This window comes from Macaca nemestrina, chromosome 15 (genome assembly GCF_043159975.1).
Source record: "Macaca nemestrina isolate mMacNem1 chromosome 15, mMacNem.hap1, whole genome shotgun sequence".
Lineage (NCBI taxonomy): Eukaryota > Metazoa > Chordata > Mammalia > Primates > Cercopithecidae > Macaca > Macaca nemestrina.
The window spans coordinates 51,927,843-52,049,738 of record NC_092139.1 but is presented as its reverse complement, the minus strand read 5'-3'; the positions used below and the strand labels follow the sequence as shown (position 1 = coordinate 52,049,738).

Below are 121,896 nucleotides of genomic sequence, written 5' to 3'. Positions count from 1 at the left end.
CCTGTCAGATCAGTGGTGGCATTAGATTCTCATAGAAGCATGAATCCTATTGTGAACGGCGCATGTGAGGGATCTAGGTTGTGCATTCTTTATTAAAATCTAATCCCTGATGATCTGCCATTGTCTCCTCTCATCCCCAGAGGAGACCATCTAGTTGCAGGAAAACAAGCTCAGGGCTCCCATTGATTCTACATTAAGGTAAGTTGTGTAATTATTTCATTATATATTGCAATGTAGTTATAATAGAAATAAAATACACAATAAATGTACTGCACTTGAATCATCCCGAAACCACCCCCACCACACGCCCCTGCACCTGGTCAGTGGAAAAATGTCTTTCATGAAACCAGTTCCTGGTGCCCAAAAATTTGGGGACTGCTGGGTTAGATAACTTCCACCTCTAGGTGTGGATCAACACTGCACAGTTCCTATCCTTAGGGTGAGTGAGTGTATAAATCAGTGAACTTATCACTTCTACTTCTTATGTTGTATTCTTTTGCCTACTACCTTTTGCCTCTACCTTGGTAGGTTTTCATTTAACTTTGCTCTGTTCTCCACGAGCTCTGCTCTCGTTCAGATGCTGGCCTCAGGGACATCCAGCCCTTCTCTCTTGTGCCTCCAGCCGCCCCAGTGGACTTCCCCACCATGCCCCAGCGGAATGCCTGAGCTCTAGAAACCTGACCACTATCTTTGTAACTTCTGACCCTGTATCTGCTCAGGCTCCCATCTGCCCTCACCGGTCTCAGCCGGGCCCTGCGCTTGGTGAGCACGAGTCTCCTTCTTCATGTCCTCGTGCCCTGTGTCCTGCCCTTCTCCGGGTGGCCTGCAATGTCTTCCTGAGAAATCCAAACACCCTTCCCGACTTGGCTGGTGACTCCGTGATCACCCACATCCCACCCGTCACTCCCCATGGTGACTGTACCTGGGTACAAAAAAGTTCCCCAGGGATGTGCTCTTTGTCCTGACTCATGTGAACATGGCTGCCTCTGCCCGTTTCTCTCCACCACCCTGCCCCGAAGACCAGGTGAGGGCTTCCCCTCTGTGTGCCCCAAACCACCTCCAGTTCTCCCGCCGGCAGAAACCATCAGTCCGGGTAGTTCTTGCTTGGTCAGATGCCATCTTCCCAGGAGACTGAATATATGTTGGTGTGGAGTCTTATGTCAAATTCCAGTTCCTGGCACAAAGTAGTTTATCAGGAAATAATTATTGAGAAAATACACTGTGTTTTTAGTATGGGCAAAAGACTTTCTAGCCAAAAATCAGGCTTTGCAACATGCTGTTAAGCATGAAAAACACATAAAAACAAATCTGATAGTTCTGTTGTATGATTGTAGATAAAAATAAAAATAGTTATGCCAGTTAAGTTAGAAATAAGTTAGAAAATATTTGGGTATCAACTGTTTATAACTGAAAATTTCAAAATAAATATTTAGAAATTCAAACCGTATCCTGGTTATGTGGGTTTTTGTGTTGTAAGAAGGGTAACATTGCAAGATGTGCTGCCGCTTGGACACATTTGTAGTCAGGAAAACATTTAGGCTTCATCAAATTTTGATGGACTAAATGATTTACTACTTCTTCTATTGAAATAATTTGTGTAAAATGTTACATGTTTATTGTAAGAAATTAAAACAATGCAGAAAATTCAAATCGAGAAAAATTGCTGAAATATTGTCCATACATTCTCAGTTTACTAAAGGTCTCTGCAGAGACTATTTTACATAAAGGCTTTACAGGAAATCTATTTTACTGTAAAAAATAATATACTGATTTTAATCCATGTACCAAGAAACACGTTACCTGCTGTGAAAGTAGGAAGCTTATTTCACCTCCTTCTCCTACTCTCTTCTTAAATTCCTTAAAATCAAGACCAGCATTAAATGGAAATGATGCAATCTAAAGGTGTTTAGTGTGTGTCGTTTTCTTTGGAGGTAAAGGAATAAAATGTGACCTCTGTGCATGAGGATTTGCCGTGACGAGAGAGAGAAGGAATTAAGTGCACACACCTGTCAATCAGTGTTTGTCTTCTGCCCAGTGGATCATGAATTGGATCATCCCTAGGGGAAGGATGCCCAGATTAAAATTATATTTAAGATCAGGTACCTTTGTCCTTTCAGGCTTTTGGTATTGAATGTGGCTTTGACGATCCCTCCCTTTGTTTTGAATCCTTATGATATTCTTTCTTAGTCTGTTTTGGCTGCAAAATACTTTAGACTGCGTAATTTACAAACAACATTATTGTTCACAGTTCTGGAGGCCAGGAAGTCCGAGATCAAGGAAATAGCAGATTTGGTGTCTGGTGAAGGCCCATTCCTCGTAGTTGACACCTTCTACCTGTGTCCTCACCTGATGGAAGAGGCAAATAAGCTCCCTTAGGCCTCTTTTAGGAAGGCATTAACCCATCCATGAGAGTGGAGCGTTATGACTTAATCACCTCCTGAAGGCCCCACCTCTTAATGCCACCACATTAGGGATTAGGTTTCAACATATTAATTTGGGAGGCTGTGATCACAAACATTCAGACCATAGTCAATATCTTTTTTAGTACAAGACCTGGGCAAATAGGCACCCAAATGCAAGATTATTTGCACAATGGACAGGCCTCTCTGTGAGGTCTAACAAAAGCTGGAAATTCTTTCTCAAGTTTCTTCCTATGTGTCTTATATTTTACACTTAAAAGTTCTGAAAGAAGAGCACACGATAACTTCGCATTTAACTGAAGTGTGCATTATGCCCAGTGGTGCTCGCCTTCGAGCCATTTTGGTATCCTGCTTAGGTGATAGCACATCCAACATTTTTCCACGCTTTTCCTTTCTCTAGGGAAGAGAGCAAGTAGCACCATGAAATTTTACTGTTTTGGTGTTTGTTATGCTCTCAAATCATTGCAGCCTTGTATAAGCAAGTGTGTGACTTTTTCCTCCAGGGAGGTCACTCAGAGGCGATGGCAAAGGGAGGCTCTGGGGCCCAGCACTCTTCCTGCCTGACTGAGTTCATCCCCTCAGCGTCCTCTGCTATGCTGTGTCCGCAGGCAAGCTCTAGTCCTGAGGCCCTGCCCTGTCACCTCTTCTCTGACTCAGCTGATCTCACCCAACATGCCCAAGGATCCTCCCTGACAGTCAGCCCAGCTCTCCCTCCTCCTCCCATTCACATCCAGCGCCCAGCCCTGTGGGTTGCATCTCCTCAGTTGTTCTGAATCCTTTTTCCTCCTCTTTCTTCCTACAACAGCCAGCTTAGACCAAGGTCATCTCTTGCAGGTTTGATAAAATCGCCACCCTACAGATCTCCCCAACCCTGTCCTTGCATTCCTCAACACATCCCTTCAGAGCTGCCAAGGTGGCCTGCACAGAGGAGACCATGACAGTGACGGCTTAGAAAGTTTCTGTGGCCTCCCTCCACTTGTCAAGAAAGACAAGCCCCTCAAAAGGCCTGCCTGGGCTTCACTCAGGCTTCTTGTCTTCCCTTTGCTCCAGGATCCTGTAGGGGCTCACACTCAGCAAAGCTGGAGACGTTTCTCTCCATAAATACCAAGCAGAAGCTGGAGGCCTGTGTGCAACATGTGAGTTTACCCAACTCCGATCCAACAGCTGGTCACAAGCTAGCGAGAAGAGGAAAACAAAGCGCATCTATGACAAATTCAAGCCTTCATTTCTCAGCTCTCTTAGAACTCATATTTATTTCCTGGTTTCCAGAAGCTGGGAGTCACCATGTCAATGGAGTCGTTTACTTACCTATCCAAGCCCTGGAGGAGAAGCCTGAGGTGGGGCAAGCCGGTGGCAGTGTGGCTGCTGCTCATCAGACAAGCCACCAGGTGCCATTCAAACAGAGTCAGGGTGGCTGAGGATGGAGGTCTTTATGTGTCAGATTTACTATAAATGTAGAAAAAAAAACCACTAAAGTATTAACTTATTAGATATTCCAAAAATATGTAGGCTAAGCATCAGATTTTTGTGTGTGTAGAATGGCTATTGGAGTTCCAAGTTTTCACAGTGGTTGGCACAAATTTCATTCTGGGAAGACAAGCTGCTAGCCCTGTTCTGCCTTTCTGTGCTTGTTCTTGGGATTTAGACATCCATTCACTTTTCAAAATAATAACACGTTTATAGAGCACACGCTGAAAGTGATGTACCATATTATTTCCAAATAGTTTTCTTGAGGATTTAGGGTGTTATGTGATTAATAATAAATGGAGAAAAGGAATTTTGACATCATGCTACAGTGACAGAAAACCAAGCTGCCTGGGTTAAGTCAGATCATCACTGGAGAGGCTTTTTCTCCGAAAACTGTTCTAATGAGATGCCAAAAATGGCATGAGGATATTAGGTAGAAAACATTGTTTAAGGACTTCTGCAAAGTAAGTTCCTTCAAGTCATCTGTAACTTAGAGCATTTTTACTTAAAATGGTGCTCACTGTGGTTGGTTTCCAGAACAGCTACAAACGCCTACCTCTCCCATGGGTCACCTGTGCTTATGTGTTCTAGAACCTCCTGTTTTAAGTCATAATATACCTAGAAGTCCCTGCATTCTGAGTTCCGTGCAACTAGGGTACTAGGAGCACAAATGCTCCAGTGTGAAATTGACTTCTCCTGGGGATGGTAGGGCTTCCTCTGTGGTCCAGTAATGATGACGTCCCTAACTGGCAGCCTGGGCCCCAGCGTCAGGAGTTGGGCTCATGGTAACACAAAGGTAGGTAAGTCTCTCCCTTGCTGGAGTGCATCCTTGTCTCATCTTTCTCCAATCTACCACTGCAGGGAGTCCCAGTAACTCACTCCAGTTGCTTTTTTTCCATTGTCTATGTTTAAATGCCTCAGAACCAGGTTTCTGCTCTTCCTTGGCCAGCTACAACATGCCAGCACCTCAAAAACATTCATAACAACTTCCTGAAGATTTCTTTTACATAAAAGACATGGATGAGCCATCCTTTCTCTGCTCATGTGTCTTCATTTGGTCCTGAAGTGATAGACAAAAGCATACAGATATTTTCAGGCTTTCATTAGACAAAGAATAGACAGTTTTCTGCCTTTCCAGGGAAAAACTCAACCCCAGAAACTGATGGTTGTTTTGTCCCAGCAAAGCAGAGGTCTCTGGGGAGCAGTGCTGGGGCCACAGAGCAGCATCCCAAGGAGAAGAAGGAGGGACCATGTGCTCTCTCCTCCATCTGTGCGCCATGCTTCTTTTCTCTTCCTCCTTCCCTCCTAGGTTGAAGACTGTTTCTTGGTGAATTGGGAACAGGGAATTTGCAGGTAGTGAGAGACGGTAGCTTGGGGGTCGCACAGGACTGTCGTTAGCTGTGGTTGGGCAGACTGTGTGTTTCTTCAAGGACACCTCTGAAATACCTTGAGCCTCTAAAGACAAAGGAAGCGTAGAATTGAACACATTTCTTAAAACATACACAAATTTATCAAGCTTTTTATTAGGATACACATCCAGTCCGACATGTTTTGGCTGGGGCCTAATAAACATCTCCATGGAATTCACTAAATATTTCAGACTCTGCTTTGCCTCCCTGTGCCCTGAATTTCCCTTCGCAATCTCCTAACCAACCCTCCTTCCTCTAGACTACCTTCATCCTCCTGTTCATCCTCTGGTCTCCTGTCCCCATGTCCTAACCTTCCCTCCTTCTTTCTCCCCTAGTCATCACCTCCTTTTCCTCTCTTATACCCCTCCCTCACCCTCTTTTCCTCTCCATCTTTCTTTTAAATAAAAGAGAACTGCTGTTTACCTTAATAAATGGACTAATTGCCTTAATTTGTCCATATCTCTTTTTCAGTAAAGACTTCATATCAATGTTTCATGGAAAGATCTCTGGTTTATTTAAGGAGTATGAATTTGAACACATATTTATTTCCGTTCATGCTTAGCTCATATGGATATAAACTTGCTAGATGTAACAGAAAATATATTTAAATTATCCTATTGTTATCTTTATTTCTATTTTCACACAATATAAAATCTACAGTAATGAAATATATAAAAGTGTATGGTACACACTTTTATGCCTGGAACTCTCACTAATCTCCCCCATCCACTCCCCAAAGGTAACAACTGGAACGTTTTTAATTTTCTTAAACCACATGGACATAATTAAGCATATGCCTATCTGGCTGCCAGATGTGATGTTCTCACCAATATGTCTGTTATACATAATATGACGATTTTGCTCAGTGGCTGGTGGGCCTTTGTGCATAATCAGTATTATTAGCAAGTTGATGGCTAGCAAGCAGGAGATTGTTAAGTACAGGACTTACTCCTTGGGTTAGGCTGTTCTTGTGTTGCTAAAAAGGAATACCTGAGGCTGGGTGATTTATAAGGAAGGAGGTTTAATTGGTTCACATTTCTGCAAGCTGTGCAGGAAGCATGGCAACGGCATCTGCTCTGCTTTTGGTGAGGCCTCAGGAAGCTTTTACTCATGGCAGAAGGCAAATGGGGAGCTGGCGTATCCTATGGCAAGAGCAGGAGTAAGAGAGAGTGGGGAGGTGCCACACAGTTTAAACAACCAGATCTCTGAGAACTCACTCACCCTCATGAGGACAGCATCAAGCCATTCATGAGAGATCCACTCCCATGATCCACATACCTCCCACTAGCCCCCACCTTTAACATTGGGAATCACATTTCAACACAGGATTTGGACAGGACAAACATTCAAACTATATCACCCCATTCTCAGTGACACTGCTCTGGCTAAGGGAACTTGGGTTATTTCTCAGGCTTTGTTCTAAGAAGGATGATATGGAGCAGGTGGGCAGGTTATTATTTCCCCATGCCTTGCTATGGAGTGGGTAAAGGAATTTACCTTATTTCCGCTAGGGTGAAGCCAACTTCCTTACTGTTGTCCTGTCCACATGCTTTGGGGTGGCCCAGAGTGTCTTGGTGTTCCCCTGTATGCCTCTGAAGCCCTTATATCCATATTAAAGTTTTAAAAGAATTACTAATCAATCTCTTGTTATAGTTCTGTTCATATTTTCCATTTCTTCTTTTTTCCAATTTTTAAAATTGTAGTAAAATACATACAACATAAAAGTTACCATCTTAACCATTTTAAGTGTACAATTTAGTGGTATTAAATACGTTTATAAAGTTGTGCAACCATTACTACCATCCATCTCCAGAACTCTTTCATCTTGTAAAACTGAAACTACATACCCATCAAACATTAACTCCCATTCTCCCAGCCCCCAGCAACCACCATTCTACTTTCTATAATTTTGATTACTCTAAATACTTCATATAAGTGAAATCACACAGTATTTGTCTTTTGTGATTAATTGGCTTTTTAAATATAACCCTCCTCTCCCATACATATGTAATATAATATATGTATGTATATATACATACATATGTGCATATGTATATATTACTGTTTAATTCCTATTTGAAAAATAGAACTATAATGCATACATACCCCCCAAATAGAATATTTTACATAAAGAACAGAGACTTTGATAGAAAAGGGTAATTTCAATTCCTTTTTTTTTTAACTTTTATTTTAGGTTCAGGGGTACACGTACAGGTTTGTTATATAGGTAAACTCATGTCATGAGGGTTTGTTATACAGACTATTTCGTCACCCAGGTACTAAGCCTAGTATTCAATAGTTATTTTTTTTCTGATTCTCTCCCTCTTTTCACCTGGCTTTTTTCACTTAGCATAATGTCCTCAAGTTTAATCCATATTGTAGCATATGTCAGAATTTACTTCCTCTTTTCAGCTGAATAATATCCCATTGTATGTATATGTTGCATTTTGCTTGTCAATTTTTTCTGGCAATGGACACTTGGGTTGCTTTCATGTTTTAGCTATTGTGAATGATACTGCTATGAACATGGGTGTACAAATATCTATGTGAGACCCTGCTTGCAATTCTTTAGGGTTTTGTAGTGTTATTCAGTTTCCTATTTCCTTGACGATCTACTAATTATTTTATCCACTATTAAAAGTGGAATATTGAAGTTTCTGATTATTATTGTTGAATTAGTTCTCCCTTCAATTCTATCAGTTTTTGCTTCATGTATTTTGAGACTCTGTTGTTAGGTGCATATATGTTTATAGTTGATATAGTTTCCTGAATAATTGACCATTTTATTATTATAAAATGTCCTTCTTTGTCTCTAATGACATTTTTTTTTTTTTTACTTAGTCCATTTTTTCCCTCATATTGGAACAGCCACTCTATCTTTCTTTTGGGTACTGTTACAGTAATATTACAGTTTCCATACATTCTGCCAATCTCTAAAATTTAATTGGAGAGTAATCTATTTACATTTAATGTAATTATTGATAAGCTGGGATCTATGTCTGCCATTTTAATATTTGTTTTCTGATTTTCTCATGTTCCTCTATTTCTCAATTACTGCCTTTTATGTTAGACTTTTCCTAATGTATCACTTAATTCTCTTATTGTTTCTTATAGAGTCAGTCTGTTAGCAACAAACTTATTTTTTGTTTATGTGGAAATATCTTACTTTCTCCTTCATTTTAAAAGAATAATTTTGTTGGATACATAATTCTTGGTTGACATGTTTTTTCTTTCAGCACTTTGAATATGTCAACTCATTGCCTTCCTACCTCCACTGTTTCTGATGAGAAATCCATTGTTTTTCTTATTACAGATCCCTTGTATGTGATGATTTGCTTCTCTCTCTGATTTCAAGATTCTCTCGTAGTCTTTATCTTTTTGACAGTTTATTATGTGTCTACATGTTGATCTCTTTGAGTTTATCCTACTTGGAGTATTTTGAGCTTCTTGAATGTATAGATTCATGTATTTCATCAAATTTGGGGATTTTTTGGCCATTACTTTTACTACTATTCCTTCTATTCCTCTATTCCTCCTTTTCTGGGACTCCTGTTATGCATGTTGGTCCACCTGGTGGTGTTTCTTAGGCTCTGTTCACTTTTCTTCATTCTTTTTGTTGTTGTTCCTCATACTATGTAGTCTGAATCTGTATTCATGCCCGTCAGTTCTTCTGCCCGCTACTATTTAACTCCGCTAGTAAATTTTTAATTTCAGTTATTATAATTCTCAACCAAATAATTTCTTTGGGGTTCCATTTAATAGTTTTTACCTCATTAATATTTTCTATTTGGTGGGACATCATTCTCATCCTGTCTTTTGGATCCTTTTTAAACAGCAGAAAAAATATTTGTTTCTATCAAATCAAAAAGAATGAATAAATCTTCAAGCAAGATAATCAAAATGATCAATAATACAATTAATAAGATAGCATATACAGATCACACTGCAGGTTTAGATACTTTGCATTAAAGCACATATACCAAGATGAAGAGAGCCAGCAACTATTGCACTGAGGGAAAGTACTCTGCCTCATGGTACATGTATGACCTCTGGGAAACTCTAGCTGACATTTCACAGGACAGTAAACAAAGAGACAGGTCATCATTGCGTTAGAGAACTGATCTGAGCTTGACAGGGATCACAGTGAAATGCCATTGTAACTCAACAATTTCCCCAGAGATCCATTCATCTCAAAAACAGGAATATATAAAAATCAGCAGTACAAATTCTCATAAAACTAGAAAAGCCCTCTAAGCCCTACTATCCTTGGAGTTTACATAAAGATTGAGTTTTCATTTTTCTTCCCTTGACTCTTCTCTAAATTAAATAAAAATAGTTTATTTTTATTTAGTACACTTTTAACTTTATAGCCAAAGCCTTAAAATGAAGAATGGCTTAATAAAATGAATTATACACATTCCAAACCTAAGGAAAATCTCCAAGGTAGTCTGCTCCTTTGAAAAGTTTTAAACAGGAAATATTTTATTTAAAGAATGGCATTGTACTTCCTGGAATAACCTAATTATTACCAGAGGAAGGAATTCATATCTATGCCATACAAGAGTTTTCACTTTATTTATTTTTTTTTGAGATGGAGTTTTGCTCTTGTTGCCTAGGCTGGAGTGCAATGGCGCGATCTCAGCTCACCACAACCTCTGCCTCCTGGGTTCAAGCGATTCTCCTGCTTCAGCCTCCCGAGTAGCTGGGATTACAGGCGTGCACCACCACGCCTGGCTGATTTTGTATTTTTAGTAGAGATGGGGTTTCTCCATGTTGGTCAGGCTGGTCTCAAACTACCGACCTCAGGTGATCCCCCCACCTCGGCCTCCCAAAGTGCTGGGATTACAGGCGTGAGCCACCGCACCCAGCCAAGAACTTTCACTTGTTGGGAAATGTTTTACTAAATCTTTTTCAAACCACACACAAACAACACACACACACACACACACACACACACACACACACACACACACACACAATGATCAAATTGGGGGATTTCCTGAGGTATACAGATAATGGCAAGGGTAATGGTGTTGTGTGCTTCAGAGGCACAACATAATGGACATCGAAAGGGAAGGCAAGGAACATGAGCTTGCCTCCTCCACAGATGAGCCTGGACCCAAGCCCAGTGGACATTACAGACTTTTATTTCTATTATAAATGGGGACTTAGGGAGGAGGATTAAGGGCTCAGACTCTCCACTAGTGCTTCCTTTGCTTAAGCCAAGGAAAAAACAACAAACAGAGGTGAACATCACTTTGGTGAGCTCTGCTATTCTTGATGTGAGGTCACAAGTAGAACCAAGCCGACTGAGAACTCCGGGTTGTTTGGGACACGACACAACTAGTTAACATCTTCCTGGATGTTCAGTCTTCTGAGTCAGGAAAGCCTGGGCTGGAGTCCCAGCTCCACTGTTCACTGGCAGCAGAAGCCTGGCCAAGATGCTTCACATCCCCATCCTTCCTTCTTTGTTTATAAGTGTGGAATCATGCCTCTCTCATAGAATGCGAGGAAGATTAAATGAGATGTTTGTAAAGTCCTAAAACTACACATTTTGCTCATTTGGCCTTCAGTAATTGGTGCCTATCATAAGTTTGTCTTAGTGTTTCAGGGTGTTAAATAGCAGCATTTCCAGGTTCTAAATAAGTGGAAACCTGTTAGGATAATGGAAGCAAACTGAATTAAGAGCTGGGTAGAATGGCAGAATGTGAATCAGTGTGAAATCTTAGGGACTATCAAAACCACTCTGCTTAAAGGTGAAAGTACTGCACGTGGGGCTGTAGAAGGAAAACCAAGAAAAGATGTCCCTTTAATTTTACTTTTTGTCAAAATATTTTCAAGATTATTAATTTTTACAAAATTGTTTAAGGGAAAACTAGAGAGTTTGTTGAAGAAAGCCAGAACGGGGACTTTTTTAAAGCCACTGACCGTGAAATAAGCATTGTCTTTTAAAGACCATGGAAAAGGGCCAGGCATGGTGGCTCACACCTGTAATCCTAGAACTTTGGGAGGCCTAGGCGGGTGGATCACCTGAGGCCAGGAGTTCAAGACCAGCCTGGCCAACATGGCAAAACCCCATTTCTACTAAAAATACAAAAGTTAGCAGGGTGTGGTCATGCACGCTTATAATCCCAACTACTTGGGAGGCTGAGGCAGGAGAATTGCTTGAACCCAGGAGATGGAGGCTGCAGTGAGCCGAGATTGTGCAACTGTACTCCAGCCTGGGGGACAGAGCGAGACTCTGTCAAAAAAAAAAGGACCATGGAAAAGGTGTTTGTCTCCTATTGGTCTCATCCTGCAAAGGACCCTCAGCTGCTGAGCAATCTCAGCAAAAGCAAATGCTGTTGAGACTTATTGAGTGACTTGTTGTTGGGTAGAATTGTCTATCTGGAAAGGAAGGATGGATGGGGGAGTAAAGTATGGAATCAGGGATCAGGCCATTTCTTATACCTCACCCAAACTCCAAAGGCAAAGATCACATTGGAGGAGCTGCTAAACACAAAAGGAAGAAAGAAGTTTGAAGATTTTTCTGCTTCTGAAAAAGTACACACTTTCCTCTTTTGAACTATCCACATAATAACTTCAGCTCTACTTTTCCTAGTTTGCAGAAACCACTTACATGGCAGTACTACTATAAATTGTGCAATTTTCCTCATATCAGACTTGTTTTTCTCTATATCTGGTTCCTCAGGAAACCTGAACTTTATCTACGTGTCTGATATGCACCCTGTCTCCATCAGCTGGCATTCAATTGAAGCTCTAAATTCAGAGTCAATACAATGCACTGATGTTTCATTTACCTGAGCTGGGCGCTTTTATCCCATAAACCTAAAAAGTAAACAATCTTATTTTGTTGTAATTGAGAGGATGAGGAGAAGACAGATCTACATTTCCACTAAGGTAGCCAAAGAACGCTCACATGAAAGGACAAAGGGAGAGGGACCGGCAAGAGTCTTGGCACTCTTTATAAGGAAGACGCACTCGTTATGGAACAGGATATATGTGGCAGTGAATTGACTGGGGACTCGCTGGGACATCTCCAGAAAGTAAATCATGGGTTTCAGCACAACTAACGGGATGAAATAGGCATCTTTTTTCTCACCAGTGTGAAGGATTAGAAGTCACTCCTAGGAATAGAAAAGGACATTCTCTGGGGATAGTCATGATGTATGATTTTTAAGGCAGGAATAAATTCCATTGTCCTTCCCAGAAGACAGCAAGAATTATTCAAGGTGGCCACCAAATCTGGAAATAAGGCAAATCTTTTAAATGGTTTATTAATATTGCATTATAATGGATGACAAAACATTAGTATCTAATTCTAGACTTTATGGACACCTCATAGAATGAATCTTTGGAATATAAAAAATAACACTTTTGTTTTCCCTTAATCAGGAAGCTGTTACACTCAGTCGAGAAATAGCTAGTGCAACATTTGTTCAACCCCAAAGGCTCCATTCCCTTTACCAACTATTTATAATATTCTTGGGCCACTCACAGGAGAAAAACACTATCAGCATTGAGAGAGAGCAGCGTTTTCAAAATACGTTTTGTTGTCTTAAACAAAAAGCTTAACTATGCTACTAGTCCAGTAATTCTGTATGGTCTTATCACTTCTATTCATAAGATATAATCTGGCCAGGTGCAGTGACTCACGCCTGTAATCCCAGCACTTTGGGAGGCCAAGGCTGGTGGATCGCCTGAAGTCAGGAGTTGGAGACCAGCCTAGCCAACATAGTGAACCTCGTCTGTACTAAAAATACAGAAAATCAGCTGGGTGTGGTGGTGGGTGCCTATAATCCCAGCTACTAGGGAGGCTGAGGGGGGAGAATCACTTAAACCCATGAGGCGGAGGTTGCAGTGAGCCAAGATGGCACCATTGCATCCAGCCTGGGCAACAAGAGCAAAACTTCATCTCAAAAAAAATAAACAAGATATAGTCTTTAACATTTATGTAGGTGAATACGTGTTATGTTTTTGAGAAGTCCCAAAAGACTTTGAGAGTTCCCAAAAGACTTTTAGGAGTTTAATTTTTTCACAATTAAATAAAGGAGCAGTGTCAATCTATGAGAGTCAGACCAGCCGTTTAAATAAGACCCTCTTCATAGCTCAGTTACCAGTGCCTGAAGAGATTCAATACAGTCCCCTTGCTCTCATTTATTAGAAAGAAGGATTTGAGAGGGATAAGAGCATTAACTATCCACATTATTTAATAGCTTATATTTAATAGCCTACGAAGACAGAAAACAGATGTCAAAAAATACAGTCTTAAAAATAAAGGACTGGGAGCAGTGACTCACTCCTGTAAATCCAAGCACTTTGGGAGGCCGAGGCGGGTGGATCACCTGAAGTCAGGAGTTCAAGACCAGCCTGGCCAACATGGTGAAACCCCGTCTCTACTAAAAATACAAAAATTAGCTGGGTGTGGTGGCAGGCACCTGCAATCCTGGCTATTTGGCAGGCTGAGGCAGGAGAATCGCTTGAACCCGGGAGGCAGAGGTGGCAGTGAGCCGAGATCATGCCATTGCATGCCAGCCTGGGTAACAGAGTAAGACTCCATCTCAAAATAAATAAAAAAATAAATAAAATTAAAATTAAAAAAAAAGAAGCCAAATCCTTTCATCCCAGGATGTCTGAAAAGGAGAGATTCTGTGAAGCATGGATGCAGAAAAGGAGTTATTCCTACCAGAAAAAATGAACTGTGGACACAGTCACTGAAGACCAGGGAAACAATTACCTGATTCCTCAAGTTACCTGTTCACTTTATTTGTCATTGTTATTTTTGTCAGTGTTTTCATATGTATTCAGTGACCTGGAAACCTTTTTGGTGAACTTTTGTTTATTTTTAAAGAATAAGATTATGAATTGATTAGTATAAATAAATGCTATTTGTTTTCTCTGCAACCACTTAGACAAGGCTTATCCCAACCTCAGCTCTATTGACATTTTGGGCCCACAAATTCTTCACTTGAGAGGCCTTGTATTGTGCATTGTAGGGTATTTAGCAGCATCCTGGGTCTCTACCATGACAATAGAAACCTTTACCCTCCCCAAGTTTTGACAAAAATGTCTCCATACTTTGCCAAAAGTCCACTAAAGGCTGAAATTTCCCCTGGTTGAGAATCACTGGTGTAGACCTATTTCCCAGGAACCCTCTTCTCCAAGTAGGAGGGCTGCCTGTGAGGCCTGTGTAAGTGGGTGGGCTGTGACAACCGTCACACATCACTATTGAAAGTGATTCCATGTCATTCCTCTGGGATGCCTCAGTGTCCCTTCAGTTATTTCCTTCCAAGTTTGACGGAGTACTTAAGAATTTTGTCCATTCAAAATATTTCCCTCATAGTGCTCTCATAGGGTGGAAATGGCCTTGGAAGAAGGAGCCAAAAAATTCCTGGAATCTTCTGTCTCTCTGTGACCATTATTAACATATTTTAACTAAGATGTTTAAATGATACTGGTATATATATATATTTTTTTTCAATTTTGCTTAATTTTATTAGATGTAGAGAAAGAGGATTAGTAAATTCTGCCGTCTTATCCTAGAAATACCTTTATCCATAGAATAAAGTTGAAATTTCTTATTGTGATATGTGATACTCTTCACAGGTTGGCACTTGTTTTCTTTCTTTAACCTCAGTGTTCAGAACTTACCCACACATATCCAAAAAATGTCCATGCTCTGTGAAACATGCAATTTGTATTTATAAAAGACGGTTCATTCTATCCCCTAGAAGCATCCACTGCTTTGACATCTTACTGTTTGGATCTGTTGCCAGGAAATTTACTAGGAGACACCAACATATACTGTTAGATAATAGCAATTATTATTATCTAATAGCAATCTTATAGAAAGCTCTGTAATTGTAATCTTATAGAAAGTAGATGATATCCCGGTGAGCAACTGGGTGAAGGTAGCATAAGCAAGTGTTCCTTTGGAGCTGTTGGTGTCTTAATCTCTTAACATTTTAAGAAACAGAACAAATAGCTGTCATAAACATGACACTTCCAGGACACCCTTCGTTATCAGATTTTAATTACCTAATTAGTTCCAGAATATTTTGGTTCTCATATTTTCCTACACTTATGAGAGTAGCCATTCAAATAACCTCCCATCCTCTGGCTTTATTCCAGTAAATCCATTTTTCATAGCTCCAGAGTGACCTCTCTAAAGTGTATCTACTATTTGAAGCTTTCAGTGATTTCCCAATGCCTATTAGTTAAAAAGAAAACGAACGTGGCTGGTAAGATCTCTCACTATCTTTCCTGTCACTTGGCGCTCTAGCTGAATGTAATGTCACCATTATCTTGCACAAGTCAGCAGCATAGCACTGCATGGTTTCCATTACCCTTCAAGACAAACCTGCAGCAGGGAAGTGGCAAGAGGTCAGCTCAATTCTGATTGAGGACTGAATACAAGAATAGGAAGCCTTGTGGTTTTTCAGAGCAGTTTCATGGCTACAATTTTTATTCTAATAAGACTAATATTAATTATGTTCTCCCATTTTTACTTTTTTGCAGCTATCTTCTTTACATGATTTATTATATCTTTATTTCAACAAGTCCTACAGAACACATGGAGTTCACAAACTTATATGGAAACTGGAGTCTTAAATGTTTGGGGGAGTTCATAAAAAGAGCACAGAAATTTGATGCTAGGCTGCATTTACAGAAAGAGCTGTCTAGGGCAAGTTGATTTAATTTTCTCAGAAAAGTTTTATTGAAAATGCCTATAATTGTTGTATATCATTTATACACGATGATATAAATTAAAAACTCAGGAATATTGGGTAGAAACAAATCTTCAAGGGTGCCAGCCCAGAATATTAACTATTAGTTATTAACTTGAATATTAGTTATTAACTTGAGTTAATATAGATCATTTCTAAGTGAGATTGTCTCGTAGGAATCATATTCGTGGTGGTTAGTCTCCAGAGCAGCTCACAGGTGCCTCCTTACTGCCTTACTCATAGTGTTCCAGAATGTTCTTCCATGAGGTACATGTATTCTGTGTTCCAGGCTCTTTGGATACAGGAGCACAAACACCTCAGTAAGAAGGTTTCCTCTGGAGAAGGAGGAGGTAGGAGTGTGTTCAGCTGTGATCCGGTAGCAGAGACACAGGTTCACTCGGGGTTCCTGACAGTAACTTGGGGCAAGAGTTATGTGTCCTGGCCTCTTTCCTGTAAAGTTCAGGGCTTTTCCTTCCAGGGTAAACTTCTAGACACATAGCTCATTGACCTCTCAGACTTTCCTTTAGCAGAAATCTACTTATTACCTTTAGTAGCTGCTAGGAACCTGCCTTTCCAGAATTTAAGTTAGGGAGTACTATAAAGTGGGCAACCTAACTTACCTTTTGCAAAGGATAAATATAGCTTGTAACAACACTTTAAAAGTCTTTCATTTTCACTCCCTCTTTGAAATGCAGTATTTGTCATCAACTCAAGGCCCATATGTATAGGAGTCTGTCTTAATTATTATGGCTTACAGTGCAATTCTGAAATCTTTTAAAGGAAGTCTCCTATGTCTCCTATTCTTTTTTCTTTTTATGTTCCCTTCTTTTTTTTTTTTTCAAGTTCATGTTGGATGGATAATGTGACGATATCATAACAAGGTTCAAGGGTGGCACAGGTCACACATGCGTGTGAACACCCCATCGTCACAGGAACTACAAAAGGATCTCCCATTGTTCTTTAACAAAATTTTCTTTGCTCTTCTCAGAAATTTTATCTTGTAAATGAACCTTAGTATCCAAATCCACTAAAAATCTCAAGTTAAAAAATGTTATTGCATTTATAGATCAATATGCATGTAAGAAAAAGGAGAAATTAACATCTGTAAGTATTGAATCTTTTATAGAAATCATGTTTGTATTTTTTAAATTATATGTGCTTTTAGAAATATTCTCAGTAAAATTTTATGACTTTCTTCTTGTAAATCTTAGATATTTTTTCATAGGTTAGTTTCTAGGTACTTAAAGTGTTTCTTGATGTCTAAATGATGTAGTTTTAATGATGTTTTGTCACTGGAATTTGCAGATATATAAGAATGTTTTATTTCTTTCTTATATGGTTTTCTCACCAAAACTCTCTTTATAAAAATGACTATTTTTAGAGCAATTTTTCGGTTTACAGAAAATCTGGGCAAAAAAGGAATTCCCATAACCCCTTCTTCCTTCAATATAGTTTCTCCTGTTATTAACATTTTATATTAATGTGGAACATTTGTTACAATTGATGAACCATTATTGAAACATTATTAACTAAAGTTCATAGTTTACATTAGTGTTCTTTCTTTGTGTTGTAAAGTTCTATATTTTTTTGTTTGTTTTGTTTTTGAGACAGGGTCTCACTTTGTCACCCAGGCTGGAGTTAAGTGATGCAATTACAGCTCACTGCAGCCTCAGCTTTCCGGGCTCAAGGGGTCCTCCCGCCTCAGCCTCCTGAGTAGTTGGGAGTACAGGCATGCGCCACCACACCTGGCTAATTTTCATATTTTTTTGTATAGTTGGGCTGCCCAGGCTGGTCTCAAACTCCTAGGCTCGAGCAACACCACCCCTTGGCCTCCCAAAATGCTGGAATTACAGGAGTGAGCCATCACACCCAGGAAAAATCCATCGGTTTTGACAAATGCATGTCATGTACCTGCCATTGCAGTACCATCCAGAAGAGTTTTGCTGCCTTGAAAATCCCACGTGCTCCTCCTATTCATCCTTCCCTTCCTCCTCCTGAGTCTCTGGCAACCACTGATCATTTCATTGTCTCTACAGTGTTGCCTTTCCCAGAATGCTGTATAGTTGGAATCACAATGTATGCACTCTTTTCAGATTGGCTTCTTTCCCTTAGGTTTTCAGTTTCTTTCTTTTTTTTTTTGGAGACGGAGTCTCGCTCTGTCGCCCAGGCTGGAGTGCAGTGGCCGGATCTCAGCTCACTGCAAGCTCCGCCTGCCGGGTTCACGCCATTCTCCTGCCTCAGCCTCCCAAGTAGCTGGGACTACAGACGCCCGCCACCTCGCCCGGCTAGTTTTTTTGTATTTTTTAGTAGAGACGGGGTTTCACTGTGTTAGCCAGGATGGTCTCGATCTCCTGACCTCGTGATCCGCCCATCTCGGCCTCCCAAAGTGCTGGGATTACAGGCTTGAGCCACCGCGCCTGGCCGGTTTTCAGTTTCTTTCATCACATATTTTGGAATATAACATTTGCAATTGCTGAGGGTTTTGTTTTACTTATAACTTTATATAACTTCATTATAACATAATTGTAAACCTGATTTCTTTGTTCTAATGGTCTGAGTTGGGACCATAACAGTGGAAATCTTTTGAAGAATTTTTAATTTTCTCATTTATTCTAGCATTTCACTATCCAATACGATGTTTATTCCAGGATTTTGGTTGATTTCATTAATCAGGTAAATATTTTCTCTCTTCCAGTACTTCTAAAATTTCTCTGGTCAGGTATGGCATTATTTTGTAAGGGATAATTTTACAGTATCTATTAAAATGTTATTTTCTTTTTAAAAGTCAATTCCTTTAGGAAACTACAGTGATAGGTTTTTCTAATGTTGAACTATCCTTACACTTCTTGGTAAACCCTAATTGGTTGTGTCAGTCTTTTTTTACATTGTAGGATTTGTTTCTCTGCTATTTTAGTATATTTACCGTTAGGCTAATAAGTAGGATTTAGTTGTTTAGTTGTTTTAATTGCTCTTGTTGTTTTTAACTAAACAAATGCTTTGCTAACTTTCTACCTTTTCATCTATTTCTGGACCCATTGATTAAACACTGGGATTATAGAGCAAATTAATTTTGGTAAAAATTTTAATAATACCTCAAAGGTATGGTGTCTTTGAGATAATTTTTTGTCTAACTTTTCGATTGTTGTGATTTTGGTTTCTTTTTATTTTTTAACTTGCTTTGTTTAGATTTTGATAAACTGTATTTTCCTAAACATCTATTTTATCTAGATTTCCAAATCTTGAAATATTTGTGTATTTGTGTTTGTGTATGTATATACATTTTTGTAAACATGGACTATATGTTTTTTAAATGTTTTGCAGTGTAATATTTATTTTTCCTGAAATTAATGACTTTTAACTTAATCTGAACTACATATGATTGTCTGCCTCAGAAATATTGTGGATATAGTACTAGCCATTACTGATTAGGCCTACATTTTTATTACACCAATTTGTGTAATACTTTCCTTTGTCTTTTTTTCTTAGGTTTATTTGGCTGAATTTTTCCTAGATTCTTGATTTGCACACATACTTTTTAAATTTTAGCCTTCCTTGCTCCCATTTAAGGCTAAGAATTATTTTTTGAGGACACTTTGGCTAAGAAGTATTTTCAATTTATAGTGTTACCAATATCTTTAATTCTGAAATCTAATTTCAGATGTGACTTATTATTAACCCAAGAGATCATGATAAATTATTAAATTTGTGTACAGGCAACAAAAACAAAAATAGACAAATGGAATTTAATTAAACTAAAAAGCTTCTGTATGCCAAAAAAAAAAAAAAAATCAACAGAGTAAAATGACAACTTGCAGAATGGGAGAAAATATGTGTAAACTATTCATCCAACAAGGAATGAATATCCAGAATTTATAAGGAACTCAGACTACTAACAACAGCAAAAATAATCTCATCAAAAACTGGGCTAAGGATATCAATAGACATTTTTCAAAAGATGGCAAACAGGCCAGGCACAGTGGCTCAGGCCTATAATCCCAGCACTTTGGGAGGCTGAGGCAGGCGGATCACCTGAGGTCAGGAATTGGAGACCGGCCTGGCCAACATATAGTGAAACCTCGTCTCTGCTAAATATTTGTGAAATTTTCAGTTTTCCTTCTGTTATTGCCTTCTGCTTTCATTTCATTGTGGCCAGAGAGATGCTTTGTGTTATTTCAGCCTTTTTATACTTATTGAAGATTATTTTGCAGCCTAACATACCTTGAAGAATATTTCATGTGCACTTGAGAAGCATGCATAATCTGCTGTTGTTGGGTGAAGTGTTCTACATATGTCTGTTAGGTCTAGTTGGTTTACAGTGATACTTAAGTCCTCTATTTCCTTATTAATCTTCTATCTAGTTGCTCTATAGCTCAGTAATCCATTAGTGAAAATGGGGTACTGAAGTCTTCAACTATTATTATAAAACTGCCCGTTTCTCTTTTTAACTTTGGTAATTTTTGTTTCATATATATTATGGGACTCACACTGTTACACATCTATGTTTATAATTATTCTAACTTCTTGATGGATTGACTTTTTCATAACATATAACATAAACATATAATATCATTCTTTGTCCCTTGTAACAATTTTTGATTTTTTTGTCAGATATTAGGACAGTCACCCCAGCTCTGTCTTGGTTACTATTTCCATGTAATATATGTTTCCTATCTATTCATTGTCTACCTCTTGTGCCTTTGGATCTAAAGTGAGTCTCTTGTAGATAGTACACAGTTGGCTCATATTTTAAAAATTCATTTTGTACATTGAATTTCTCCCTTTTAATTAAATAATACATTTATACTTAAAATAATTACTGATAAGGAAGCATTTACTTCTGCCATTTTGGGATTTGTTTTATATATGGATTATATATTTTTCATTTTTCAATTCCTGCAATACTGCCCTCTTTTGTGTTTAATTGATATTTTTAAGTGTATCATTTTGTAAAAAAATTAGCCAAGCATGGTGGCACATGCCTATAATCCCAGCTTCTTGGGAGGCTGAAGCAGGAGGAGAATCGCTTGAACCTGGGAGGTGGAGTTTGCAGTGAGCTGATTGTGGCTACTGCACTCCAACTTGGGCAACAGAATGAGACTCTGTCTCAAAAAAAAAAAAAGTGTATCAATTTGATTTCTTCTCTTTTCTTTTTCTCATTATCTTTTTTGTTATTTTCTTCATTGTTACTCTGGGAATTACAATTGTCATCTTAAATTTGTAGCACTCTAGTTTAAATTTATACCAACTTACTTTCAATAGTACATAAAAATTCTGCTCCTATACAGCTTTGTCCTCTCCTTATATTGTTATTGCCACAAATTACATCTTCATATATTGTGTGACTATTAACATAGGTTTATAATGATTACACATTTGTCTTTTAAATTATGTAGAAAAAAACAGGAGTTACAAGCCAAAAATACAATAATACTTTATATTTATATATGTAGCCACCATGTCTGGCTAATTTTTCTATTTTTTGTAGAGATTGGGTCTTGCCATGTTGCCTGGGCTCAAGTGATCTTCCCACATTAGTCTCCCAAAGTGTCAGGATTACAGGCATGAGCCACCACACCTAGCTAGGTTTTTTTTGTTTGTTTTTTCTCTTTCAGCACCTTAAATATTTATTCTACTGTCTTTTTGGCATCCGCAGTATCTGAAGAAAAACCAACTGCTAATCTTATTAAGAATCTTTTGTAAGTGATGAGCCTCTTCTCTCTTCTTGCTTTCAAGATTCTCTTTGTGACTTTTGACAATTTGAATACAATGCATCTCAGTGTGAATCTCTATGCATTTACCCTACTTGTGTAAGATTGGTGCAAAAGTAATTGTGGTTTTTGCTATTGAAAGTAATGGCAAAACTGTAATTACTTTTGCACCAGCCTATATAGTTCACTTAGCTTCTTGAATGTGTAGATTCATGTCTTTCATCAAATTGGGAGCGTTTTTAACCATGATTTCTTCAAATATATTTTCTGGTCCTTTCTTTCTTCTCCTTCTGGGACTCCCATTATATATATGTTGGTATGCTTGATGCTGTCCCATAGTTCTCTGAGGATTGGTTCTTTTTTTAAAAAAACAGCTTTATTGAGACATCATTTACATATAAATATTATATATATTTAAAGTGTACAATTTGATGTTTTCATATGTGTACATTGTGAAATGATCACAACCAAACTAATAAACATATCCAGTACCTCTACATAGTTACCATTGTAAATGTATGTAATTAGATTTAAAATTTATCCTCTTAACAAATTATCACTATACAATACAATGTTGTTAACTGTCATTACCATGTTGTACATTGAATCTCCAGGAATTATTTATCTTTGTTAATTCTTCTTTATTCTTTTTGCTTCATACAATAGATCTCAATTAACCTTCCTTCAAGTTTGCTTATTCTTTATTCTGCTGTTGAACTACTCTAATTTTTCATTGCAGTAACTGTACTTTTCAGCTTCAGAATTTCTATTAGGTTGTTTCTTATAATTTCTATAGCTTTATTGATATTCTCTATAAGGTGACACATCATTCTTCTGGTTTCCTTTAGTTCTTTGTCCATGGTTCCCTTTTAACTCTTTGAACATATGTTAAGAGTTGATTTAAAGTCTTCGTCTGGTAAGTCCAGTGTCTGGGCTTCTTCAGGGACTGTTTCTATACATTTCTTATTTTCCTGTGAATAGGCCATCATTTCTTGCTTCTTTGCATGTGTCATAACATTTTGTGGAGAAGTGGAGATTTTGCATAATATGACAACTTTGGAAATCAGATTCTCCTCCCTCTCCAGAGTTTGTTATTGCTGCTTGTTGTAGTTTGTTGTTGTTTAACACTTCAATGGTTTAGACACTTCTCTAAACCATTTTTGTTAAAGCTATATTCCTTGTGGTTGGCCACTGAAGTTTTGTTATTTTAGCTTAGTGGTTAGCTAGTGATTTGAAGAGATTTCCTGAAATACTGAGAGCCAAAAGTGTAAAACACTCTCCCAGTCTTTGCAGGTTGGCTTTGCATGGGGAACTCCTTCAATGCTTAGCCAGGTTGTTTAAAACTGCCTTAACCTTCACTCCCTCGTATGGAGCCTAAAAGTTAGATAGATGTTAGAGATTAGAGTCTTTTCAAGTGTCTCTGGGCATATGTCCAGCCTGGGAATGTATGTGACCTTCTGGATTTCTTCATATATACAGAAGCTTTTCAAAGTCATCATTTCCCCAAGTATCTCCATATGTAATCTCCTTCTTCCCAGACTTTTCTTGCTGCTTGTTGCTTGCTCCAACTGTCACCCTTTGTCTCAGGTGGCTAAGGCTAATATATTTGCTTTTACATGCTTTCAACAAACACCACTCAGAAACTGCTTATGACTTGGAGAAAGTTTGAGCCAGGTAAAAGAAAAGCAAGTCCTTGTGCCAACCCTTCAGGGAGCCCAGACGATCAAAACACACCGCCATGATTAAGAATAAGTCCGTATTTCTCCCTGCATCTGGAATGTGAGCTGCTGTGTGAGCTGCTACCAAGCTGATGATGGGGCATGGTAAGCAGGTAAGTTATAATGCCACAGCACTTTTACCAAAATTCAGCAGTGTCTTTCTTCAGTAAGCACTCCCCTGCTTGTTAATGTTGATTTTTAATAGATTCCCAGAGTTCCAAAAAATTTGATTCTTAACAGTTTTTGCAAGGTTGTTTATTGCTTTTGTGGAGAGACAGGATTTTAGAGTTCCCTACTCTGCTATTTTCAGTAACATTACACCTGGATGACTAAGTTTAACTTGTTTACAGCTATTAGAAGTGTATCATTTCCTTTAAAAAAATGTTGGCCAGGTGCAGTGGCTCACGCCTGCAATCCCAGCACTTTGGCAGGCCGAGGTGGGTGGATCACCTGAGGTCAGGAGTTAGAGACCAGCCTGGACAACATGGTGAAAACCTGTCTCTACTAAAAATACAAAAATTAGCTAGGCATGGTGGCACCTGTAATCCCAGCTACTCGGGAGGCTGAGGCAGAAGAATTGCTTGAACCTGGAAGGTGGAGGTTGCAGTTAGCTGAGATTGCGCCTCTGTACTCCAGCCTGAGCAACAAGAGCAAAACTCCGTCTCAGAAAAGAAAAGAAAAGTCATAAAAAAATAAAAAGCTCAGAATCAGAGACACTCTTGGGTAATTTTTAGTATATAAGTCCTTGCATAAACTAGGTGTTCAATACTGTCAAAGAAATTTAAGAATCAGGTCCTAGAAAATGAAAGTATGAAATGAAAACAAAAAAAATATCTGATAAAGCTCTCAATCAATTTAGAAGTTTATTTTGCCAAGGTGAAAGATGTGCCTGGGAGACAAGTCTGTGCCTTTCTCCAAAGATGACTTTCAGGATTTCAATATTTAAAGGAGAAAAGTGGGCTAGAGAGGAAAGAGGGAGAGTATAGTAATCCACATATTGTAAGAGAAAAGGAGAAGGCAAGGGAATAGTAATTATGTATTGGTCTCACACTCAGCAAGTAAATTGACACATTACATAAGATAAGATGAACATAAAGTAGCTACCTGTGGAAATATTTAACCTTTTATCTGTAGCTATCTACTTAGGAACAAAAGGAAAGGTAGTTGCTTGCATGACTCAGCTTTCAGCTTAATATTTTTCCTTTGGCATAGTAAATTTATTTTCTTTTCACAATTCTCACTGCCACTTTTTAAAAAGCCAGTCAAATTTAGCAGTGGCGGGGTCATATACCAACTTTAGTGACACTAATGTTAATAAGTTCTGATAACCCACTACCATTGGACCAACCTCCCCATTTTTTCTTTTAAACTCTTTCAGAAAATGCATTTTAGAAGAAAATGAGTCTCTGATCTCAGGTTTTGTCTGATCTCTCATGACTGGGATGGCCTATTCCTAGATAGGTAGGTCCCCATGTTGTAGGAAAACTCATTTTTAGCCAGTTATGAAGTCTCACATTCTACAAAGAAAAAATAGGTGAAGGACAGAGAAAGGAAGCAAAAGAAAGATGAAGAAATAACAAATATTTTTTAAAAAGAGAGAACAATCCTGGAAAACTGATTTGGCCATATTACTCAAGTCCATACATCAGTAGGTAGGTATAAAATTTGTTTATATATAGAGATAGGTTGCTGTGATTTTCTTCTGAAGTTTATGTTGTCTAGCTTCAGTATTTAAAATCAGGAAAAATGAGCAGAAAAAGGAAAGGAAAGAAGAAAAAAATGAAAACATTATTTTGGAAACTTGTAGCCAGGAAATATTTTAGAATTCAGTCCAAATTGTAGAATATAATAAAAGTTGAAAAACACTTGACAAGGTTAGAATCCAATAACAGGTGTACTACAGTTTATTTTGAAACATGATTTTTCTCTCTCCAATTCCCCCATTGAATTAAAGACAAAATCATAGTAGGACCAATTCATTTGTAAAGTAAGTTTTAGTCTTATTATTGGCTTGATTATTTACATAAAGTGCAGCAAAAATAATCATTTGCCATATAGGCTCTCTTTTTAAAAAATTTGGCTTTGCTGGAAGATTTTCCATAAGGAATCTGATGTAAGGCCTTTTTTTAAAGCCATAAGTCCAGTCAAGGATTTATCTGTGCCTGCAGATACCTGTATAAATGGAATGAATTACTTTCTTTTTGAGGTCTCCAAAAAACCTTGGGGTTCCCAGGGATGTCAGAAAGTGACACTCTTTACTTACCACAGGGCAGGACCCTGTAACTAACAAGGTATAAGGCCAGTGTTTCCAAGGGGTTTTTAGTGGCTCTAAAAGTTAGCCTTATTTTCTCAGGGCAGTCTGAATATATGTCATTCCAGTCAAAGCATTGGTAAACTAACCAGTATCTCCAATTACATCCTGTTATAAAAGAAAACAGTTTCTTATTGAGCTTATATAAATAACTATATTGCCATAAATTAAGAATACTTACAAACAATTTCCAAATTTCGGGGAAATGAGGTAAAGAAATTATGTTTTAAATTTTGCTCACTAGAGTATAATTTACTCAATTGTTAAAAGCTGTACATAGCTTAAAAGAAGAGAAACTTTTCTTAAATCTGAAAAATAAAACAAAAAGAATTGGCAAATTTTTAAATAAAAAGTCATAAAGGATTATTGTAATTATTTCAATCTTCCATTAGTTCAGTCCAAGAAATTAACTCCTGTTCTTCTCAATAGTTGATCAACAACTTTCATGAATACATCAACTTTCCATGAGAGTTCTGGAAGTTTTCCTCTTTATTCCAATGGCACAATCTCTAATATTATCAGAAACTCATATTTAAGAGTACTCCTCAAGAGTTCTATAGCTGATTATAAACCACTCTATAAACAGACCAAAGTAAAACCACAATTGTGGATAATGAAAATCTTAGAACGGTCATGGTTAAAGACACAATTTACAAGGAAATTTGGTTACTCCTGTGGCATACAACAATTTGACACAATATGATTACTACTGATAACATATACTAAGATATATCAGAATCACAGGAATCTCATGTAATTTTGGAACACATACTAATAGCACATTTATATAAATATAATCCAAAGAAGGTTAAACACCATTTCATATTTGATGATGCTTCTTGTATGATTTTATGATACCGAATAAGCAAAACATGTCTCTTCTGGACTTCAGGGGACCTAATATCAAAAAATTAAAAGGAATTTAGAACTTGATTTTGGAAAGTTTGTCAAATATAAAAACAGTTTAAAACACTTGATATCATAAATGGGATTACAGGACATTGTAAAATAAATCATTCATTCAGCCAAAGTGATAATTCAAATGTTTTTTTAAAAGGCAAAAGCCTTATTCTTTGAGAGAGGAGACTTAATTTCCCGAACAATAAGTACTAACAAAGACAGCATGAGGCCAGTTAAATCTGCCTCAAGTCTTATAAACAAATCTATTAAATTTTAATCATCTTGACCAGAAGATATAATTTCCCTAAACCTTTTTATAAACTTTTCTAATTTTTTAAAGAGTAGGTTAATACTCCAAGAAAAATCTTGTTAATCTGATACAGGGGCCCAGATGCTGGTCTTGCATCAGTGTTTCTTTGATTATTAATGTTTAATCTATAGAGAAACTCTGATATAATTTTCTCTCTCAAAATTAGCCCTTACAATCTCACACACCCACCTTTTCTTCAATAGTCCCTGAGCCTAGAGGGTTTGAATAGTTTTAATTTTTGGCTCTGTGTTTTATGAATGCAGTTTATTTTTATTTTTATCATCTCCTGAGTCTGAAGATGAGCCTTTAACTGCTGTCAGTGTTTAAGATTCAGCAGAACTTGGTCCTTTTTGCATCCAGGAGTCAAAACCCTGTAACTCAATAGCACAAGGATTTTTAAAGTAATACAGAAAGTTACATGGAGGTAATTGCCTTAATTAAAAACAAAATTAATCTCAGTTTTCCTAAGCAAATCAAAACTTAATAATGATGTAGGAATTATTTCAATAAAGCATAAAATCTGTTTGTTAGTCCAATTACCAAATGGCAAAAACCCCAAAAATAAACCCTTTTGCAGTGTGACTGCTGTTCCCTGTGAGGAGTCCATTTAGATAACCTGCAAGTCAAAACTAATGAAAAAAGGGTACTTGAATTAATTAGACATAGGAAGAGTGTGTCCTAAGTGAAGGTTTCTTTTGTCTTTTTATTTGAGATGGAGTCTCATTCTGTCACTCAGGCTGGAGTGCAGTGGTGCAATCTTGGCTCACTGCAGCCTCTGCCTCCTAGGTTCAAGTGATTCTCCTGCCTCAGCCTCCTGAGTAGCTGGGATTACAGGTGCACACCACTATACCTGGCTAATTTTTTGTATTTCAATTAGAGATGGGGTTTTGCCATGTTGGCCAGGCTGGTCTAGAATCCCTGGCCTCAAGTGATCTGCCCACCACGGCCTCCCAAAGTGCTGGGATTACAGGCATGAGCCATGGCACCCAGCCAGGTTTTCAATTTTGTAAACCGATTTAGACATATTAAGAAAAGCTAAGAGCACAGAATGTTATATTGGAAGAAAACATTTCCTTTAAATCTTTAAGATAAAACATTTTTAGCATTAGGTCACAACAGCATTTAGAAACTGAGGATAAAAAGTTAGAGGAGCTGATAAAAAAGTTGGAGTGAGTTATTATCTCAGGCCTTCTCAAAGGGGAGAGAAAACTGAAAACAGTAAGACACAATAAAAGTTCAATTTTGGGGTTAACAAAAATCTCTTGTAATTTTATTAAGAGTAAATCAATACCTTAAGAAAATTTTGTTGTTCTAACCAATTCTTTAGTGTATTAGGGTATTTTAATATCAAAGCCTAATCTCTAGAGAGACTTTTATAAATAATTTTAACTATAGCCAACTTGATCACATAAAGTTTTTTTAATATAAATTCTCCTTTTACAAAGTTGATTATGACTTACACAGACCATTTGTGATATATGCCTATGTTCCCAGACCAAACTGAGGGTCAGGCTGCTATTTCTCGTGGCCCAATAATGAGATGCAGATGAACTGGGGAGGAAGAGAGTTTTTATTTCTGTAACCGGTTACAGGGAGAAGACCTGGAAAACACTGCTAGACCAACTCAAAATTACAAAGTTTTCCAGAGCTTATATGCCTTCGAAGCTATATGTCTATGTGTAAGTGTGCATTCATCTAAAGACATAAGTGATTAACTTCTCTTAATCTATAACTAAGATCTGAGTCCTGAAGACCTTCCTCTGGAGCCTGAGTAAATTTACTTAATCTAAATGGGTCCAGGTTCTGGGGTGATTACCCTTATCTTGTCTCCTGCTAAATCATGGAGGATTGGGAAGTTCCTTCAGACCCTAGTAAACTCTTTTGTGGAGGCCTGGGGAGTTTCTTCAGATCCCCAATAAAACTTGCTTAATCCTAAACGTATCCTGTTAAGAATTCCTTCATTATCTTGTCATGTTTCAAGGCCAGGAAAGGCCTAGGCAAAACTCTTGGTGGGCTTTTGTTACAGTCCAGCCTTTGTACAAGGTCACTGGCCCTTTCAGCTTTTATATTTAACTTAATCCCTCAGTCAGTGCTGAAACAGTTGTTATGAAGGCCTGGATTAGTAAAACCTGGCCGGCCACACTTGGACTTTCTGTTTTATCTTAAATATCCCTCTTTCTTAAATAACCAGTCATTTTTATTTCAAGACAAAAAATTACCGTACAAATTCTTACTCATATAAAATTATTTTCCTTTTAACCTCTATTATCTTTCGTCTTTTTTCATAAATAACCTTTGAATTAGAAATTATTTCCCTTTAATAAGAACACTTTTTAAAGAAAAATATGTTTGCTATAATATAATTTTTAAAAAATCAGGTAACAGTACAAAGGCAAGCAGTTTAAGATCAGAGAGGAACTTGTCTGTTTGTATTCCTGGGGATCCATATGGAAGAACAGAGATTTCTCCCCAGAAAGGAGGGGCCTTCTCTCTTTTCTTGAAGGAATCCCAGGCTGTTAGAAATTATTTAGATCCTTCATGCAGCAGAGGGTGGCAAGAGGAAGGAGAGACAGGCCAAAGTAATTTGAGGAAACAGAATTCAGTCAACTGAGAAGAAAAAAACTTTTTCTCAAAAAACGAGATCCTAGGACAGAGAAAAAGCATAAAGGCCTTATATGCATATACACACATCTTGGATATCAGCTTTTAATTAAGCTTTTAACCACTGAGTTCTTAAAAATCCTTTTAAATCTCTTTTAACTATATTTTATCTGGGACAACCTGCTGATATTTCAAAAGTATTAATAACACAAAATTTAAACCAGAAAAGACGTGATTTAGGAACCAAACCCAGGCTGCTGTGGTGAAAACGGGCAGAACCTTAGCTACTGAACTACACTGTGGGGCAGCCACTATAGTTCTTTCAGTTTGGGCCTAGCTCGCAAAAGATGGCCTTGTTATGTAAATGAAGCCCCTCAAGTAGTCAAAATCTTTCTTTTCTTCCTTTTGCTGGCTTTTTTTTTTTTCCCAGCTGCAGGAATGTAGACAATTCAGAGGATTTGTTCCCCATAATTTGGAACTTTCCTTCAGATTTGACCAAGTCGGGTAGAGATGATCAAACCTAATGGGAAAAAGACTGAAACAACAAAAACAGAAACAAATAAACAAAACCAGTTAAGCAAAACACAAAAATGATCACACAATTCATACAATTACTGAGTGCTCTAATGGTAAGAAGAAATTAAGACCAGCTGACTGTTAATCTTAATTTTTAGTCATAAGGAGAAGTTCTCAGATAAAACCCCAATTCAACTACTTAGCTAGGAAAAGGGCACAGGCTGAAGACTGCTTGCTACCATCCAAGGAACAGGAAAAAAACTCAAACTTGCCTTCCCGGTTGGAAGTGAGCTGAAACTCCAGAAAAGAGTTTCCTGCTCTCCATCATCATGGAAGCAGGAAAACTCACTTGTTGGAAGTGAGTAAAATTCCAGAAAAGGAGTTGTACAGCACAGTAAATCTTAGATCTTAACCAAAGTTTGGGAGATCAGGGATTCTTCAGAAGGAGGAGCTCCCGGCCTCAGCAAATTGTCCTGTTGGTTTGAGTAGTAAAGATAGCTCAAGCTGGTACTGAGTACCAATAGGAGGTATGCCTTATTCTTTGAGAGAGGAGACTTAATTTCCCGAACAATAAGTACTAACAAAGACAGCATGAGGCCAGTTAAATCTGCCTCAAGTCTTATAAACAAATCTATTAAATTTTAATCATCTTGACCAGAAGATATAATTTCCCTAAACCTTTTTATAAACTTTTCTAATTTTTTAAAGAGTAGGTTAATACTCCAAGAAAAATCTTGTTAATCTGATACAGGGGCCAGATGCTGGTCTTGCATCAGTGTTTCTTTGATTATTAATGTTTAATCTATAGAGAAACTCTGATATAATTTTCTCTCTCAAAATTAGCCTCCACTCAAAGTCCCTTCGTGGTCACCAATTTGTAAACCAAAAGGAATCTGAGACAGGTCTCAATCAATTTAGAAGTTTATTTTGCCAAGGGTAAGGACATGCCCAGGAGATAGGCCTATGCCTTTCTCCAAAGATGGCTTTAAAGGGGAATACTTAAAGGGGAAAGTGGGCTAGAGGGGTAAGAGGGAGGGTGTGGTAATCAACATGTTGCGAGAGAAAGGGAGCATGCAGGGGAATAGTCAATTATGTGTTGGTCTTGCGCTCAGTAAATCGGCACTTTACGTGAGGTGAAATAGAGTAGCTACCTGTGGAGTTTCCTCCCTCCCTTCCTCCCTCTCTTCCTCCCTCCCTCTCACTCTTCCCCCCACCCCCCTTTCTCTCTTTCTTTCTCTGTTTCTGACAGGGTCTCACTCTTTTGCCTGGGCTGGAGTGTAGTGGAGTGATCTCAGTCCACTGCAAACTCTGCCTCCTGGGTTCAAGCGATTTTCCTACCTCAGCCTCCCCAGTAGCTGGGACTACAGGCATGCGCCACCATGCCCAACTAATTTTTTTTTTGTATTTTTTGGTAGGGACAGGGTTTCACCATGTTGGCTAGGCTGGTCTCGAACTCCTGACCTCAGGTGATCTGCTCACCTTGGCCTCCCAAAGTGCTGGGATTACAGCTGTGAGCCAACATGCCTGGCCCCATGGCGATAATTAACCTTTTATCTGTAGCTATCTGTTTAGGAACAAAAGGAAAGACAGTTATTTGCATGACCCAGCTTTCAGTTTCATTTTTTTTCCTTTTGGCATAGTGAATTATTTTCCTTTCACAAAAGAAACTCTAGCCCCAAACCAAAGAACAGATTTTACAGGTATTCACTAGTGACACAGTATCCTGATCTAAACAGTAATTCACTATGCTGGGACTTGAAAACAAGTGAACGACAACAGAAACAGCAGAAATCTATGATTTGGGTGAAAAAAAAAAAACCAACCCATATTTCCAGGCCATTTTAGAATAATCTGGCATGGATGTATTTCCAAACTAATCTACAGTCTAAGCCAATTTGAATAAAAGATCATGTTTCTGGGCCATTTTCGGGGAGAAAAACTGCTTTAAGGCTTATGTAAAAACAAAAACAAACAAACAAAAACCCTAAAAAACTCCACAATTTGAATGAATATGGATAAATAACTTCATATAAGTACATAGTGATGTTTCTCATTCTTTGTTATGACAGAATATTGTTCTATTTGCGCATGATTTTTATTTAATCAGTTCTACTGAACATGTTTTTCTTTTCCCAGTCTGTGTCACACTGGGAAAAAATTATGGTGAGGACTTCATGTCTACTGCCTGCCCCCACCCCAAGATTTAGCAGATTTGGATTAAATATATTTTACACCATTTTAGAAGAATAATATGGTATGCAATTATGTCCAAAATTACATTTCTGGCAAGTCTGAATGAAAAAAATAATCTTTCCGAGTCATTTTGGAAAAAAATTTTTGCACTGCACTATATCCAAAAACTTTCCACTTTTTGGAAGAAAAAGCTGGCCTAGGGCTGATGTGCCAAAAAATTGGAGTAAATTTGGACTTTTTAAAAAAAATCACGTTTGGGGTCATTTTGAAAGAAAGTCTGGGACAGGACTTATGTCTAATAAACCTCACAATATTAATAAATTTTAAGAAAAAGTAATATTTCCCAGCCATTTACAAAGAACAATCTGGAATAGAGCTTACCCCAAAAATCACAATTAAGGATATTTGGATAAAATATCACATTTTTAGGTTAGTCTGGAAGAAAATTCTGGCACAGAAATTATTTCCAAAAAACTTCATTATTTGAGCCAATTTGATTGAAAAAATCACATTTCCAGGCCATTTAGAAGAAAAGTCTTACACATGATTTAGATCCAAAGATCCTAAGATTTCAGTGAACTTGGATAAGAAATGACATTTTCTGCATATTTTAGAAGGGAAATCTGGTGTAGGACTTAGTTCCAATAAGCCTCCAAATTTGAGCAGATTTGGATGAAAATATCACATTTCCACAGGGATTTGGGGAGAAATATCCAGCATATGACTTAATTCCCCAAAACCTACTATTTACATAAATTTGGATTTTTAAAACTCATGTTTCTTATTCATTTGGGGAGAAATTTGACCAAGAATTTGTGTACCCTAAAACACATGATTTGAATGAATTTGAATGAAAAATGTATATATTTCTGGGCAATTTTGTAAAATAATGTAGCACAGAATTTATGACCACATGTCCTAAAAACTTCAGCAAATTTAGATGAAAAGTTACATTTCTGGGTCATTTTAGAAAAGCCTGGCATAAGAATTATTTCTAAAAACCCATAAGACTTAGTGAATTTGGATGAAAAATAATCCTATTTTCAAGACCATTTTGAAAGAAAAATATAGTATGGTATTACATCCAGAAAACCCTACTTATGCAAATTTGAATGCAAATTGTCTTTGTGGGCCATTTTAGAAGAAAATTCTGCTGTTGGGCTTATATTCTTTTTAAAAACTCCACTGATTATTAGACTACTGGAGCTATATAGTAAGTTTTGAAATTTGGAAGTGTAAGTTCTCCAACTTTGTTCTTGTAAAAATATGTACTTTGATTGCCTCTTTTTAACCTAAAACTTAGCACCCTGGACACAGTGTTCTCAGACTGTTTGTCCCATCCCTCCTCCCACTGATTAATCTTGGTGATTCTTTTTTTTTTTTTTTTTTTTGAGACGGAGTCTCGCTCTGTCGCCCAGGCCGGATCTCAGCTCACTGCAAGCTCCGCCTCCCGGGTTTACGCCATTCTCTTGCCTCAGCCTCCTGAGTAGCTGGGACTACAGGCGCCTGCTACCTCGCCTGGCTAGTTTTTTGTATTTTTTAGTAGAGACGGGGTTTCACCATGTTAGCCATGATGGTCTCGATCTCCTGACCTCGTGATCCGCCCATCTCGGCCTCCCAAAGTGCTGGGATTACAGGCTTGAGCCACCGCGCCCAGCCGGTGATTCTATCATATAAGTACATAGTGATGTTTCTCATTCTTTGTTATGACAGCATATTGTTCTATTTGTGCATGATTTTTATTCAATCAGTTCTACTGAACATGTTTTTCTTTGCTAAAATTTGAAATTACTCATGACTGCATTGAATAACTTATCTAAATCATTTTGCACATAAACATACACAGTTATTGGATTCATTAAGTGAGATTTTGGGCTCAAAGGGAATATGAATTTTAAATTTTGAGAGATATTACCAAGTTGTCCACCAGAAGACTTGTGGCAATTTGTATTCCCAAGACCGATGTGTAAGTGTGCCTGTTTCCACCGTCTACAATACTATGTTCGAATTTTGTAGTCTTTGCTAATCTGGCAGGTGCAAATATCTCTGTGTGGTTTTCATTTGTATCTTTACTGATGTCAAGGATGTCTTCAAATGAAAGAAGACTTCTCTTCCTATGCTGTTATCTGTCCTTGTGTTTTTTAGTATCTTCTATTGTGTTTTTGATTTTTAAAATTTCATTTCTAATGGTATTATGCAGACAGGAAAGACAGCATCTCCATCAAGTTTGTCTTTTGTTTTGGCCGTAAGTGTGAATTGCCTTGCAGAATTTATTTTTCTACAGACAAATTTGACCTTTTTCATTATGACTTCGAGATTTTGAATCAGAAAGTCAGTCCTAGGTTATAAATGTGTTCCATTGCTGTATAACAGACAATCCTAAATTTTGAGGCTTAAAACAACTACTATCATCATGCCTCAGTTCTATAGGTTGACTGAGCTCAGCTGAATGGTTCTCACCTGAGGTCCCTCACTTGGTTGCAGATGTCACCTAGGGTTTCAGTCATCTGAAAGGTCTGACAGGACAGGCCTCCAAAATAGCTCTCCCATGTGATTGGAGTTGAGGCTCACTGTTGGCTAGCTCAGCTATGGCTGATTACCAGAGCACCTCCATAAGTCCTCTCCATGTGACTAGAAGTTTTCACAGCATGGCAGCAGGGTTCAAAGTGTAGAAGCTGTAAGGCTTCTTATGAACTAGTCTCAGAAGTCCCATAATATCATTTCTGCTACACCCTCTTGATGAAGCAAGTCATTAAGACCAGCCCAGATACATGGGGAAGGTAACAGGACACCCCCCTCTTCACCCCATCTCATAATATAGATATAAGGAGGGAAGGAATTGATTATGTCCATCTTAGAAACAATTTTCACACATCCATTCCATGTGAAGTATATACTCATCCCTCCTAAGATGCCCCCAAAGTCTTATCCCACTATGGCATTGGCTCAAAGATCTTTGGCTCAAAGATCTTTGGCTCAAAGATTCTTTGAATCAGGTCAAGGTGTAGATGATGCTTTATCTGAAGACCTGGGAACCAAAGAAGCATATCTAACACCCAGTGTAGATTCAGGGATAACTATCCCTGAAAAAGTGCTTCTATCAAAAAATGGGGAAACAGCAGGTACTGGTTCATAGAAATGCAGCAGTTCAGCTGGCACGTGCCACCAGTTACCTTTGTAGCACAGTACTGCCCCTGAGAGTGATTCTCCATGATGTCTGCAGTCCAAGTTATTCCTCCTTTTCCATGAGAACTGGCCTGTGCTTGCAGCTTAGTAGGTTTCTCACCCTGCCTTCCTGCCCATAAAAAGAGGTAGGGGCTTTTCTGTCCTTTTCAGAGCAAGCTGGTGTTTCTGTTACAAATGTCATGGGTTTCCTATGCCTCTTATTGAAGCTCATTCCATTAGACAAAACCCATATCCACAAAGCTCTTCAAGACAAGCCCCTCATTTGGGTTGAGTGTCAAGGTGCTATGGGATGATTCCCTTAAAATTTAGCACCATTTTGTGTACAGTCTAGAAGCCACACACTTAAATATTTCTGAAGTCTTTAAAAGGGGTCTTACAGTTGTACCCTTGAGATGATCTTTACCTTGAAGGACACTTTTTTTTTTTTTTTTTTTTTTTGAGACGGAGTCTTGCTCTGTCACCCAGGCTGGAGTGCAGTGGCCGGATCTCAGCTCACTGCAAGCTCCGCCTCCCGGGTTTACGCCATTCTCCTGCCTCAGCCTCCCGAGTAGCTGGGACTACAGGCGCCCGCCACATCGCCCGGCTAGTTTTTTGTATTTTTTAGTAGAGACGGGGTTTCACCGTGTTAGCCAGGATGGTCTCGATCTCCTGACCTTGTGATCCGCCTGTCTCGGCCTCCCAAAGTGCTGGGATTACAGGCTTGAGCCACCACGCCCGGCCTAAGGACACTTATTTTGAGCAAAACCACACACTGGAGGAGGTATGGTTAATAATATTTACATAGGGTTAAACACCTTAAGCCCTGAGATAGGATAACTATTGAGACTGTGTGGCTGAAAGACCTTAGACCAATTACCTGATGACTGACATGGGAACTGGGTCCCGGGATAGAGGAGCATGATTCAAAGTTCTAAACACTGGTATTACAGGACTGATTGAGGAATGTGGCTTCAAGGGTTTAATCCCTGTTACTGAAGGGCTGAGGAAGACACATGGTTAAAGATTGTCATATACAGTCAAGTGTTGCTTAACAAGAATATGTTCTGAGAAATCATTAGGTGATTTAGTCATTTTGCAAACACTGTAGAGTGTACATACACAAATTTAGATGGCATAACCTACTATACACCTGGGCTACATGGCATAGTCTATTGCTTCTAGGCTACAAACCTGTGCAGCAGGTTACACTGAGTACTATAGGCACTGAGTACTGTGGGCAACTGTAACACAATGGTAAGTTATTTGTGCATCTAAACATAGAAAAAGTATGGTAAAATACAGCATAAAAGACAAAAATATGGTATACCTGTACAGGACACTTACCATAAATAGTAAATTGCAGAACTGGAAGTTGCTCTGGGTGACTTTGTGCATCTAAACATAGAAAAGATAAGGTAAAATACAGCATAAATGACAGAAAAAAGGTACATCTGTATAGGACATTGACCATAAAAGGCAAGTTGCAGAACTGGAAGTTGCTGTGGGTGAGTCAGTGAGTGGTGAGTGAATATGAAGGCCTGGGACATTACTATACACTACTACAGAAGTACATACTATACCCTTAGGCTACACTCAATTTATTTTTAAACTTTTCTTACTTCAATAATAAATCAGCCTTAGCCTACTGTAACTTTCAACTTTATAAGCTTTAAAATTTTTTACTTTTTGACTCTCTTGTAACTTAGCTTAAAACAAAAACATTGTACAGCTGTACAAACATATTTTTCATTTTATCCTTATCCTATACGCTTTTTTCTATTTTAAAAATTTTAATTTTTTTTCTGTTGTTGTTAAAAACTGTAAGACACAAGCACACACATTAGCCTAGGTCTATACAGGGTCAGGATCCATAGCACTGTCTTACCCACCTCTGTATCTTGTCCCATTGGGAAGTCTACAATGCCACTAGGTGACAGGAATTTTTCAGCTCCATTATAATCTTACCAGCCCACCATTGTATATGCAGTCCATCGCAGACAAACATTATGCACTGCCTGACTGTAGTTACGGAGGTGCTGATGAGGTGGTATAGCTGGGGGTGGTTGGAGATTATCCATTTTCTTGGTGGTCTGATATGGGTGTAACTGAGATCCAAGGCTCTGCTTGGTCACAGCTGCAAGACCAGGCCCTGGGACTGGAGTGCTGAGGACAACGTATTGGTGAGAGGGCCCCCGATGGAAGGACCAGGGACTAAAAAAGTCTGAGAAATGTAACAAAGGTAGTCAGGGGCAAAGGCAACAACAGAGATGTTTGAAAGCTGGGAGGAGAGAAGCAGGAAAGGGGGCTGTCAGAGCCAAGGGATGGGGGTAGCTGCAGATGGAGCTGGACTAGAGGAAGTCACATTTTCTGGAAGATCCCCTCCCCTCCTGTGAAATCTCTTTACATAGTTCCTAGATTCTCTCCCCATACAAAGGACCAGTCTTTCCAATAAATCTACAAATGATTTGGTTCTTGTTTTCCGAGGAAATGAATTCCTGTGGAATAGCGGACTTAAGGGTTTCAGATGTCTGTATCATTCCCTATCCCTGTTATAGATGAGTGAATGAAGGACACAGGCACAGTTACAGATGTATAAAGAAGCCAAGTTTATTACAACCGAAGGCCACAAAACATGGAGAAGACTTAGTGTGGGGAAAGTAAACAGTTAAACGCCCTTTGACCACTTACAGAATGCATTTCTCTATTTCATCAAAGTGTCAACATTCTGACTGTTAGTCCTTGTCCCCCCATCTTTGCCTTCAGAGAGAGTATAAGGAATCGGAAGGTTGCCCCGCACACGGCTCAGGGTCAGGATGCGGTGGCAGTCTGTGGTGCACAGACTTGGTCTTCCTGTGTCTGCTGAGGTGAGACTTGAGGCTGAAGCCTTGCCCACACGTCTTGCACACATACGGCTTCTCCCCCTTATGTGCCATTTGATGTAAGGTGAGGTGTGACTTTTGGAGAAAGCCTTGGCCACACTCTCTGCACACACAAGGCTTCTCTTCCAAGTGAGCCCGCTTGTGTGTGATGAGAGCTGACTTATTGCCAAAGCCCAGTCCACACTGCCTGCACATGTAGGGCTTCTCCCTCGAGTGCTTCCGCTTGTGCCTGATGAGACCGGCCTGGTGGCTAAAGCCTCGCCCGCACTCCCGGCACACATACGGCCTCTCCCCTGAGTGCGTTCTCTGGTGTGCAACAAGGTTTGACTTCTGGCTGAAGCCTCGCCCACACTCCCCACACACCATGGGCTTCTCCCCTGAGTGCGTCCTCTGGTGTCTGATGAGGTTGGATTGCTGGCTGAAGCCCCGGCCACAGTCCTTGCACACAATGGGCTTCTCCCCTGAGTGTATGTTCTGGTGTCTGTTGAGGTGTGACTTGAGACTAAAGCCTCGCCCGCACACCCCACACACATACGGCTTCTCCCCGGTGTGCGTCCGCCTGTGAGAGATGAGGGTTGAATTCTGGCTGAAGCTGTGCCCACACACCCCGCACACGTAGGGCTTCTCCTTTGAGTGTGTCCTCTGGTGATTGACAAGGGTGGTCCTCTGCCTGAAGCATCGCCCACACTCCTTGCAGGCGTAGGGCTTCTCCCCAGAGTGCGTCCTCTGGTGGGAGATGAGGTTTGACCTGTCGCTGAAGCCCAGACCGCAGTCACTGCACACGATGGTCTTCTCCTCCAGGTGTGTCCTCTGGTGTCTCACGACAGCCGACTTCTGGCTGAAACCTTTGCCGCACTCCCGGCACACGTAAGGCTTTTCCCCGGAGTGTGTCCTCTGGTGTATGATAAGGTTTGACTTCTGGCTGAAGCCTCGCCCACACTCACTACACATGTAAGGTTTCTCGCCGGAGTGTGTCCGCTCGTGTATGATTAGCGTTGACTTCCTGTTAAAGCCTCGTCCACACTCGCTGCACACAATCTGCTTCTCCCCCGAGTGTGCCTTCTGGTGTCTGGCGAGGCTCTTCTTTAGGCTGAAGCCCTTCTCACATACCCCGCACACGTAGGGCTTCTCCCCTGAGTGTATCCGCTGGTGACTGAGCAGGTTTGTCATCTTGCTGAAGCTCAGTCCACACTCTCCACAGTTGACTGTTCCAAATCCTAAGACTTCTATCCTCTTCAGCAATTTGTCTGTTTCCTCAGGGTTCCCCATCGGCGCTGGGCTGGCTTCTAACTCCGCCCCTCTGAGGCTGTTCCGAGAGGTGACTGGCTGCCTCTGGGGTGGCCTGGAGAACGCTCCCAGAGTCCTTTTCTTTGTTCGTCCAAACAAAGGCCTGGCGCCTTCTCCCCCAGGACCTTCTGCTTCATCACTCCAGGGTCTCCCCTCAGAGGCTTGTGGCTGCTTGTGCTTGTCCCCTGGGCCCGGATCCCCAGGCTGGACGTCACCTTCTGTACACAAGCATGTGAAGATCCAGGGGGGATGATTACACAGTACATGCTGCATGGGGAATTTCTGACTGGAGAAACCAGGTGGGCAGAAAGGATCGAGGTAGAGTTCTGGCTCTGGATCTGCTGCAGAGAGAAAAGTGTGAGTCACAACTGAGTTCTCAGTGGGCAGCCTGAGCAATCAGCTTAGTCACATCCCCTCAGTTTCAAAACACTTACGCCTTAAGTGCCATCCAACTGGGACTTCCTTTACATGGCCTCCTCTCCAGCCTACCACTACTTCTCACGTCTTCCATTACAATCTAGAAAACCCACTGGTAAGACCTGTTCTACATATCAGACTATACAAGCATCCCTGGCATTTTTGGGTGTGTAAATAGGGCCAGTATGGAACAGTTCCCCTTCACCTTCAATACAATGAATTATCTTCTAACTCACAACCACCCACAATGAGATAAATCACGTCCACAAGTACTTTTTTCTGTGATGGAAAGATGTCTAACACTAGGACCCACGTGGAAACGTCCTTCCTTATTTCCCTATGAGGACAGGGGGATGGACTGAGAAAGCAGTTACTTGGAGTGAACAGAGAAGCCTTGGTACAGGGAGGAGCATGAGAGGCTGGTGAAACAGCATGTGACACACCCGAACTGCTGTCTCCCCACTCAAAAAAGATTTGTTAGATTACTCTATGCCAGAATTTCTAGGAGGCAGTACGCTTTCAGCAATGGACAACACAGAGCCTGGGCCCCCAGTGACTTAAAGGATGCTCCCTCCTAGCACCCCCAACCCATTTCCATAATTAGTGTAAATAAAATGTTCCCCAAAAATCAGTGTAAAAGAAGAAATTTCTACTTATAGTACCTCTTGTGTAGGAGATGTCAACATTGATTATATTGTTTTATCACAACAGGGTCTAGTCAGCTGAAGGCAATCAATGACCAGGCAATATGAGTAACCAGGCAGAGATCTCAATGGATGTACCCGAATGCTTTTTTCTTGACCAATGAACAATCAAGCTTATTAAAAGTGTGTACACATCCACATTCCAGAATTATGCCATGCTACACGAAATGCTACTTTTCAATCCTAATTACAATGAGCAGAACCTCCTTTTCCTAATACTTAAAAATTCCTGACTCTTCCTACTCAGCAAACTGCCTAAGTGAATGTCTTCCCTTCTGTGTTTCATTGCCTGGCCAGTAAATACGCTCACCTTTTCTCCTTTCAGTAGCTCTGGTGGCCTTTACCTCAGGCTTTGATGACAGAAGGGGGAACCAACAATCTAACCTGATGCCACCCTCTCCCCACGCCAGTGCTGAGCAGCTCCTGCAGAGAAAGCCTGCTCTTCTAGCCCTTATACTCAGGACAGGTGCCCGGTGGTCCCTCAAGTCCCTTTCTCAGCAGTAAATCCTAGCTGCTTTCACTGAGTTCTCACTAAGTGTTTTGGTTTAATCTAGGTTGTCTGAGGTTCCACAACTCATAACTGATTTTGTGTTTCTATTTCTGGCCAGCAACTTCCTTGAGATTATGGAAACGAGTTGGGTTGTTGTCAGATTTGATTTATTGGCTGTTTTGTTTCTCTTGAATACGAAAGGAGAAGGAAGCAACCGCTTATATCTCCTTGGCTTACCTTCATACATATTAGGGCATAGTCATGGGTAAGTAGGTCTTTCAGCAGTAAAAGGAACTTCTGTGTCTGTCCTGAGTTAAGCACAGTGACTATGATTTTGACACAGGTAATACCTCTCACCCACCCTTATAAAAACCAAGGCTTCTGGTATGTCGGCTTATTACAGGCCTAACTGCTGTGCCTATTTGTAAAGTGGCAGGCTTTTATTTACACAAAATGTATTTCAGAATTACTGAAGCGCCTTCAGATAAATCTCAATTCAACATGGTTTTAATATTTATATGGAGTGACAGAAGAAAAACAAAACTTTAAGTCTCCATTAGTCAATTTTTTCAGTTGGTCACCAAATCTGCCATTCTGTGTATACACTAGGAATAGTCTGAGAAGAAATTTTAACACAAAATATTACCAGGTTAATTAATTTGTTTATAAAGTATTTTAAATCTAAGGTACTCCTGTACTGATAGGTTTGTAGAGACTAATGGGTACTGACACAAATTTAAAATTTAAAAACTCGAGAATAACAAAATTAAAAAAAAATCAGGCCAGGCGTGGTGGCTCACGCCTGTAATCCCAGCACTTTGGGAGGTTGAGTCGAGTGGATCACTTGAGGTCAGGAGTTTGAGACCAGCCTGGCCAACATGGTGAAACGCTGTCTCTACTAAAAATATAAAAACTAGCTGGGTGTGGTGGTACACACCTGTAATCCCAGCTACCCAGGAGGCTGAGGCAGGTGCTTGAACCTGCGTGGCGGAGGTTGCAGTGAGCTGAGATTGTGCCACTGCATTCCCGCCTGGGCAACAGAGCAAGAGTCTGTCTCAAAAATAAATAAGCAAATAAATAAATAATAAATAAATAAAAAGTAAAATTGAAAATTGAACTCCTAATGATTTAAATATGCCAGTTTCTGCAGGAAATCTTTCTTGCTGCAGCTGAAGTTCTGGCTCTGAAGAAAAAAGTTTAGCTGTGAATTAAGCCAGGCACCTTGGTTATTAGGTCACACTACAAGAAAGAAATGTGAGGCACTCAGGGCTTATAGACTACAGTATGTAAATGACCTTACTAGCTGGTATGTAAGTGTAAAAGGTGGAATCAATATTTCAAAATAAGATAAAGCCTGTAAATTAGACAGATGCAATGTCTTTTCCCTTATTTTATCAGTGTAAATATAGCATTAGCATAATATTGTAGTGATATAAAACTTAGTTCTGATATGTAGGCTTTCTCAAAGAAAGTTTAACTAATCTAAACTTCCAAGACTAATATATAGGTTCAGCATCCCTAATTTGCAAAATTCAAACATTTGAAAATCTTTAAGCACCAACATGCAGCCACAAGTAGAAAATTCCACAGCTGATCACATATGACAGGCTGCAGTCAAAACACAGGCACGTAAAACTCAGTTTATTCAGCATCCTTAAAGGAAAAATATAATTACCTTCAGGCCATGTGTATGAGGTGTACACAAAACATAAATGAAATTCCTGTTTAGACTAGGGTCCTACACCCAAGGTATCTCATTATGTATTTGGTAATATTCCAAAATGCAAACCAACCCACCAAACAAAAAAAAAAACCCCAAATCTGAAACACTTATGGTCCTAAGCATTTTGGATAAGGGATACTCAACCTACACTGATTTTAAAAATCAGTATATTGCATTCATAAATATTCAAGATTAGGCAAATGTAGATATATGTGTCCAACTAGTATCTTATAATTTACAGACAGTGCCAGATATTATGTGAATCTACAATTACTTTACTCAAAGTAAATACCAGAAATGGCATATTTTTCAGGCAATTTTTAACTTAAGACTGATTATGTTGTTTTTCAATTTCTAAGATCTCTGTTAGGAAATCATTATAAGAATAAATATTCTTGTTAAAAAATTCAAAAACAAAACTACACAAAGTGTTCCCATGTAGTAATTTTACTTGTATTTTTGCCTAAACTAATGAGATCAGCCTTATGTTAATTATTTGAGACTGAAACTTAAAACTTTAAATACCATCTATCAACACTATATATGCTTAAAAACATGTACAATTATTTAGCTTGCCAATAAACAGAAAAAAAAGCTTAAACTTGACAATAATACTGGTAACTAAAAAAGAATTATAACTTGGTGTATTTCTGTCCTCCATATGAAAAATAACTATTTTTTGTCTTCTGTATACTCAACTTAGAAATACAAGCTCTATTTTTACTTCACCAGATTTTCAATTTCTCATTCTTTATTTTTAAAATTTTTTACAGATAGGATCTCTCTCTGTGGCCCAGGCTGAAATGCAGTAGTACAATCATAGATCACGCAGCCCAAACTCCTGGGCTCAAGCAATCCTCCCTCCTCAGCTTCCTGAGTAGCTGGGACTACAGGCACATACCATCTCATCCTGGCTAATAATAATAAATTTTTTAGAGACAGAGTCTTGCTACATTGCCCAGGCTGATCTTGAACTCCTGGCCTCAAGTGATCCTCCTGCCTTGGTCTCCCTCAGCCTCCTGAGTAGCTAGGAATACAGATGCAAGCCACAGCTCCTGGCTTTAATTCTCATTCTTATGCTTCTGTGTTACCTTTTACCAGGCTTCTTAGTCAATTTAAATAACAAGGATTATTCACTTCAGGAGGGTATATAATTCTTCATAATTATAGTAACTCCTGTTACTTTTAAAAAACTAATTTTTAAATTGACAAAAAATGTGTATATTCATTGTGTACATTTTGAAATATATATACATTGTGACATGGCTAAATTGAGCTAATTAACATATGTATCACCTCACATACCTATCATTTTTTGTGGTGAAAACACCTAAAATCTACTCTTAGTGATTTTCAAGAACACAATATATTTTTATCAACTGTGGTCATCACGTTATACAATAGATCTCTTGAACTTATTCCTTCTATGTGAAAATCCTTTGACCAACATCTTCCCCAACCACTCCCATCCCTTCGTAACCACCATTCCATTCTCTGCTTCTATGAGTCCAACCTTTTTAGACTGCACATATAAGTAAGATTGTGTGGTATTTGTCTTCTGTGGCTTATTTCACTTAACATAACATCCTCCAGGTTCATCCATGTTGTTGCAAATGATTCTGTTACATTTATTGAATTAGCATTCTGATCAATGAAACAGCCAAGAAAATTCAATGCTTTTCTTGTAACTAGCCTATTTTGAGGATTCTGATATTGCCTGTCTTAAATCCAAGTCCCAAATATAGAATAATGAAACTGTTAAGATGTATTTTTTTTTTTTTACACCTAGAACAGTCTTCTTCCCATTACACATATATTTTGGGTTTCCAAGACAGCTTCCTGGGCAACCACAATGACTTGCTCCTTGGATTGTACAGCATTTTTTTAATGTGCTCAACATCGTTGCGAGAGCTGCTGTTTTTCTTTAAATTAAAACAAGGATTAAAAACAAGAGAAAAAAAGATAGGTTTCACTTTAAGACAATGATAGGTAAGCTGCTTGTTATTAATATAAATGTTTCGGTAATTCTATACTTTTCAGGTTGAGAAAAACACATATTTGTGTAAAAGTACAAAGGTTAGGGTGTACAGCATTTTCCCAGCCTCCACCTGCCAATTCTAGAATGAACACACAGGTCAGATAATGCCCCTACATCCTCTCCTTCTCTGTCCAACATTCCCTCCATGTCCTTGGCTAGACCTATCTCTGTTGTCCCTTGAGAGGAAGATTTCTATAAGATTCCCTCAAGTAGATAGACAGCTTCTTCCTCTTATATCTCAGCACTACAGAGTGGGATGAATGTCCTTGTTTTGTAATGTAGCTTCCACACCAGTACCTACCATACTTCTTTTAGGATCATCCACAGGCCTCCTGGTTTCACACATTGCCTTGAATATTTGATCACCCACCAGCCTCACATCCTCTCCACACCAGTACCTGTGAGCACTCTCAGGGTGCTCCATAGGGCTGAGCCTCTGGCTAAGACTCCAACTTCTTAGCAACACTGACCTCACCTGCACTGTGAACGCTGTTCACAGACACTGCACAATCTTCACATTCTCTCCTGTGTACATTCCCTTCTCTGACACAGCCTTTTCTTCTATCTTCTGACTCACTTTGCTCAAGCATCATGGGCACATTGGTTCCTGACCTTATTTGGGGCTCCAATCCATGACCTTTCAGCTTAAACACCATCATACTTTACTCCTTCATACAACTGAGATCCAATGGACTTATATATCCAACTGACCTTTTATGGAACAACAGATTCAGTGGAGAGTCTATGAAACCACTATGGTGCTCTCACAAGGATGCTGTTATGGGCTGAGTTGTGTTCCCCCCAAATTCTTATGTTGAAGCTGTAACCGCTAATGTGACTGTATTTGGAGACAGGGCCTTTAAAGCGGTAATTGAGGTTAAATGAGGTCATAAGGGTGGGCCCTAATCCAATGGGGCTGGTGGCCTTTTAAGAAGAGACAACCAAGATGTGTGAGCATAGAGAAAGGGCTATGTGAGGACACAGGGGGAAGGCAGCCATCTATAAGTTCAGGAGTGAGGCCTCAGAGCAACCAAACCTGCTGACAACTTGATCTTGAACTGCTGGCTTCCAGAACTATAACTAAATGAATTTCTGTTGTTTAAGCCACCTGGTCCCTGTTACTTCGTGATGGTGGCCCAAGGCGATTAATACAGATGTTTTACTTCCTTTGCCCTGACCTTCCTTCTTTCCTAGCGCTGTAGTAAAACACCTACTCATCGGCCTCAGTCAAGCCCTGGGCAAGTCTCATGAAATTTATCAGTTATTAAGTAAACATGAAAGGCCAAAGTCCCTATTAAAAGTTAACACCACTTGGTTTGACAGCAAATGCAACACCAGCTATATGCTGCTGCTTAAAAGCAAAACACCCAAATGACATTGTTTTCATTTTAAAATAAAAGGATGAACAATAAAATAGAAAAGTATGCACAAGAAAGTATGGTGCTAAGACTAAAAAGAAATAAAGAGGAAGTTAAAGGAAAGAATAGCTCATGGAACTAAGAGAATTTCAGTATTAAAAACTTCATTAATGAGCAAGATAAAAATATCCTAAACCTTTACATACCTAATAGAACAATAAAGTAAAATATAACACAAAAACTTAGAAATAAATGGAGAAGTTGATATAAATTACAAGGACTGTGGAGAGTTTTAGAATTCCTTCTAACAGATGAACAGTAAGGATACAAGCTAGTTGAAAAACAGCAACAATTTATATTATGTATGCTACAGTCCCTCAACTCGAAGACAGAATTAATCAATTTAATAAAAACAAGAGGAGAAAATTTCTTACCCAGAAAAAGAAAATATATACTTCTGTGCAAACATTTATAAAATTGCCAAAAGAATTTTAAAAATTAAAACACATATATAATTTCTTAAAGTTATCTATGCCTCTGTCATTTAAGAATAATGCAAAGTAGGATGAAAAATTCTCAGCAGCTCCCTTGTCCAACCCTCCCCAATTCTATCCCCACAGAGGTAACCACCAGTAATAGTGTAACCACTAGTAATGGTAAGTAACAACAGAGTTCTATGTTCACATAAACATATGGATATATACTCTTTCATATACTTCTCTTTAACAACAAACTCAACTGCGTAATATACAAAGTCCTGTAACTTTTTCACTTAATAAGGTATCCACTTAGTATCTGATTTAAAGAAGATACAGCAAAATTTGATTATATTTAGTGAACAGATAGGAAATCTCACCACAAAGAAAAGTGTAGTAAAAGTGAATGGAAATTGCAGAACTGACAAATAAGTGAAATGAAGGATTCACTGGCCAGAGCTTAGCATATTGGAAATGACAAATGAGACAGTAAACTGGAAGACAGACCAACAGAAATCATCCAGTCTAAAGAACAGAGAGAAAAAAAGATTTAAAAATACGGAAAGAGGCCGGGCGCGGTGGCTCAAGCCTGTAATCCCAGCACTTTGGGAGGCCGAGGCGGGCGGATCACAAGGTCAGGAGATCCAGACCACAGTTAAACCCCGTCTCTACTAAAAATACAAAAAAAATTAGCCGGGCGCGGTGGCGGGCGCCTGTAGTCCCAGCTACTCAGGAGGCTGAGGCAGGAGAATGGCGGGAACCCGGGAGGCGGAGCTTGCAGTGAGCCGAGATCGCGCCACTGCACTCCAGCCTGGGCAACAGCGTGAGACTCCGTCTCAAAAAAAAAAAAAAAAAAAAAAAAAATACGGAAAGGATCTATAACCTGTGAGATTATATAAAAAGGACTAATATATATGTGCCTATAGTCCCAAAAGGGGACAGAGAGAATCAGGAAGATAAAAACATGTAAAGAAAGAATGGACTTAAGGCAGTCACATCACTGTGAAACTGCTGAATACCAAAAGTCCGGCGAAAAGTAGCCAAGGAAATAAAGGTAAATTATGTTCATGGTGACTTCTCCATCAGAAACAGGGACAGGCAGAACAATGGAATGTTATCTTTAAAGTGCTGAAAAAATAACCAAAGTAGAATTCTACATCTAGTGAAGATACACTTCAAGAATGAAGGCAAAATATAAAGACACTTTCAGAAGCAATAGAGAATACATTGCCATCTGTACCATAAGAAATGCCAAATGAAGTCCTTAAGGTTCAAGAAAAATAATACAAAAGGTAAACTCAGATTTTCAAAAAAAAAAAAGAAAAGAAAAGAAAATGATAAATTATCTGGATGAGTTAAAGACTATTTTTTCTCTTAATTAAAAAAATACATGGTAGAAAACAAATCCATGTGAGTATTTAAAACCAACATTTTAACATTGTAATACGGAGTGTATAATACAAATGACAACTATAGCACAAAGGATGTTGGGAGGAGGGGGTGATTGGAATTGTGCAATTGCAATGCTCTTACATTTTATATTTTACCCAGATTAAGTATTAAGAGAATATAAAAAGTTAAGGCTATGTCTTATACTCCCTTAGAGCACGGGCCAGCAAACTTCTTCCTAAAGATAGTAAATAGTTCAGGCTTTGATGGTTAAGAGGCAAAATTAAGGATATTATATAGATATTTATGTAACATTATAAAATGTAAAAGCCATTCTCGAATAGCTCACAGTCTTTTTAGAATTCCATTTCAATTTGTCTATTGGCTTTTTACATTTCTTCCTTCCACTGGGTTTGCCTTCTTTCTTTAGGTCACAGTTGTTTCCATATTCTTGATGATCTTTTGTAAAAACAGTAACAAGAGAAAGAAGCCCATGACTATAAAAGAGAACTGAGTGAGCCAGAGAGGAGAAACCCAGTGGGAGGAAAAACAGCTTCCTAGCGGAGGAAGGAGACAAGAGACACCAGGAAAGCCCCATCCATACTCGGATGAAGATGGAGATCTGGAAGGGAGGCCGTGTCAGGCAATCTAAACAGCAGCCCGGGAGGTCAGGGGAACAGCTTTCCTCCCCAGCACCTGAGCAACGCCCCCTCTCCCCCAGTCCTCTGAGCTGCTGAGCTCATGTCTCATCCACCCAGTGTTTTCCCACTCACCTGGACAGGTAGCCGGTGAACAGTTTTTCTCCTCTCTCCAGGTCTCTTTCCCTTGCTCCAGCTGGGTGATGAGTTCTGGTTTAGAAAATGAAATTCCTGCTCACAGGAAAAGAAAATAAGGTAACTAGGTTATGGGCTCAAGAGCCCATTCAAGAATTCAGAGCCAAACAGCCTAGGAAACTTCAGAGGTAGTACAAAGCCCTGAGTTGGAAGGGGTGGGTGGGGCTCTCAGAAATGGAAGGGATGAGTGGGCAGCGAACTCAGATAGTACACTGGGCTGGACGCGGTGGCTCAAGCCTGTAATCCCAGCACTTTGGGAGGCCGAGACGGGTGGATCACGAGGTCAGGAGATCCAGACCATCCTGGCTAACACGGTGAAACCCCATCTCTACTAAAAAAAGACAAAAAACTAGCCGGGCGAGGTGGCGGGCGCCTGTAGTCCCAGCTACTCGGGAGGCTGAGGCAGGAGAATGGCGTGAACTCGGGAGGCGGAGTTTGCAGTGAGCTGAGATCCGGCCACTGCACTCCAGCCTGGGCGACAGAGCGAGACTCTGTCTCAAAAAAAAAAAAAAAAAAAAAAAAGAGAGTACACTGATTCTATTTCATGCCGGGTAGATGAACACCCCTCTCATTTAAAACAAGTTAACATAGGATGAGAACCCCAGTCTGAGAAAAAAGGGCTAGAAATGCAGAGTAGCACACACAATACACATATGTACACATACAACAAAATCTACTCATTTTCGACTCTGCAAAATCAGACCCTCCCCGGGAAAACAGGAATAAAATGTCGTTGCTTTTTAGTCCAACCCAAAGGTCAAGTAATAAAGCAAGATGGCTGCTTCAAGCATAGCCTAAAATTCCCAGCAATAAGAATGGGAATCCTCACAGATACCAGGCTTACCCAGTGAGACCAGGTTGCTGTAGTTCTCCAGCATCACCTCTCTGTACAGAGTCCTTTGAGCAGGGCTCAGCAGCCTCCACTCATCCTGGGTGAAATCCACAGCCACATCCCTGAATGCCATGTGTGCCTGTAACACAAAACCGAGCCCTGCTCACTCAGAAGCCAGCCTTGCCCGTGGCTGGGTGAGGGGCAGGCAGAAGGCTGCCCTGGGGGAGGCAGGTGAGATATAAAGATCCCTGCCTTTGACAGTGACCCTGGTGCCCTGTGTTCCAAGACTTTTAAATCCCTGTCTCTATCCAGCCAGTGGCATTTGTGAACCCATACAGTCAAGGTCCTGGGGGGCCACACAGGGTATATGTGCATGAAGTGGAGTCCCTACATTTTGGGAACTTTAAATCTAGGCAGTCAGAAGAGCAAGCAACATATAAAATATAAGCAACAATAAAGGACAGCAGATTTTCTGAGTTTAAAGAATTTAAAAGATCAAATAATCCACTGTAACTCAGTAATTCCTCAAAATCCTATGGCTTGGCTTTCTCGAGCCTGATGGTCACAAGCAGAGAGTAGTGAAGTACTGGAATCATGGTGCCTGGGTTTCAGACCCACCTCCGCCACCAACTAGTATCCCAGTTTTCTTACCTGTGAAATGTAGAGAACAGTTCATTAAACTTCCAGACACAGACTGTGAGTGCTCACCATGGAGCTTCTTGGCCACAGTCCAAAATTTCACCTTTGCACCCTATTCTCATGCCCCTGCCCAGTTTTATTCTTTTAATTTTCTTACCACTATTTCCAAATGGAGGACAAACTGGAATAGAGATTAGAAAGGGTTTTCTAAGACAGGGTCTGGCAACTTGGTCTTGGAGAATGGATTGGAATCAAGGGAAGAAGAAAGTGCTAGGAACTACAGATGAGGCATGTGGGGAGCAGGGACAAGGACATTATGAGCAAAGGAAGACAAAGCCAAAATACAGGCAGGGATGGCTCCCTAGGAGGAATAAAAGCCACCTATTGGTAGAATCCAGAACTTTGTCATCAACTCACACTCAAACACCAACTATTAAACAATAACTTCCCATTCTTTCCTCCCCCTAGATCCTGGCAGTGACCATTTTGCTTTCTGTCTCCATTATATATGTGGTTATTCTATGTGGCTACAATAAGTGGAATCATATACATCCTTTTGTGTCTGACTTATTTCACTTAGCATGTCTTCAAGATTTAGCCATGTAGAAGCATGCACTCAGAATTTACTTCCTTGTTAAGGCTAAATAATACTCCATTGTGTGTATATACTACATTTTGTTTATGCATCTGCTAATAGACATTTGGTTTGTTTCTAGCTTCTGGCTATTCTTCCATGCACATGGTTGTATAAATATTTGTTGGAGTCCCTTCAGTTCTTTTGGGCATACACTCAAAAGTGGAATTACTGGATCAAACAGCAATTCTATAGGAACCACCATACTGTTTTCCACAGCAGCTGCACCATTTTGCATTCCCACCAGCAACGCACAAGGGTTCTATTTTCTCCACATCCTTGGCAACACTTACTGCCTTCTAGTTTTGGGTTTTTTTTTTTTTTTTTTAAAGTAATAGCCATACAAATGGGTATAAGGTGGTATCTCATTGTGGTCTTCATTTGTATTTTCTTAATGTGAGTGATAGTGAACATCTTTTCAGGTGCTTATTAGCCACATGTATATCTTTGCAGAAATGACTATTCAAATCCTTTGTCCATTTTTAAGCTGGAGTGTTCTTTTATTGTTGTTAAGCTGTAGGAGTTTATATATTCTAAATATTAATCCCTTATCAGATATGTGACTTGCAAATATATTCCCTTCCTTTGATGAATGAAAGTTTTAAATTTTGATGAAGTCCAAGTTTGCTATTCTTTTCTTTTATTGCCTATGTTTTGGTGTCATTTCCAAGAAATAATCACCAAATCCAATGTTATAAAGATGTTCACCTATGTTTTTATCTACAAATTTTATAGTTTTCACATTTATGTTTAGGTCTTCGATCCATTGTCAGTGCATTTGCATATACGGTGTTAGGTAAGGGTTCAACTTCATTCTTTAGCATATAAATATACAATTTGCCCAACAGTGTTTATAGAGTATAGTCTTTCTCATATTGAATGGTCTTGGCACTCTTGTCAAAAATCATTTGACTATATATGCAAGGGTTTATTTCTGGGCTCTCTATTCTGTTCTATTTGTCTATAAGTCTGTTTTTATGGCAGTACCACAGTTTGGGTTACTGTTGCTTTGTAGTAAATTCTGAAATCAGGAACTGTAAATCCTCCAACTTGGTTCTTTTTCATGATTGTTTTAGGTATTCAGTGTCCGGTGAGATTCCATATCAAGTTTAAGATGAATTTTTCTATTTCTTAAAAAAAAATTGTTATTTTTATAGGGATTACATTGACTATGTAGATTGGTTTGACTGGTATTATTATTTTAACATTTTAACGGCCGGGCACAGTGGCTCACACCTGTAACCCCAGCACTTTGGGAGGCCGAGGCAGGTGGATCACCTGAGGTCAGGAGTTCAAGACCAGCCTGGCCAATGTGGTGAAACCCCGTTTCTACTAAAAATACAAAAATTAGCCAGGTGTGGTGGCAGTGCCTATAATCCGAGCTACTCGGGAGGCTGAGGCAGGATAATCACTTGAACCTGGGGGATGGAGGTTGCAGTGAGCCAAGATCGTGCCACTGCACTCCAGCCTGGGCAAAAGACCAAACTCCATCTCAAAAAAAAAAAAAAAAAAAAAAAAAAAAAAAGTTTTCCATTCTACAAACATGTGATGTCTTTCCATTTATTTACATCTTCTTTCTTACAGCAGTATTTTGTAGTTTTCAGTGTATGTCTTTCATCTCCTTGGTTAATTCCTAAGCATTTTATTCTTTTTTTTTTTTTGAGATGGAGTCTCCCTCTGTCACCCAGACTGGAGTACAGTGGCCAGATCTCAGCTCACTGCAAGCTCCGCCTCCCGGGTTTACGCCATTCTCCTGCCTCAGCCTCCCGAGTAGCTGGGACTACAGGCGCCCGCCACCTCGCCCGGCTAAGTTTTTTGTATTTTTTTTAGTAGAGACAGGATTTCACCGTGTTAGCCAGGATGGTCTCGATCTCCTGACCTTGTGATCCACCGGTCTCGGCCTCCCAAAGTGCTGGGATTACAGGCTTGAGCCACCGCGCATTTTATTCTTTTTGATGCTATTTTAAATGAAACTGTTTTCCTCATTTTCTGTTAGGATTGTTCACTGTTAGTGCATAGATATGCAACTGATTTCTGTGTGTTGACTTCATATATTAGTTCTAATAGGTTTGTGTGTGTTTAGTCTTTAGGGTCTTCCACATTTAAGATCATACCACCTGAAACTGAGATAACTTCACTTTTTCCCATTCAGATGGCATTTGTTTCTTTTTCTTGCTTATTTTCTCTGGCTAACACTTCCAATACTCTGTTGGCTATAAGTGGCAAAAGTGGGCATTGCTGCCTTATTGCTGATGTTGGAGCCTTCAGTCTTTCACCATGGAGTATGTTAGCTGTGAGATTTTCACATATGGCCTTATTATATAGTGACTTCCTTCTATTTCTAGTTATTTTCTATAAAAGGGTGCTAAATTCTGTCAAATACTTTTCTGCATTGAGATGACCATGGTTTTTTGTTGTTGTTATATGTTTCATCTGTTAATGTGATATTTTATATGCATTGATTTTTTTTTGGGGGGGAGGGCCGAGTTTTTGCTCTTGTTGCCCAGGCTGGAGTGCAGTGGCACGATGTCAGTTCACTGCAACCTCTGCTTCCTGGGTTCAAGCAATTCTCCTGCCTCAGCCTCCTGAGTAGCTGGGATTACAGGCATGTGCCACCATTCCTGGCTAATTTTTTTGTATTTTTAGTAGGGATGTGGTTTCACCATGTTGGCCAGGCTGGTCTCGAACTCCTGACCTCAGGTGATCCACCCACCTCGGTCCCCCAAAGTGCTGGGATTACAGGCGTGAGCCACTGTGCCCAGCCATATACCCATTGATTTCTGTATGTTGAACAATCCTGCATTTCAGGAAAAAATTCCACTTGGTCATGGTGTATAATTCTTTTCAAATGCTGCTGAATTCAGTTTGCTAGTATTTTGTTGAATTTTTTTGTAACAATGTTCATAAACGATGTAATTTTCTTGTAGTGTCTTTGTCTGGTTTTGGTATCAGAGTAATGCTGGCCTCACAGAATGAGTCAGGCAATGTTCCCTCCTCTTCAGTATTTTTGGAGAAGTTTGAGAAGAACTAGTGTTAGTTCTCTAAACGTTTGGCAGAATTCACCAGCAAAATCATCAGGTCCAGGAGGCCCTGATTCTTTGTCAGGATGGTTTTGATTACTGATTCAATCTCCTCAGTAATTATACACTTATTCAAAATTTCAATTTCCTCATGGTTCAGTCTTGATAGGTATTGCATTCTAATAATTTGTCCACTTCATCTAGGTCATCGATTTGTTGGCACACAATTCATAGTACTCTTGTACAATCCTTTTTACTTCTGTAGAAACAATAGTAATGTCCTCACTTTCATTTCTGATTTTAGTAATTTGAGTTTTCTTATTTTCTTAGTCAATAAAGCTAAAGGTTTGTCAATTTATTTAATCTTTTCGAAGAACCAACTTTAAGTTTTGTTGCTTTCTGCTATTGTCCTTCTATTCGCTATTTTATTTGACTCTGCTCTAGTGTTTATTATTTCCTTCCTTCCGCTAGCTTTAGGTTTAGTTTGTTCTTCTTTTTCTAGTTCCCTAAGTTGTAAAATTAGGTTATTCCTTGGAGACTTTGCTTTCTAATGTATTTCAGCTAAAAATTTCCCTCCTAGCACTTTACTTCATCTCATAAGTTTTCCTATGTTGTGTTTTTGTTTTCACTTGACTCTAAGTAAGGTCTAATTTCCCTTATAGTTTCTTCCTCTACCTACTGGTTTAAGAGTATGTTCTTTAATTTTCACGTTTGTGAATTTTAAAATTTTCTTTCAGTTATTCGTTTCAAGCTCAACACTTTTTATGATATCAGTCTTAATTTGTGGCCTAACATGTAGTCTACCCTGCAAAATGCCCCATGTGTACTTGAGAAGAATGTGTATTCTATTTTTGTTGGGTACAATGTTTGGAATATGTCTATTATATCTATTTGATTTACGCCTTGTTCAAATCTTCTATTTCTTTACTTTTTGTTTTTCTTATTGTTCTATCCATTATTTAGAGTGGGGTACGGAAATCTCCAATTATTATTATAAAACTTACTTCTCCCTATAATGCTGTCCATTTTTCTTTATATATTTTATGGGTCTGTTATGAGGTGTATGTGTATAATTTTTATATCTTCTTGCTGTATTAAATCTTTTGTATTAATGTCTTCCTTATCTCTTGTAACCTTTTTCAATTTAAAGTCTATTTTTTCTGGTATTAATGTAGCCACTTCTACTGTCTTTGGTTACTATTTGCATGAAACATCTTTTTCCATTCTTTTACTTTGAAACTATTTGTGCCTTTGGATGTAAAGTGAGTCTCTTGTAGACAGCATACAGTTAGATCTTTTTTTTTTAAATCCACTATGCCAAATTGTTTTAGAGTTTAAAGCATTTACACATAAAATAATTACTGATAAGGAGGTACTGATTTCTGCTATTTTGCTTTTTGTTTTCTACATGTCCTACAGTCTTTTATTCTTCATTTCCTGTATTACTGTCCTTTTTTTTCTTTGTTGATTTTTTTAATGCAACTTTAAAATTCCCATCTCATTTGCATTTCTCTACATCCTACAGCTATTTTCTTTGTGGTAACCAAGGGGATTACATTTAATGTCCTAAACTTTAAAAACTCAAATTTGAACTCATCAGCTTAACTTCAATAGCATATAAAAACTGTGTTCCTATACAGCTCCATCTCCAACTCATTATTGATGTCACAAAATTACATCTTTATGCACTGTGTGGTCAAAAACATAGATTTTTTTTTTAAATGCAGTAGTCTCCTAAGTCTCATATAGAGAACAAAAAGTGAAGTTACAAAGCACAGTCACAGTAATACAAGTTTATATTACTACCTGTGTATTAATTTTTAATGGAGAACTTAATTTTTTCATATGGCTTCATGTAACTGTCTAATGTCCTTTTACTTCAACCTGAAAGACTCTCGTTAATATTTCTTGTAGGGTAGGTCTAGTGGTTGTAATCTCCACCAACTTATCTGAGAATGTCTTAATTTCTGCCTCAGTAATGAAGGGCAGTTTTGCCAGATATAGAATTCTTGGTTGGCAGGCTTTTTTGTTTGTTTGTTTTCTTTTAGCACTTTGAATATATCAACCCACTGCCTTCTGGCCCGAGAGGTTTTTCATAAGAAATTTGCTAATAATCTTATTGAGGATCCCTTGTACGTAGCATTGCTTTTCTCTTGCTGCTTTCAAAAATCCCTCTGTCACCTGTGGCTTTTGGTGCTTTGATTACATTGTTTCTCAGTATGAGTCTTTTTGAGGTTTTCCCACTTGTAGTTCATTGAGCTGCTTGGATGTTTATATTCAAGTCTTTCATCAGACTTGGGAAGTTCTCAGCCATTATTTCTTCAAGCAATCTCTCTGTCCCCTTTTCCTCTTCTCCTTCTGGGAATCCCATAAAGGGGTAGTTGATCCACTTGATAGTATCCCATAGTTCCCTCAAGCTCTGTTCACTTTTCTTTAACCTTTTTGTCTGTGTCCCTTAGACTTGATAATTGTCCTCTCTCTTGGTTTGCTGATTCTTCTGTCTGCTCAAATCCATTTCTGAATCCCTCTAATGAACTTTTATTTTTAGTTGTACTTTTTAGCTCCAAAATTTATTTTTGGTTTATTTTTATGTTTTCTATCTGTTTATTGATATTTCCAGTTTGTTCTTACGTTGTTTTCTTGACTTTCTCCACATCTTCCTTTAACTCTTTAAGATGGCTGTTGTAAAGTCTTTGTTTAGTAAGTCCACTATCTGGCCTTTGTCAGGGATGTTTTCAGTTTATTCATTTTTTTCCCCTTTGAATGGGTCATATTTTTCTCATTCTTTGTATGCCTTATGATTTTTGTCAAAAACTAGACATTTAAATCTTATAAAACAGCAACTCTGTAAGTCAGAGTCTCCCTTCTGTTTGTATTTTCGTTTTTTTTTAATATTGATGTAGGGTGTCCCTATGCTAGGAATTAGTCCGAGGTGTAAGCTTAAAGTCTTCTCAGGTCTTTTCTGAGCGCATGCCTTTCCATGGGTATACCTTCTACATTCCTCCATATGCAGCTGTTTTTCAATACACTAGTCCTCAAATATTTGGCTCTCAAAGGGGAAAAAGAGAACTTCAGTGGGGGAAAATAGACTCTGGCTACTTAAATCCCCTAAAAGCCACTTTAGCCAGTGGGGGTTGCAATTGGCTGAAGTAGCTTTCAGGGGATTTAAATGGACCACCTCTGTGATCAGAAACAGCAATTAACAATTAGAACACACATCCTCAATATTTGGAGTAAAGGGTCCTTATTGTCCACCATGTGTCCCACAAGCCATGTAGAAGCTGATCCAGGAATACAGGATGGCTACCTGCCATAGGGCTGGCAGGGTGGATGATAGGTAGCTGCTACTATACTAGGAGCTAAAATTAGCTGTGACTTACCCTCTATACTTTCTTCCATCTGGAAACTGGAGGCCTTCAACTAGACTCCGGAGTTCCAAAACAGGTACACCTGACAGATTCTGCCAGTATAATCATATGTACTTTCCATTCCATTACTGTGATGTTACTCTCAGGCAGTAGAACTTTTGAAGCTGAACAAAGAAATGCAGACTCTAGCCGGGCGCGGTGGCTCAAGCCTGTAATCCCAGCACTTTGGGAGGCCGAGACGGGCGGATCACGAGGTCAGGAGATCCAGACCATCCTGGCTAACACGGTGAAACCCCGTCTCTACTAAAAAATACAAAAAACTAGCCGGGCGAGGTGGCGGGCGCCTGTAGTCCCAGCTACTCCGGAGGCTGAGGCAGGAGAATGGCGTAAACCCGGGAGGCGGAGCTTGCAGTGAGCCGAGATCGCACCACTGCACTCCAGCCCGGGCGACACAGCGAGACTCCGTCTCAAACAAAACAAAACAAAAAATGCAGACTCTATCTCAAACTGTAGAATTGTGTGTTGTTCAGTTAACTACTGGGTGAATAACTGTGTCATGGGTTGTGCAGAAAGCGATGCTGAGGCAGGGAAGCCAGTGAGAGGAATTGGAGCTGAACTCTACTAGGCACCAATAAGGCAGTCAGGGTAAGAGAAGGGGATGTGTCCGTCCTGTTACAGCCAGTAATGGAGACAGGAAACACTCACCATTCCCCCTGGCTCTCCGGGACCCTGTGGCCTTTTTTCCTTGTCTCCCTAAAGAAGGATGATATCTCAGAAGGTAGATCTGGGTAAGGAAAACAGAAATGAGATGGTGTCAGGTGGAAATGCTGTCCTCATGAGTGAAGCAGGGCCTGCTCTTTAACCCCACAACTGGGGGAGCAGTGGCATAATGGGGAATGTATAAAGCAAGGAAACAATACTGCTTGGAAACAGCAAAGGAAAAGAAAAACAAGCAAGAGAGGGTAATCCAGGGTCTTGCAAAACAAAAGAGAAAAACAAAACAACAACAACAAAATCCCAAAGGACGCACCACCTCTCCATCCCCTGCAATCCAGTAAAGAAACTGTACCTTGCTACACTGGCAGAAGCATTTTCCTGAACTACGGAAATCTCAAGAACACTAGAATCTGACAGTTCTGTTTACAGAAATGCAGACATGCAAACAGTTGTAGTCTATTAAAAAAATGAAAATAAGAATCTAAACAATTCAGCTAAAGAAAATTCCACCAAAAAAAAAAAAATGAGACAGAAAAAAAATTAACAAAACCGTAACATTAAGCTAAATTAAATATCTTCAAACAAACATTTTGGGATATAAGATATCATCATGAGTTAAAAATTCAAAAACTAAGAATAGAAATGGACAAAAAAAGTAAAGAAACAAAAAGATTTCAACAAACTTTTGAAATAAACCAAAGAAAAAGACAATATTATATGAGAAATGAAGACGAACTTATAAGACACTCAAGGAGAATAGATTGAAATGAAAACATAATGAGCACTTAGTAATAGCCAGAAAACAAGAGAATGAAGTGAAATAAGAAGTAAAAAGGATCAGAAAGAAGCTGGATAGGAAACCAGACAAAGAAGTAATATTCATATAATTTGTTCCTAGATACCGAAACAATGGAAATATTTAAAAGTATAATGTAAGAAAACATTTTAGGCCGGGCGCGGTGGCTCAAGCCTGTAATCCCAGCACTTTGGGAGGCCGAGACGGGCGGATCACGAGGTCAGGAGATCGAGACCATCCTGGCTAACACGGTGAAACCTCGTCTCTACTAAAAATACAAAAAATCATTAGCCGGGCGAGGTGGCGGCGCCTGTAGTCCCAGCTACTCGGGAGGCTGAGGCAGGAGAATGGCGTGAACCCGGGAAGCGGAGCTTGCAGTGAGTCGATCGCCCCACTGCACTCCAGCCTTGGCGACAGAGCGAGACTCCGTCTCAAAAAAAAAAAAGAAAACATTTTAAAAATAGATTACCTGAATCTAAATATGAAAGGGCCTATGGGATATGAGGGAAAGGTTGACTCATAACCACCAACTCAAAGACACTAGAAAAACTATTAGACTTTAAAGAACAACAACAGGAATCCAAAGTGACTCTAAGCAAAAAATATGAGTTCTACCAGAGTTTTTGAAATTATCATTCAACCACTGCTCACTGCTGGTGGGAATGTAAAATATGGTATACCCACAAACCAGTATGGTGGTTTCTCAAAACATTTAAAATACAATTATTATGTGATTCATCCAATTCCACTTCTGGCTATATACGCAAAATAACTGAAGGCAAGGACTGGAACAGATACTTGTATGCTCATGTTTATACCAACATTGTTCACAATAGCCAAATGGTGTAAGCAACTCAAGTGTCCACCAATGGATGAATGAATAACAAAGTGATATGTACATACAATGGAATATTATTCAGACTTAAAATGCAAGGAAATTGACACATGCTACAACATGAACCTAGAAGACATTATGCTAAGTGAAATAAACCAGAAGTAAAAGGACAGTAAGATTCCATTTATATGAGGTAACCAGAACAGTCAAATTGTGGTTCAGGAGAGGTGGTTGGGGAAAGGGAGAATGGGGAGTTATTGTTTAATGGGTATGGAGTTTCAGTTTGGGAAGATGAAAATATTTCTGGAGATAGATAGTGGTGATGGTTGTACAGCAATATGAATGTACTTCATGACATAGACTTGAACATGTTAAAATGGTAAATTTTATGTTATGTGTATTTACCACCAAAAAAAAGGTTTGGCCAAAAATCATCATTCAAAGCAAGACATGACGGGAAACTTAGCAAAAAGACTGATGATGAGCATTTAATATACATAATTGTAAACTTAGCATGAAAAGGGGAGAAGAGAGAGGAAGAAAACATATGCTAATGGTATAGGGCAGTGTCCTGATAAGGTAGAAATGCCACTCAAATAGAAGACACAGGGGAAGAAGAAAGCAGAAAAAGGTTGCTGATCATATCATAGGCAATAGGTGGGAATTAAAAGGAATACACAAAATGAAATTATAGAATTGCTTAAAAATAATGTAATAAAAAACACTACATATATACAGGATTTATTTAAAACAGTGAGGTAAGGGAAACTATAGCCTTAAATACTTTTACAAATAGAAAGGAAAGAAAATAATCTAGCCTGGGCAACATGGTGAGACCTCATCTCTACAAAAAATTCAAAAAAATAGCCAGACATGGTGCATACACACACCCCTATGGTCCCAGCTACTCAGGAGATCTAGGAGGGAGGATCACTTGAACCTGGGAGGTTGAGGCTGCAGCAAGCCTGATAGCATCACTGCACTCCAGTCTAGGTGACAAAGTGGGACCCTACCTCAAAAAAAAAAAAAAAAAAAAAAAAATTCCAGGCTCAAAAAGCGAATAAAATAAAGTAACCCAAAAGAAAGCACAAATAACAAAGATGAAAGCATACATTAATGAACAGAAAGCAGTAGATCTAACGAGCCAAGTCCTACTTTGTCAAAAAGAGTAGACAAACACTAGCTAACTGAAAGGGAGAAAGCATAAATATTCAAAATAAGAAGTAACATGGCTGTGAGGGCGATCTGGCTGCGACATCAGTCACCACATTGATCACCAGGGTCGATCCAGCTGATCTGGCTGGCTAGGTGTATGTCCCCTTCCTCCCTCACTGCTCCATGTGCATCCCTCCGGAAGCTGCACACTTGGTCAAGGACGACGCCCATCCCTCATAGAGGAGGACCAGTCTTTGGTCAAGGGTATACGAATAGCTGTGCTCCCCTGTTAGAACCTCCCAACAAGATCTCAAAATAAGAAACAACTAAGGGAAAGTCACCAAAAAACATCTTCTTAAAAGTCATGTAAGACTACTTTATAGACCTCTATATAAATAAATGTGTAGATCTAGATGAAGTGAATAACTCCCAAAATTAACTCCAGATGGTCACAAGGAAATTCTATCAAACCTTCAAACCAGGTAGTCCTTATGCTCCAAATACTGTCCCAAAGCACTGAAAACTAAAGGGAAAAGTCCTCATTCATTTTATAAAGCAAGGATACCATGAGGACCTTAACTTGATGACAGTTCAAAAACAGAAAAATTACAGACTAATTATCACTTACAAATATTGAAGCAAAATTCTAATTAAAATATTAGCAATTCGCAATAACAAAATATTTCACCATGGCAAAGAAAAATTTACCCAGGATTGCAAGACTGGTTTAATTTTAGGGGATCTATTGTTATAATACATCATAATAACAGATGTAAGGAGAAGTCACGATTGTCTCTCTACATGGTAAGATACTCTTTACCAAAACTCAACACCTCTTCTTCAAAAAACAAACCAAAAACTCAAGAATATAGAGTTGATGGATTTTTAAAACTTTTTATTTTGTATTAATTTTAGACTTACAAGGAAGTTGCACAAATATCAATTCCCATGCCCTCCACCCAGTTTTCTCTAATGTTAACATCTTAGAAAACCATAGTACAATCATCAAAAGCAGGAAATTAACATTGATGCAATACTATAAACTACAGACCTTAATAATATTTTGCCAGTTTTTCCATGAATGTACTTTTTCTGGTCCAGGATCTAACTGAGGTTTTCACTTTGCCTTTAGTTGTCATGGATCTTTAACCTCCTCCAATCTGTGACAGATTCTCTGTCTTTTCTCGTCTTTCACGAACTTGGCGCTTTTGAAGAGTATCCCTCAGTTTTGGTTTGTCCGATGTTTTTTCATGATTAGAACGAGGCTTTCATTTCTGGTTAGAATACCTCAGATGTGACGCTGTGTCCTTCAGCATATCAATGAGTTCATGATATTGTTATGTCCTTTTACTGGCGATGTTAACCTTGATCACTTGGTTAAGGAGGTGTCTTCTGAGCTTCTCCATTGTAAAGTCACTACGTTTCCCTTTATAATTAATAAATATCTTGAGAGAGATACTTTGAGATTGTACAAATATCCTATTTCTCTTCAAACTTTCAGCCACTAATTTTAGCATATATCTGTGGAACCTATCTGCAATAGTTATTACTGTGCTGTTTACCAAATGACAATGTTCTTTTTCCCCCTTTCATTCTAAATCCATTAATTAGAATTCTTCTGTAAGAGCTATTCTGTCTCCCCATTTGTTTGTATTCATTTATTTATTTATATCAATATGGATTTATATCTTATCCTATGGGTTATAATACAATATTATCACTGCTAATATTGCTGTTATAATTATTCCAGCTTTAAACACTGGGAGCTCTTTCACGTTGGCCTTGTTCCTGCTTTAACCAATACATTTGACACAAGTGACACTGTGCCAGTTACAGGCTTAAGTCCTAAGAAGGCCAGACAGCTTTCACTCTTGGGAGCTCTAACATACCATGTAACAAGTTCAGCCCTGCTGGAAGCTCTTACACTACCTGGAGAGAGGGAGGCCTGCTGTCCCAGCTGACCCCAGCCTTCCAGCCAACCCATGAAAATATGTGATGAAACCTATGAAAATATGTGATGAAACCTATGAAAATATGTCAAATATGTGATGGAACCATCTTGCATGTTCCAACCCAAATGAGTCCCCAAATGACGGCAGCCATAGCAAGATGCATCACTTACATCTCAGCTGATCACATCCGCTTTGGGTAAACCCAAAGAACTGTGAGAGATTAAAACATAGTTGCTCTCCTAAGCCACTCAGTTTTAGAGTGGTTTGTTGTATAGCAGTCAATAACCAGAACCCTTCTCTCTTTCAGCTTACCTAATAACAGAAGCACCTTCCTGTCATCCATGGCGCTTACTCAGTCCCATGACTACTTCCTACCTTCCATATCAAACCAATTATCAAGGCTAATTGATTCCACCTCTGCCAACTCTCTCAATTCCTCCCCACCCCTTCACCAGCTGGAGCACTAGGACAATGGCAAAAGCCTCCTAACAGTCTCTGTAGACCATTTCCCAACATCCTAGTCTGCCTCATCCAATACTCCCAGAATTAGCTTTATATATACATGTTGGATTATTCTTTCATTTGGCAAGTATTTATTAAGCTCCTACTGTGTGATAGGCACTTTTTAAATCCTGGGGATATAGAAGTGAACAAGGCAAAAACACCCTCACTGACATGAAAGTCTAGAGGAGGAAGATGGACCAATTACACGAATAAATAAAATACACGATGTATCAGAAAGTGATGAATGGCATGAAGAGAAATAAAGCAGGGAAGGGGAAAGGATAGTCACAGAAGTGGGGTGAAATTTTAGAATTTTACATAGGGTGATTTGGGAAGGCATCTCTGAGGTGACTGGGTAAAAATCTCAAGGATGTGAAGAGCCAAGGGAATAACTTTGAAAAGAACATCTAGGGCAAGAGAACAGCCAGTGCAAAGACCCTGATGCAAGGAAGAGTCAGGCTGGCATGGTGAAGGGATGGACAGTTCACTGTGGCTGGTGTGGCATGACTGAAATAGTGTGGTGCAGATGAAGTCTAAGAGTAAATGTGCGGAGATCAGACCTAGCTTTGTAAGATACTGGTTTTGACTTTGGTTAGGATGAGAAGCCATTGGAAGGTTTTGAGCAAACACATGACACGATTCGATTTACATTTAAAATATCCTTCTAGTTGCTCTACTGATTAATGTACCTTAGCAGGACACAGGCAGAAACAAAGAGACCACTCAAAGGCTATGATCATCCAGATGAGACGGTGGCCTGGACCATGATGGAAGCAGCAGGGCATGGAAATGGTCAGAGTCCAGATTTCCGTAGTGTGGATGAGGGTGTAAGAGCAAGAAAGGATCAAGGATGACTCCTTGATGACTCCAAGCAATCTGAAGGAAGGAGCTGAAATGCCCCTGCTCCAAGATAAACTCTTGAAAGAATGGTCTATATACCACTGGGGTGGAACATGTTCAGGGAAGGTGATCAGAGTTTCTTGTTGCACACATTAGGTTTGGGATGCCCGTAAGATATCCAGGTGGGGTGGCGCACACCTGTAGTCCCAGATACTCAGGAGGCTGAGGCATGAGAACTACTTGAAGCCGGGCAGCGGAGGTTGCAGTGAGCCGAGACTGCACCACTGCACTCCAGCCTGGGCGATAGAGTGAGACTCCTGTCTCACCAAAAAAAAAAAAAAAAAAAAAATCCAAGTGGAAATGTGAAGGAGACGGTAGGGGACCAGGATATGGAGTTGCAGGCAGAGCTCTAGGCTAAGCCTCAAACAGATAGCATTTAAAGCTTTGAGAATGAATGGGAGAACCAAGGAGAGAGTATAGCTGAAGAAGACAGGAGGTCTAAGAACTGAAGCAGGGCCTTTTCCACGGTGGAAATTTGGGAGAGAAGGAAGAGCCAGCAAAGGAGACAGAGGAGGAGCAGCCTGTGAGTTAGGAGGAAAACCAGGAAGACCTAGTGCCAAGAGCAACTGTGTGAAAGGTTATATTAAGAAGGAGGATGTAAACAACTACATCAAATGTTGCTGAGAACTGATGGTGGCCTGATTGTGACAGGGAGAACACTGGTAACCCTGACAACAATATTTGTTGATGTCACTTGAAAAAGCCTTACTAGAATATTCAAAAGATAACAGTAGGATAGCAATGGAGACAATAAACATAGATAATTCTTTCAAGGAGTTCAGCTCTAAATGGGAGGAAAGACAAGGCAAGAAGGTGAAGAAGAGACAGGAAGCTAGGGCAGTGCAGAAATGGAGACAAAGGGAAAGAAAAGGAATCGAGAAGAATGCACAGGTGGAATGGGAGGATACAACTTTTTAAATTTTGTTTTGAGATGGAGTCTTGCTCTGTTGCCCAGGCGACAGATTCTCCTGCCTCAGCCTCCTGAATAGCTGGGATTACTGGTGTGCGCCACCGCGCCTGGCTAATTTTTGTATTTTTCGTAGAGATGGAGTTTCACCATGTTGGCCAGGCTGGTCTCGAACTCCTGACCTCAGATGAACTGCCTGCCCTGGCCTCCCAAAGTGCTGGGATTACAGGTGTGAGCCACTGTGCCCGGCCAGGAGGACACAACTTCTAATGGGAAGTAAGTTTGGAGACGAGGATGCAAGGAAAACTCAGAGGTATAGCTTAGCTTGTATCAAGTTATAAAGCTGTCAGTACAGATCAGCAAGATCAGAAGAAGTAGGAGAAATGAGGCAGAGATAGGGAAAACTGGGATGCTGTTTCCAGATACTTTTCCCTCTCCTGCCTCTGACCAGGGCTGTTCTGACTGGTGGAAAAAAAGATTTTTTTTTTTAACAATGGGGGAAAACTTAATATGAGCTAGATATTAAATGATATTAATAAGTTATTAATTTTGTTGGGTATAACAAAGTAAACTGTAACAATGTAACTGTATAACAATGAAATTGTGGTTATGTTAAAAAAAAAAAAAAAAAGAAGTCCTTATGTGTTAGAGATGCCTCCTGAAGTATTCTCAGGTGAAATGATATAACTGGGATTTGCTGCCAACACTCTAGCAGGGAAAAGAGTAAGTGAGAGTATTGGAAGACAGAAGAACGGAATGTTGACAACTTCACAGCATCTGACAAGCCCTGGGAATGAGCAGTCTGAACAAATACTGAAAGAAGGAATGTAGGGGAAGAATATAGGTGTAATGAATGAGAGCATCAGCTCTGAAAAATATTCCCTGTGAAAATGATCACTGTTAAAACAAGCCTAGTTTCCTGAAGGAACCAGCTGGGGCCCTGATCCCTGGATGGGACACTCTAGAACACAGATGTCAAAGCTAGGCAAAGGAAACCCACTCATAGTTCGAAATGCAAAAGGTAAGTGGCACCCACCTGAAGCTGGGCTCTCAAGAGCTCAGGAGTACCCCCTTTCCCCAGCAGGCAGTCCTCTCTGGGCAGACAGGAGCCGCAGGGAGGCAGAACAAGAACAAAAAGCGATCAAGAAAATCAAGGGAAATCCTCAAACTCCAGTAGGGCAGCGCCTCCTCTTCCTTAGCGGCATCAGGAATGAACCTGCCACAGAAGAAAAGGAGAAAAGAATTGTGGGCAGCTTCCTGGGAACACAGCTGGGATACAGGCTGAAAGCACAACCTGCCCTAACATGCTGTTGATGCTGAGCATGAGGTGACCTCTGTGCCTGTTATTAAAGAAAGGTAATATTCACTGAGTACTTAGTATAAGCCAGAGACTGTTACAGCCACTGTAGGAGTTTCACCTCATTCTATCAACAACCCAATGAGATAGATGCTATTATCCTCTTTAGGTTAAATCGAGAAAATTAAGATACAGTGAAGTCAGCCTCTTGCCTAAGGTGACACAGCTATAAAGTGACAGAGCCCAGAGGAAATGTGGCTGTGGAGACCCTGCTCTTACACAGTAAGGGCGGGTGACGGTGAACTCTGTGGGTTGCAAGGATTCTCTGTGTCCGTTCTGAGATGAATCAAGATTGGTCATAAGGTGTTAAGTGTTGAATCTGCGTGATGGAGATCTGGTCTATAGAGTTCTATCTACTTCTGGCTGTTCGAAATTTCTCCGCAATAAAAACTTAAATGGAATGTAAAATCCCAAAGCCTGACCACACCAGGGGCCTGGGAATCCGTAATTCTTGCGATCAGTGACGGTCCCTGGGACCTTTGGAAAAACCCTGTCCTGTGGGTCCCGGCCAGACTTCCTCCTCCAAGGCCTGAATCCGGGGGCGACCAACCCAAGTGAAACCCTAAGATCGCGGCAAAATGGTCACCCCAGATCCAGTCTAACCCTGGCTTGTTTGGTCAAACCAGACCGCTCCTCATTCCACTCCAGCAAAGCCGAAGAACAGTGGGGCCCCAAGAGACTAGCCCTCAACCGACCAAAGCCTGGGGGACACATGGCCCCAGGGATGGTCCCCGCTCCGCCACCTGGGAAATACCAGCTCCCTTAAAAGCTTATTTATTCAACTCCCCCAAAACCGGGGACTTATGGCATGAGCGAGAGACCCCCTTTCCCGATTTCAGCCAAAGCCGAACCAGTCCCCACCCACGAGAACCTAGGAGAGATAGCCCGATCCCCCACCCATCACCATCCAGTTTCTCGGATGGGCTTCACCCAACTCCCCCGGAGATGCACGCCCACACCCCCAAAATAAGACATCTGGGAGAGGACGGCCTGCGCCACGCCAGCGCGTTCCCACCACAATCACCACCCCCGCGCCACCCGCACGGTCCCCAAATTCAGCCCATAGTCCAGCCTTTCGGGACATTCCTTTCCGCACAGAAAAGGGTACGGCTGCGGCAAGGGTCCCGCGGGAGCCTCACTCACCAGCGCCACCAAAGAACGAGGGGTCGCTCCAGCCACCAGCTGGGGAGCTCCTCCAGCGGGGCGCCAGGACTACACTACCCCGAATCCTCGGCACCGCGCCCGGACCACACCTCCCAGGATGCTCGGCGCCGCCAGGCGCGCCCTGACGGCCGGCAGCTCCCATTGGCCTCTGACGGATCCGTTTCTGAGTAATACGCTCCGGTCACTGGAGAATGGCCGCTGTGGCACCTGAATTCTCCCTCTTTTTCCTTAACCACGTGCATAAAACACGTAGAAACTCCCGAGAAAAGTGCCTGGCCCTACTGTGACCCTCCCTCTGAGCGCCTCTGCTGGAAAACTACACTTCCCAGTGACCCCTGGAGCGACTTCCGCACCCGGTGCCGGCCCCGCCCCTTGGCGCGCGGAAATGAGGTTTCGGGGCGCATCTGTTCGGCTTCTGGGGTTGGTCGTGGTGTACAGCTGGGTGACCGAACTTCTTCAGGTGCTGGTTCGTGTTGCAGCGTTCTCTGGTCTCCCTGGCTCCAGCCGCCCGCTTGGAAAGTCACGCCCCATATGCCTAAGTACCGGGCGAACGTCATCTCGTGTACACTTCAGCTCCATTTAAAGCCTTGGAAAGGCGGAGCAGTCTTCCCGAAGTCTCACATGCCGATCGAGGTAGACCCGATTCTGAGCCCACGCCCTCAACCCAAATACACCTTTTCGGGTGCCCTGAGAACTTTTTCTTCTTTTTGAAATCTACGAAGTTATGGGCAAACTCTCATCTCCTGGGAAACAGAAGCCTCATTCTTAGGCCAGAGCTTGGCCTGCCGTCCGCTTAAATCTCTAGGCCTTTGTCCGGGATCCTGGTTGAGAACAGGACTGCGCTGGTGCCATCTGGGACGTCCCATCTGGAGAGCTCGAGGGGAAGGCCCACTTCACTCTTGAGAGGGCTTTTCCACGCGTGCACCCTCTCACTGCTCTTCACCTTCCTCAGATAGGCTTTCTGAAACTTAGTCATTCTCTGGGAAGACCAAGGAAATGACCAAGGTCTGAAGGGCCAAGGAGATGAGAATTTCCTAAAATTCTTTTTTAGCTCTCAGAGGGTGAATCCATTGGCTTCTCATACCCCGAGGCTACATGATTTATTGTGAATGCAGTTCAGTCCTGGCTCCGGAGACATGTCCAGTGTTAATTGGATTCATCCCTCAACATCATTCTCTGCCTCACTCATGAGTCAGTCATCACCAAGAAATTAGTTGTTAATACACATAAAGGTTCAGAACAACAATGCAGGGACGCCCGTGGTCAAGTGTTCACTTGTGCTGGCTGTACAATAAAGACACAAATGGCTGACATCTCTTAAGCTTGGAAATGAAGACTTACAGGATATGCTGCCTGAGGAATTAGGCAAGATGACAAGTTGGAAGAACACAGATGAGTAAGGAAGAGTGTAGGAAGTGTGGACAGAATCTCAGGGTCTGAGCCACTGGGCAGACTGTCATGACCACAGTGAGATTTTCAGTAGCGCATGGTCTTGCGTCCAGCTCATTTGCGTATAGACAAGGATGCCGTCTGGATGTCCACCTCTGTCATACAGATACTTGGGTGTGTCCAGCCTGCCTCCTGTTTCATCCTTGAAAGACCTCAGCATTTAATAATTAGGAGTTTCTGTCTAGAAATCTGGATTGCCTGCTTTCTAAAACACTCCTTGCTGCCATGTCCTCTTTTTCTCCTGGCACTTCCCACCCACTCCATGCCATACCTCATCTGGAATACCCTTAGCTCCTCTGAATCCATCCTGTCCTTCAAGACCAAATACCCAACTCTGTTTCATGAAACCTTCCTATAGTGACTTCTTGAGACTTGAGACTCTGCTAACTCTGGCTGTACTTGGGAGCTTTTTAAAATACAATGCCTGAACACCACCCCAATAAATGAGTTTGCAGTGGAGCCTGGGCATCCATTATTCATAACAGAGCTGCTTTCTTCTTAAGAAGGGAAGATATTGTGTAATAATGTAGAAGAGAGATCTTGTTTTGGAAAATCAGAAGTTTAGTTATTGTTTAGTTGTCACTATTTCTGAACCATATACCTCAGTAGATCATTTAACCCAGTGCTCTCAAAAACATGCATACTTGTCACTTGGGATCTTGTAAGCAGCAAATTCTGAATCAGCATGCCTGATGGACCCCAAGCATCAACATTTCTAATAAGCTTCCAGATGATGCTGGTACTGCTTGTCCTCAGACCAGACTGGGTAACAGGGCTTTAACCCAATCAGAGGCTCAGATCCTTAAATTGAATATAAGCAGCTAGATTAAAGAATCTCTAAATTCCTAAATCTCAGAAAGATAATGATTCTATACTTATGTTTTGGTTTAATATGTTGTCTGTTAAATTTAAAGCACCTCAAGGTTAGGAATTGTGTTTTCATTTGTAAACCCCATAATAGACTAGCATCTCAACAAATGATGCTGATTGAATAGTGAACAGGGTTAATGGTCCTGGAATCCAAGCTCCAGAGTTACAGTCAAAAGCAGGATCTAGATATTTTACTTATCTTCCCCAAGTAGCCCTCTTGCTCCCTTGTTTTCAACATGGGCACATGTGTCAACAGAGTGAGCAGAGCTGTGTTTGGCATAATGGGTTTTCATGGTATTCAAGGTTTTGGCTGTGGATTTCATCTAAGAGGTATGAAGGTTGTGGAGTCCTACTCAAGGACCTGTACTGGGAGATGGTGCTGGAAAACTATAGCAATCTGGTCTCACTAGGTGATAATGGCTTCTCTTACAGTTTAAAATCTGACCCACTGAGCAGCTTAAATCCCTCATGCAGAAAAGGCAGTGCATGGAGCAGCTGCCAGATATAGCTGACTTTAGCCTTTTGAACTTGAAAACAAAGACAGGTTATTCATGTTTCCCCAGGGAAGGTCACGTTTGTTTGTTTTGATATAGTTGAGAATGGGTAGATAGGGGTGTGTGTGTGTCGCTCTTGAGAATTTGCTTTGTCTTTGGTTCTCAGCAGTTTGACATTGATGTGTCTAAATCATTTATTGTTGTTAGGTATTAATCCAGTTTGAGGTTTACTGAGATTCTCTAATCTGTTAACCAATGTTTTTCATTAAATTTAGGAACTTTAGCTGTCATATCTTTAAATAATTCTCAGTTTCTTCTCATTTTGGATAATTCTTAATTTTAAAATTTAATTCTTTCTCAATTTCTTCTTTTGAGTCTCCACTTATACATATGTTAGACCATTTGATATTGTTCCTGAAACTCTATCCAATCTTCAGTATGTTTTTCTGTTTGACAGATTAGTTTCTATTGACCTGTCTTCAGGTTCACTGAACCTTCCTTTTGCCATCTTCAATCTTTTAAGCCCATCTAGCAAATTTTAAATTTTTATTTATTACGTTTTTAGTTCTAGAATTCCCACTTGTTTCTTTTTAAAATAATTTCCACTGAGATTTCCACCCCCATTTGTTTCTTTGTGATGCATGTATTTTTCTTTAGTATGTTTATACTAGCTTCTGTAAAGTCTATGTGCTGAAACCTCTGGACCATCTCAGGATCTATTTCTGTGACTGCATTTTTTTCTTAACAGTGGTCACACTTCCTATTTTTCTGCATGTCTAGTAATTTTAAAGTTTTTTATGCTGGACGTTTTTTGTGGCATGATTCTAAATTCTTTTATGTTCGTCTGAAAGTGCTTTTTATACCTGTAGGCAGTTTAATTACTGGATGAATGTTTTGAACTTGTACAGGCTTCATTTTATTCTTTGTTAGGCTAGATCTTTGAAAGGTCAAAGTGTTTACCAGTCCCCTCTAACTCACAGGACTCAAACTCCAAGTTCTTTGACCCATGCAGATATTTTTAACGTCCTTATTTTAGTTCCAATTACAATGTATCTAGAGAAGATCTTACTATAAGATGTGGTCCTTATTTTATGGCATGGCCTCTCTAGTTTCACAGCTGAATGATTGAGGTGTTAATGAGGTTTGTTTATTCTGATTGGGCCGGAATGCCTACACTCACCAGCCCTGCTAAACTTCTAGTATTTCCATTCTTCTCTCAAGCAGCTGTTTTCTGGCAATCATTGCATATTTGCGCTGCATAAGCAAAGCTCAACTTCAGCTGAGGTGGGCTTTCCCCACTTTGCACAGCTGCCTCCTTTCTGAGACCTACCCTACCAATGTCATCTACTTCACCATCCCCAAAGTCTTTTTTGCCTCCTCATCTCGGTAAGACGAGTATGCCTTGCCCCCACCATCCTGTATCATGGTCAGGAAATTGTCCCCAAGCAGTTAGCCAGGGCAAATGTAGAACTCATTTTCTGAATTTCCCATCTCTCAGGGATCACAATTTTGTGCAACCTATAGTCCAGGGCCTGAAAATAGTTGCTTTGTACTTTCTTCAGTGTTATGGTTATTTATAATGGGAATGATCATCTGATATGAGTTATTCCATCATGGCCAGCAGAACAAGTTAATTTGATAGCTACTGTAAGTCACAAAATTTATATTTATTTTTCTGACTATCCTAGATCTAGGACAAATCCTAATGAAGGCAGCTAATTTGTTATAATCAATAAGACCACAGTTACATAAGGAAATTTAACTGATTGTTGGGTTTGTAGCCCTTTCTCTGAAATACTAGTGAGGTACCTTTTATTAGAATATCTGACAAAAATATCAGCTGCAAGTTTAATAAGGTTCATCAATTTATGTTTCTGCTTAACTCACAGAAATATACCACAAAGGTTAATGATATTCAGTAACCAGTTTTGAAGTAAAATAAAATTAGTTTAAAGGGTTAAAAAATTTTAAGGTATGTGATTGGAAATACAACACTATTCTTGGAAATACAACATGAATATTTCAACTACAAGGTCTTTTACCTTTTCTGTAAAGACATGTTGTTCTGATGATTGTGGGACATAATTAATTATACTCTTTATATTCACTTAGTTAATTGGTGTCCTTGTGCTCATTGAATAATTACACTTTTAAATTGTAACCGCAGGCATATTTTGTGATGTCAGCTCCCTGCCATCTGAGAAATACACTTAAAGAATGTACCAAATTTACTCTGGTTGTACCCTTCCTTGCTGGAGGTATTCATGTCAAGGTATGATTACCACACAATGTCAGTCTTGGAAAGAAGGAGTCTGCCCCTGAGAAATGGTTTTATGTCAATATTTGATTTAGTGTATCTACACTCCCTAGTGAGATCTCAAATGACTTAATTCTTTCTCATCAATGTGCCTGTTGAAATGCAGACTTCTCAGGAGTAGCTGGAGATATTGATTTTTATTGTTTTGTGTGGGAGTTTCTCCCTTGGTTCTGAGTGCCTGAATTTAGTAGGATGCACTTGTAACACTGATGTACAATGTACAATGTAACACTGATGCAGTACTTTTAATAACCTACCATTGGTATTCTAATTTGACACTTGAAGCCTGTCCATTACAATGGCAATTACTGCATATGTAATCTGCGTCTGCTATACAAACTCAGCAGAACAGCTTTACATTATTTGCTGCAAAGATGTTATACAAAGGCATTGCCTTGGGATATTTTATGGTTTAAGGAATCTCTGCAAATGTTAGTTATACTATTTTTGTCTTTGTTCCTAATCGTTGCTGCTGTCAAGTATGTTGTTAACAGGGTATTAATACTTCAGCGAAGCTACCAGCTCATCAGTTCTAACCACAGATGATTCTGTATCAAAAAGAAATTGAAGTGACTCTGATAGAAACAAATCCTGTGAGAATGATACAAAAAAACAACATGGAGGTATAGAACTGGAAACCTGATAACGTGGCTAATATTTGTGTGATCATCCAAGTGGCTAATATTTGTGTCTTCATCCAATCATTTTAGGGAAAGAAAAGAGCAAAAGAAGAGACAGTAAAGGAAAAGATTCCATTTACAGCAGCACCTGCTTAGAAAATAATAAAACAATGCCATCTCCCTTCACCTATATCTGTTAAGAACTCTAAACTTTGAATGACCCTAGTAGGGCAAAACGACTTGGCTCTAACTCAATATTTTTTCCTGACCTCTGAAAAATAGAACCTTTTAAACCAATTATGTAACAGTACTGTGGATTCACTCTGACCTATCCGGAGTGCTAGCTTTTAATCCATAATGAACACAGCCACGATGAAACTCCACCTCCCAACATTTAAAAACACTGAAATTTCTCCCTCAGTGAACAACTTGTGAAACTTTTTCAGTGATGCCTGTAGTAACTCAACCTTTTCACTTCTTTTCCTAAGTAGTCTTCTTGGTAGTTTTTGTTTTACATTAGAAACAAAACAAGAATACTATATATGAAAACCAAAATTCTGATCATAGCAAATCCATTGTATTTAATGACTTTATCATTGAAAGAAAACATTTGAAAGATAAAGACACAACGTCTTCAACCCAAGCTTGAAAAAATATAGCAAAAAGAAACACAAAGGCATAAATAAATACACTGGAAAACAGTGAAACTGTGATAATACTTGTGAAGCGAGTTAGGGCTCAGTACCTGTGAGCCAGGATTCATGATTGCTGCTTCCTTATTCTCCTCCAATGCACGTTCCATCTCACCTTGTCCCTGGCAGCTTCTCACGAGCTCTATTGCATTTTTTTTTTTTTAAAGACAGAGTTTTGCTGTTATTGCCCAGGCTGGAGTGCAATGGTGCGATCTTGGCTCACTGCAACCTCTGCCACCCAGGTTCAAGCGATTCTCCTGCCTCCGCCTCCCAAGTAACTGGGATTACAGGCGCCTACCACCACAGCCTGGCTAATTTTTTTGTATTTTTAGTAGAGACAGGGTTTCACCATGTTGGCCAGGCTGGTCTCAAACTCCTGACCTCAGGTGATCGACCCACCTCAGCTTCCCAAAGTGCTGGGATCACAGGTGTGAGCCACTACACCCAGCTGCTCTATTGTACTTTTTAAAACTGATAGCGTGATTTACCTGTTTAAAGAAACATGCCTTTGTGTAGGTTATTTTTATATTGAGGTATATTTTTATTTTTATATATTGAAATGGTTATTTTTTAATTTAGAAGGAAATACTTTTTTTGTAAATGCCTGATCTTTTATTTGAAAATAATTTCAAACAGAAAGTTGTAGGTGCAGTAAATGTAACACTGATGCAGTACTTTTAATAACTTATCATCGGTATTCTAATTTGACAATTGACTTGATAATGTGTTTTATAACTTTTTTTTTTTTTTTTTTTTTTTTTTGCCTTCTAGTATGGGATCCAGTCTAGGATTAGGTTTAGTTGTCATGATTCTAGTATCCTTTAACCTGGAATATTTTTCTTAGGGTTTTTTTTTCCTTTTCTGTCTTTTAAGAACAGGATCCTCCTTTTTGGTAGCTGAATGTTTTATTCGGGGGTTGTGTGAGGGGTATCACATTTGGTAGTGCCTGATTTCTGCCTTGTACTGTTACCAGTTTTTCGTTGTCTCTGACAATTTAAGACCGTGCATCCGTTAATGATTCTTGTCTAGACTGGTTTTTACCCTAATAGTTACAAAGCTGTAGTTTCCAATGCCAACACTCCCTCCACATTTTCCAGTCAGCACTAGGCATTCAGGTAGGATGCTATTTTATGAAAGGAAATACAGTATTCAGGTAGCAGTGAGAGAAGGACAGGCAAATCACTGATCCCATTGTCACCAGAGCTATTCAGAGGTGCAGAGAGCTGTGAGAGCTTGGAGAAGGGAATATGGGGTACAGAGTGGCAGGAGGCAAGGTCAGGGCTACATAAGCTTCCTCGCCTGCCTGGCCAAGGTGTCTTGACTCGATCCTTCATGTGGCTGAGCTTATAAAATCATAACAACATAAAACCTGCCAGCTGAGAAAAGAAACCTTATCAGTTTTTAAAATTTTAAATATGATAATTTCCGCCCCCCTCCCCTCCGCCATCCATGGGGGATATATCCAAGACTGATTGCCTGAAACCTTGGATAGTACCAAATCCCATATACTGTACATATGTTTTTTGCTATACAAAAAAAAACTGAAGATACAATTTAATTTATAAATTAGGCACAGTAAGAGATTCATAACTAATAATAAAATAGAACAACTATAACAATATACTGTAACAAAACTTATGTGGATGTGGTCTCTCAAAATATCTTATTGTACTATGCTCACATGTTTTCAGACTGTGGTTGTCCCTGGGTAACTGAAACCTCAGAAAGTGGAACTGTGAATAAGGAGGACTACAGTACTGCATCCACCTGTCCATATATTTAGTATTTTTAGAATGGATTGTCCCTTAATAAGTTAATTTTTTTACCATATTCATAATTGAGCAAGTCTGAGCATCTCGTTAATATTTTTTAATGACAATAAAACCAGCAGCAGTGAGGGCAGATCCTAAAGAATGAAGAGATTAAGGGCAATAAGGAAGATGAAGAGAGTCAGGGACGACTAGCTCTGGTCAAGACGAAAGAAATTTATTATCAGTGGCAATAGGGAACCATTAGAAAACCATCTAATGTAGACCAGAGCTTCTCGAAGTTCAATATTCTGGGGATCTTGTTATGATGCAGATTCTGATTCAGGGGCCCTGAGCTTTCCAGTAAGGAGGATGCTCCTGCCCCAGGACCATGTTTGGAGATGTTGGTCCCCAGGATGTACATTGCAAGTGACGGGTCAGGTGTGGATAAAGCAAACCAAGGCAGCAGCTGAAGGAGGTTTGTGCTAGAAATGCACATCAAGATACTGCAGTCTTGATGAAATGAAATAGCCATCATCTAGTGATTCCTTTGGGAATTTGTCCCCTAATAGTTCTGTGAGGGCCCAAGGATCCCGGTCTGCCTCAGTCTCAGGCACAGGCTACTATTTTTGAAGTTCTTTTCAGGAGCCTGATACTGTGCTTTACTCACATCATCTCACTGAGCCCTCCAGACAGCCAAATGGAGATGAATTCCTCTTCACGGACAGGACATGGAAGCTCTGTTTTAGTGAGTACTTTGCCTGACATCCTGCAGCCGGTAAGTTGTAGAACTCAAATCTGAACCCTTCTGACTCAGAAACTCTGTTCTTACCACCTCTTAATTAGGTGCCCACCACAAACACATGGCTCATGAAATAAATGCCCCATGCTCCCTGCCCTCCAGTAGCACTGAGTCTAAAGGGAAGGATGTGTCGCAGGTGATTACCATCCAGCCATGTTGGTGGAGAAGAGTACCACCAAGGTATTAGCTTTCCACTCTGCAGGCTCTTTGGTTAGAACTGTTAAAAATGCCCTTTTGCAAAGCAGAACCTTGAACGTTGAATAAGTTGGTGTAACATATTTAAAGGTAATAAATGATTACATCTGCCTTATTTCTTTTCATTCCAACATATTATGACAATTTTCTAATATAAAAGTAGAGAGAATCATGCAGTGAATATCCAGATGCCCACCATAGTTATATTTAACTATATATCTTTTGTTATACTTTTGTCATCCCTCTATCCATCCATCAGTTCATCCACTTTTTTGATGCATTTCAAAGCTGCAGACTTCAGTTCACCGCTAAATCGTTCAGCATACATATCAGTAGAGTTCAATATTTGTTTATGGTTTTTAAAATTCAAAACATGCAACAAAATGCACAGATCTTAGGTGTACTATTCAATGAATCTTGACAAATGCAGACACCCGTGAAATCCAAACCCTTCTCAAGATGAGAATATCCTCGCCATTCTGGAAGGTTTCCTCATGCCTCTTCCCAGTCAAACTCAATTATGTTGCCTCAAAGGCAGTCACCAAATTAGTGATTCCTGTTCTAGAACATCACATAGATGGAATTCGCTTTTTTTTTTTTTTTTTCCTTTTAGAAGCCTGTGGTCTTAGCAAAGAGTTGCAAACGTTCGACACATCCTTACTAGGCTCCAGCTATCTATCTGTAAGAATTTGTTGATAGGGTATGTTTGTTTCAGTGGAGTAGCAAGAAGGCTTGAAGGACTGCCAAGGGCATACCCTTCATATCAAGGCACCCACATCAACGCACTAGATGAAAGAGCATCACAATCCCATGCAAGGGCAGAGTGAGCCCCCCAACCCAGGCTGGGAGATTAGTGGGTTACAGCAGATGGACCCAGCCTAGGGATCTTTGGCTTCCAGGTATCCCCAGAATTACCTTTGAACTCCACTATTATTTTTAGTATTTCAAAATATCAAATTGAAATGAGACATTAATCTCCCATGGGGCTGCACAGACTAACAAAAGTACTTTTTTTCTTTCTACTTTTGATTGTTATTGTAGAATTATAGTAGCGAACATTTCTGGCATATTTATAATGTATCAGTCACTGTTTCAAACATTTCACATTTTAAATTTTAAATTTCATTTGATAATATCAGTAACGTAACATCTCATACATGGTCATTGTTTCTGTACTTTTTCAAATGAGAAAATGCATTTTTATTCTAAAAGTGTGATTTGCTTGGCAGACTAAAAACCTTCAAATATGAGGCCTGTGGAGAAAAATAATGAAAGGAATGGCTGGACTAAATAGAGGTAAGTCTCTCTTTGATTCTTAAGGAAATCTATGCTTGGGGAACCTTTGTTAACATGTATTGAAAATGTGACTAGTGACATTACAGGAAGTTGAAGGTATAAATCATAAGAAATTGGCACTATAGATTTGTGATTAATTGTTCTTGATTTTTACAAAGGCACAAGAGACTGGAGTTATGAGTTCATTTTCCTCTCGTTACTGAGGGGTCTGGGCCTGGGAGTCCGGTTTCTTCCTCGTTCGAGATTTAACCAATTGTGTGACTGTGGATGAGGCATTTGACCTCTTTGGGCCTCAGTTGCCCACGTGTAATGTGTGGTTTGAACTAGTTGTCTCTAAAGCCCTTTCCAGGAATGAAAAGTCTGTGGTTCTCTGACGTTTGCTCCAAAATGCTCATCCGCTGAAAGCCTTGCCCTGGCTCCTTGGGCTTCAGCCCTTTGAACAGAAGAGGGCGCCCTAAACATGGTGATTCCTTCCTTTCCCTGCGGGCCCTTTTGGCAATTTAGGTAGAGGACCGGTGCAAGTGTTCTCAACAGTCAGGATTCGGTTGTCCAGAGGCCAGCATTTTCCCTGGACAATGGGTAGCTAAGGCGTCAGAGGAAGCCACTGACTTTGCATCTTTCCAAATCTTGTGAGGTTGAAACTTTTAATTATATTTTAACTATGGATATAATTGAAGAAGATGGAAAAAAGACACTACTATAATTCCATAGTCAGTTACTGCTCTAAAATAAAATGCAGATAAGTAATATAGCCATTCTCATTCTTTTTGACTGGAGGGGGTGGGGTATGGACGTGTCACATCTTGTCTTAGGGCTCTCAGGGTATGGCTTCATTTATTCATTCCATATTTTCCGAGGGTCTACTTGGTGCCAACTACTGTTTGTTTATAGCATCAACCAAACAGAGCCCTTGTCCCCATTGAAGCTAATATTGTATGAGCATTTTCAAAATGGTGGGCTGAAATGGATCCTCAGGCCTCGAAATGCATGCATGCAGCCACAGTTGAGCTAACCAAGGGTGTGAAGCTTGCAAACACCAAGTAGTTTCCAAAGGAAACTGCCCAGAGACAGAACATCTTCTTATAAGGAGTTTTGCCACTAGCAAAATGGAGTAATTGGGAAAATGGCTGTTGAACAAGTTAAATGTACAGATACAACATTCTTTTTTTTTTTTTTTTTTTTTTTTGAGACGGAGTCTCGCTCTGTCGCCCAGCCCAGGCTGGAGTGCAGTGGCGCGATCTCGGCTCACTGCAAGCTCCGCCTCCCGGGTTCACACCATTCTCCTGCCTCAGCCTCCCGAGTAGCTGGGACTACAGGCGCCCACAACCGCGCCCGGCTAATTTTTTGTATTTTTAGTAGAGACGGGGTTTCACCGTGGTCTCGATCTCCTGACCTTGTGATCCGCCCGCCTCGGCCTCCCAAAGTGCTGGGATTACAGGCGTGAGCCACCGCGCCCGGCCAACATGCTTTCCTTCTTTGTTTTTTTTCCCTGAGACAGAGAGTCTCGCTCTGTCGCCCAGGCTGGAGTACAGTGGCGCAATCTCCGCTCACTGCAACCTCTGCCTCCCAGGTTCAAGCGGTTCTTCTGCCTCCACCTTCCAAGTAGCTGGGACTACAGGTGCATGCCACCACGCCCGGCTAGTTTTTATATTTTTAGTAGAGACGGGGTTCGCCGTGTTGGCCAGGCTGTTCTCAAACTCCTGACCTCAGGTGATCCACCCACCTCTACCTCCCAAAGTGTTGGAATTACAGGCGTGAGTCACTGTGCCTGGCCTAACATTCTTGAAAGAAGGACAAGAAAGCTACCTGCGTTTGTCCACACTGCTCAGTCTCAAGGTAATAAAGGGAATGGAAGGCTTGTTAGCATTCAGGCAAATGCAGCAGCTAAAGCGCCTGTTACGGGCAACAGCACAGGCTGTAGAGTGAGGCTGCCCAAGTTTCAATGCAAGCTCTGCCACTCACTTTCTGGCTGAACTGGGGGAAATTTCTCAACCTGCATGAGGTTCTGTGAGTCATGTGGGGATTCAATGGGTCCACATATTTAAGCCATCAGAACGGTGGCCTGGCACACAGTAACTGCTCAGTAAATGTTCACCATACTTATCAATGTGATCATCAGTACAACCTTAAATTGGTTCAGTTCCTGATTTCTTTTCATCCTGACTAAATTCTTTTAAATCTTAGGTTAAAAGGCTAAATAAATTTGCCTAGTCAGAACAAGAGAAAGGTTTGTTGAGCGTCTGCTATTCTGCTCTTCTAGGAACAAGGATTTGACGATAAACGAGATAGAGCCTGTCTTCTCAGGAGCTTACAACAGACAATAAACACATTAAAAAGTAAACAAACAAGTTGAGATGTAGTGGATTTGACTAGTATTTCTCTCTTTGGAATGAATTATAACCACATTAAAATCTTACTTGTGATGTTCTTGATGTTACATGTTCATGTAAGAGAACATCTTCCGCTTAAGGAATTGATGTATGAATCCTAGCAAAAAACTGAGTAAGTCAGGATATCTTCTGACTTTCTTTTCCAGTTCCGCAAGATGTAAGCAGAAACTGGAGATGCTACACATTCTCTTTTGGTAGAAGACCATTGCACTTGACTACAGCAAGATTTTAAGCCTGATTTTTATATCTCGAATTGTTTTTGTTCACAATTCAAACTGGCTAAAGACTGAATTCCAGGCTAATATTCATAGTGTGGTTCCAGCAACTGGAAAATGGATTGTGTTTCCTTTCAGCCTTCTAATTCCTGGATGAAATGAGTATACAGTCACGTACCACATAATGACATTTCCTGACTGCATATATGACGGTGGTCCCGTAAGATTACAAATACCGTACGTTCACTCTACCTTTTCTGTGTTTAGGTATGTTTAGAAACACGAATGCTGTGTTTGGATATGTTTAGACACACCACCACTTAGCATTATGTTACAGTTGCCTACAGTTTTCAGTATAGTAACAGGCTGTCCAGGTTTGCAGCCCAAGAGCAATAGGCTCTACCATACAGCCTAGGTGTGTAGTAGGCTCTGCCATCTAGGTTCGTGTAAGTCACTCTATGATGTTCGCACAATAAAGTTGCTTAACGATACATTTCTCAAAATGTTTCCCAGTCATTAAGCAACACGTGACTGTATGTTACTGCTGTTATGTTTCGTAGCAGCCAACCATCTTCTGCAGGAAGGAAGTAGCCCAGACAGTATCTTTGTGCAAATTAGAAAAAGATGCCCCCTTCCTTAAGGCATTTTTCTGCCATCTACCTGAAATATTTTATAACACCTATTCATTTCTACAAATATTCAGTGCACACCCTGCTCAACCGTATCAAACGAGAAGCAGAAGAACAATTTATATTACAACTTTATTTTTAATTGCCTTCTCTTTACCCTTTCGCCTTGTGACCAGCGTGACAAAACACATTCTTGTCACCTCCAGGCAGACAAAAAGATGCATACCAGGGATTAGTAAGTCTATACCAGATCCTAGGAATGGAGTACATCCTTGGGAGGGGGAGGAGACAGTCAGTTAATATCTAGATGACCACAACAAACCAGCAAGGAAGTACAATTGCAACTCCCTCCAAAACCCAAAGAACCCCCGAAAACAAAATCAAAAAATGTCTCAGTCTGACCTGGCACAGGGCCATCTTTGTCAGCTGCCAGATTAGCTTTCCTGCTTTTATCCATCAATAGAATGAGTCTCGCTCCATTGTTTTGCAATTACAATGGCCCTGTGATCTCTTGAATCAAAATTGAACTTTGTCTTCTTGTGTGAGAGAATACAAGATCCACTCCATATCAGTTTTCTGGAGCTCCAGATCCATTCTCCAATGCTAGGCAGACGTCTCTGCTAGATGACCATTAGGCACCTTAAGCTCGGCTTGCCTCACACTCACCCCATCCTTACCCTTCCCAAACCTCTTTCTCCTCCTGTAGTCCCCACATCTCCATGGACTTCATGACTCTTCTCTCAGTTTCACAAATGATTAAGTACCTTCTTAGAGTTCCTTTCTCTTCACCTGACATCACATCAGTTTCCACCACCTGCTGCGTGCTCTGCATGTGGACATCTGCCGGGATCTCTCTGTTGCCATTGCTTCAGCATTGGATGAAGCCTTGGGCCCTTGTCATTTCTCCCTGGGACTAATGCAGTGGCTTCTCAGCTAGTGTTTTAGCCATTCCCAAGTCTCCTCACCTCTTTTCAATTTTCTGCTCCCCTGTTACCTGAACAGAACTGGGACCATTTACCCGCACTACTTATAAACCTCTAGTGGCTGCCTACTGCCTTCAGGATCAAATCTCCACTCTGTTCCAGTCTACCCCAAGCTGCCACTAGTTTTAACCACTATTCACTGCTCTCTTATCTGCTTCTCCTCCCTATCCCATGGTATTCCCTGCCACTTTTCACTACTTAGAATTTGAGAATTCCCTCAAAATACTGTGCATCAAGCCTCCTGTACTTCATGGATTGAATACCACCACCTTCTTCCTCCGGCAAAGTTTTTTGTTTGTTTGTTTGTTTTTGTTTTGTTTTTTCACAGGGCTCTCTCTGTTGGCCAGGGTGGAGTACAGTAGCTCAATCTTGGCTCACTGCAGCCTCAACCTCCTGGGCTCAAGCATTCCTCCCACCTCAGCCTCCCAGAGCGCTGAGATTACAGATGTGAGCCACCGTGCCAGGCCCCACTGGCAGCTCTTATTCATCCTTCAGGTTCAGCACAAGTGTCACTTCTTCTTTGAATTTTCCCCGCCCCCCCCCACCCTCTTCCTTTGATTTTCCTAGCACAGTTTATAAACTTCTGTCTTGATACTTTTGTCATGATGTGCTGCAACATGTTTCCCCTCCCAGGGGAGGTGCCTGGTCTCATTCTTTCCCTAAGGCACTCAGATCTGACTCGGTAAGGACTGTACTCAAGGGTTGGTTGAAACCTTGAAATGGAAAGATAAGGACAATGAGGCAGGCAGGTGGTTCTGTGGGCTGTTGAGCAACTCTTGATGAGCTTCGGGGACACAAGTGAGGGGACTGCGGGTGCCCTGGTGGCCACTAGTTGTTTAGACAGCTGGAAAACTCAGATTGTTAAAAATCACAGTTTTCATCAGAATGTTTTCTTCTTTGTACACATGACCTTTTGCACTTCTAATGAAACTGGGCCTTTACAAAATGAAATAAAAGGATCTGTGCTATTATTGACTATAAAGTGATCATCTTTAAAAAGACAGACACTAAGAAAAAAATTACTAATTCAGTTAATTGAAAGTTCAGTGTTCTAGAATTGATTTATGGGTTCCAGCAAGGATCAGATACTAAATGATTAGGTCTTTTATCGTCTTCCAACTTATTGTTTAAAATTGTTACAAAGGTGAATTCAGGCTGGGCATGGTGGCTCACACCTGTAATTCCAGCACTTTGGGAGGCCTAGAAGGGTGGATCACTTGAGGTCAGGAGTTTGAGACCAGCCTGGCCAACATGGTGAAACCCTATCTCTACTAAAAATAATAATTAAAAAAATTAGCTGGGTATGGTGGCACATGCCTGTAATCCTAGCTACTCAGGAGGCTGAGGCAGGAGAATTGCTTGAACCTGGGAGGTGGAGGTTGCGGTGAGCCGAGATCGTGCCACTGCACTCCAGCCTGGGTGACAGAGCAAGACTCTGTCTCAAAAAAAAAAAAAAAAAAGTGAATTCAATCTTGCTTATATATTTTGAGTTCCTTGGAGCTCAACAGTCTACTGAAAATATAAGATAAATGAGTTTCATTATCTTGCCTGCTTAAATTTATTGATGCAGGGGTAGAAGCAGGAGAAGAAAAATAAGAAGAAAAACAATTAATTGATGCGCAATTTTGTGGGGTTTTTTGCCAGGGAACAGATTTTTCCAGAACTGTGTCTTTTTTTTTTTTTTTTTTAAAGAAACAGGAAGGTTATCTTGGATTATGACTAATTAGATTAATTTTAAAAACAAAATATATATTCATTATAAATATGTTCATTTATATAAGAAATATATTTATATATTTATAAGTTCATTCTGTTATATTAGTGTGATAACATGCCATAATGTACATAGACAGCTAGCAGCCATTTATCAGGGGCTTACAGTGTCCTGCTCAGCTGAGCCCCTGGGATTCAAAGTAGGGGGACCCTGCTTCTGGACCCAAGTTGCTCATAGTCTCATTGGGGAAATGACAAGGTAGAAAAAAATAATCACAAGGCAATGTAGTACGTGTGAAAAGGCCTTTAACATTCTGTTGGCCCACAAAGTTCAGTCAGATATTCTCTGCTGATGCAGAGGCACATGTCACAAAGGGGGACACAAGCTGGCTCCAGGTGTGGCCAAAAAAGTGTGCAGTAATGTCCTCTAGTATATATTTTTTCCCTTTTTCTCTGTTCTAGCTTCTCAATATGATGTCTAGTCTAATCAAGCAAATTCACAATTAAGCAGGTGGAAGTTTAAGAAAGGGACCTCAGAAGTCTTCTGGTTTGGGCCGGGCGTGGTGGCTCACGCCTGTAATGCCAGCACTTTGGGAGGCCGAGACGGGTGGATCACGAGGTCAGGAGATCGAAACCATCCTGGCTAACATGGTGAAACCCTGTCTCTACTGAAAATACAAAAAAATTAGCCGGGCGTAGTGGTGGACACCTGTAGTCCCAGCTACTCGGGAGGCCGAGGTAGGAGAATGGCATGAACCCAGGAGGCGGAGCTTGCAGTGAGCCGAAATAGTGCCACTGCACACCAGCCTGGGTGGCTGAGCGTGACTCTATCTCAAAAAAAAAAAAAAAGAAGTCTTCTGGTTTGGCCCATTCTTTTATGATGAAGGTTCTAGCTATAGGGACTGGGGTTTGTGTGAGGTAACCCAGGTGATTGCACAGTGCCAGCCCTCAAAGCCAGGTCTAGGGCTCCATCCCACTTTCCCAAGATGCCCCGAAGTGTTCAGGTGTCTACTAGAAAAGCTTTGCATTACTGGGACAGGTGGAAACCAAACTCTAAAATCAATGACTAGAGAGATGCTTTCAATTTTATTTTAAAACTGTGTTTTGATTATATTTGTAATGAACCTTTCAGACTTAGGAAAGAAGCTTCATATTACAACAGGCTGACGTGTTTTCAGCTCAAGAGTAGAGACTTCTGTCAATCATGTGGGATCATGAGTGCCTCAAGTGTTGGAGGTCCATACATTGACCAAGAAGAACTCCAGCTGCTTCAGACTGCTTGACTGTCACTGAAAAGTACACCCAATATGAAGAAGATTGCAGTTAACTGAATATTAAAATTAGATGTCTTGATGAGGCAAATCATTTCAACATATTTCTTCCCTTTCTCTGATTTCCTCTCATGTGTATTATAACAACTGTAGTAGCAGAGGGCTCCAGAAGGAACTGCTCTCACCCTTACCTGCACTGTTTTGTTGAAAAGGAATGTTTCTGATTTTATCTCCTCATTTTTACTACTTCTTTTTATCTTTTTTTTAAGTTTTATTTTCCTGGTACAACACGTGAAGGACCTCAGGGCTTTTGGCATGTGTGTTAGCCAGAGATGTTCTACAGTTTCTTTAGTGATATGAGACAATCTTCTTTTCTTCTTCTTCTTTTGGAGAGAGCGTTTCAAGCCCTGAGGGCTTAATATTGCCATTTTCACGTTTGGATGGAATTTTTCCAAATGTCTTGTGAGCCTTGCCAGTGGTGGCAAGCTGTAATTGGTCAAAAATGAAAGTGAAAACTTAATGAAAACTAAGTTTCCAGTCTCATCTTTATGGCCAATTTCCCAGGTAACCTTGAGACAGTCCTAATTGCATGAGGCATAGTGGGAATGATAATATCTTACCAATGGATAGGCTTGTTGTATAACTAAATGAAGTCACATCTGCAAATCATCTCAGCTTCTTAGAAAAGGATGGTATTATGGAGCCGTGATGATTACAGCAACCAAGGCTCTAACTATTTGTAGTGATATCTGCTCTGGTCTTGACTGTTTCATTCTAACCAGCAGCTTTTTAAGGGAAGTCACAATGGGGTGCAATGATGCACTGTCCTTACAACTATTCTTTAACATCCTGGTCCTGGCATGTCCTGGTAGGTTCATTCCTGTATTCCACAACGAAACCCTCCACTTCAGAGGGTGCCTCATGACATAGCCTAGGACACTGGTCTAGGCTGATGCATATTTTTAATGTCTTAGAAATGGAAGACAGGATAAGTAAACGTGGGCCACAGAAGCCACATTGTTTGTCCATTTCCATTCTAGGAGATTTTGACTTCAACAACCTGAGCAATCCCGAGGCTTCTGGACAGTTAGTTGGTTTCAGAATCCCCACTATGCTTCCGGACGATTCTAGGTCAAAGGGGCTCAGGCTTCTGCTGCTGCTGCTGCTTCTGCTGCTTCTGCTTCTTCTTCTCCTTCTTCCTTCTTCCTTCGTCGTTCTTCCTTCTTCTTCTTCTTCTTGACAGAATCTCTCTCGTTGCCCAGGCTGGAGTGCAATGGCACAATTTCAGTTCACTCCCAGGGTTTCAAGCGATTCTCCTGCCTCAGCCTCCCAAGTAGCTGGGATTACAGGTGCCTGCCACCATGCCTGGGTAATTATTTTATTTTATTTTTATATTTTTAGTAGAGATGGAGTTTCACCATGTTGGCCAGGCTAATCTCGAACTGCTGACCTCAGGTGATCCACCTGCCTCGGCCTCCTAAAGTGCTGGGATTACAGGCATGAGCCACTGTGCCGGGCTGGGCTCAGGCTTCTTTAAAGGGACCACGTGACAGCTGCATGAGGAAGGGACTTTCGTTGACTGTGCCCTCGACTCCTAGGATTTCCCGGTATTTTTCTGCCAAGACTTCTCCCTGGAGCTTCACCGCCTGGCCTGTGCCTCCAGCGCTGGGCCGTAGGTCCACAGTGGCAGCACTGCCTGGAGGTCATTCTCCATAGAGGCCCCTCTCTGGTGGCAGAGTCACACACCGCATGTATGGCCTGGACTTTCGGGAACACCGCTGCAGGGAGAACACAGTGACACCATCAGAGATGTGTGCAAGCATCTTTTGTTTTTATTTTTTATTTTATTTTATTTTATTTTTTTTTGAGACGGAGTCTCGCTCTGTCGCCCAGGCTGGAGTACAGTGGCCGGATCTCAGCTCACTGCAAGCTCCGCCTCCTGGGTTCACGCCATTCTCCTGCCTCAGCCTCCCGAATAGCTGGGACTACAGGCGCCCGCCACCTCGCCCGGCTAGTTTTTTTGTATTTTTTAGTAGAGACGGGGTTTCACCGTGTTAGCCAGGATGGTCTCAATCTCCTGACCTCGTGATCCGCCCGCCTCGGCCTCCCAAAGTGCTGGGATTACAGGCGTGAGCCACCGCGCCCGGCCTGTGCAAGCATCTTTAACCTCCCCTAGTAATCTGTGTGTCCCTAAGAGAATGACATGACCATGAACTTGAACTCATCACTAAGCAGACTAGTGACCACGAACTAATCCCCACCGAGTGCAAAACAAGAGGACTCTTATGAGAGAGAAGAAAAACCAAAGTGTTTTTTCCTCCACGCGTATGCACACGTCACTCAACACAACACTTCTGACACCTGGTGTTGGGGGTGGGTTTCCACACACACGAACCAATTCTCTGTGGACTCCAGCTGGGCGTCCTTAATTCAATTTAATTCTGACAGTATTCACCCGGAGAATGAGATCCCACAGGTGGAGGGCTTGGTCCCACCAGATTGCCCCTACTTCAGGTGCCAGTTGCATGTAGTAAGTTGTCACCACTACCTCCACTGGCCAGCTCAGATTTGGATTTGGGGCTCCCACGACGTCCTCCTTGGGTTTGATTGATTTGCTAGAGCAGCTCACAGAACTCAGGGAAACGCTTTCCTTGCGTTCACCCATTTATTATAAGGCTATGGCAAGGATACAGTTGAGTGGCCAGATGAAGAGATGTGTGGGGTGAGGTGTGTGGGAAGGCGCACAAAACTTCCCTGCCCTCCCCGGGTGCACCACCCTCCAGATACCCCAAGTGTATAGCTATCTAGAAGCTCCCCAAATCCAGTCCTTTGGATTTATGGAAGCATCATTACGAAGCTATGACTGATTAAGTCATTGACCGCGGGTGATCAACTCAGCCTTCAGCCTCTCCCCGCTTCCTGGAGGTGAGGGGTGAGGCTGAAAGTTTCAACCTTCTAATCACAAGGTTGGTTCCCCTGGCAACCAGCCCCCATCCAGGAGCCCACCAAGCCTCGGGTCATGAGAACAAAAGATGCTCCTGTCACCCAGGAAATTCCAAGGGATTTCGGAACTCTGTGCCAGACGTTATCACTGAGGAAATTACGAAGGTCTTAAGGAGCTCTGCGTTAGGAACCAGGGGTCAAAGACTAAATATTACAACAATAGATTCTCATTGTGTAGATCAATGGATTCTACATATGTTTGTGTGTATTATACATATATATATATCTTAATATATCACTACATCATAATCTTCTCTAACAAAAACTGGCATATTTTCCAGAGAAAGCCAAGGTTCCTCCCATATTGGGTCCTCTTCTTCCATCTATCCCCAGGGAACAGATCTTAATAAACAATAGCATAGGAAATCCACACCAGCCTCAACATCCTTTACATACTTTGGTTAAGGAAGGGCCTGAGGGTGCTGGGCAGTTGGAACTGAGCTTCATTCAAATGCCATTCTCTGTGTAAAAGTCTTGTAGCTGCATCTTTTTGCTTCCCCAACTAAAATTTTAAGATGAGAGTGAAATCTTTAATTGGAAGCTTGAAATCTAATTATTTGGATATATCATTTGATTTCATTTTAATTTATCCCTAGTTTTTTTAAGGTATAATAGACAAATAAAAATTGTATATATTTATGGTATACAATGTGATGTTTAGATATGTGTATATATACACTGTGAAATGATTAAATCAAGCTAATTAACATATTTGTCATCTCACGTAGTTACCATTTTTTGCTGTGAGAACATTTAGATCTACTCTCTTAGCAATTTCCAAGTATACACTATTATTAGTTATAGTCACCATGCTATACAATAAATGCTTTATACACTTCAACCAATATCTCTCCATCCCTGTCTCCAGCCCCTGGCAACCACCATTCTATTCTCTGCTTCTTTAAGTTCAACTTTTAAAAATCCCATATGTAAGTGAGATTATGCAGTACTTGTCTTTCTGTGCCTGACTTATTTTACTTAGCATCATATCCTTCATTTGGTATTTTATATCTTGCATTGTTATCTGTCTTTTATCTTTTATCATGCCCTGAGGAAGATATTCTGCCCTAATAGTCATTACATAGAAAAAGAAACTAAGGGATAAGCAAGATAATTACTTTAATGTTTTTAATTAGCCCTTTTAATAGGCGCTCAAAAATACTAACATAGCACAATGAGATCATTTACTCTAATTACACTGAAGGATAAGGGCCAAACTTGCATGAGGATTTAGGCTTTTTGGTACCTACATACTAATCATTTCTCTTCTCTATTCTACTTTTACATAGTAGAAACAAGAAGTATATAAATATCTGTTAAATGAGTAATCTTATCTGAAATTAAATACCTGTGTTTGCAATTTATTACGTGAATAAAAAGGAAGGAAGATATAGATACATAGGGAAAAACACTGGGAAATAACTCTGTAACATGAAAGAGTATGGAAAAGAGTACAAGGAATGTTACAAAATACCTGCACTACCAGTGAACCAGTACAGTATCATCTGAAAGTAAACTGACATTAGTTGTAAACGCAAACTCAAGGGCGGTCACAAACTTTTTTTTTTTTTTTTTTAAACAAAATCAGTATAATTGGTATGGGAAGAGAAAAAATAAAATGGAACCATATAAGGGGCGCGGTGGCTCATGCCAGTAATCCCAGCACTTTGAGAGGCTGAGGTGGGCAATTACTTGAGGTCAGGAGTTCCAGGCCAGTCTGGCCAACATGGTGAAACCTCGTCTCTACTAAAAATTCAAAAATTAGCCAGGCCAGTCACAGTGGCTCACACCTGTAATCCCAGCACTTTGAGAGGCCAAGTCGGGCAGATCACCTGAGGTCAGGAGTTCGAGACCAGCCTGGCCAACATGGTGAAATCCCCCTCTCTACTAAAAATACAAAAATCAGCTGTGCGTGGTGGCAGGTGTCTATAATCCCAAATACTCGGGAGGCTGAGGCAGGAGAATGATTTTGCTGCCCCAGCAATCATTACATGTGATGGGTCACTTGATGGATCACATTACATGTGATAGGTCAAAATGCAGGTGTAGGAAAATGATTACTTATTGAGAGCATAGACGTTCACAGTCACGAATGATGGTGATGCCAGGGAACAACAGATTGTCCACATGGGTGGCTGAGAAAGTGGCATCTTTGCTTCTGATGGTTCAATGCACACAAACTGAATTTTATGCAAAAGTTATTAAAATATTGTATAAAATTACCTGCAGGCTCTATGTATAAAATGTGTCTGAAACATAAGTGAATTTTATGTTTAGGCTTGGATTTGATCTCCAAGGTATCTCATGGTGTATATGCAATATTCCAAAACTCAAAAAAATCTGAATCCAAAGCACTTCCGGTCCCAAGCATTTCTGTTAAGGGATATTCAACCTGCATCAGTTTTCCTGTTTGTTTCCTTTGACTTCTCTTCCACGCTGCTGGTTTCATGATACGTCTGGTGAGTCCTCCTTGTCTGTTATGGAAAGAATTCTGTGATCGGTGTGGATTTCCTATGCTTCTGTGTAGGAAGGTCTGTTTCCTGGGGATAGGTGGAAGAAGGCGGTTTGTCCAGGGCTTACTGATAAGATTTCTCTCTAGATCGCTTCTTGGTCTTTTGGCTAAGATCATGTGTAGAATCTGTTCTTACCAGTTTAATATGCTGATATATCCTCTATCTGAGGACAATACAGTAAATGGATTTTTTGAGCAGGGAGATGGAACAGGAGCTTGCTCCATCGACTGCACACATCCACCTGGTATTGCAGTGCCTCCAGGAATGGTGTAACCCTCGGGGGATATTTAAAAAAAAAAAAAGATTTCAATCTAGAGGCTATAGGCTGCAGATGCTGCGGGTGCTCAAACGAGGAGAGCTCTGCTGCAGGGCGCCGCATGCCAGAAGCCTTGGCTTTCTCCAGCCACTCAACTTTTTGCTAGAGAAGAATTCCCTGGTTTGTCTGCACTTTTTCCCTCTCCCTGGGAATAAATGAGACTGTGCACTGTTTCTTCACAAGGGGGTAGAAAGAGGACTGAACTGTCAGGGGGCTTCCATACGTAGGACTTTAATTCGATTTCCCCTGTTTTCAGTATAATTTCTCACTCTTGCTTTCCACTTTACATGCCAGTGTCAGACACAGACTTTTTTTATTTTTTATTTTTATTTTATTATTATTATTTTTTTCAGATGGGGTCTCACTCTGTCAAGTAGGCTGGAGTGCAGTGGCACAATCTTGGGTCGCTGCAACCTCTGCCTCCCAGGTTCAAGCGATTCTCCTGCCTCAGCCTCCTGGGTGGCTGGGATGACAGGCATGCGCCACCAAGCCCAACTAATTTTTGTATTTTTAGTAGAGACAGAGTTTCACCATGTTGGCCAGGCTGGTGTCAAACTCCAGGCCTCAAGTGATCCGCCTGCCTCGGTCTCCCGAAGTGCTGGGATTATAGGCATTAGCCACCATGCCCGACCTAAATTACATATTTGATAAGGAATTAATATCAAAAATACATGGAGAACTCCTGAAACTCAACAATATCGTAAGAAACAACCAAATTCAAAAATAAGCAAAGGACATTTCTTCGAAGAGGATATACGAATGGCAAATAAGCATTTGGAAAGATACTCAACATCATTAATCATCAGGGAAATGCAAATCAAAACCACAATGAGACTCTATTCCCACTAGTATGGCCATATTTTAAAAAATAAAAAGGAAAATAACAAATATTGGTGAGGAAGTGGAGAAATTGGAACTCTCATATAGTGCTGGTGGGAATGTAAAATGATGAAGCTGGTGTGGGAAACAGTTTGGCAATTTGGCCGGAAGTAAAACATGGGATTACCACATTACCTGACAATTTCACTCATAGCTATATACCCAACAGAATTAAACACAGTTACATAAATATGTATACACAAGTGTTCATAGCAGCACTATTCACAATAGCCAAAAGATAGAACCAACCCAAATGTACATCAACTGATGAATGGATAAACAAAACGTGGCATATACACACAATGGAATACTATCCGGCCGTGAAAAGGAATGAAGTACTGATACCTGCTACCATGTGGATGAGCCTCAAAAACAGTGTGCCTACTTACAAAGGTCAGACATAGAAGGTCACATATTATATAATTCTATTTATATAAAATATCTTCATGAATGGGTAAATTCATGAAGACAGATTGATGGTTGCCAGGGACTAGAGGGAGGGGAGAATGCGGAGTGACTGTTTAATGGGCATGGGTTTGTTTTTGAGAGGAGAGTCATGAAAATGTTTTGGAACTTGAAAGAAGTGGTGGTTGCATAACATTGTAACGTGCTAAATGCCACTAAATTATGTACTTTAAAAAAATGGTTGACTTACGTTATATGCATTTCACCTCCGTAAAATAATAAAGGAGCTTAAAAGAAAAAAAGATGTCAACCAAGGCTGCAGTAGTCTGATGCATCGCTTGGGCCTGGAGGATGCAATTTCAGTGTGGCTCACTCACATGGCTCTTGGCAGGAGGCTTCAGTTCCTTGCTGGGTGTTGGCAGGATGCTCAGTACATTGCCATGTCTGCCTCTCGATAGGGTGCAGGGCTGTGTGAGTGGACTAATTACATATTATTTGCGTTTCCCGGAGATAATAAGGGAAAAAGAGAAGGAGCAAAGAGAAAGCCACAATGCGTTTTGTGACCTACCCTTGGGATCCTAACACTGCCAGTTCCACTGCATTCTTTTCATTAGACATAAGCCACTAAGTTCAGCCCACAATCAAGAGGACAGTTAGGATTCATAGTTTAAAGGGAGCAGTATCAAAGTATTCGTGGTTATTTGTGAAATCACCACAATTTCTTTTTATATGTTCTTGGGTTTCATTTGCTAATATTTTGTTAAGGATTTTGCATCTGTGTTCATGAGAGCTATTTGTTCAGTCTTCTTTTCTTTTTTTTTGAGACAGAGTCTTGCTCTGTCATCCAGGCTTGAGTGCAGAGCCATGCTCTCAGCTCACTGCAACCTCCACTTCCCGGGTTCAACATGATTCTCATGCCTCAGCCTCCCAAGTAGCTGAGATTATAGGCATGTGCCACCACGCCCAGCTAATTTTTTAAATTTTATTATTTTTGTATTTTTAGTAGAGATGAGACATGGTTTTGCCATGTTGGCCAGATTGGTTTCAAATTTCTGGCCTCAAGTGATCCAACCACCTTGACCTCCCAAAGTCCTGTAATTGCAGGCATGAGCCACTGCACCTGGCCCATAGTCTTCTTTTCTTATGATGTCTTTAGCTTTGGTATCAGGGTAATACTGGCTTAATAAAAAGAGTTGGAAATTGTTCTTTACCTTTCTGTAACACTTATTTATAGAATTTGTGTTGGATTGTACTAGTCTGTTCATTTTCATTAAATGTTTGATAGAATTTACCAGGGAATTCATCAAAGGAATTCCAGGGAAAAAATCTGGGCCTGGGATTTCCTTGTGAGAAGATTTTAAATTAGTAATCCGAATGGATAAAAATTACTAACAATAGCTGATGTTAACACATTCAGATTTTATGCTATTTTGAGTCAGTTTTAGTAGTTTCCTGGCTAGGAATTTGGTTCATCTAACTTGTTTAATTTATTGACATAAAGTTGTAATAGTCCTTTTTAATTCTTATGATTTCTGTTGGGCATGTAGTGATGTATCCTCCTTCATCTTGATTATTTTGGAAGTTTATATCTTCATTCTCTTTTTCTTGTCAATCTAGCTAAACATTTAACAATTTTGTTGACTTTTCAAATAACCAAATTTTTATGTTTCATTGATTTTTCTATTGTTTTTATTTTCTGTTTTATTGATTTTGGCTCTGGTGCAATCTCAGCTCACCGCAACCTCCGCCTCCAGGGCTCAAGTGATTCTCCTACCTCAGCCACGTGAGGAGCTGGGACTACAGGCGTGCACCACTACACCCTGCCTCAGCCACGTGAGGAGGTGGGACTACAGGCATGCACCACCACACCCAGCTAATTTTTGTATTTTTAGTAGAGATGGGGTTTTACCATGTTGGCCAGGATGGTCTCGATTGCTTGACCTCATGATCCGCCTGCCTCGGCCTCCGAAACTGCTGGAATTACAGGTGTGAGCCACTGTGCCCAGCTGCTCTGATCTTTACTAGTTTCTCTTTCCATTTAGTGTGGGTTCGATTTGTTCTTCTTTTCCTGGGTTCCTGAAGTGGAAGCATAGGTAATTGATTTGAGACCTTTTTTCTTTTAAAATATAGGTGTTTAGTGCTATAAGCACTCCTCTAAGCATTATTTTAGTGCCATTCCATTTGTTTTGACATGTTGTGTTTTAATTTTCTTTCAGTTTCAATATTTTTCTAATTTCCCTTGTGATTTCTTCTTTAATCTATGGGTTATTTAGAAGTGTGTTATTTAATTTCCAAACCTTTGGATATTTCCAAGATTTCTCTATGTTATTGATTTCTACCATATTGTGATGGAAGAAGTAAGTTTACTGTAACAATCCAATTTAAAATAATGTAAAGAAATTGAACTGGTGTTTCCTGAAGTTTTTTTTTTTAACTTTTATTTTAGGTTTGGGGGTACACGTGAAGGTTACATAGGTAAGCACGTGTCATGGTTGTTTGTTGTACACATTATTTCATTACCCAGGTATTAAGCCCAGTACCCAATAGTTATCTTTTCTGCTCCTCTCCCTCCTCCCACCCTCCCCCATCAAATAGACTCCTGCCTGTTGTTTCCTCCTTTGTGTTCATAAGTTCTTATCATTTAGCTCCCATCCTAAAGTTTAATGTGCACATAAACACCTAGGCATCTTTTAAAATGCAGGTGTTGACTCAGCAAATCTGGGATGAGGCCCGAGAATCTGCATTTCTTTCTTTCTTTCTTTCTTTTTTTCAGACGGAGTTTCACTCTTTTTGCCCAGGCTGGAGTGCAATGGCGCAATCTCGGCTCATCTAACAAGCTCTCAACTGCTGCTGGTCCTGGGAGCATACTGAGTAGCAAGATTTAAAGATGATGATAATTTTCAAAATACATAGTATTTAATTTCTTAACTCCATTTGTCTTGTGATCATTTCCAATTTATTCTTTTTAGTAATTATTACTACACATAAGAGTGTCTATTATTGGCCGGGCGTGGTAGCTCACGCCTGTAATCCCAGCACTTTGGGAGGCCGAGGCGGGCAGACCACCTGAGGTCGGGAGTTCGAGATCAGCCTGACTAACATGAAGAAACCCCGTCTCTAGTAAAAATGCAAAAAAATTAGCCGGACATGGTGGTGCATTCCTGTAATTCTAGCTACTTGGGAGGCTGAGGCAGGAGAATTGCTTGAACCCAGGAGGCAGAGGTTGCGGTGAGTTAAGATCATGCCATTGCACTCCAGCCTGGGCAACAAGAGCAAAACTCTGTCTTTTTGTTAAAAACAAAACAAAAAAAAGAGTGTTTATTATTATAGTGCATTATAGTTTTGAGAGATATTTTTTACGCTTTATCCCACTCATTTTTCACAACCGTTAAGTCAAGCAGGGAAGGCACGCATTGGCCAGTTGCAGTGGTTCGCACCTGTAATCCCAGCACTTTGGAAGGCCGAGGCGGGGGAATCACATGATCAGGAGCTTGAGACCAGCCTGGCCAACATGGTGAAACCCTGTCTCTACTACAAATACAAAAACCCTGCCAGGCGTGGTAGTGGGCACATGTAATCCTAGCTACTCCAGAGACTGAGGCAGGAGAATTGCTTGAACCCGGGAGGCGGAGGTTGCAGTGAGTGGAGATCACCTACTGTACTCCAGCCTGGGCAACAGAGCAAGACTCTGTCTCTGAAGAAAAAAAAAAAAAGGCATGCATTTATTTTATTACCTTTCCAGGGCGAGGAAACTGAGCCTTGGAGGGGTTGAGAATGGCTTGACGTATTTCACATTTCATCATTAGACCATGCTCCTTCCTTTTAATGATATTATATATTTGTGAAGCTGACTTTCCGGTGTTTGCTGTGCCAAAAAAATAAAAAAGTACCATTGAAGGCTCATGGTGGTGTAGGCAGTGAAGGCGTCAGTTCCAACCAGACTCCGTTTTTGAGAAGTTGTGGAGTGCCCAGTAAGCACGTTCATATTTAACTGATTTAAGGATGTTTATTTTAGGAAGAAGTAAGTTTTTTAGGAATTATGTGTATTTTTTCAATGGCTACTAAATACTTGTGTTGTATGAACCTAATAATGGAAGTTTGGGGTATTCTTGTTGGCCTAGGGGTGCTGTGAAAAATTACTGAGATGTTCAGGGCACAGTGAGCTGAGAAAGTTTGGGGAATTCTACTATAAATAAATAATCCCACTATATGTATGGATCCATATATATGTCACATGTACATATCTTTAGTTTTGTATTTAAATATAATATATTTATTGTGTGTCTAGCCAGGTTTCACTTTGGAGTGCATAATTTTCTCTGTTTGCTCACATGCATTATGAATTAATGAGTTGTTTTGGAATTGAAGTATGTTAGGGGAGGAATACATGTCTTTTCTAGGTTTTGCAAGTACTTGCTGTAGAGTCTCATATTTTTGCGGGTGTTGTCCTCAGGGATGTGGTACCTTTTACTAATTACACTGATGCGAAAACAGAAGAAATTGCTAAAAGCCACAGGGGAGCGGGCAGCTGAACCAAGGAGCATATGAAAAGCAGGCTTCTCTAGACTCTGCCACACCCTTTGGGAAACTTATTAGGGGGGAAAAATTCTCTAAGTCCTTTTTTTTCTTTTTCTTTTTTTTTTTTTGAGTCAGAGTCTTGCTCTGTTGCCCAGGCTGCTGGAATGCAGTAGCGTGATTTTGGCTCATTGCAACCTCCGCCTTCCGGGTTCAAGCAATTCCCCTGCCTCAGTCCCCCAAGTAGCTGAGATTACAGGTGTGCACCACCATGCCTGGCTAATTTTTTTGGTATTTTTAGTAGAGACAGGGTTTCACCGTGTTGGCCAGGCTGGTCTTGAACTCCTGACCTTATGATTCGCCTGCCTTGGCCTTCCAAAGTGCTGGGATTACAGGCGTGAGCCACCGTGCCCAGCCAAAAATCCTCTAGGCCCTTGTAAAGTTTGCTTTATGGCTTACTTTGGGGCAGGGAGAAGATGAAACAAAATTTGTCACGAGAATTTAAGATGTCAACCTAACTAATTTATCAGGGCTTTCAGCTGCGACAGAAAAGATAACAACCAGCCCTTCAAATGCTTGATAATGTACCTAAGTTCGAATCAAGATGGAATCTTCTTGGATATCAATTTTTTCAACTCGAAGCTTCCCTATACTTATAAATCTTGATTGTTTTGTCTGAACATGAACAAGACTTTTGAGCATTGATTTAGTATGATGTGTGAATAAAATGAGGTAACGAAAGTTAGTGATTTTTTTTAGTTTTATTTTATCTATAATTGACACATAATTGTACATATTTATGGGGTACAGTGTGATGTTTTAATACATGGGTACATTGTATAATAATCATATTAGCATAATTAGCATTTATGCTTTATACATTTATACTTTAAGCATTTGTTATTTCTTTGTGGTGATAACATTCAAAATCCTCTCTCCTAGCTATCTTGAAATATATAATACATGATTATTATTCATAGTTATAGTCACTCTATTGTGTAGTAGAACACCAGAACTTATTCTTCTTGTCTAACTGTAACTTTGTGCTGGTTGACCATCCCTCCCCTCCCCAGGCTTTGGTAACCACTATTCTCTCTACTTCCATGAGATCAACTTTCTTAGATTCCACATGTTGCTGGGTGCAGTGGCACATGCCTGTGGTCCCAGTTTCTTGGGAGGCTGAGGCAGGAGGATCGCTTGAGGCTGGGAGTTCTGGGCTGTAGTGTGCAATGCTGACTGGGTGTCCGCACTAAGTTTGGCATCATTATGGTGACCTCCTGGGAACAGGGGACCACGAGGTTGCCGAAGGATGGGTGAACCAGTCCAGGTGGGAAATGGAGCAAGTCAAAACTCCCTTGCTGTTTGGAGTGGGATTGGGCCTGTGACTAGCTACCATACTCAAGCCTGGGCAACATAGCAAGACCCCATCTCTAAAAAAGGAAATTTTAAATTTTTTGTATAAACTAATATTTTTTATAAAATAAATTTTTAAAAAAGAAAAAATTTAATAAAAAAACTAAAAAATAGATTCTACATGTGAATGAGATTACTCAGTATTTGCCTGAAAGCTAATGATTTTAAAAGTCCAGAAAAATGGTGCCTGCTGTTCTCATGATGGCATTTTCTGCCAGGGTGTGAGCTAACATCTGGCAGACGGTGCCCTCTAGAGCTGTTGAGCTGTTCCAAGGATGATAACATCAATACACATCCCCGAGCTCTGCCCCTCTCAAATCGAATCAAAAGCGCTGGGCATGCAGCCCAGGTTTAAGTATTTTAAAAGGGCCCCCAGATGTTTTAATGCACATCCAGGATTGAGAACCACTGACATAAAGCCCTTTGGTGTTTAATACATTGAGTTTCTCATATTTCTAAATTTTTTCTTGAAATCCTACTACAGAGGACCTTGGTAACAGGCCTTGACTTTTTAAAGTTTTTAATTTGGATTATTGGTGAATCCACACTTGAGTCAACAGGTTGAAGGTTAATCCTACCCCCAAGGAAAGAAATAAAACTTTTTTGGTTCAAGAAGCCCAGCTCTTATCTTACAGGAGAACATGGAGAGAAATGGCATCAGCCTATTCAGAACTCTTCTGCCCACCTGGCCGGAATCAGCAATTTAGCATGCAATCGTAGCTGTAGTTCACATCTATTAATCGGTCAGCACCTGGGGGGCTGTATCTTTGTCTTAGGTCTCCATGTTGCCCTCTGCAAGCCTGTGTATTACACTTGGTCAACAGAGTGGACCCTACAGCCCTCGCCCCCATTGCTGGCGCCTTTGGGAAGCGCCCACTCTGCCCAACCTTACCTTGCAGTTCTCCTAGGCCCAATAAGAGCTCAATTAATATTCATGCATGCACTAATGTATTCAACACATATTTGCTGTCTTTTGAATAAATGGGGCCCCCGATTACATTTTCTGCATTATAAACACCTTCCAAGGCTCGCCTTCTCTCTCTACCCCTGCATTTCTGGTCCTAGCTGAGGTCCTGTCATCTCTTAACCTGGGCACCTGCAGTCACTCCCTAATCAGACTTGCTCCTTCTAGTCTCATCCCCTTCAAACCCAGCCCACACACTGGCCAGAACCATCTATTTAAAACTCCAGGGGCTGGTCTCTGACCTCTTCCTTAGCAGCCATCTTGTTGCTCCCAACCTCAGTGGATCCTTGAGCAATGCCAACTGATGGCTTTGCACACAGATCCCTTACAGGGATTGTTTCAATCACCTCCTATTCATCCTGCGGGTGAGAAAGGGATTCCTGTCCCAGGGTTATGGGAATGGCCAAACACAGGACACCTCACCCTGGACGGAGGAGATGGCAGCAGTTTATAACTCACATTCTGAGTCAGAACACAGCAAAGCATGTAGGGCCACAGGGGCTGCGCTTGGGAACAGAGTGAACAGCCAGGGTCTGGAGTCAGGCTTTGTGCTATCAAAAGGGTAGGGTGATTCCTGGTTCCTGCGGGAGAATGTGATGGGCTTGTCTGAGTAATTTCTCGGGCTGACAGGGAATGGACTGACATCCACTGGTCAGAGATAAGCAGGAACTGCACCATGTTTGGCTAGGGGATCTTATCCAGGAGAGCAGAAGGGAGGGGAATTTGTGGTTAGAGCATTCCAGGCTCTCTCAGTTTGACCAGATGTCAAAGCAGCACTTAATATTGAGCCAAATTCTAGGCCTTACATCACAGGCACACAGGTGAGCTCCACCTCTGTGGGCTCCTCCATCTCCCCACTCCCAGTTACTCTCTGGCTAACTCTTATTTTTCTGGTCACCCTTATTTTTTAACTCTGGTCTCCTCTCTGGTAGGCCACTTCCCTGGCCTCTCCTATCTAGCTGGGTTGCTTACCTATCCTAGGTACTCTTGGTGTATTTTTTTTCTCCTTCTTTTTTTGAGACGGAGTCTCACTCTGTCTCCCAGGCTAGAGTGCAGTGGCACTATCTCGGCTGCAAACTCCGTCTCTTGGGTTCAAGTGATTCTCCTGCCTCAGCCTTCTGAGTAGCTGGGATTGCAGGCATGTGCCACCACACCCAGCTAATTTTTGTATTTTTAGTAGAGACAGGGTTTCACCATGTTGGCCAGGCAGATCTTGAACTCCTGACCTCAGGTGATCCACCTACCTCAGCCTCCCAAAGGGCTGGGATTACAGGCATGAGCCACTGCACCCGGCGTGGTACTCTTGTTGCACCCTCTTGCCCATGTCAAAGTCTATATACAAATGTAGAGATGAGTCTCTAAATTTAACGTTTTTTTTGGGATACGAGAATTGCAATTTGGGGCATACACATAGACTAGGTACTCTTTGGTGTGTCTGAAGAACAAAGAGAGAGTTGGGGGTTTTATTTTTAAAAAGAAATGTTACCTGTGGTCTTGAAAGAAAGTTCATGGGTATTAGTAAAGTTTTTGGGAGCTGGCAAGTTCCAATTGGTGAGTCACAGGCCTGCGTAAAATTAGTCTTTGAGTTGTAGCAGCTACTGGGTAAAGCCGGTTCAAGGCTGGTCTTGTTTCAGCAGCTATTGGGTAAAGCTGGTCTTGGGTTACCACAGGTAGCTTTAGCTGCTGGACTGGTAGAGAATTAAATTTTTGGAGCAATACTATATGCCCCAAGTGCTTTTCCCTTCTGGCTTCTCAACTCTGTTTTTGTTGGGTATGACAAAAATGACCCAATTTGTATAATCAACTTTCACACTCAGAAATTAGCAAACTACACTTAACCACACTCTGTCTTCTCCTCTACAATGTGGGCTCCTTGCGGACAGGGGCCTGGCACAGTTTATTTGTTTTCATATCTCTAGTACCTGCCCAAGGAAAAGTGCTACATTTTAAGAATATAACTCAAAAATCCTAATTTACTTTTGCTATGTTTTATACTGCAAGAAAAAGCAAGTCCATTGGAATCCCTCAGACAAAATAGATGACAATAAAAATTTCAAACTCTACAGGGAAATCGTGGGGGAAATTACATTACTTAAAAAATGGTTGGGTGTGTTTGCCCACACCTTAAATCCCAGCACTTTGGGAGGCCAAGGCAGGAGGATTACTTCAAGCCGGGAGTTCAAGACCAGCCTGAGCAACATAGTGAGACCCTATCTGTATAATCTGTATATATTTTCAAATTAGCCAAGCATGGTAGCACATGCCGATAGTCTTAGCTACTCGGGAGGCTGAGGTGGGAGGATTGCTGGAGCCCAGGAGTTCGAGGCTGCAGTGAGCCATGATTGCACCATCACACTCCAGCCTGGTGACAGAGTAAGACCTGTCTCTTAAAAAAATTGTTTTGTGAATATATCCTCTCCCTACTCCTTTTCTTCACAATGTTTGGCTGGGTGCACGTGAACACTTGCTCTCAGCATACGTTGGCGATTTTGCTGCCCTCCTCTTAAAATGTTAAGCACGAGGTCAAAGAGAGTTTGTAGTTCTGAAGTACCACTTCAAATCAGTGTGCTGGGAGCTCGTTCTCACAGCCAGGAGCCGAGCTCCGCTTTAGTTTCACACAGAGTTTATTCACATTGGCAATGGATGCTCTGTCCAGGTTTGTGAATCCAGTGGATTTGGATTTGTTTCCTTCAGAGCCTTCTGGTAGGAAACAAATATACTCAGAGACAAAGCTTTTATCATCCCCGACCCATTGCTAGAGAAGAATTCAGCATCTCATGACTACTAAGGAGCAGAGCCAGGATTCAAACCAAGGTGTGTCCAGCTCCCAAGACTACGCAGAGTGGAGTTAGGCCAGAATGTGGAGGGCATTGGCCCTCGCAGAAGACCAGTATGGCAGAGGGGCAAGCTAGCAGCCTCGGACCCCACAGGACCCAAAGACAAATTGTGTTTAAACTGTGCTGTACTTACAATTTTGTTCCCATTTTTGTTTTTTTTATTGTGGTAAAATACACGTAACATAGAATTTGCCATTTTATCCATTTTAAGTGTATAGTTGAGTGGCATTAAATACATTCATAGTGTACAACCATCACCACTATCCATCTCCAGAACTCTTTTTATCTTGCAAAACAGAAACTGTATCTGTTAAATGCTAATTCTCCATTCTCTTCTCTCCCAGCTCTCAGCAACCACCATTCTATTTTCCGTCTCTGTGACTTTGACAATTCTAGATGCCTCATAGAAGTGGAATCACGCAGCATTTGTCTTCTTGTGACCGGCTTATATCACTTAGGGTGATGTCTTCCAGACTCATCCACATTGTAACACGTCAGAATTTCCTTCCTTTTTAAGGCTAAATAATGTCTCATTGCATACACTCAAATATATCACATTTTGCTAATCCATTCACTTATTGATGGACACTTGGTTTCCCGGTACAGTTTGGCTATTATGAATAATGCTGCTACAAAGAGAGGTGTGTAAATATCTGTTAGTATCCCTGCTTTCAGTTCTTTGGGAAGTATACCCAGAAGTGGAATTGCTGGATCATATGGTAGTTCTATTTTTAATTTTTTGTGGAACTGCCATACTGTTTTTCACAGTAGCTATATGGTTTTACATTCCTACTGACAAGGCACAAGTGTTTCAGCTTCTCCACATTCTCGCCAATATTTGTTATTTTCTTTTTTAAAAAAAGAATAGCCATCCTAATGGGTGTGAGGTGGTACTTCATTGTAGTTTTGGTATGTTTTTCCCTAATGATTACTGATATTGAGCATCTTTCCATGTGTGTATATAATTTTTTAAAAAAATTAGTTGTCAACATGAAATACCTGTACATTTCACAATAACTCCAAATTCCTGGCTTCTCTTGACAAAACAAGAGATCTGGTTCAGCTGGGCACTTATTTCCACAAGGTGGCAGTCAGCTACTCAGGAGGGTGGCTGCTCTCTAGAAAGGCCACACATTCTCTGGTTTACCACAGTCCCCACCACTCCCTGTTGCCTGACCCCAGGTGGCACGAAGTTCAGGACTCCCTAGGGGATGTTAGCAGTACCTCGACTTGTCCACGTCTTCAGATCTTCAGGCCAACGACTCACCCCGGCCTCATGCACCCCTACCCTGTCCCTGGGCCTTGTGAAAACTGCCAGAACAGCTCCGGAGACCACATCTGACTTTTCCGCGTGCTTCCTGCAATCACCTCTGAACAGGAGCCAAGAAGTATTTGCCAAGCAAATAAGAGAATGGAGCCTTTCTCCATAAATCTTAACAAAGCAGTTAAGAATCTAGGTGTGACCAGGGAATGACATCTTGAGCCCAAATGATTTCGGGAGAGGCTGCCAGAGGCTTTTTTGAATGAAGAGCAGCCCAAGCATGGCTGAGCTGGGCACGCAGCCACATTTCTGGCATTGTGCTTTCACGGCGAAGGTTTGATGAGGCTTTCTTGGGGTGACAGAGTGAGGAGACCAAAGTTGCTGGGCATAACCCTTCTATTGTTGCATTAACTGGACAAATACATGGAGGGCTTTTCTAGGTGACTAAGGCCCTAGCAATGCCCTATGGGGTGGAGCTGGTGGGTGTTCCCCTCTCCCATGGGTGGCAGCCAGTACCCAGGAACTTTGGCTGGGGACGCCAAGACTCAGAAAACAAAACCTGGGACTTCGCGTGTCTGAGAAGATGGGCAGGATCCTCCACGCCTCCACCCAGACTGAACCTGGTGAATCACCCAGTGTATCACACTGTCAGGAAGGCAGGCGCTGAAGTGTCCGGGGCAAACGCAGAGAGAAGAGAAATTTTCCAAGCTGCCTTTGTGGGACCTCCCAGTCTTACCCTTTATGCAAGGACTTAACAACATCAACGCAGTGGAAAGCGGCCACTCCTTTCTACCACCTTGAGGATGAGTAGCCATCTCACAGGACAGGAGGATGGAGGTTTGTGTCCCAGTGACACGTGACCCTGGACATGAACTATAAAATCACTGAACTACTAAAGGTCTAGTTGGTCATCTTGAAATTCCAAGTTTCTGGCTAGGTTAGTTAGGTGAATCAATGATGGTTTTAGCAGAAAGATGCTGCAGCTCTCTGGGGCAGCAACTCATCATTTTGCAGACATAGGCCTGGCTCCAGAAATACTTAAGGGGTCCATGGGACATCCGAGTAAACAACCAGCTGCTTCATTATTGTAGTAGTAATCACAAAGTTGATTGTGCACCTGCCTTAAGTGCTTCCTACAAGCCAATCACTCTTCCACACCTTGGCCACACATTGATCCTTTTGATTATCACCACAGGGCTTTGAGGTCTCACTGATTTCCAGGATGAAGGTGTTGTTGGGGCACCGACAGACAGTGCCTATGGCAGAGAGTGCCCATGGCAGACTGCTCCCAAGGGGCAGTGCTGGGAGCCAACCTAAAAGCTTGTTCTTTCAACTCCTACAGGATTAGGGTTGTGATTAGGGTAGTCAGATGTGGTAGCTCCCATAAAAACAGCTACCTGCTTTCCCTGCCCTCAGAACACTATTCCACAAGCAAATCCCTGCCCCATGCCCCTCTTTTTTCCCAAATGAATCAAGAGCACCTGTGTCCATTATGATCTTTACTCCTCACAATACAATAAAATGGGTGTTGCTCTAATGCCATCATGAGCTCCACTGTTCAGAGCAGAAAACAGACCCAGAGAGATTTGGTGGTGTGGTCACTGGCATAGGCTGGGAGGCCGAGGAAGGCACCGCCTAGATCTCCCTGCCCGGCCCGGGGTTTCTGATGCTCTGCCCCCAGTGGGTTACCGGCAAATTCATGGTGCATAAATTAGCTTATTGATAACTTCTAGATGGGCAACTTCAGATAATTGACAATCTCACTCCCTACTCGTATCATGTAGCAAAATCTTCTTAAATGATATTTTGGATTGACATTATTATAAAATATATTACTATATTTCCTGCATTTTTTCTTACTTTTTTCTTCCTCAATTGCCATATTTTATTTTGGCAATTTTGATGGAAATTTTTCTAAAATAGATGACACAATTTTTTATGTCTTTTCTTAAGAGTAACTTTTAAAAATAACTTTATCATGGAAAGTTTTGAAGATACACAGAGATGGTTCAGAGTTGAGTGAATCCACAGTGCCCATCGCCCAGCCCCAGTTGCCATCAGTGGTGACTGGTCCTGCCCCCCACAGCCCACTCAGTGACATCCCCCTCCACCCATATAATTCTGAAGCAAATCCCAGACATTGTATCATTTCATTTCTAGATATTTACACATGTATCTCCAAAAGATACAATTATTTTTCACCACAATCACCCTACTCTTTTTCCTTTTTTTCTTGAGTCTCACTCTGTCGCCAGTCCAGAGTGCAGTGGTGTGATCTCAACTCACTGCAACCTCTGCCTCCCGGGTTCAAGTGATTCTCCTGCCTTAGCCTCCCGAGTAGCTGGGACTACAGGTGCGTGCCACCAAGCCCAGCTAATTTTTGTATTTTTATTAGAGATGAGGTTTCACCATGTTGGCCAGGATGGTCTCGATTTCTTGACCTTGTGATCTGCTCGCCTCAGCCTCCCAAAGTGCTGGGATTACAGGCGTGAGCCACCGTGCCTGACCACCCTGCTCTTTTCACATATGAAAATTTAATAAAAAATTCTTTCTTTCTTTCTTTTTTTTTTTTTTAAAGAGACAAGGTCTCACCATGTTGCATGGGTTGGTCTCGAACTCCTAATCTCAAGTGATCCGCCAACCTTGGCCTCCCAAAGTGCTGGGATTACAGGTGTGAGCCACCGTGCCTGGTCAAAATTTCTTAATATTTAATATATTCAGTTGTATTCAAATATTCAATTGTAGCATACATTTGTACATTTTTAGTAGAATTTTTTTTTTCTTTTTAAAAAACCTTTTATTTCAGGTTCGAAAGTACACGTGAAGGTTTGTTACATAGGTAAACCCATGTCATGGGGTTTCTTGGACAGATGATTTCATCACACAGGTATTAAACCCAGTACCCAATAGTTATCTTTTCTGCTCCTCTCCCTTCTCCCGCCCTCCACCCTCAAATAGACCCCAGTGCACCCTGGATGTTGGCTCCAGAATCCAATGTACGACCCCAGCATGCTGTTAAAATTAGGTAACAGTTTAATACAGGGAAGAGAGATTCAAGGATGCTGACTTCCATTATTCTCTGTGTCTTTGTGTGAATCGTTTCCCTTTTACTATTAGCAAGGGGAACAAATTATACTCCTTAAATAGCATTTTACAATTCTCTGTTGAAAATGAAGATGGTTCAGGTTGTTACAAGCCATACCAGGCCTCCTTTGAATTATTCAAATCCCAGAGTTATTTCAATATGAAAGAAATGTTTCTAGTTTTTAAATATGACTAACTCCAGGCAGAAGTGGAAACTGGTACAACTACCTTGGAAACCCGATTGGCACAGTTTCCTAAAGCTAAACACATCCATATCTTTGGATCCAGCAGTTTCACACTTCTGCGTGTATACTGAAGCAAAATGAGTGCATGTAGGACCACCAAAAACACCTGCAGGCATGTTTTCAGGATTTCTTTTTGTAACATCCTCAAACTGGAAACAACTCAAATGCCCATCAACAGAGGACATACGTCATTAGAGAAATGCAGACTAAAACAGTGGCGGGATACCACTACACACCTATTAAATGACCAAAATCCACAAAATCCGGAACTCTGACAACACCAAATGCTGATGAACTTGTGGAGTGACAGGAACTCTCATTCATTACAACACAAATGAATTTTTGTGGGAATGCAAAATGATACAGCCACTTTGGAAGACAGTTTGGTAGTTTCTTACAAAATTAAAAATATTCTTACCTTTTTATCTGGCAATCATGCTCCTTGGTATTTACTCAAAGGAGCTGGAAACTTATGTCCACACAAAAACCTGCACACAGATTTTATAGTGGCTTTGTTCATAACTGCCCAAACTTGGAACCAACCAAGACGTCCTTCAGTAGGTGAATGGATAGTTCATCCAGACAACTGTAGTTCATCCAGACAATGAAATATTATTCAGTGCTAAAAAGAAATGAGCTAGCAAGCCGTGAACAGACATGGGGGAAACTTAAATGCATATTACTAAGTGAAAGAAATGAATCCGAAAAAGCTATACGCTATACAATTCCAACTATGTGACATTCTGGAAAAGGCAGCAGTAAAAGGTCAGTAGTTTCCAGGGGGTGGGAGGAGAGGAATAAATAGGAGGAGCACAGAGGATTTTTAGGGTACTTTGTGATCCTGTAATGGTGGGCACGTGTCATTATACATTTGTCCAAACCTGCAGAATGTACAACAACAAGAGAGAACCTTAATGTAAACTATGGCCCATGGGTGATAATGATGGCCAGTGTAGGTTCATTGGTTATAATGAACAAATGTGCCACTCTGGTGGGGGATGTTAATAATGAGGGAGGCTTTGCATGTGCAAGGGCGGTGTGTATAAGGGAAATCTTTGTATCTTTTTCTCAATTTTGCTGTGAGCATAAAACTGCTCTAAAAAAATTAAGGGCCAGGTATGGTAGCTCACGTCTGTAATCCCAACACTGTAGGAGGCAGAAACAGGAGGATCGCTGAAGCCCAGGAGTTCAAGACCAGCCTTGCCAACACAGCAAGACCCCATCTCTACAAATAACAAGAAAATTAGCTGAGTGTGGTGGCACATACCTGTGATCCCAGCTACTCAGGAGGCTGAGGCTAGAGGATTGCTTGAGCCCAGGCACTTGAGGCTGCAGTGAGCCATGATCACGTCACTGCACTCCGGCATGGGCAACAGAGCAAGACCCTGTCCCTGTCTCGAAAATAAATTAACAAATAAAAATTTGAAAAATTAATGACAAAGAGAAAGCTGACATGTCTGGTTTTGGGGGAAGAACGTAAAGAAATTAGAATTAGCACCCAATCACTTCACCATAGCATACTAGACTATCAAGCAGAAGCAAGCCCTGGGACTAACTGGCCACAGCAAGGAGGTGAGGGCAGGTAGAGCCCAAGAACCATCTCTTTCCTGATCCCTTTCCAATTTCCAAATAAAATTGACCTCCTTTCTTAATGCTCATAGTATGCCCCATTCGGAAATCTCTAGTTGTATTTTCTTACTTAGCAACATTTAAATAGCGATTACATGTGTATTAATATTTAATTACAATAATTAATAATAATTTAAAATAATGGAAATGTAATCCTCATAACAACCCTCGGGCAGTTATCATTCACATTCCCATTCTACAGCTGCAGAGACTGAGGCACAGACAAGTTAAATTGGTCAGTTGACCAAGGTCTCCCAGCTAGTAAGTGACAGAGTGGTCAGCCTGGGTACAATCAATGAGGGGGACCAATCTAGCCAGTAAGTGACAGAGTGGTCAGGTTGGGTACAATCAATGGGGGGGACCAATCTGGCAGAGGGACCAGCACCCAGGGCATGTTCAAGGGGAAATGGCCAGGGGTGGTGAAGTTCAACTCAATTTCCAGCCCTAGGCTGGAAATGATCCTAGGCTGGCTGGGATCCATGAGCATGGGATGTGTTTCCATTTGTTTGTGTTGTTTATGATTTTTTTCAGTAGTGTTTTGTAGTTTTCCTTGTAGAGGTCTTTCACCTCTTTGGTTAGGTATATCCCAAGTATTTTATTTTATTTTTTTTGCAGCCGTTATAAAAGGGGTCGAGTTCTTGATTTGATTCTCAGCTTGGTTGCTGTTGGTGTGTAACACAGCTACTGATTTGTGTATACTAATTTTGTACCCGGAAACTTTGCTGAATTCATTTATCAGTTCTGGGAGCTTTTTGGAGAAGTCTTTAGGGTTTTCTAGGTATATGATCGTATCATCAGCAAATACTGACAGTTTGACCTCTTTTTTACCAATTTGGGTGCACTTTATTTCTTTCTCTTGTCTGATTGCTCTGACTAGGACTTCCAGTACTATATTGAATACAAATGGTGAGAGGGGGCATTCCCTGTCTTGTTCCAGTTCTCAGGGAGAATGCTTTCAATTTTCCCCTGTTCAGTATTATGTTGGCTGTGGATTTGTCATAGAAGGCTTTTATGGCCTTAAGATATGTCTCTTCTATGCCAATTTTGCTGAGGGTTTTAATGATAAACGGATGCTGGATTTTGTCAAATAATTTTTCTGTGTCTATTGAGATGACCATATGATTTTTGTTTTTAATTCTGTTTACGTATATCTCATTTATTGACTTGTGTATGTTGAACCAACCCTGCATCCCTGGTATGAAACCCACTTGATCATGGTGGATTATCTTTTTGATATGATGTTGGATTTTGTTGGTTAGTATTTTGTTGAGGATTTTTGCATCTATGTTCATCAGGGATATTGGTCTGTAGTTTTCTTTTTCTTTGTTATGTCCTTTCCTGGTTTTGATATTAGGGTGACACTGGTTTCACAGAACGATTTAGGGAGGATTCCCTCTTTCTCTGTCTTGTGGAATGGTGTCAATAGGACTGGTACCAATTCTTTTCTGAATGTCTGATAGAATTCAGCTGTAAATCTGTCTGGTCCTGAACTTTTTTTTGTTGACAATTTTTAAATTACCATTTCAATATCACTGCTGGTTATTGGTCTGTTCAGAGTTTCTATTTCTTCCTGGTTTAATCTAGGAGAATCATATATTTCCAGGAATTTATCCATCTCATCTAGGTTTTCTAGTTTACGTGCATAAAGGTATTCATAGTAGCCTTGAATGATCTTTTGTATTTCTATGGTATTGGTTGTAATATCTCCTGTTTCATTTCTAATTGAGCTTATTTGGATCTTCTCCTTTTCTTGGTTAATCTTGGTAATGGTCTATCAATTTTATTTATATTTTCAAAGAACCAGCATTTTGTTTCATTTATCTTTTGTGTTTTTTGTTTCAGTTTTATTTAGTTTTGCTCGATCTTTGTTACTTCTTTTCTTCTGTTGGGTTTGAGGTTGGTTTGTTCTTGTTTCTCCAGTTATGTGTGGTGTGACCTCAGATTGTCTGTGTGTTCTCTTTCAGACTTTTTGATATAGGCATTCCAGGCGATGAACTTTCCTCTTAGCACCACCTTTGCTGTATCCCAGAGGCTTTGGTAGGTTATGTCACTATTATGGTTCAGTTCAAATAATTTTTTAACGTCCATCTTGATTTCATTGTTGACCCAATGATCATTCAGGAGCAGGTTATTTAATTTCCATGTCTTGGCATAGTTTTGAAAGTTCCTTTTGGGCTTGATTTCCATTTTTTTTTCACTGTGGTCTGACAGAGTACTTGATATAATTTTGATTTTCTTGGCTGGGCATGGTGGCTCATGCCTGTAATCCCAGCACTTTGGGAGGCTGAGTCAGGCAGATCACTGGAGGTCAGGAGTTCGAGATCAGCCTGGCCAACATGGAGAAACCCCATCTCTACTAAAAATACAAAAATTAGCCAGATGTGGTGGCAGGTGCCTGTAATCCCAGCTACTGGGGAAGCTGAGGCACGAAAATCACTTGAACTCAGGAGGCAGAGGTTGCAGTGAGCCAAGATTGCGCTACTGTACTCCAGCCTAGGCATCAGCCTAGGCATCAGAGTCAGACTCTGTCTCAAAAAAAAAAGATTTTCTTAAATTTCTTGAGACTTGTTTTGTGGCCTATCATGTGGTCTATCTTAGAGAATGTTCCATGTGCTGATGAATAAAATGTATATTCTGCAGTTGCTGGTAGAATGTTCTGTAAATATCTGTTAAGTCCATTTGTTCTAAGGTATAGTTTTAATCTATTGTTTCTTTGTTGACTTTCTGTCTTGATGACCTGTCTAGCGCTGTCAGTGGAGTATTGAAGTCCCCCACTATTATTGTGTTGCTATCCCATTTCTTAAGTCTAGTAGCAATTGTTTTATAAATGTAAGAGCTCCAGTGTTATTTGCATATATATTTAGGATTGTGATATTTTCTTGTTGGACAAGTCCTTTTATCATTATATAATGATCTTCTTTGTCTTTTTTTAATTGATGTTGCTTTAAAGTTTGTTTTTTCTGATATAAGAATAGCTTATATCTTAAGTGAACTCGTGTTTGCTTTTGGTGTCCATTTGCATGAAATATGTTTTTCCACCACTTTACCTTAAGTTTATGTGAGTTCCTATGTGTTAGGTAAGTCTCTTGAAGACAGCAGATACTTGGTTGGTGAATTCTTATCCATTCTGCCATTCTGTATCTTTTGTTTGTTTTGTTTGTTTGTTTGTTTGTTTCTGTGTCTTTTAACTGGAGCATTTAGGCCATTTACATTCAATGTTAGTATTCAGATGTGAGGTACTATTATATTCATCAAGCAATTTTGTTACCTGAATACATTGGGGTTTTTCTATTGTGTTTTTGTTCTATAGGTCCTGTGAGATTTATGCTTTAAGGAGGCTCTATTTTTGTGTATTTTAAGGATTTGTTTCAAGATTTAGAGCTCCTTTTAGCAGATCTTATAGTGCTGGCTTGGTAGTGGTGAATTCTCTCAGCATTTGTTTGTCTGAAAAAAAAGTGTATCTTTTTTTTTTTTTTTTTCATTTATGAAGCTTAGTTTCACTGGATACAAAATTCTTGGCTAATAATTGTTTTGTTTAAGGAGGCTAAAGATAGGGCCCCAATTCCTTCTAGCTTGTAGGGTTTCTGCTGAGAAATTTGCTATTAATCTGATAGGTTTTCCTTTATAGGTTACCTGATGCTTTTGCCTCACAGCTCTTAAGATTTTTTCCTTCATCTTGACTTTAGATAACCTGATGACTATGTGCCTAAGTGATGATCTTTCTGCCATAAATCTCCCAGGTGTTCTTTGAGCTTCTTGTATTTAGATGTATAGATCTCTAGCAAGGCTAGGGAAGTTTTCCTCAATTATTTCGTCACACATGCTTTCCAGACTTTTAGATTTCTCTTCTTCCTCAGGACCACCAAACTTTTAGGAGGCTTTGTTCATTTTTAAAATTCCGTTTTCTTAGTCTTTGTTAGATTGGGTTAATAAGAAAGCCTTGTCTTCAAGCTCTGAAGTTCTTTCTTCTACTTGTTTGATTCTATTGCTGAGACTTTCCAGTGCATTTTGCATTTCTCTGAGTATCTCCTTCATTTTTAGAAGTTGTGACTGTTTTTTATTTATGCTATCTATTTCACTGAAGATTTTTCCCTTCATATCTTGTGTCATGTTTTTTATTTCATTAAGTTAGACTTCACCTTTTTCTGGTGTCTCCTTGATTAGCTTAATAATCAACCTTCTGAATTCTTTTTCTGGCAATTCAGAGATTTCTTCTTGGTTTGAATCCATTGCTTGTGAGCTAGTGTGAACTTTTGAGGGCGTTGAAGAACCTTGTTTTGTCATATTACCAGAACTGTTTTTCTGTTTCATTCTCATTTGGGTAGGACTATGTCAGAGGGAAGATTTGGAGTTCAAGGGTTGCTATTCACATTCTTTTGTCCCATGGGGTGCTCCCTTGACATGGTGCTCTCCCCCTTCCCCTAGGGATGTGGCTTCCTGAGAGCCAAACTGCAGTGATTGTTATTTCTCTTCTGGATCTAGACACCCAGTGGAGCTATTGGGCTCTGGACTGGTACTGGAGTGACTGCACAGAGTCCTGTGATGTGATACGTCTTCAGGTCTGTCAGCTGTGGATACCAGCACCTGCTCCAGTGCAGGTAGCACGGTAGTGAAGTGGACTCTGTGAGGGTCTTGGTTGTATTTTTGTGTATTGTGCTGGTTTTGTGCTGGTTGGCCTCAAGCCAGGAGGTGGCACTTTCAAGAGAGCATCAGCTGCAGTAATATAGGCAGGATCAGGAGGTGAGCAGGGCCCTAGAGCTCCCAAGAGATTATGTCCTTTGTCTTCTGAGTTTTTCGGTTGTCTCCAGGGACCTGCAGCAGCAATCAGCTTCCTTCAGAGGGTCTGTGGATTCTCTTGGCTTTTGGGTATGTTCCTGCAGTGGTTCTTGGAGCAAAAGGCCATAATGTGAGTCTCCACATGTTGCTCTGTCCATCTGAATGGGAGCTGTAAGTTAGTCCTGTCTCCTATCCATCATTTTCCTCCAAAAATCAAAATACAATCATTTTTGATGGGCAAAAATCCTGTTAGAAAACACAAAAAAGAAAAATCTTACTCATAATACCCAGAAAAGAAAAAATATCTAGGAATAAACTCAGTTAAAATTAATTTATATAAACCAAAACTTTAAAGCTCTAGCTAGCAAAGAAAAACGCCGAATAAATAGCAATATACACGCTGGTTTTTAATAGGAAGAACTAATAATACATTTTCTTTTCAAATTTATCTAAAAATTTAATGCAATTTCAATTAAATACCAACTTTTTAATTAGACAAGCTGATTCTAAAGTTCATAGAAAAAATGGCCAAGAAAACTCTACAGAAGAAGGCTAACAAAGACTACTTTTTCTAAATGATAAAAGGCATTATAAAACTATACTTAATTAAGGAAGCGTGAAATAGTACATGAATGAATGTATAGCTAGATAAATGGAAGAAATTAGAGTGCTAAAAAGTAAATCCAAATACATATGGAAAGATGGCATTTCAAAGCAGTGAAAAAAAAGATGGATTATTCACGAAATGGCTTTGAGACAGCTGACTACCAGCCAGAGCCATCCCTTACTCCATACACCAAAGTCAATGCCAGATGGAATAAAGTACTTTAAAAACATATGAGAACCAAAAGAAAACATGAAGTTTTTAAAAATCATCTTCAAATAGGGAAGAGATTTTCATGTAAGACATAACACCCAGAAGCCATAAAGGAAAAGATTACTATATTCATGTGCATATAACACATTTAGGGTAAACACTGACTTAAACAACGTTTTAAATGACAAATTTGGGAAAAAACATTTGATACTCATATGACAAAGGCTCAATTTGCCTTAATATGTAAAGAATTGTTATTAGAAACAAAAACAGCTAGTGACTATCAATAATCCAACTGTCGTCAGTGGGCTGGTTCAGGTTCTTGACTTCATCACACAAAAGAAATTGACAATAAATCCAAAGTAAGAGTAAGCAAAAAAGTGTATTGCGAAGCACAGAGTACATTCTGAGAGGCAGAGCAGGCTGCTTAAAAGGAGAGACGGCAACTAGTGCCTTAAGGGAAATTCCCTTTAGGGGAGCAGATCATACCTATTCATAAAATACTGGTGAGGTCAAGTATGCAAAGGAGGACCATCGGTTAGCACATGCACTTGCTGTCTACGTGCTCTAACACTTGTCACATGTATAAAAGCATAAAAGTCTCCACCTAGGGGTGTCTTTTTTACTATTAAATTGAGGAAAAGGTCACTGTAAGCTCAACCTTGAGTCTAGCTGTGCATGTGGGACCCCAGAGAAGTCCCTATCTCCTCAAAGCAGGAATTTGTAGCTAATAGCTTCTTGGGCTTTTGGTGATGATTGGCTGGAGACTGGGGAAGCTACATCATGAGAAAGGGGCTTTTCCCAGCCATATCGGGTATCAGAAATTTGTAATCATCTGGCAGTCAGCTGGTGCCTTGCAAAAGGCTATCACTCTTTTGCTACTTTGCAAAGAGTTAGGTGCTAACACGCGAGGGTGCAAAGGAAAGGAGTCCGCTGCAAAAGAAGCCCACAGGGCTTCATGCAAGGAAGCAAGTCAAAGTGGCCTCCTAACCTTACTTATCCTGCCCCACAACCATGTGAAAGAAAAAAGGAGCAAAAAACAGGAACATGTAGATACACCTTTTTATTAAAAGGTGCTCAGTCTAACATACAATTAAATAAATGGGAATTCCAACAATGAGACAGTAAAAGTGTAAAGATCAGTAATTCACACTGTAAGCACATAGGAAAAGCGCTGCTGATGGGAGGAGAATGGCTGTGATTTCTTTCAGGGGCCTTGTGGCATTAACTCTCCAAAATAAAAATGAACGCACCTTTGGATCCAGCAATTATTCCTCTACTAGGGATTTACCCTACAGATATCCTTGAGGGCAAAATTTGATGAACATTACTAAAATATTGTTTAGAATAGCATGAGATTAGGGCCAGGTGCAGTGGTTCACACCTGTAATCCCAGGACTTTGGGAGGCCAAGGTGGGAAGATCACTTGAGGCCAGGAGTTCGAGACCAGCCTGGTCAATATAGCAAGACCCATCTCTTAAAAAAAAAAAAAAAAAAAAAGCCTGAAATTAGAAACAATTCAAATAAACATTCAACAGGAGACTGGCCAAGTATGTTCCAGAATAGGGATTAATATACTTTTGCTTGATGGGCCAATAATAAGTATTTTAGGTTTTGTGGCCAAGAAACAAGATAAAGGTTATGTAGGTACTGCTTAAATGCAACAATTTAAAAATTATAAAACCATTTTCAGCTTAGGTACAAAAACAGGCAATGGGCCAGCTTTGTTCTGTGGGCTGTAGAATGAAGACCAATCTAGAACATCCACATAATAGAATGCTATCCAGGGCACAATGAAGTATGTCAAAATATTGATTGTATGGGAAAATCCCAATACATACATTTTTAAAAGCAAAGGATAAAGTAGGATACGAACTCAACATGCAAAAATCAGTTGTGTTTCTATACATTAACAATGAGCAAGTGTCAGAACACAGTGGCTCACACCTGTAATTCCAGCACTTTTGGAGGCCGAGGGGGGTGGATTAAGATCAGGACTTCAAGACCAGCCTGGTCAACATGGTGAAACCTCTTTATTAAAGATACAAAAAAATTAGCCAGGCGTGGTAGTGCATGCCTATAGCCTCAGCTCGGGACTACTCGAGAGCTGAGTAGTAGCTTCAGGGGACTGAGGCATGAGAATCGCTTGAACCTAAGAGGCAGAGGTTGCAGTCAGCCCAGATCGTGCCACTGCACTCCAGCCTGTGCAACAGAATGAGAATTTGTCTCAAAGGAAAACCAAAACAAAACAAAAACCCAAAAAACCAACAATCTGAAAAGGAAATTTAGAAAACAATTTCATTTATAGCAGTATAAAAAAATAATAAAATGCTTAGGAACTAACCTAATACAGGAGGTGAAAGACTGGTACAATGAAGACTACAAAATATTGTTGGAAGGAATTAAAGAAGACATAAATCAACAGAAAGACAACCCAGGTTCAGAGACTGGAAAATTTAATATTGTGAAGACATCAGTACTTCCAAAAGCAGTCTACAGATTCAATGCAATCCCTGTTGAAATCCCAATGACAGTTTTTGCAGAAATAGAAAAAATCCATCTTTAATTCATATGGAATTTCAAGGGATGTCTAATAGCCAAAATAATCTTCAAAAAGAAGGACCAAAGCTTACTATAAAGTAAAACTTTATATAGTCGTATATACAAAATACACTTTTTTTGGTATAAAACTTACTACAAAGCTATAGTCGTGTGAACAGTAAGGTACCAGCATAAAGACAGATATACAAACCTATAAACCAATGGAACAGAGAGAGCCCAGATTTAAACCCTCACATATATGGTCAATTTTTGACATGGATGCCAAGGCCATTCAATGGAAAAATGCCAGGGAAACCAGATATCCACTTGCAAAAGAATGAAATTAGATCTTTTTCTTACACCATATACAGGCATACCTCATTTTACTGCATTTCACTTTACTGCACTTCACATATATGGCATTCTTTGCAAATTGGAGATTTGTGGCAACTCTATGTTGAGCAAATCTATCAGGGATGTGTCTCAGCAGCATGTGTTCACTTCATGTTTCTGTGTCACATTTTGGCAATTCTTGCAATATTTCAAACTTTTTCATTATTGTTATATCTGTTATGGTGATTTATGATCAATGATGTTTGATGTTACCATTGTTAATTGTTTTGAGGCACCTGATTACTCAACCAACAGGCCATTTCCCATCTCTCTGTACTCACCTCAGGCTTTCTTATTCCCTCAGACACAACAATACTAAAATCAGGCCATTCTGCATGCCATTTAGAACATTTCTGATTCTGGCTGGGCACAGTGGCTCATGCTTGTAATCCCAGCATTTTGGGAGGCCAAGGCGGGCAGATCACTCAAGGTCAGGAGTTCGAGACAAGCTTGGCCAACATGGTGAAACACTGTCTCTTCTAAAAATACAAAAATTAGCCAGGTGTGGTGGTGGGTGCCTGTAATCCCAGCTACTAGGGAGACTGAGGCATGAGAATCCCTTGAACCCAGGAGGCAGAGGCTGCAGTCAGCCAAGATCGCGCCACTGCACTCCAGCCTAGGTGAGACTGAGACTCAAAAAAAAAAAAAAAAAAAAAAAAAAAAAAAAATCTGTGATTCATGGGAGGAGGTTAAAATATCAACATTCACAGGAGTTTGGAAGAAGTTGATTCCAAGCCTCGTGAATGATTTTGAGGGGTTCAAGACTTCAGTGGGGGAAGTAACTATGCATTTGGTGGAAACAGCAAGAGAACTAGAATTAGAAGAGGAGCCTGAAAATGTGACTGGGTTGCTCTAATTTCATGATAAAATTTGAATAAATGAAAAGTTGCTTCTTATGGATGAGCAAAGAAAGTGTTTTTTCTTGAGATAGGATCTACTCTTGGTGAAGATGCCGTGAACATTGTTGAAATAACAACAAAGGATTTGGAGTCTTACATAAGCTTACTTGGCAAAATAGCAACAGGGTTTGAGAGGACTGATTCCAAAGTTGAAAGAAATTTTACTGTGGGTAAAATGCTGCCGAATGCATTGCATGCTACAGAGAAATCTTTTGTGAAAGGAAGAACCAATTAGTGTGGCAAACTTCACTGTTGTCTTATTTTAAGAGATTGCACAGACACCCCAGCCTTCAGCAACCACCACCCTAATCAGTCAGCAGTCATGAACATTGAGGCAAGACCACCAGCAAAAATAGTACAACTCACTGAAGGCTAAGACAATCATTAGCATTTTTTAGCAATAAGGTATTTTTTCATTAAGGTATTACATTTTCATTATAATGCTATTGCACACTTAATAGACTACAAGGTAGTGTAAACATAAGTTTTATATACACTGGGAAGCCAAAAACTTTTTGTCCTTGGCTTTATTGTAATATTCGCTTTATTAGAGTGGTCTGGAACCTAATCCGCTATCTCTCTGAGGTGTACTTGTACAAAAATTAAATCAAATTGATCAAAGGCCTGAATTTAAGAGCTAAAACTCTTAGAATAAAACATAGGGGGAAAGCTTCATGACATTAGATTTGGTAATGATTTAGTTGTTTGTGCTTCTGGACACGACACCGGGCTTCAGCCTCAGAGACAGAAGTTGCAGTGAGCTGAGATCACACCAGTGCACTCTAGCCTGGACAACAAAGTGAGACGAAAGAAAGAAGAAAGAAAGAAAGAAAGAAAGAAAGAAAGAAAGAAAGAAAGAAAGAAAGAAAGAAAGAAAGAAAGAAAGGAAGAAAGGAAGAAAGGAAGAAAGGAAGAAAGGAAGAAAGGAAGAAAGGAAGAAAGGAAGAAAGGAAGAAAGGAAGAAAGGAAGAAAGGAAGAAAAGAAAGAGAGAGAGAGAGAGAGAGAGAAAGAAAGAAAGGAAGGAAGGAAGGAAGGAAGGAAGGAAGGAAGGAAGGAAGGAAGGAAGGAAGGAAGGGAAAGAAAGAAAGAAAAAAAGAAAGGAAAGAGAGAGAGAGAAAGAAAGAAAGAAAGAAAGAAAGAAAGAAAAAGAGAAGGAAGGAAGGAAGAAAAAGAGAAGGAAGGAAGAGAAAGAAAGAGAAAGGACGCAAGAAAGAGAAAGGAAGCAAGAAAGAGAAAGAAAGGAAGGAAAGAAGGAAGGAAGGAATGAATGAAAAAGGAAAAGAAAAAGTAGACAAATTGGGCTTCATCAAAATTAAAAACTTCTTTTTTTTAATTTTTTTAAATTCTTTTTTATTTCTTTTTATAGAGATGGTCATCTCGCTATGTTGACCAAGCTGATCTTGAACTCTTGGCCTCCCATCTTGGCCTCCCAAAGTGCTGGGATTACAGGCATACGCCACTACACCCGGCCCAAAATTTAAAACTTCTGTGCATGAAAGTATACTATCAACAGAGTAAAAAGACAACTGACAGAATGGGAGAAAATATTTGTAAACCATATATCTGATAAGGGATTAATATCCAGAATATATAATAAACTCCTAAAACTCAAAAGTCAACCCAAACAAAAAATAGATAAAAGATTTTCGTAAACATGTCTCTGAAGAAGTTATACAAATAGCCACAATTAATACCTGAAATGATGCTTGACTTGCTAATCATTAGAGAAATTCAAATAAAAACCACAAAGAAACATTACTTCACACCGATTAGGATGACTACTAACAAAAAACAAGTGCTGGTGAAGATGTGAGCAAATTAGATTTGTTCATTGTTGGTTGGTGGAAATGTAAAATGTAAATGTAAAATGCTGTGGAGAACAGTATGGTGGCTCCTGAAAAATTAAAGCTGGAATTACCATATGATTTCTGGATATGTACCCAAAATTTGAAGCCAGGAACTTGAACAGACATTCATACACCCCTGTTCACAGCACCATTATTCACAATAGTCACAAGGTATAAGCAGCTCAAGTGTTGATTGACAGGTGAATGGATAAATAAAATGTGTTATATACGTGCAATAGAATATTATTCAGCCTGAAAAAAAATGAAATTCGGATACATCCCACAACATGAATGAACCTCAAAGACATTATGCTAAGTGAAATAAGGCAGATGCAACAGGACGAGTGTTGTGTGATTCTACTTATATGAGGTATGTAGTGGCAGAAAGTAAATTCTACCACTATTTCATAGAGACAGAAAGAAAAACAGTGGTGGATAGGGGTGGGGGGATTAGGAGTTATTGTTTAAGGGTACAGAGTTCAGTTTGGAATGAAAGAGTTCTGGAGATAGACAGTGACGAGAGTTTCACAAATGATGTAAATAAATGTCCTTAACGCTATTGAATTGTACACTTCAAAAAACATTAAAATGATACATTTTATGTTATGTATATTTTACCACAATAATAAAAAACTTGAAGGTTTTTTAAAAACAAGGGATAAAATAGCAAACTTCCATTTGCATAAATGAACATGTGTGTAGCTGTGGCTGTATGTGTATACACAAATATATATTTGTGTGTATTCAGGAAATTTCTGAAGAATATGTGAGTAGTGACAGTAGGTTTCTGGGATGGCAGAGAGTATGAATTTTTCAATGAAAACACTAGATTTAGAAAGGAATATTTTTCATAATATGGTAAAGAATTGCAAATAGATCACCACAATGCCTTTTGCTGCACTAAACTTGTATGTCTCTCTCTCAATATGCTGATCCAGTCTATCACACATACACTACACCTATGAGTAGAGCTAACACCCAGTCAGCACCTTTGTGTAATTAGAAAAAGACATGCATTCCTCTGGGTTGTTACAGCACCACAGGCATGCGGTGTGGGGAGCAGAGAGGAAGACAGATGTCAGCCCCTACTTGTCCCTCAGCTGGGTGCATTTTGCAGTGCACAGTACGCACAAGTATCGATGGTGACCCTGGTTGGAGCCACGTTTTCCCTACACAATAAGGGTTATTATTCATAGATCAAGAAAGAACACAAAGCACATGTTGTTAAAAATAACAGCATTTTTTTTTTCTTTTTGAGGCAGAGTGTCACTCCATCACCCAGGCTGGAGTGCAGTAGCACGATCTTAGTTCACTGCAACCTCTGTCTCCTGAGTTCAAGTGATTCTCGTGCCTCTGCCTTCCAAGTAGCTGGGATTCCAAGCATACACCACCATGCCCAGCTAATTTTTGTATTTTTAGTAGAGACAGGGTTTCGCCATGTTGGCCAGGTTAGTCTTGAACTCCTGGCTTCAAGTAATCCACCTGCCTTGGCCTCCCAAAGTGCTAGGGTTACAAACATGAGCCACTGTGCCTGTGCCTGGCCAAGAAATATGGCAATATATACATACATATATATATATATATATACACATATATATATATATATATATTTTTTTTTTTTTTTGAGACAGAGTCTCGCTCTGTCACCCAGGCTGGAGTGCAATGGTGGTGCGATCTCAGCTCACTGCAACCTCCGCCTCCCAGGTTCAAGTGATTCTCTTGCCTCAGCTTCCCTAACAGCTGGGACTACATGCACATGCCACCACGCCTGGCTACTTTTTGTATTTTTAGTAGAGACGTGGTTTCACCATGTTGGCTAGGATGGTCTTGATCTCTTGACCTTGTAATCTGCCCCCCTTGGCTTCCCAAAGTGCTGGGATTACAGGTGTGAACCACTGCGCCCGGTCAGAAATACAGCATTCTTAAAAATAAAGGTTTATTTGAACTGTGGTATATATATGTGATGGAATACTACTCAGCCATAAAAAGGAATGAATTAATGGCATTCCCAGCAACTTTGATGGGATTGGAGACTATTATTCTAAGTGAAGTAAC

General features: G+C 40.3%; 1 protein-coding gene, 2 long non-coding RNA genes and 2 other non-coding genes across 11 annotated transcripts; 3 read left to right on the top strand and 2 right to left on the bottom strand.

Moving 5' to 3' along the window:
- Positions 1-16,870: 16,870 nt before the first annotated feature.
- LOC112427580 (small nucleolar RNA U13) lies at positions 16,871-16,970 on the bottom strand. The gene has a single exon (XR_003019228.1). It is a non-coding gene; the product is annotated as a small nucleolar RNA U13 (small nucleolar RNA).
- Positions 16,971-23,496: 6,526 nt separating this feature from the next.
- Positions 23,497-66,448, top strand: LOC139358517 (uncharacterized). The gene is made up of 2 exons (XR_011613569.1): positions 23,497-23,562; positions 66,380-66,448. It is a non-coding gene; the product is annotated as an uncharacterized lncRNA (long non-coding RNA).
- LOC105486837 (zinc finger protein 133) lies at positions 38,028-68,145 on the bottom strand. Of its 7 annotated transcripts, XM_071079719.1 has the most exons (8): positions 67,799-68,145; positions 66,335-66,514; positions 58,238-58,316; positions 49,884-50,010; positions 48,980-49,075; positions 48,556-48,665; position 48,020; positions 38,028-39,952 (listed from the first exon to the last, which is right to left on the bottom strand). In XM_071079719.1, exons 3-8 carry the CDS (start codon positions 58,238-58,240, stop codon positions 38,205-38,207), a joined length of 2,085 nt encoding a protein of 694 aa, XP_070935820.1. In that variant the 5' UTR covers positions 58,241-58,316; positions 66,335-66,514; positions 67,799-68,145; the 3' UTR covers positions 38,028-38,204. The 7 variants fall into 7 exon arrangements, with proteins under 7 accessions (XP_070935820.1, XP_070935819.1, XP_070935818.1 ...); XM_071079718.1 differs by lacking the exons at position 48,020; positions 48,556-48,665 and having other exon boundaries at positions 38,028-39,949; positions 67,799-68,143; XM_071079717.1 differs by lacking the exons at position 48,020; positions 48,556-48,665 and having other exon boundaries at positions 67,799-68,142.
- Positions 68,146-75,128: 6,983 nt separating this feature from the next.
- Positions 75,129-85,954, top strand: LOC105486841 (uncharacterized). Its single transcript, XR_011613565.1, has 3 exons — positions 75,129-78,302; positions 80,839-81,174; positions 85,365-85,954. It is a non-coding gene; the product is annotated as an uncharacterized lncRNA (long non-coding RNA).
- A 5,151-nt stretch (positions 85,955-91,105) lies between these two features.
- On the top strand, positions 91,106-91,297 carry LOC112427569 (U2 spliceosomal RNA). The gene has a single exon (XR_003019220.2). It is a non-coding gene; the product is annotated as a U2 spliceosomal RNA (small nuclear RNA).
- Positions 91,298-121,896: the final 30,599 nt, after the last annotated feature.

Excerpts from the sequence above, each read along its gene's own strand:
- LOC105486837 (XM_071079719.1), bottom strand. Across the intron at positions 49,076-49,883 it reads CAGCAACCTGGTCTCACTGG|GAATTTCATTTTCTAAACCA; the intron begins GTAAGCCTGGTA and ends TCCTGTGAGCAG. Across the intron at positions 48,666-48,979 it reads TTCACCGGCTACCTGTCCAG|ATCATCAAGAATATGGAAAC; the intron begins GTGAGTGGGAAA and ends TTTTTACAAAAG.